The 139,021-nt window shown below is 44.5% G+C and overlaps 2 protein-coding genes and 1 long non-coding RNA gene across 5 annotated transcripts; 1 reads left to right on the top strand and 2 right to left on the bottom strand.

The window, feature by feature from the left end:
- Positions 1-16,985: 16,985 nt before the first annotated feature.
- Positions 16,986-23,818, bottom strand: SOX7 (SRY-box transcription factor 7). The gene is given in 3 exon segments (XM_003902429.3): positions 16,986-19,681; positions 19,683-19,903; positions 23,445-23,818. Coding segments are annotated over 3 exon segments (1,167 nt in total). The 5' UTR covers positions 23,683-23,818; the 3' UTR covers positions 16,986-18,973.
- Positions 23,819-56,223: 32,405 nt separating this feature from the next.
- Positions 56,224-131,466, bottom strand: PINX1 (PIN2 (TERF1) interacting telomerase inhibitor 1). 3 transcript variants are annotated; one of them, XM_009212510.3, is made up of 7 exons: positions 131,299-131,466; positions 126,252-126,361; positions 124,701-124,793; positions 123,488-123,566; positions 117,958-118,050; positions 112,042-112,118; positions 56,224-56,981 (listed from the first exon to the last, which is right to left on the bottom strand). In XM_009212510.3, exons 1-7 carry the CDS (start codon positions 131,315-131,317, stop codon positions 56,466-56,468), a joined length of 987 nt encoding a protein of 328 aa, XP_009210774.2. In that variant the 5' UTR covers positions 131,318-131,466; the 3' UTR covers positions 56,224-56,465. The 3 variants fall into 3 exon arrangements, with proteins under 3 accessions (XP_009210774.2, XP_017817246.1, XP_017817247.1); XM_017961757.3 differs by lacking the exon at positions 131,299-131,466 and adding an exon at positions 130,583-131,209; XM_017961758.2 differs by lacking the exon at positions 112,042-112,118.
- A 183-nt stretch (positions 131,467-131,649) lies between these two features.
- Positions 131,650-137,581, top strand: LOC103886612. Its single transcript, XR_650368.3, has 3 exons — positions 131,650-131,808; positions 132,326-132,402; positions 137,293-137,581. It is a non-coding gene; the product is annotated as an uncharacterized LOC103886612 (long non-coding RNA).
- Positions 137,582-139,021: the final 1,440 nt, after the last annotated feature.

Genomic DNA, 139,021 nt, shown 5'->3' with positions numbered 1-139,021 from the left:
ACCTCCATGGCCTTGCCTCTGATTCCAGCCAAGGTCACAGAAAACTGTTCCAGGTAGGTTCCTCCCACTGCATGTGGCTAGCACTCATCTCAAGTCTATGCCAAATGTCTGCTGCTTCCTCTCCTGTGACTTCTTTGATGTCATAGCATGGGACACCTTCAGGAGCTAACATGGCATCTTCTCCTGCACATCCTGGGGGTGCAGGGAGCTTAGCATTCCATAGAAAGACCCAGCCAATGGGAGATGGGAGCCTGTGACCAGCTGCTCCTCCCTTTCTTCCCTCAAGGAGACTTTTTTTTTTTTTTTTTTTTGATACAAGGTGTTGCTCTGTTGCCCAGGCTGGAGTGCACTGGCACGATCACAGCTCACTGCAGCCTCGACCTCCCAGGACTCAAGCTATCCTTGAGCTCAGCCTCCCTAGTAGCTGGGACTACAGCCTTGATTTTCCTCCATATGGGCCTCTCCATGTGGCTGCTTGGGCTTCCTTACAACATGGCAGTTGGGTTCTAAGAAGGAGGAAATAAAAGCTGACAGTTCTCTGAGGAGGGGAACTGTGTCTGAAGGCAGGGGCTCCTTCTGGGCAGTGAGTTCCCACCTCCCAGCTAAGTTTTTGCATTTTTTTGTAAATACAAGGTCTCACTTTATTGCCCAGTCTGGTCTCAAGTTCCTAGGCTCAAGTGATCCTCCTGTCTCAGCCTTCCAGAGTGCTGGGATTACAAGTGTGAGCCACCACACCCCGCTAGGGGGACAATTCTGAGCTATAGCTCTATGTTCCTCAAAAGGTCCCAGAGGGACCAAGTCCCAGTCAATCACAGTGGTGGACAACTCAGGGATACACTTTACATTAGCTTTTCCTTCTTCTCCATCTTTCTGTCTTTGGTCCTCATTCCTGCTACTCCTGGATCATTTCCCAAAGAAACTCTACACTATGAGTAAACCTGTGTCTTGGGTTCTGTTTTTGAGGAGGAACCTGGGCTAAGACATGGGACTTCATCTTCATGTTCCCATATGCCAGCATGAGCTCTGTCTGTGCTAGTTACTTATTGCTGCATACCAAACTATCCTAGAACTCAGTGGTTTAAAACAACAATCTCAGCCGGGCACGGTGGCTCATTCGTGCAATCCCAGCACTTTGGGAGGCCAAGGCAGGTGAACCATCTGAGGTCAGGAGTTCGAGACCAGCCTGGTCAACATGATGAATCCCTGTCTCTACTAAAAATACAAAAATTTGCTGGACGTGGTGGCGTGTGCCTGTAATCCCAGATACTCAGGAGCCTGAGGCAGGAGAATCACTTGAACCCAGGAAGCAGAGGTTGCAGTGAGCAAAATGGTGCTACTGCACTCCAACCTTGGCACCAAGAGTAAAACTCCATCTCAAAAAATATTAATAATAAATAAAACAATAATCACAATTTTGCAATTTGGGCAGGGTTCATGTGAACAGCTCATTTCTGCTCTACATGCCATCAGCTAGGGCAGCCCAAAGGGGGCTGAAAGATCCACTTACAAGATAGTTGGCCTCTATGGTGGCAAGTTGATGCTGGTTGTTGACAGAGACTGTTGACAGGGAGCCTTGATTCCCTTCCACATGGGCCTCTCCATGTGGCTGCTTGGGGCTTCCTCACAACATGGCAGTTGGGTTCTAAGAAGGAGGAAACAGAAGCTGACAGTTCTGAAAAGGGTCAGAACAGGCAGAGCATCACTTCCAATGCACGCTATTCATCAAAGCAGTGTAAGGCCTGGCCCAGAGGAAAGAAGGTAGGAAAATAAGACACACCTCTTAGGTCAGGGAGTGACAAGCCATTTTCAACTATTCTTAACCTGCCACAATGGCGCAGAACACTACATTAATGAAGACTTGAATAAACAACTAGGTAAAGAAATCAATTAATTAATGCAACCAGTCATTACTCAATGGTAACCTTCCCTCAACCCACATAGTCACTACTACTCTTCTGAAATTTTAGAATAAAATATTAATTTGATAACTTATTTGAGACTAGAAGGTTTTGTGACCTCGGGGTCCTAAAATATTAGAGCTTTGGAATCCTAGGGGTAACCCACCTCAGCCACCTCAGGCTGAGGAAAAGGAAAACGGGAAGGAGAGAATTTGTCCAAAATCACTGTCTTGGTTATTGGCAGTGCAGGTCACAACACAGGGCCTGGATTCCCACCCAGGTCCCCCATGTCACACCTCAATGCCAGCTTAAGGGATGTGAGGACTGCGGCCTTTCTCACAGGAAACTCCACTTCCTGGGTTCCTCGTGAATCTTCATCCCCAAAAATGCCACACTCCAAACTGTTGTAAGCAGTTTTGAAAACTTTTCAGAAACTGGGCACAGGAGGGACCCTATGAACAGGTTGAGGCTGTCAGTGTGGAAAGAAGCTCAGACTCAGGTCCAAAAATGCTGCTGGGTGGCACTGCCCACTTCATGCAGGCCAAAGGCTGGCCTGCTTTGGTGCCAGTCATGGGCTTGAAGTCAAACCACACTGGACTTACCAATCACACTGGATCCAGTCAATCACAGTGAATTCAATATTCTTATCGATTCAAAGGACTACACTCGACTCAGCTGACCATCTCAGTCAAACACACTGATCCAGTCAATCACACTGATCCAGTTGATCACACTGACCTGGTCAATCACACTGACCTGGTCAATCACACTAATCTAGTCGATCACATTGATCCAGTAAATCACACTGACCTGGTCATTCATACTGATCCAGATGATCACACTGACCCAGTCAATCACAATGATTCAGTCAAACACACTGACCCAGCCGATCACACTGATACAGTTGATCACATTGATCTGGTCAATTGCACTGATCCAGTCATTCACACTGACCCAGTCAATCACATTGATCCAGTCAATCACACTGAACCCAGTCCATCACACTGATCCAGTCAATTACACTGACTCAGTTGATCACATTGGCCCCGTCATTCACACTGATCCAGTTGATCACACAGACCTGGTCAATCACATAGATCCAGTTGATCACATGGATCCAGTCAATCGTGCAGACTCACTCGATCACACTGATCCAGTCAACCACACTGACTTTGTCATTCACACTAATCCAGTCGATCATGCAGACCTAGTCAATCACACAGATCTATTTGATCACACTGACTCGGTTGATCACACTGATCTAGTTGATCACACTGACTTGGTCATTCACACTGATCCAGTCATTTTCAATGGTCCAGCCATTCATAGTGACCCAGTTGGTCACATTAACTGCCACATTGATAGTGGGCAGCTTCCACATTTCATAAGCATTTGTGGAAGCCCTGGAATGTGCAAGGCACAGAGGAGGATACAAAAATAATATAATGAATGTAGTCTCTCTCTTGATATTGAGTAGCTACCACAGGTCAGGCATTTCATTTCATTATCTTCATTTTATGGATAAGAACTGGGTAATTTCTGTTGTTCCCTAGCTACTAAGCAACTGGCTGGGGTTTACCCCAGGCCCAGTGGACCTAACCATCCACTCCTTTCCCTAAATCACCCTGCACACTGGTCAATGTTCTCCTCTTCTAGGAAGTTTGATCAAGTCTGGAGGCCAAAATATCCCACACTCAATCCATAAGGAGATCATACCCCTCAACACAGAGGCAGAATCCATCACAGAAGAGTCAGCACTCGGGCACAGGAGGCCTGGGAGGGAGGCTGGGCAGGGCCGACCCTGAACTAGGCAGAGGCTGACTGTGGGAGGAGACTGGAAGGTAGTTAAAGGCAGTGGTCAGAGACAGGTTGCCTGGGGGAGCCAGGGGGAGCCATGGGTTCCAGAATTTCTGTGTAAGGGGGCAACTGGGGAGCTCCTGTGCACCAAGTTCAGAATCAGAACTCAGAGACCTGTCTCAAAGCTGCCTTCGCACAGTGTACCCTACTGTCTTTTCACCGCATGCATACCAAGGTGCCACGTGCCCTCTACCAAGCCTGTCTGGGTGCCAACAATCATTAGTGGGGGAATGTGGCCAAGGGCCCTGAATATAAGACTGAGACTCTGAGCTCTGGTCCTGTTGTTTGGAAGCCCCTGGGATTTCAAGATGGGCAATGACAGGACAAAGCAGGAGGAAAAGTGCCCATTTATGGAGCAAGCACTTGCTTTGAGTCATTTGACCACAATGTGAAAGTCAATGCACCTCTCCACTGGGTGAGGGGGTCTCAGGATCCCAATTCCTCCAAATGAGGAAGCCGGGGCTCAGGGGAATGCAGTGACTCACGCGGGTCTCCGCTAGCAGGTGGAGGAGCTGCGCACTGGGCCTAGGTCGCTGCCCTTTGAACTGTACTTCCCTTCCCCTCAGCAGTGAGCTAGACCGGGCTCCACCGTGGGGCATAGGAGCCAGGAAGACCACATCCTGCAGGGCCACAATCCAGCTGGACAAGAGAGACACACTTAGGAAAATGCCCACCAAAGCCCCCTGTGCAGTTTCTAGCAAAGGGAGGCATCTCCAGGCCAGGGGCACCCCGGGGCCTTTGCCCCTCCTCCTCAGGAAGAGAGGTTTCCGCCCTGAGCAAGACAGCACACGTCAGAGGCTGAGGCCGACCAGGGGCCAGTTCCCAGCACTCGGGGTAGCTGGGGCCAAGCTGCTGACTCACCCTGTAGCCCTCAGACAAGTCACTTCCCTCCTGGGTACCCAGCATGGAATTGAAAGTGGGCATCCCTATGTCCCAGGCTGCCAGAGAGGCCTTTCCAACCAGGGCTGACTGGCTGGGTGGAGAGGGGATTGGATGATTGTCAGCAGAGTGCGAAACATGTTCTTTGGAAACGGATATTCAATGGAATAACAGAACTTAACATTTAGAAAGTGAGAACACAGTGGCTCAAACCTGTAATCCCAGTACTTTGGGAGGCCGCTTGAGCCCAGGAGTTCAAGACTAGCCTGGGCCTGAGCAACATAGCAAGATTCCGTCTCTACAAAAAATTAAAAAATTAGCCAGGCATGGTGACACACACCTGTAGTCCCAGCTACTCGAGAGGCTGAGGTAGGAGGATCGCTTGAGCCTAGGAGGTCGAGGCTGCAGGGAGCCGAGACGGCGCCCCTGCACTCCAGCCTGGGTGACAGAGCGAGACGCTCTGTATTGGTCAGGCTCTCTCTCTCTCTCTCTAATATATATTATAATATATATAATAATAATATTATATTTATATTAGAGAGAGAGAGAGAGATATCTCGCTCATATGTATATATGAGATACATATATTATATATATATACTTAATAAACTCACATATATATATGAGTTTATTAAGTATTAACTCACACAACCACAAGGTCCCACAACAGGCTGTCTGCAGGCTAAGGAGTAAGGAGAGCCAGTCCGAGTCCCAAAACTGAAGAACATGGAGTCTGATGTTTGATGGCAGGAAGCATCCAGCACAGGAGAAAGATGTAGGCTGGGAGGCCAGGCCCGTCTCTCCTTTTCATGTTTTTCTGCCTGCTTTATATTTGCTGGCAGCTGATTAGATTGTGCCCACCAGATTAAGGGTGGATCTGCCTTCCCCAGCCCCCTGACTCAAATGTTCATCTCCTTTGGCAACACCCTCACAGACAGACACACCCAGGAACAATACTTTATGTCCTTCAATCCAATCAAGTTGACACTCAGTATTAACCATTTTACCTCAAAAAAAAAAAAAAAAAAAACAAGTTTCCAAAACAATGCAAACCCAACATTCTAAAAGAAAGCTAAAATATTCACATAAGCACACACATCTGGAAAAAAAAAGTCTAGAGGCAATACAATAGGATATTAACAAAAGATGTCTTTGCATGGTGAGAGATAGGGGAATCTCCCACTGCACACTTTCTCTTCGTTGTGTCTCTGTACTTCCAGGTCTTCTACGTGTACCTACACAACATGTTTAACAATAAAAGGTTTGTAATTGGGCTTGGAAGAAGAACTGACCAAAGTGCCACTTTACTTCCAAAGAGAACTTAGCACCCTTATTACTACAGAGTGAGCAGCTCACTCCTTACTGAGATAAATCCTAACATGAATCATCAGTGTCAGCCCCGCCAGGATCTGTCCCAATGGGGTCAACAGGAGAGCCAGATTTTGTAAGTGTGTGTGTGTCCATATGTGTCACATATTTTCTTCCTAATCACACGCTTTGGTGAGGACAGTGTTACAAATAGCATTCCTGACTGATGGAAAGGGTGGGGTATGGACACAGCCCAGGAAGTGGCAGGGATCCAGTGAAGAATTAAACTTTTCCAGGGATCATTGAGGGGAAATTGTATTAGGAATTAACATCTCACCCTCGGCCCTCTCCTAAGCCATTCCTGTTGCTTCTATCACCATAATCCAAAACCTCCTGGCTGAAGGTAGGACCAATTTACAGATAGAAAAATTGAGCCACAGAGAAATGAAACAAATGATCTAAGATCACATGCTGAGCAGAGGGCGGACCAGTCAGTGTTTGCACCCTGGGTAGCTATTCAACCCTCCAACAAGCATTGATTGGACGCCTACTATGTGCCTGGCATGAAGCAGGCCCCATGGCATGAAAGATACATAAAATGCCTTTCCCAGATAAATACATTTCCAGACTAGTGGGAGGAGACAGACTTATAAACAGAGCTTGCATCATGACGCTGTGAGAGCTAGGTGAGAGGCTTGTGAGAATGTACAGAAAATGGGCCTGCAAACTGCATGGCTGGAGACTGGGCGTGGGTAGGCCTGAGCGGGTGGAGGGCTGTTGCAAAGGCTCTTTGAGAGGAGGAACACTGTGCTAGGTCCTGAGACAGGCGCAGGAACCTGCCAAGAAAAGGTGTAGGAAAAGGTATTCCAGAGGGAACAGCTTATGCAAAGGCACTGGGGTATGAGGAAACATACCCTATTTGGAAATTGGCAATGCCCAGAACCCACAGTGTGCTGTGGGAACTGTGTAAGGTGATGAGGGCCAGGTAAGTTGGGACTGGATTGTAAAAGGCCTTGAATGTCCCCCTGTGAAGTTTAAGCTTTACCTTATTGGCAGGACTGGGCAGATAAAACTTTTTAAGTAAAAAGGAAATGTTGTTAGATCTTCCGGAAGCATTATCTCTCTAGCTGGATGGGACAGGGGAGACTCAGGGTCATAGTCAGTGAGTGATGGGGTGACTGTCTGGGGCGGACAGTCATGTTAGGATTCAAAGCATGGAATCTGGGAGTCCATGGGGCACGGAGCCCCTGCCTCTCCCAGGAGACCAGCAGCAGCCTCACACCGGGCCCTGCCTGGCAGGGAGGGTGCTCCTGAGTGCCAGGGTTACATGACGATCCACAAGGTTGGGCTCAGATGACAGCGGCCTCTTGCCCCATCCCGTCCAGCCCAACACCCAAGGTGGAGGGGTGGAGGGATCGGGTGATGTGGGCAAGGCAGGGCAGAGTTCCCAGGAGGTGGGGCTAGGGCCGGTTATGCATGGGAACAGGGCCAGGCCAGGTGTCTGGGGGCCTCTTGCCATGGCCTGGTGACAGAAGGTGGGGCAGCAGCCAAGGGCAGCTGAGGCAGGATGGAGATGGTGTCGTGGGAGGTGTTCCCTGCCTGGATGCAGTAACTGTGGCTCCAGCCCAGCCATGCACAGCACCTGAGGCTCACCCTGCCACGGCTGTGCACAGTGGGATCCCCACCCAGGTCACCCCCCAGCTGCCACCTCCCTAGAGACCGCCAGATGCCAAGGCCAGGGTCAGAGAGGAGGGGACCCTCCCCTTTTCCTTGCTCCCTTTTCACAGACTCAGAGAACCAGGAATATTCCAGCTCTTGGAAACTGTCGAGTCCTGCCACTGAATTTACTGAGACCCAGAGAGGGGAAGCAACTTGCCCAAGGTCACACACTGGGCAGCCCCACAGAGCATTAGATGAAAAGGCCTAAGTAGACCCCCACCTTCCTTCACCCGCCCCTCCGTGCTCGGGAGACACAGGCAGTGGGGGCAGTCCAGTGCCCGACGCCTGGGTGCAGATGGTCTCACTGCACGGGGAACTCCCTGCCTGCCTCTGGGCCACCCATTGGCTGTTTCAGGACCCCAGACTCAGCTGCGGTTGCGGGAGGCTCACACAGGAGCAGCCCGAGAGATGGCTGCCCCTCCTGGGCAGGAACCGGGGCAGGAGACAGGGAGAGACTAAGGGAGCCGGGGGCCAGGCTCCCACCCTCTAGCCATGTGTGTGCTGCTCCATGGATGGAGACCCGGCCCACCCAGCTGTGTGGCCTCCCTCAGCCCTTCACCTGGCCTCAGCTCCAGCTTTGCCACCTGTGAAAGGACAGAAGCATGCCTGCGTGAGGATTGCCGTGACGGTCGCATGAAATCCTGAGGTGAGGCCGCACCTCGCAGATTCGAAGGGCAGAGCTGCTGCCTGCTCTCCAATGTGCCCGTGCAGTCAGCTCTCAGGGACACACGTGCCAGTGTTGTCCCCAAGGCAAGCACAGGTTCATCTTTTCTGGCCGGTAAACACTCCCTTCATGTACCTTTTGTTACCAACAGCCAACTCCCTGAGGAAGGCGGGAGTGCCTGTGTCAGTGGGGCTCGGAAGGCAGGTCTGTAGGGAAGGTGGGGCCCACCTACAGGTTGGGGGGAGTCCCTTGGGCCCAGGGCCCACTGGAGGCTGTGCTGCAGCAGGAGGCTTGTGTGAGAGCTGGCGCAGCTCTGGGGAAGCTCACATCTGCGACTGTGCCTCTGAGCGGGCTCCTAGTCTCCCAGGACCTCAGTCCTTATTTCACAGCTAGGGCACTTGGCAGATGCTGCAGGCATCCCTCCCGGCCACAGGCCCCCTGACCAGCCCTCTCTTGTCCCTCCATCTTGTGCACCTCCCTACCCCCAAGCTGGAGCCACACATCCCAATCCACCAGGGCAGGAGACGAGACTGGCCCTAGAGGGCAGAACAGAGAGTGGAAAAACCAGAGGGTCGGTCCAAGATGACACTGAGAAGGGGGAGCTCTCCCTCTAGCTGCCACCCTCTTCCTCAGCAGGGACTGGGACTCTGGGCTGCCCTTGGGAGTGGCCAGCACCCCTCATCATTCCTGATGCTTCTGGAAGGGAGGGAGACCCTGAGCTCGCATGTGGCTCAGCCCTTCCAGTAACAGACAGGCAGCGAGGCTCAGGGAGGGGTGGGAACTCATCCAGGCCACACAGCTCAGGGCGGAGCCGGGGTGGCGTTGGGGTCCCAGGATGCCAGCCCCTGCCTTTTCTCTGTGCCAGCTTGCCTCCAAAGCCCACCGCCCTCAGCTCAGAGGATGTCCTTCCAAGATGGACACAGAGACAACAACTGACCGGGTGGGAGGAGGCTGGTCCATGGACTGTTCGTGAATAAAGAGACCAATTTTCTAAGCCCAAATGCTAGGCAGGGGGTCTGATAAAGACAAATGATGTGCAGTCACTACTATCCTTGAAAATGGTTGATTTTGGAGCAAGAAGGCATCCATTCTGGGGGACCGGGGTGGTGGGGCCCTCAGAGAGGCCGAGTGCTCCGAGGCAGGGACCTCTGGACTGCTGGGCCCCCGTCGGCTTCCTGCGGCTGCTGGGACAGGGTGGGGAAGGAAGGCCAGCCGGAGCGAGCTAATCTGGAGAAGTGATTTTCCTCCTGGGCCAGCCCTTCCCTGGGCAGGGCCCTCAGCAGGCTCGAAGGTAGGGCGGCCAGGGCTCTGCAGGGAGGGCCCGGCTTATCAGGCAGGAAACACTGGGCTCCGGCCACATCCTCCTGCTCCTGGTCACAGCAGCTCCCATGGGCAGGAAAACACTCAGCAGCCACTGCTTCTCGGCCTTCCCCGGCCCCTCCTGTGAGCCTTCCTCCTCCTTGGAGACAGGAGTACTGTGTGCTGGTTCTGCCGCCCCCAGCTCTGCCTGCTCCGCCAGGTGCCCTGGACCACCCGCCGCCTACTAGCGCCCTGAATCCTGGTCACAGTACGGCAGAAACCCGACTGAGGGGCCTACGGTGCTGGGGATGTCAGGGTGGGCTCCTTGGACCCATCTATGCCAGCCCGGGCTGTCAGAAGCCACCACCTGTTCCCTCCCACGGTGGCCCACAGGTGCACACTGGGACGCCCCCTCCTCTGGAGCCTGTTCTCAGCCCTGCTGTCCTGGGCCAGCACCCACGGAGACAAGCTGGGCTTCAAGCAGCATGACAGCCAAGGCCTTGGGAAGTCTCCTAAATACATGGAAGCCCTAAGCTTCAATATCCCCTCCCGCCTGCACTCTCCGGCCCCTTCCTCGCTTCACCCCACACCTCTGGAGCTGTGCTGCCAGCCCCTGCCCCTGCTGAGACCCTGATGCAGCTGAGCCCTTCCAAAAGCTCCGCTTTGGCGGCTTTTCTCCGCAGCCCTGTGCCTCTCACCCTGGCCCTGGGGGATCCCACCTCCCCAGATCTCTCCCTACCACCCACGCTCCCCCCACAATCCTTCACCGACTTCTCCTCTTTGCTTTGTGCCCTGGGGAGGACACCATTCCCTCTCTGGGCCTCCATTTCCTCTTTCATCCGATCTGGATTTGACAGTGACTCCCGCCAGCCTAAACAGTCAGTGATTTTATTTTTCAAGGTTACAGAGCTTGATTAGGGATTACAATCTCCTAATTTCAAGCCTTGGTTCTTTCTGGCACCAATGCAACTCTGCTGTTTACCTCTGGATGCCTCCGAATGGCCTGACGGGAGGGCAGGATGGATCCCTTAGAGTCTCCTGTCTCCTGCAGATCTTATGATGTTTCATGCTTTCTGTGACTTTCGTGGTGCCCTGACCTGTGGGAGCCGGTGCTGCTGTTTTTCAGGGAAAGGAATAAAGAAAAAGAAAGTTCCATGGCTCCCAGGGATGGGGATGGAGGAGCTACGATGCCCTCTTGGGTTCTCTGATAGGATGGGAACACCAGCTACTGTGCTGAGACAGCAGGAACCCAGGGATGCCTCTGGCCACCCACCCACTTTGCACGACCTCTCAGGCCTGGAAGTCACAGCCTTACCTTGCAGGTATCAACAATGGAACATCTAAAACCCAATGACGAGTCTCCCTGAGGCCCCTGGAGGCTGCAGACCTTTCATTCATCAGAAACCGTGACTTTTCTGGGTGGAATATTGTCCATTTTTTATTGTCCTCCGTCCATCTTTGTCCCAGACCCGCGCCACCCCACGGCCCCTCAGATAGATGGAGATGAGTGACCATAAGAAAGGACAGTGGCCAGGGATGGGGAACCAATCACCATTTGAGCCAGGAGTGAGCATGAGCCTCTGAGAAATGACTACACCCCACACCTACATGCAGAACATTCCAGAAGCACCTGCAGAGCACCCCCTCTCACCCCCTGCTGAAACCCCACTTTCCTCTCCCAGTCTTTTGTAATGAGCCTTATCTTCTCCCTCCCACCCCCACATCCATGTGACACTCGGCCTCTAAGGGGAACGCAGACCAGAGAGGGGGTCTGGAGGAAACCACAGGCTCTACCCGAACCTCAAACACAGTCCCCAGGGGAAAGAAGGGTGACTGCCAGCCGTCAGGGACCAGGATTGCTCTGACCTCCGCAGATGACGTCAGCAGACGTGGACCTGGACTGCAGCAGAAGGGACTTAGGTGAGACGGAAGGAAGGACTTTGGGATGATGGAGCTTGTTAGACTAGCTTATAGAAAGCAATCCCTCTTTCTTTTCAGATTCTCCAACCAAATAGAAGCCCATCTGCCAAGAATGGCAAAGAGGCCATCCTCACTAGAGGAAGGAGAATGGGCTAAAAAAGGACCCAAATGGTCTCTTTCAATCCCAGTTCCGTGGCCAAAGAAGGAAACGGACAGAGTTCCTCTATAATCCACATTAGGTTTACTCAGGGGGTCCTCTCCCCTCATTTCTCCCTCACAGTCCATACCAATGTGACAATTGCTGAACACATGGGCTCTGAATTTTTCAAGCTAGTACCCACCTCCAGGCCTAAAAACATCTAAATGATCTCAAGAACTCCAAAATAGGCAATAGCTCTCCTACGCATTCACATAAAGCTCTGCCATTTCTAAAATGCATACGAATCCACTCACTACCTCCTTAGATGACAGAACCGGTTCAGGGATTTACCCAAGTCCCAATTAAAATCCAGGGATGGGTAGGGCCAGACCGTGCCCCCAGGTCCCGGCTGCTTTCGGGCATCCTCCCCCTGTATCAGGAGCTCCGAGCGACCTGAAGATGCAGCCAGCAGCATGGGCGCGTGTACCTGGGAAACCTGGGAGGACCAATCCAGTTGCCTCGGTAACTCACAGAGCAATCCTTTGCCCCATATAAGAGGTTGATGCTTAAACTCAGGATAAAAACCACTTTCACACATCTTGGGCTGAGAGCAGTAGAAATGGGTCAGAAGCCAAGGAAGAGTGTGTCATTCACGGTGGTGTCTGGGAAAAGGGACGCTTTTTGCTATTGGAAGCCGTCAGGAAGCGCAGGAGAAGGCAGAGGTGCCAGGACAAGTGACGCAACGGAGCCCAGTCAGATTTCAGGCAGTCTTATAAATAGTCTTCAGACTTTAATTCTTCCCGTTAAGAAAAAGTGAGTTCATTCTGGGAATGGAATGGAGTCATTTTTCCTTCGACAATCAATTGAGACTCTGGGAAACCAATGAACCATTTGAAGCAAAGCCTGCAAACATGCTCATGCGCTTAGACCCAGTGACCTCCTGCTGGGAATCCAGCTGTGAGTGCAAACCAATAGACTCACTGCGGTGCTGTTGATAACGGCAAAAGAGCAACAATTTAGTGATCTGATAGCAAAGGGATGGTCGAAAGCTCCGTGTATTCACTGCGGTATTCTGCAGTCATCAAAAATGATAAAAATTAAGATGGATATGAATGTGGTAAAATTTCTACAACAGAATATTGAATGGAGAAAGCTGAATGCAAATGGCATCTATAGCTACACAATGTTCACAGCATGTGTGCATGGATGTGGGACTAGGGAATTCAGTGTACAAACATGAGTGTATTGAAAAAAGGTCACGGAGTGGGTGGTTTTTCTTCCCCCCCCTGTTTTTTTATATTAATCTTTCAACTAGGAAGAGAACATCTTTTGCAGAAAAATGAAATTTAATGGCATGGAAAAAAGTTTATTTAATATTATGGATAAAATGTCTATTACAGAAGATATGTATATATGCATTATATCTACATCAAAAAAAGAAAAAAGGGCTTCATAGATATATACCCAAAGTATTACCATTAATGTTTCTAAGTTGTGGACAATCGATGACTTATATTTTTTTCTTTATGATGTTATTTTTTTCTATATTTCCGACAAACACTATATGTCCCTTTTGAGAATTGAAATATCAGTGAATAAACGGATGGATGGATGGATAGATAATAGATGGGCAGGTGAGAAGGCGGGTAAGGTATGGGATGGATGAATGGAGGTGTGGGTGGGTAGGAGGATGTCTGACTGGCCGGCTGGATGTACAGGTATATGTGTGGGTAAGCTGATGGATGAATAGAGAAAAGAGAAAGAAAGAGAGAAAGGAAGAAAGGAAGAGAAAGAAAGAAAGAAAGGAAACAGAGAAAGAAAGAAAAAAGAAAGAAAGAAGGGAGGGAGGGAAAGAGGGAGGAAGAAAGGAGAAAAAGAGAAAGGAAAAAAAAGAAAGGAAAATAAAAAAAGGAAGAGAAAAAGAAAGAAAAAGAAAAAAGAGAAAGGAAAAGAAAAAAGAAAGGAGAGAAAGGAAGAACTAAAGAAAGAAAAAGAAAAACATAGGCTGAATGACTGGCTGGATTGATGGATGGGTGTGTATGGATTAAGGAGTGGATGGAAGGATAAATAAAGAAGGAAAGACAGAGAGAGATGGGGTGAATGGACAGATGGATAGATGATAGATATATAGACAGATAGCTAAGTAGATTCATATAGATGTCTCTCTCTTCTTTTCCTTCCTTCCTTCCTCCTTCCTCCCTCCCACCCGTCCCTTCCAAATTCCTTTCACTGGGATGAAACCAGGAGCATAGCCTCCTCAAAAGGAAAGGGAGGCGAGAGCGATGACAGCAATCTTCTGCCCTCAGCCCTCTTCTGCTGCTCCACGCCGGGGTGGGAGAGGAGTGCTCTCCCTGTGTCTCCGTGCCCATCTCCCACCCCAGTTCTGCCAGGCTACGCTCCAGCAGGTGCAGAAGAATACTCGTGGCCACATCAGACCCAGCTTCAGAGCCCCAAGAAGGACACACACAAAGGCCCCAGGGTCTTGGTTTCCAGGGAAATGGAAGGTAAAGTTAGGGACGCAGAAGGGTTCATTCAGGTCTTTACCACCAAGATTAACTGGCATACCTACAAGGCATCCCAGGTGATCTTTTAATTTATATGTTCATTCATTTGTTTCTCCAGCAGCCTCTGTGGGTCACCTGTGGGAGAGAGGGCACAGGGCGGATGGTTCCAGGCCTGGCGGTAAGTGCAGTAACCAAGGTCCGCCTGAGTCCTGTGGCCGCCTGGGGAGGACAGTGACTGGCCCCTCTGCTGAGCGAGGTTGGGCGTGTCTGAGCTGGACTAGGACAGTGAGTGTGATGTCACCAGATGGTGACGGAAGTGAGGGTCGCCCAGGTCAGGGAATCAAGGATTAGCATTGGTGAAAACACAGGAGCAGAGAGAAGGCAAGAATCTCCCGGGCCCCACAGGCTTCCCTGTGGTAGGGTACACTGCAGCAGGCAAGGGCTGCGTGAGAGGCTGCTGGAAAGAACAGGGGCAATCACAGGGGTGCTCACATGGGGACTGAGCCTGGTGTTCTGAGGCTTATGGCTTGCACAATTGGGGCAGGGGGTGGGGAACTCTTAAAGAATACAGAAGCATTTTCCTTTTTGCAAAGGTTTTACAAACCAGTGGCCATGTGAACACATGACTAGGCCCCTCCCAGGACCCTGCACAACGAGGGGCCCAGAGTGGGAGCCACAGTGAACCCACCCTGGTGCTACCTGTGTGCCCTGGGCAACGAGCCGGCGCTGAGGGACCTTAGGGAAAAGGGTGGAACGGCAGCAAACAGGATTCAGAAAAGGAACTTCTAACTGTGCATTGCCATCGATTCCCATTGGCTAAAGCAAGACATATTCTTTGCACCAGAGGCAGCGATGTGCCCAGAATGGGCAACTAAAACTCAAAGATGCCCCTGGCTCCTGGGCACGACTGTCTCACCCACAGCTGAGCACAGTGGAAGAGCAGCCCGGTTGTCAGCCTGCTTCCTGCCTTCCCAGAGACAGAAACCATGCCCCCACAGTGTGTCCTGGAATGAAACATGCCCACGAGGCAGTGACGGGGTGAGGTGACTATCAGGCTGTCTGAAGAATGAAAGTAAGTTTTGTCTACTTGTTTGCTTACTTAAGACCGTCACAGCTAATTTGTTTGTTTGTTTGTTTGTTTTTGTATGTTTAGTGGAGATGGGGTTTTGCCATGTTGGCCAGCCTGGTCTTGAAATCCTGACCTCAAGTAATCCACCTGCCTCGGCCTCCCAAAGTGCTGGAATTATAGGTGTGAATTATAGCATATCTTGCTATCCAGGCAGGCACTGCTAGACAGGAGCTCCAGGCAGCTGGTGACTCTGCAGACTGGCACGGGCCACGGCCGCAGCCACCGGCCTGGATAGCAAGGTCTTCAACATCATCTCACTCTGGCCTATGATTTCCTCTCCTCTTTCTTTCTTTCCCTGGGCCGTGATGGGTATGAACTAGACCTCATATGACTCCATGCCATAGTAAAGTGGGAAAAATCAGGCAGCACCAACCCCAGCAGTGAGACCGACTAATGCTGCCAACACACATCTGACGATGCTAAAACCCAGGTAACAGGACCACACGAGCCAGCCACCCTTCGCCCACGCCCACCCTGGGCTTCCATGTCCCCTGCTGCACAATGTGGTGGGTGGATGACGGGCCCTACCTGGGGCTGTGGATGAGAAATAGCCCATAAAACTTTCCATAAAGCTCTGTACACCTATAAAGTGCTATTAAAGTAACGACTATATAGATTAGGATCAAAACTGAAGGGAACACGCATGCCCATTTGGGCTCTCCCAAGACCCACTCCTTGGCCCAGAGGGCCTGGGAAAACACACGGCTGCCCTTAACTTCAGCAAGTTACAACTGCTTCCCCATAGACAAAAGCCAGACAGAGGTGACCTGCACAGGGACTGAGTCATCCTCAGTTTCTTCCAGTGCTTTTTGGCTGGGATGTTGCTCCTAATCCTCACTAGATTTGCATCCTTTTATTATTACTCTGTGTGCTCTCCTGCCTTCTCCACAATGTCCCAGTGAGTTCTGAGAGCCTGTGATATATTTCCACAGCACATCCATAAACACAGGTGTGTTTCCAGATTATTTCAAAAAGAAGAAAAAAAGTGACAGTCTTTTTTTTTTTTTTTTTTTTACAGAGTCTCACTCCATCGCCCAGACTGGAGTGCAGTGGTGCGATCGTAGCTCACTGCAACCTCCGCCTCCTGGGTTCAAGCAATTCTCCTGCCTCAGCCTCCCAAGTAGCTGAGATTACAGGCACCCGCCACCACACTCACGCCTATAATTCCAGCACTTTGGGAGGCCGAGGCAGGTGGATTACTTGAGGTCAGGATTTCGAGACCAGGCTGGCCAACATGGCAAAACCCCATCTCCACTAAACATACAAAAAACAAACAAACAAACAAACAAATTAGCTGTGACAGTCTTAAGTAAGCAAACAAGTAGACAAAACTTACTTTCATTCTTCAGACAGCCTGACAGTCACCTCATTCCACTTTACGAGTGTAAAGTCATCACGAGGAGAAAATTGTTCTACATGTAGGTCATGAGTTGACATTTTCTTTCATCATCAATAAAAACAGCAGGTTCCAATGTGTAAAATTTGGATTTATCTCTTTAGCATAACTCAAATGAAATAAACCATCCCTACCAGATAATAACTTTTTAAAATAAAAAAATTGATGTAGAAAACAGTTTAATCAATACCGCAAGTAGCACTCGATGTAATATTTATGTCTTACTTGGAAACCGTTTCTTTTTGCAAAACTATATTTCAAAAGACAGAATAGTCATGGTACAAAAACGTTTATTTAAATTAAATATTTTCAACAAATTAATATTGACAACTGTTTCAAAGTATGTGTCGTTCTTTCAAAAAAATGAAACAGTTTAGCTTAATGGCTGTGATACTGTTTTATGAGATTATTCATACATGCTCTGGACTGCACACCAGTCAATCATATCATCAACAATTTACTATTTATTACCAAATGGCATATAAAGTAATAGCAAAAAGAGTAATCATATCTTATAAGTGATTTTACAATAGGACATCTTGGGAGGGCAAAAAGGATTTATCAACAATACAAAACATAAGATAAAAATAATAGGAGATTATATAAAACATATTTCATACAGGAAATAATATGCTAAAATAAAAAAAAAAAACTGTCTTTCAGCACACTGTTACACATGCTCCTTCAAAGGAGGTCTGGGAGAAAGATGAAAATGTTTTGGGGTCAGGTGTCCAGGGCTCAGAAACATTTTTGGAATCACAGTGAGTTTCTGATTTGTGGGAAGTTGCTCTAAAGCACTGGCTGAGGACTTTGCCTGAGGACCTGGCTGGTGAGGAAGACACACTGTCACTGCAGCTGGAGGAAGCATGCTTGGGCTAAGTCAGGGGCTGTTTGAGTTAGCGACTAGTTCAGCAGTGGAGGAAGAGTAGAAAGAAGAGAAGAAGAAATCCCAGAAAAGAGAGTAAAGAAACTGGAGACGGCTGGGAAGGAAGCACCTTTCAAATCTACAGAGGGGAAAGTGTGTATCCAGATTTGAGGACAGTGACTTTGCTTGGTTGTAAAGTCCTTTTAGGAACCCGGGCTCTTTGGGTCATCAGAAACAGGGAGTTGGCAAGAAGCTGTCATTGTTAATAAAAATATCTGATTTAGACTTTAAGAGTTGCATGAAGTGGGCATGTGTCTCTCACACTCCTTTTATATATTCAGACTGTGCAGATTCTTTTTTTTTTTTTTTTTTTCTTGAAATGGAGTTTCACTCTTGTTGCCCAGGCTGGAGTGCAATGATGCAATCTTGGCTCACTGCAACCTCTACCTCCCAGGTTCAAGACATTCTCCTGCCTCAGCCTCCCAAGTAGCTGGGATTACAGGCGTGCACCACCACTCCTAGCTAATTTTGTATTTTTCATAGAGACAGGGTTTCATCATGTTGTCCAGGCTGGTCTTGAACTCCTGACCTCAGGTGATCCACACGCCTCGGCCTCCCAAAGTGCTGGGATTACAGGCGTGAGCCACCGTGCCCGGCCTAGACTGTGCATATTCTCTTGAAGTGTGTGTATAATAAAGAGAGACAGAGAGAGAGAGAGAGAGAGAGAGAGAGAGAGAGAACTGCTTTAAAATGTATATTTAAAATAAAATAATTTTAACTCAATCCCATTTTCTGTAATATAGGTAGCCATACTGGTTAATGTCTCAAATCAGGTTGACTGTTTTTTGTCAAATTGTGAGTCCCTTTGGAATTGCGTGGTCATTTTGGAAAGGAGTGCAGAAAGCGCAGAAAGCCTCGTGGTCCTTGGGCTGTGCACACAAAATTATCACCAGCTCGTAGGCTAGTGAGCTCATTAATGAGTCAGATTTCCCCATCTTCCTTTATTAACCTTGAGAGAACCCTAAATCAGAAAACTGTGGACCAGAAGGGACCTCGGCTATCAAGTCTGTCCCACCATTAGTTTCGACGATGGCTACAAATAAAAGAGGTCGGTGAATATTCTACTGGGAGACAGCAACTCTCAGGGGCTGGAGGAAAACTCACTTGAAGGAATATACTTAAAATGCAGGCTGCAGGGGCTGGAATGTGGGGAAGGGGATGGAGGCGGCACTCGGATAAGCAGAGTCCAGCTTAGGCCAAAGGCTCTGGGGCCACAGTTCAGACCTCCCTGCCCTGAGTGGTGGGAGGAAAGCTAGTGTGGCTGCCAGGCTCCCCCGCCACTCAGGGCACAGGAAGGAGAGGGTGTGAGGGCTGGCTGGACGCGGCGCCTCCAGCTCTATGACACACTGTAGCTGTTGTAGTACGTGGCCGTGGCATCAGCCAGGACAGAGATGAGGCTGGTCTCTGTGGGACCCGTTGGTGTCACCTGGGAGACGGGGACATGCCCACTGAGGGCCACGGTCCCTGTGGCAGAGTCTGGGTGGCCAGGAGTGTTCAAATACTGGTCGAATTCATTGCGATCCATGTCCCCCAGGAGTTCCACCTGACTCAGTTGATCCAGGGCATCCAAGCCAGGGTGCTCAGGAGGCGGGGAGAGCTGGCCCAGGTGGGCTTGGAGGTTGGAGTGGAGAGGGTGGTAGGTGGCCGGGGAGTAATAGGCAGGAGATGGGGGACAGCCGGGTACAGGGGACATCATGGAGACGCCGGGGGACTGGCCAAGAGCCAAGGAGCCCAGGGAGTGGTTACAGTGGAGAGGGCTGGGGGCGTACTCCGGTGAGTACGGGGGCCCTGGCAGATGGGGGATGCGGCGGGGGTGGCCATGCTCCTCCTGGCAGGGGGAGGAGAAGAAGGTCTGCTCCGGCTCCAGCACGTCCAGGGGAGACATTTCAGGAGGTGTGGGCAGCCCGTACGGGTACGTGTCCACACTGCTCGGGGTGCCGCCGCCGCCACCACCAGCCGGCCCCTCGTGGTAGCAGCCCCGGAGGCTGGGCAGGGCAGTGCCGGGGGAGTACTCACCCCTGTCCTCCTTCTCCCCCAGCGCCCCCCCGGCTGCCGCTTCTCTTCTCCGGCAGGGCGTTCTGGTCCCGGGAGAGGGAGCTCAGGAGGAAGCCGGGGTCCACGCGCTTGCACAGCCGCTTGGCCTGCTTCTTTCTGCGCGGCCGGTACTTGTAGTTGGGGTAGTCCTGCATGTGCTGCAGGCGCAGCCGCTCCGCCTCGTCCACGTACGGCCTCTTCTGAGACAGCGTCAGTGCCTTCCACGACTTTCCTGCTCACACAAGGCAGAGGAGGCCATGCTCAGTGTTGTGCCCCTCAGGCATTGCACATGCACAAGCGTACACACACATGGGCACATGTACACACACCTCCCTTCACCCTCTCAGTCACAGAGGACACGGGCACCTCTTGCACCCTCTTCCCAACACAGATCCTGCAGACACAGTGAGGCGAAATCAACACCTCTGCTTGCATCCATAAAGCCAGATCGTGCACTGTGCACACAGAGAGCATCGCCTCTCATGTAAGAGCCACCAGAGCATGCCCAGGCTACAATGCAGGGTCCCCAGTGAAAAAAGCCCACCTGACCATATTCAGCTACAGGAAGAAAATACCTAATGATCACAATATTGATTGGGGCTCTTTTTACCCTTCGAGGGTCCATTCTAAACATTTGTGCATTCTCATGAAAATCTCTGCCTTCATTGATTACTGCAGGCTAAAGAGATACTGTCATAGTTACCTATGGCATAAATCTCACAGCCCTTTCTGGGAGGGAACTCAGGCTCGGTCAATAGTTTCACAGATGTCAGTAAATCAGAGATTTTCACTTAGGTTAACAAATGCCTATTCCTTACCTCTGAAGGTCAAATAGGACCCTGCTGGATGACCGAGGCCAGAATGCTAACATCTGCCTGCAACACATGTATGCATGCCCAGACACATGCGTGCACACACATATACATGCAAACCATCACTTCCAGCCAGCCATCTTTTGGGGACCCTTGACGGTGCCAGGGCACCTGCTTAGCCACAGATCTCCATGCAGAAGCCATTCCCTGCACTTCTCTGAGTCTCTATTTTCTTCAGTATAAAATAAAGATATTGTGACACTCTCCAGCTCCAAACTCTCTCTCTTTAAAAATTATTCCATGCTTGCAACCCACTGGTGCTAATATGCTGGCTGTGCTTGATCTTCTATTCACCATTGCTTGCTTGTCTGTTGTTTTTCAAGTCCCCGGAGCATCTTCCCTCATCTCTCAGTGTGCACTGCACACCCCTCCTGCAGTGTTTTCTAGGGGTGGAGGGCTTCTTGGGTTGCTTTGCTACCTCCTAAGGTGGGCTCAGGATTCTACAACTTTAACATGTTCTCCCACGATGCTAATATGTCCTGAAGTTTGAGATGCATTAACCTAGATGTTAAGGCCTAAGGAAAGGGCTATGTGTTCCATTCAGCACATTCTGCACAGGGCCAGGTGCAGAGCCGTGCACACAGCAGCCCTCAGTACCTCTGTCGACTGGTTCCTTGGGCCAGGGCTCACAGCCAGGGTAGGGCAATGATTAAGGGCATTGTACCACTTAGATGAAAGTTTATAGAAATTCTGTGGAGCTTTCAACTAACATCATTAGCTGTCACTTAAAAGGGTGACTTGAAAGTGTTAGGAGCTGCAGATTCAGGGCTGATCATCAGTTCCCAGCCTGTGGCTGAGGCTACAAAGCTGTTGCAAGCGACCCAAGATTCAGGTGCACCCCATACCCTGTCCGTGGTCTCAGTATAAAATGTGGCCCTAGCTTCTAAATGTATCCGGATGTTATATGATCAATAAAATACGTGTTCATTTTAAAATGCTACCAAATGTCTCCTTCTCTTTATGCACTTTCTCAATCATAATATATTAAAAATACCAGTGTGACTAGGTCACATTTTTAATGTTAAGGTTTGGAAGGTTTATAGTGGAAAAAGTTGAGACTCTCATATCCAGGCTTTTCCTCTCAGGTCAGAAAGGAAAGAGCCAAGAAGGAAATGTCACACAGGTGGAGGGGATCATCCCGCTGCCCCCTGCTAACAGGTGCACAAAGTCCATATTGTGAAAAGCACCAGTGTTGCGGTTTCCCTCACCCAGTGCCAGGAGCTACATGGCTCAGCAGGAAGGAATCCGTGTTTTTTCTGCAGAATGAACTGTAACCTCCTGAAGCTGAAGTGTAGGCCCCGACTGGGACCAATTCACAGGAAGCATCTGTCTCCTGTGTCCCTGTGTCTGCCCCTTTCCTGGGAGCAGGCTTCCCCAATTCCGAAGGGCCGTGCTTCTCACCCTTCCCTCCTCCCCAGTCCCTGGCCCAGGCCTGCACAGAATTCCTTCTCTATCACCCTCACAGCAGTGGCTTGCTTCCCCCTCAGCGGGCATGGTCAACAGGCACAGTGCCCAGGGTCCGTGGAAAAAAATGTTTGGGGATCCACAACAAACATATTTTCATTTCTTTTAAAATCTAAAGAAAAATATAAACTAATCGGTTAAAGAAAATGTTTTATTATTGTACATATTAATATATTTGTCTTTATGCCAAGACTGTGTAAAATAAAAATGTTACTGTTTTTTGATGAGGGAAAAGGCCCCAGAAGGCTGCAGACCACTAATGCGAGTTGGTGAAGCCAGCCACGAGGCTGGGCCCTTTGCAACCAGCACTCCATCAACTGCTTTACACAGCAGCTAAACTGCAGGAGGGCTCGGCCTGGGACCCGCTCTGCGGGCCTGTGGCTTTGACCAGCAGAAAGAGGGGCGTCAGTCCTATCTCCAAAGTTCCGCCCCGGGAAAGAGCCCTGAGCTCTGAACTCCGACGAAAAAAAGAAGGGCTCTGTTCTGGGCAGGGTGGGGTTTGGGAAGGGTAAAGACGGCCTCGGGTGCCCACGTGTCCCTTCTTATAGAACCTGTCTCCCGCTGCGTGCACCAAGTGCTTGTGCTTTGAAAGGTTTTCGCCGATTAAAACGAATAAAAACCGCGTCGAAAGGCAAAGAAGTTAGGGGTTAGGTAGGGTCGAAAAGTACTCAGCTCGACACCGGAGGAAAAAGAAACCCCCACAGGAACTCCGGTTGTTCGGGTGTGTCCTAACAGCCTCACTCCGGACCTCTTGGACCTGGTGGGTCCGTGTCCCCAGCCCCTGCGGGGACAGCCCAGGAAAAGGCCGGGTTCCAGGACAGCCCAAGCATCCAAATCAAGTTATCTACACCCCCGAGGCTGAGAATAGATGAACGAATCGAGTCTATTGGGGTAAGTTTTTTGTTTTGTTTTTCTCTTATTTAGTTAAAGCAAGGATTCGTTCCGCAGGGTCTCTCTTCAGGAATATTCGTTAATTATAATTTCATCTGTGACAGCCTTCCTCTGAGATGGCCCAATTGTAAGGTCCAGGGAATGCTGGATCTTCCCGCTTCGGTATTTCTAGCAAACGCCGGTTCCACCCAGCCTCGACGTTTCCGTCCCTGCCCTGTCCATGCGCGCCGGTCCCTGCGGCCAGGCTTCCCAGCCCCCTGGGGCGCCGACCTCCGCTCCTGTCCCAGCAAAGGAGCCTCCCCTGCCTGCTGCGCTGTTTCACTTTGGACCGCGCCAAGTGCCCCCGCTGTGAATCCTGGGCACCGCGAGCACCCACGCTCGCGCAGACGGCCAGCCACGCGGGCACGAAGAGGGCCCTCGCCCCGCGTGCCGGGTTGTCCCCAGGCTCCGCGCTCGCACCTGCCCTGCCAGGCAGCCAGCCGCTCGCCGTCCGCCCCCCGCCCCCAGCCCCCAGCCCCCAGCCCGCCCGACCGCGCGCTCACTCACCCAGCATCTTGCTGAGCTCGGCGTTGTGCAGGTCAGGGTTCTGCACCGCCAGCCGTTTCCTCTCGTCCTTGGCCCAAACCATGAAGGCGTTCATGGGCCGCCGGATACGGCTCTCGGAGCCCTTGTCCCCCGGGGGCCGAGGGGCGGCGGGCGGCGACTGTCCATCCGACAGCTCGGCGTCCAGGGCCGGGCACTCGAGCCCCTCGGGCCAAGGGTAGGCTCCCAGCAGCGAGGCCATGGCCGCACGCGGGTCGCCTCGCTTAGCTTGGCGGGGCCGGCGCGGACCTGGCCCTCGCACCGGTCGGGGCGTCCAACTTGGCCCGCAGCCGCGACCCGGCCCCTGATTTATCAGCTTCGGGCGGCCGCGTCCTCCAATGACTCTCCAAGGCGGCGCGGCCCCTCCCTCGGTGTCGGCACGGGTCCCCTCCCTGCGTCCCGGGCCGCCGCCGGGTCCCCGCTCCAACCTGCCGGGAGGAGGAGGGAAGAAGGGAGGGAGGCAGGGCCTCCTCCCCGCACCCGCCCCCGGCCCGCCCCTCCACCGCCAGGGGCCTGCCCGGGGATCTGCGCCGGGCTGGCCCGGGCAGCCTCCCGCCCCCTGCCCTGGACCCGCAGGTGCCGCAGAGCCGCAAGGCAGGCGCTGGAGGCCCGCTCCAGCCCGGGCCTGCCCGGGTCAGACTCCACTGCCCCTCCTGCGCGTGGAGCCTCGGAAAACCCAATCCAACCAGGTTTCGCCGAGCTCGCCTGGGTGTGAGAGACACTGACCATGAACCCCTCAGATCAGCCGTTCTTAATACTCCGACTGCCATTCCTTTCTAAAATGACCGGGTTTCGGCCACCGCAGCCCCAGCCAACTGGGGTCGCCACAGAGGCCGGCCGGAGCCGGAGCTGGGGACTGCACCCCGCCTCGGGTTCTGTGCAGTGTTCGCCGAAGGCCCCGCGACGCCCCCGCCGCCCCTGGCTCTCAGGAGGGCGAGGCCGGCGTTCTGGTTCTCAGCCACCTGGTTGATTTCTCCTCTCACTCCACCCGCACCCAGTCTCCGGGGCCAGGCCTCCAGCTCCCTCACTTCTGGCTCTTCTCACCCTGAATTTTCTCCTTATATTTTCTCTTTCCTCCTCGGATTGGCAGTCCGGCTTCTCCGAAAGGAGTCGCTCCCGCCCTCTCGCGTCCCCCCTGGCTGAGCTGCGACCTGCTAACTCCCCCAGTTTCCCTCATCTGCACACCCTGGTGTACACCGACCGTGCGTGCCGGGCCCGTGTGCAACCTGGGGACTGCGGGCTGGGAGCTCACGGCCGTCGCTTGCCCGCGCTCACCGCAGCTCCCATGTCACCCGGCCCCCTGTGTGGAGCGCTGTTCCTGCACTCTCATATAAGCGCCGGCACACAGTAGGCGCTCAAGGCCTGCAGAATGAGTGAGCAAATATGGCTCAGACACCTACTGAATGAAAGTCGGCAGGTTTGACTAGATCCTGGAATTCAATATTTACTGAGCGCCCTCCATGTGCCGGGCTCCACAGAGGTGATCCTGGAAGGAGGCAGCTTTGTGGGGGTGGGGGTGGGGGTGCCGTGGGATCCGGTGTCAGAACCTGTCTTAGTGTTTAGGTGACTGAACGTGCGACTCTGGACAAGTCACATCTCTCTGGATCGCCTTTCCTAATCCTAACACGGGACGATGATAAGACTGACCTTTCAGGGCTGTTGTGAAGATTCGGTGAGACAAATGTAGAGAAAGCTCCAACCCTTCCTGTGATGCTTGACGTTAATACAACTCTAGGCATGAAGCCCGTGAGCCTGAGTCCGAATTTCAATGTTCCCGCGCGCAGCAACCGATGCCTTGCATGCAACATGCAGCGGGCCCCACGGCTAAGACTCGGCAAGTGTAAGGTGAACTGCAGCGTCTCTGTTTTCACGTCCTAATTTTCACCTCTAGAGCCCGGGACAATTTTCACCCGAGAATTAGCTTTTCGAACAAAAGAGATGGCTGGGCTTGCCAGGATTCAGTAGCAGCACCCTGGGCCGGTGCGCCCCAACCGCTGCACTGGCGGGCCGGGAATCTAAGGGTATGGGGCGAGGTGCGCGCTGCGCAGCACGGGCAGAGAACAGGGTGCCCACCGCTGGGGCAGCATCCAGGAACCAGAGGCGGAGCGGTGGGGGACCCAGTGGGGGCCGTTTGCAGAGAGTTTGTCCTCCATCTAGGCGGACTTCCCAACCCTGTAAAGCCCAGGCCATCTCCAGTGGCCGACCCCTTTCCCGCATGTGCCTCCAGCAAAACCCCTAGGCCAGAGTGCGCCTCGTGGAATCCTGGGCCGCGCCTGGCCAGGAGAAGGGAGCTCTTTGAGAAAGGGGAGAAAGAGGGCTTGAGCACTTTGGGGCTTGAGCTGCGGCGGAAGATCCAGGGAAGAGCTCGTCCCCGACCCTTTCTGACCCTACTGAGCTCCAGGGCGGGGGCGGTGCTTAGCAGGGTCGGAGGCCACGAGGGGACAGCGCCCCCTTCCCGACGACTGGCGTCCCCACTCCCCGCCCCAGCCCGTAGCGCCCTCCCTGCATGGCCCCAGAGCAGAGCGCGCAAGCCGTGGGGCCGCGTCCGGGCACCAGGTTAGGAAGATGCGCCCTCCCCAGGGAACATGGAACGGTCAAGTTAGATCCCAGACACCGACGGCAACAACAGAGAAAACAACGGGGACGGGGCCAGAGAATACGTGTTGTGATTGTTGTCTGCACTTGTTTAGTTTCTTGCTTTTCCTCTGCAGAGAGCTTGCAAGCCTGGGCTGTCCAGGAGGTGATCATCAACCTTTCCAGTGCTGATGCGGGCGCCGCCCGGAGCTCGGGAATTGCTAGCACCGCAGTAGCCGGGCTCGCTCGCTCCATTCCTTCATTCCCTTGCGTCCACGCATTTATGCACCTTGGCAACCGTATGCGAGCGCGCCCTGGTGCAGGCGACGCCAAGGGACGCGGGGTCGCCATAACCTCGCCGCTTCTCTGGTCACTGCGAGCTTGTCCTTCCAGAGCTCCGCGCTGACCCTACGCGACCCCAAAGCCTGGAGCTCGGAGGGCTGAGCTAGAGGCGGAGGGAGCCAGCCCTGGCATGCCGACACTTGTGTTGCCAGCGCTGGGTTCGGGGCTGCGGCCAGCTGTGGGTCCAGCGGCTCTTAGGTCGAGGCTAGGCGCGGCGAATCGTCACCGCGCGGACCCTGAAAGACCTGGCGGAGAAAGGTCAAGGCCCAGGGCTACCGGGTTGGATCTTGCGGGACTCTGACCTTCGGGGAGACCGGTCAGGGGCAGCCAAGCAGAGGCGGAGAGGCAGGGCCGGGTGTGATGACGCGGGGCACACTGGACAACGCGCGTACTCCACGCAGCCGGCCTGGCCGCACCACCGGAGCTCACGCCTCCCGCGCGAGTTACCTGAACTGCACTCTTAAAAGATGTTTTCTTTCTTCCTTCTTTCTTTTCTTTTCCTTCCCTCCCTTCTCCCTCCCTCCCTCCTTTCTCCCCGACCCCCTTCGCTGTCCGTTTAGCTCGGTAGTTCTGTGAACATTGGTTTCCAAGGACACAGGACCTGAAGCCAGAAATCCCCAATTCCGATTTTCTGCAATTCAATTGCGTTGTGATAACTCACTTAACTAATCTCGGCCTCAGTTTCTTCACCGGTAAAATGGGGATAATACAAGGTGGCTGACACAGTGTTTGTAAAAGCTCCTCGTAGAGTTTTCTGAGTTGTGAAATATGAAATCGTGAGTGGGTGAAAACCTAAAAAAAAAAAAAAAAAGTCAGGCCTCCACAACTTTCCTCTGCAGGAGCTTTTCTCATTCTATTCCGAACAGAGGAATTTCAGCTGCTCTGGGGTGCAAGGAGAGAGAAAGGGGCAGAAAGAGGGGGAGGAGGAGGGGGAAGAGGAGGGAGAGGAGGAGGGAGAGGGGAATCCAGCTGCAGTACCCCTGGTACCTGCTCCGAACCCGCTGCGAACCCGGAGCTCTGAGCCGGACCAGGCGCGTCCTGGGCCAAGGCCCTGCCTTGGGCGGGGCCACCGCGGATACTCCGGAGGCTCGCGGCAGCGCCCGCAGGCGTTGGGTGCAAGTGTTCTGTGTTTGTTTTTAGTTCCTCACACCAGGCTAGAGGTTGAAGTTATTATCATCACCATCTTCGCTCACGCTGATTTGTCTGTACTTGATTGGCAGTCTTCGCAAAGCAGGTTCCCATTCACTGGCTCATCCCCGCCTCCACACAACCCTCGAAGCAGAAGGCTCAGAGTTTTAGGATTGAGCCACTTCCCAGACAAGGCGGGTGAGGCTGCGGCTACAAATGCCAGAGCACAGACCCCAGCGCGCGGCTCCTGACCTCACGCCTGGACTACTAAGTTCCTGTGCGCCCAAGTAGTGCCCCAGCTCGAGGGAACGGCTTCTAACCAGCCGCTGCGACGCCTCCTGGCTTTGCGCTCCCTCTAGCCTGGTCTCTGGAAGTTCCACTGCACCTTCCCTCATCCAAAGGGTGCCTTCAGTTTAAGGCGTGTCCTGAACAAGGTAACGTGAAAAGCAAGGGGACAAACCCTGCTGGCCATGGCCGAGGTGCGGGCTGGAGAGAGGGGAGAACCGGCCAGGCCTGCCAGCCCCGCCTCCCGCCAGTGCGGGGTCCAGGAGTCTGCAACTCGGGTTTTCTACAAGACGCTGTAGTGGAGTTCCTTTTTCAACCCACGGAAATCTCTCCATAGTCATCTAAGAGAAGCCCATCAAGTTCCTAATTTAGAATAACTGTCTGTGATTAAAACAGCAGGGATTGGCCGGGCACAGTGGCTCACGCCTGTAATCCCAGCACTTTGGAAGGCAGAGGAGGGCGGATCACCCGAGGTCAGGAGTCCGGGACCAGCCTGGCCAACACCATGAAACCCCATCTCTAGTAAAAATACAAAAATTAGCCAGGCATGGAGGCATACGCATGTAATCCCAGCTACTTGGGAGGCTGGGGTAGAACTGCTTGAACCCGGGAGGCGGAGGTTTCAGTGAGCTGAGATCGCGTCAATGCACTCCAGCCTGGGCAACAAGAGCAAAACTCTCTCTCTCTCTCACACACACACACACACACACACCGAGCAGGGATTTCAGATGTACACCTGCAGCTTCACTACACTGACTGAAGCAGGCAGAACAAAAGGACATTAGGTCAGTTTCACAGAATCTGAGGTCCAGTAGCTTTTCCACATGAACCTAGGGAAAAAGGAATGTTGTTTTCAGACTAGATTGCTCCTGAATGTGGGTAGTACAGACCCCTTATAACATCAAAAGCTTTTTGTAGTTGCTTAAAATACTAAGATACAGTTTCCCTGGGTCAGGCATTCCTGGTTACTGCAGAGGCCCCCCTGTACACACATACTTGTGAGCACCCCTAACCCACCACTTGTCTCTGATGAATCATGTCTCCAGTGGATAATACCTAAAACCTCCATGGTGGGAAGAACACTGACTTGGAGCCAGAAGCCACAAGGCCAGTCCAACCTGCCACTACTGTCTGTGCACATTTTAGCAAGTCACTTCACTGGTTAACTCACAGGCTCTGGAGCCTCAGTGAGGCCCCGAGAGATGAAGGACTTGCCACGTTTTGTCCACTTGGATAGCACTGAGATAAGCTGATGTTCAGTCTGTGATTTGTGTTTGCTTCCCCCTAGCACTGAGGGACATCAGTCCCAAGCCAATAACACCCTTTTTCTACACTAACTTTCTTCCACTCTACTCTGAACAATTATCAGGTTTCCTTTAAGGGGTCAAGTGTGTCAGATTACTGCACAGAAATGATCTTTATTTAATTGGTCATAAGCTAGACTTTCAGACAAATTTCAATAGAAAAATTAACAAACTACAGGATAAATTAGCAGTTGGTCTGAGGGGATATTTATTTATTTTTATCCTATTGTCTCTTCTTTCCAAATGTCTAAGATGAAGAAGTGAAATTGATTAGAAACAACCCATAATAATACAACATGGAAAATAAGCTTTTTCTTAGGACATCTGTACACACATCTGACTTCTGGGTAAATAGGATATCAGGCTAATGATGAGACAGCCTAGATAGAGATCTCATCACAGAATTCTGTCATCAGCCAACAATTCCAGTGTGAGAAGTTGAGGATACTTCGTGTTTGTTTAGATTATGAGATTGCTTTATTGTGTAGATTTCAAACTACTATGTTCTGTTTGTAAGATAAAATGTATATTGAAGTATAGCATCTCTACAGAGAAGTGCATGGAGTTTTCACCAAGTGAACACACCACATAAACAGCACTCAGATCAAGTAACAGGTGTTGCGAGCCCTGATATTTTTAAGGCTCCCTACCACTAAGGTGTGAGCTCCCTGAGAGCAGGGACTGAGTACCATTCTGGTTTAAAATATAGTACATTAATAGAAAATTTGAGTATGGCTTGTGTCTGCTTCACTGTGTCTGAGTCTGGAAAGACGTGAACAACTAGAAGTCACCTGAATGGCCAGAAGCTAGAATTATCTGGAGGCTTCTTCACCCACAAGTCTTGCACCAGAGGAGGGGTGACTCAAAGATTGGGCTAAGTTGTGACTGCTGACTGGCATGTCTACACATGGCTTCTCCATATGTTTTTGGCTTCCTTTTTAGCACGGTGGCCTCAGAGTAAATCTTACATGTCAACTTGGCACTCCAAGAATGAATGTTCCCATAAATCAAGCCAAAGGCTATATGGCCTTCTAAGACTTAGGCTCAGAAGTCACATTACATCACCTCTAACCGATATTTGTTGGTCAAAGCAGTCACAAGTATGTCTAGATTTAACCAGAGGAAATACAGACCTCCACCTCTCAAAGTGGGGAGTGTCACAGAATTGTGACTGTGTTTTAAAACCATGAGGTACGTGTATGTGTAGAGATGGTGGAAATGAGAATACCAGAGGTTTATCACAGACAAAGTAGCTAACTTTGTAACTCATAACACTCTTTCCCACCCCAAGGCCAATGTCAGGGCAAAGAAGTGCACCTTCTTTTTCCACACACTTAAACGAAGCCTTACACAATGCCATTCCTTCAAAAGGTTTTTCAAAGTTCCTCAAAAGAAACTAATAGAAATCGGACTATAGTAATTTTATTTTTGAGACAGAGAATGCTGAAGCACAAGATGTGCTCAGAAATATAAAGCAATTTAAAGGATAGGGCTGGAGCTGGGCATTGAAGTTGTATTTGAAAAAAAGCTTAATGAGTTATGGTTCTATATTTGGAACTCGAATTTTTAGGGTTTGATCAGAGGGAGTTGTCAAGGATATTTTGAAAAGAATTTCAGTGCAGGTAGAGAAAATGAGTTCTAAGCCCTTCCTCAACTAGCTTCTTAATAGCCGCCATCCCCTACGTTTCTGACACTGGATCTAGTTCATGTATTATGTGGAGCAGTACTAATCACAGTCATGATTACCTGTGTAAATAGAATTTTTAAGGTGCTCTTACACATACCATCTCACTTCATTTTCAAACACCTTATAAGGTAAGCTGGGAAGGTGTTCGATTATCGCTCTAATTTTGTAGAGGAGAAACTGAGGCTCATAGAAATAAAATGACAGGTGGCAAGTGACAGACCTGGCAAAATGACTCCCCATTCAAGGCTCTCTCCAAAATATCATTCATTGCTTAATTCTCCATGGGATTTAGGGCTTGACTGAAATGAAGTTGGATCCAAACAAACAATATCACATATAAGAAAGTAAGTTTTAAATTATAAAAACTTCCACTTCTGCTTACGCTGGAGTAACAGGGATCAGATTAACCCCCCACCTTAAACAAATACAAAACTAAACAATATCTGAGTTTTCAGCTATTGCACAACAGACAGTGCACATAGTAATTCTGGAAAAGAGAAACAAATGAGGTGAACCCAATACGTGCCCCTGATCATTGTCTGGAGAAGGTCTCTAGGCCATGATGCAGGGAAGGGGAAAACAGAAACCAGGGAGATGCTAAGTAGAAGAGTCAGAGTTCTGAGCTGAGAGAGGATGAAGCAGAGAAGAGTTTGCACAGACAGGGCTTCAGAGATCTGAAGAGAGGTCTGCTGGAATTTCTGCCTGACAATGATCTGCACGTGTGTGTGAAAAAAAATCCTAAGGCCATGGAAAGAACCACTGGAAAAAAATTAGGTGGAATAATCTCCTGAGCTCATACCAGGACAGAAAGTTTCTGTTCCCACAAGTAGGGTAGAAAGACCTCCTACTACACGGGACATCAGGTAGGATCCTCAGAAGACTACTGTCTGATGGAAAAAGAAACAGGAAAATAGAATCCACAACCAGAATGAAAATCAGTCAATAGAAATGGCACCAGAAATGACAAAGATGATGGAATTGGCAGATATGGATGTTAAAAAAGTTATTTTAAATATACTCCGTGTGTTCAAGAAGGTAGAGGAAAACAAGATCACAGTTCTTGAAAACAAGATGTAAAAGATCTAAAAAACAAAAAAAGAGCCAAATCAAAATTTGAAAGGTAGAATATTTGAGTTACAAAATACCCTACAGAGGGTTATCAGTAGATTAGACATTGCAAAAGAAAATATTAGTAAACAAGAAACATGCCAATATAAATGATTCCAAATGAAAAACAGAAAAAAGACTGAAAATTAACACAGAAGTAACAACTTGTGAGACCATATTAAGTGGCCTAACATAAAAGTAATTAGGCTCAGAAGAAAAGGGAGAGATTAGAAAAACATATCTGGGAAAATAATGTTTTTTAAATTTAATGGAAACTATAAATTCACAGATTCAAAAAGCCCAACAATCCCCCCCACCAAAAAAAAAAAAAACTAAAGGAAACCATACTAAGGCACATCATAATGAAATTGCTGAAAATCTTGAAAGCAACTAGAGGGAAAAGGACACATTACACACAGAAGGAAAAAACAAAAACTAAAGCAGACTTTGTGCTTGAAACTATGCAATCCAGAAGACGATGGAATAACATTTTTTAAAGTACTGAAACAAAAAAATTTTAAAACCACTCAACCTAGAATTCTATATCTAGCAAAATTATTTTCTAAAATAAAAGCCAAATAGGACTTTCCAAACACACAAAAGCTGAGTGAATTCATCAGGAGACCAACATCGTGAAAAATGTTGAAGGAAGTCCTTGAGGCAAAGGATAGTGACATAGATGGAAATTTGGATGCACACAAGGGAACTGGTGAACATAAAATTCTTTTCTTCTATTTTTAAAATCTATTAAAAATATAATTGTTAAAGTAAAAATAATATATTATTCAATTTATAGCATATGTAGAAGTAAAATTTTATGACAATAATAGCAAAAAGATCAGGAGGAGGGAAATGAAAATATAGTTTTGTTAGGTTCTTGTAAATATATGTGAAGTGGTATAACATTATTTGATGATAGACTGACCATTTAAAATGTAACGTTAAGATGTAAGACCATTTACTGTAAACGTTAGAGCAACCACTTTTTAAAAAGAGCTAATATGCCATCAAGGTATATACAATGGAATAATAAACTTCTCAATTAATCAAATCTATCCAAGACAGAAAAAGATGAAAAGGAAGCAAAGAATAGATGAGACAAATAAAAAACAAATAGTAAGATGTTGGATTAAAACACAACCATAATTATGATCACACTAAATATTTATTTAATTTATTAAATATTACATTTAAAAGCGGGGATTGTCAGATTAGATTTTAAGAAAAAGCAACATAGAACTATATGGTTATAGGATGGTCTAAAGAAATCCACTTTAAACACAAGACACAGATTAGCTAAAGGTCAAAGGATGAGATTATTTTATACCCAGTCCAGCATGTAAGGAGATTGGAAATCATTAATCCCATCCTAACAACAAGAGAAAAAGCTGAACAAACTGAAAATTGACAACTCTTCTTGGCTCCATCAAATAATTCAGGTCATAAAGCAAGCCACTGTTCTATGTTTGAAGAGACAAAAAGGTGGATACACAGATCACAACTTACCAGAGCAGAAACCCATGAGCAGAAACCTCCACCGGAGTCAGTACCAGGTTCCTCTTATGCAGTACATCATGTTTGGGTTTTGACAAAAAATGACAAGGCATATTAAATGGCTCACAGCACAGTTTAGAGAAACAGAGAATGAGAATCAAACTCAGATATGGCAGGGATGTTGGAATTATTAGACTGGAAATTTGAAATAACTATGATTAACATGCTAAGAGTTCTAATGGAAAGGTAGACAACATGCAATAACATATTGGTAATGCAAGTAGAGAGATGGGAATTCTAAGAAAGGATCCAAAAGATATGCTAGAAATAAAAAGCACTGTAACAGAAATGAAGAATGCCATTGATGGGCTTATTAGTAGTCTAGACATGGCTGAAAAAGAATCAAGGATCTTGAAAATACGCCAGTAGAAACTTTCCAACCTGAAAAACAAAGAAGACTGAGGGAAAAAAATGGAACACAATATCCACCAACCGTGAGTCAATTACATAGAACATACACACAATGGGAATACCAGAAGGAGACCAAAGAGCAAAAGGACAGAAGAAATATTTGAAGCAACAATGACGGAGAACTTCCCAAACCACATATTCAGGAAAGTCAGAAAACACCAAGTAGCATAAATGCCAAAAATGACACATAGGCATATTGTATCCAAGTCATGGAAAATAAAGACAAAGAAAAAAATCTGGAAAGGAGCCAGAGGAAAAAATCATCTTCCTAATAGAATGACAAGGATAATAATTACATTGGATCTCTTCAAAAGCCATACAAGCAAGAAGAGAGTGGAGCAAAATCATTTAAGTGTCCAAAGAAAACCCCATCAACCTAGAATTCTGTATCTAGCAAAATTATCCTTTAAAAGTAGAGGATAAAATTTTTCTCAGATCAATAAAAAATTAACGGAATTTTTCATTAGTAGATATGCCATGCAAGAAATGTTAAAAGAAGTTCTTCTAAGTGAAGGAAAATTATATAGGCTAAAAACTCAGATCTGCATGAATAAAGGCAATTAAAGAAAGAATAAGTGAAGGCAAAATTAAAACATATTTTTTCTTCTTCTTTTTTTTTTTTTCTTTGAGACAGGGTCTCACTCTGTCACCTAGTCTGGAGTGCAGTGGTGCATTCATGACTTACTGCAGCCTCAATCTCTTGGGCTCAAGTGATCTTCCTACCTGAGCTGCCCAAGTAGCTGGGGCCACAGATATGCAGTATCACACCTGGTTAATTTTTTTATTTTTTGCAAAGACAGGATCTCATTATGTTGCCCAGGCTGGTCTTAAATTGTTAGGCTCAAGTGATCCTCCCATCTCAGCCTCCCAGTGTGCTGGGATAATAGGCAAGAGCCACCACAACTGGCCAACAGGTCATCAGTTCGTTCAAAGTAATTAAAATAACAATGTATGCAGTGATTATTATAGCTTATGGACAAGTGAAATCAATGACAGCAATGATATAAGAGACAGGAGAGAGAAGGCAGAAATATTTTATTATAAAGTACTTAAACTGTGAAGCAGTATAGTGTTACTTGAAGGTAGACTTGAATTAATTGTAAAATGTATATTGCAAACTCTAGGGCAACCACTAAGAAAGTAAAAAAAAAAAAAAAAAAAGAAAGAAAAAAGATAATTAAAGGAGGGAGGAAAAATGAAATCTAAAAAACCCTCAATTAAAACCCCAAAAGGCATTAAAAAAAGTGAAAGACAAAAATAGAAACAAAGAATAGGGGCAATAAATGGAAAACAGTAACAAATATAGTACATATTAATTCACCTATATCAATAATCATGTTAAGTGTCAATGTTCCGAATACACTGTATTAGGCCATTTTCACATTGCTGTAAAGAAATACCTGAGACTGGGTAATTAATAAGAAAAGAAGTTCAATTGGTTTATGGTTCTGCAAGTTGTACAGAAAGCATAGCAGTATCAGCTTCTGGGGACGCCTCAAAAAGCTTCCAATCACGGTGGAAGGCAAAGCGGGTGTAGGTACATTGCATGGCAAAAGCAGGAGCAACAGAGAAAGAGAAGGAGGGGAGGTGCCACGTACTTTTAAACAACCAGGTCTCAGGAGACTTCACTCACTATTATGAGGACAGCACCAAGTGGATGGTGCTAAATCATTCATGAGAAATCTACCTTCATGATCCAATCACGTTCCAGCAGGCACCACCTCCAACATTAGGGATTACATGTCAAAGTGAGATTTGGGTGGGTATAAATATCCAAACCATATAATACACCAACTAGAAGACAGAGACTGTAAGAGACTTATCACGAAACAAAACAAGACCTAACTATAACTTGTCTACAAAAAAAACCCACTTTAAATTTATAGACACAGATAAGGGTAAAAAGAGAAAGATACACTATGCTAACACTAAGCAAAAGAAATCTAGAGTAGTTATATTAATTTCAGATGGACTTCAGAGCAAGGAAAATTACCAGCAATAAAGACAAGCATTACATAATAATAAACGGGTCATTTCTCCAAATAGACATAACAATCCTTAATGTATATGTACCTAACAACAAAGTATCAAAATACATGCAGTAAACTAACAGATGTCCAGGAGAAATAGATGAATCCAGGATTATTGTTGAAGACTTCATGATTCTCTTTCAGTAGTTGACAGACTCAGCAGGCAGAAAATCAGTAAGGACATAGCTGAACTCAATAGCACCTTCAATCAACTAGCTATAGTTGGCATCTATATATTACTTCACCTAAAAACAGAAGAATACACATTTTTCGCAAGTTCACATGGAACATTCACCAAGATAGACTACATTCTGGGCCATAAAATACACTTAAACAAATTTAGAAGAAGAGAAGCCATGCAATGTATGCTCTCAGACTACAATGGAGTTAAACTAGAAACCAATAACAGAAAGATAGCTGGAAAATCCCCAAACACTTGTATATTAAACACCATGCTTCTAAATAACACATGCGTCAAATAAATAAATCTCAAGAAAAATTTAAAAATACTTTGTGCTAAACAAAAATGAAAATGTAACTTATCAAGGTTCATGGAAAGTAGAGAAAACAGTACATAGAGGGAAATTTATAACATTAAATGCATACTGTAGAAAAGAAGATATAACTAAAGTCAATAGTGTAAGCCTACACCGTAGGAAATGAGAAAAGGAGGAGTGAATTAAACTTAAAGTAAGCAAAATAAAATAAAATAATAAAAACTAGAGCATAAATCAATAAAATTAAATGCAAAATATCAATAGAAAAAAATCATCAAAACCAAAAGCTGGTTCTTTGAAAAGATCAATAAAATTGCTAAATTTCTATCCAGGCTAACTAAGAAAGAGGAAGAGAAGAAACAAACTGCTAATATCAGAAATAAAAGAAGGAATAGCTATTGACTCCACAGACATTAAAACATAATAAAAAAATTATAAACAACTCTATGCCCCCAAATTGGATAACCCAGATAAACTGAACCAATAGATACAGAGAAAGCGTTTGACAAAATCCAGTACCCATTCATGATAACAAATCTCAGGAAACAAGAAACAGAGAAGAACACTCACAATTTGACAAAGAACATCTACAAAAACGACACAGCTAACATTACACTTAATGGCAAAAACCTAGATGCCTTCCTGTTAATATCAGAAATAAGGCAAGGATAATCCTTTTCACTACTATTTTCAACATTGTGTTAGAAGATGGCTAATGCAACAAAATGAGAAAATAAAATAAAAGGTATACAGATTGAGAAGTAAAAGATAAAATTGTCTTTGTTCATCCATGACATGACTGCCTATGTAGAAAATCCCAAAGAAGTGACAAAAAAGCCTCCTGGAACTCACAAGCAATTATAGCAAGATTGCAAGATACAAGGTTAATATACAAAATTCTATTGTATTCCCGTATGCAGCAATAAACAGTTTGCATTTGATATTAAAAACACAACACTATTTACATCAGCACAAAAAACCCGCCGTAATACTTAATTATAAATCTAACAAAATGAACTATATAAGATTCATATGAGGAAACGTACAACATTGTAATGAAAGAAATTGAAGAAGAACTAAACAATTGGAGAGCTATTCTCATTTCATGGATAGGAAGATAATATTATTAAGATGTCAGTTTCTTCCAACTTGTTTTTTAGATTCACTGCAATCTCAGTCAAAATCTTAGTAAGTTATTTTGCGGATATTCACAAACTAATTCTAAAGTTTATTTGAAGAGGCAAGAGATCTAGAATAGCCAACAAAATACTGAAGAAGAACAAAGTAAAGACCTGATGCTACCCAACTTCAAGACTTACTAACCTTATAGCTATATAGTAACCAGGACAGTGTGGTATTGGTGAAAGAATAGACACATGTATCAATGGAATAGAATAGGGAACCCAGAAATAGACCCATGGAAATAAAGTCAACTGATCTTTGACAAAGAAGCAAAGACAATTTAATGGAGAAAGAAGAGATTTTTCAGTAATTCTAAAACAGGTGAACCTCCTCATGCAAAACAAACAACAAAGAAAAAATGAATCCAGACACAGACACTTACACCCTTCAGATAAACTTCTGGGGGACACATTTAAACCATAGCACCAGTTTTCCCAACATTTGTTGAAAAGACTGTCCTTTCTCCACAGAACCATCTTGGCACCCTTGCTGAAAATCATTTGACCATAAATGTAAGGATTTCTTTATGACTCTTCCTATTCCATTGGGCTCTATGTCTCTCTTCAAGTCATTTCCACATTGTTTTGATCACCATAACTTGTAGTAAATTCTGAAAAGAATGTGTAAGACCTCTAATTTTGTTCTTCTTTTTCAAGATTGTTTTAGCTATTCCAGGACTGTTTACATCCCATAAAATTTTCAGAATGGATTTTTCTATCTCCATAAAAAAACTGACATTGGGATTTTGATAGGGACTGCATTGAATCTGTAGATTGCTTTGGGTAGTAGTGACAACTTAACAATATTATCTTCCAGGCCATGAAGGGATGGACGTCTTTCCATGTATTTGTGTGTTTAATTTTTTCTAGTAACATTTTGTAGTTTCCATTGTGTAAGTCTTTCATCTACATGGTTAAGTTTATTCCTAAGTATTTTACCTCTTTGATACTACTGTAAAGGGAAATTTTTTAAATTTCCTCTCCAGGTTGTTGCTTGTTAGTGAATAGAAATGCAACTGATTTTTGCACGTCAATTTTGTGTCCTAAAACTTTGCTGAATTCTTAGTTGCAGAAGATTTCTTATTGTGTCTGTGTGTTTAATCTTTAGAGGTTTCTACACTGTAAGATCATGTCACCTGTGAATAGAGATAGCTTTATGTCTTACTTTCCTATTTGAATGCCTTTTATTCCCCCAATTCTTGCCTGATTGCTTTGGGTACAACTCATAGTACTATGTGGAATAGAAGAAGTGAGAGTGGCCATTCTTGTTTTGCTCCTGACTTTAGAGAAAAAGTTTTTAGTCTCCTACCACTGAGTATGATGTTGGCTCTGGGGCTTATACAAATATTTGGCTTTTAGTATATTAAGGTTTTATTCCTTTTATTCCTAGTTTGAGGTAGTTTCCTTTTATTCCTAGTTAATTGTTTTTAAATCAAGAATGTTGATTTTTATCAGGTGCTTTTTCTGCATCAACTGAGATGATTATATTTTTCTCCTTAATTCTTTTAATGTGTGAATTACCTTGATTTTTACATGTTGAACATTCTTTGTATTTCAGGAATAAATCATACTTGATCATGGTGTAGAATCCTTTTAATAGCCTGTTGAATTCAGTCTGCTAGTATTTTATTTTATGTTTTTAGAGATGAGGTCTCACTATGTTGCCCAAGCTGGTGTACAGTGGCTATTCACAGGTGCGATCATAGCACACTATAGTCTCAAATTCCTAGACTCGAGGGATCCTCCCATCTCAGCCTCTCAAGTAGTTCGGGACTACATACATGTGCCATCATACCCAGCTAGTATTTTAAATTCTGGTGAATTTTGTTTGCTAGTTGAGCATTTTAAAATCTATATTCAAAAGGGATGCTATTGTGTAGTTTGTGTGTTCTAATCTGGCGTGGGTATCAGGGAACACCAAACTCATAGTATGAATTTGGAAGAATTTCCCCCTTTTCAATCTTCAGAGGAGTTTGAGAAGAACTGGTGTTAATTCTTCTTTAAATACCTTGCAGAATTCAACTGTGAAGCCATCTGATCCCAGGCTTTGTTGGGAGGTGTTTGGTTTTGAAATCAATCTCCTTACTAGTTGTAGCTCTATTCAAATTTCCTATTTCTTCATATTCAGTATAGGTAGGCTGTGTATTTCTAGGAATTGGACCTTTTCATTTTGGTTATTCATTTTGTTGCCATACATTTGTTCATAATATTCTCTTATAAACATTTTTCATTTCGGTAAAATTGGTGGAATGTCCCTGCTTTCATTTCTGATTTGCGTTTTCTCTCTTTTTCCTTAGTCAATCTGCCTAAAGGTTTGTCAATTTTATTGATCTTTTCTAAGAATCAACACCTGGTTTTGTTGATTTTACCTATTGTTTTTCTATTCTCTGTTTTATTTGTATCTGTTCCAATCTTTTTTATTTTCTTCTTTCTTCTCATTTTGGGTTTTGTTTGCTCTCCTTTTTCTAGATCTGTAAGGTGTAGAATTAGTTTGCTGACCTGAGACCTTTCTTCTTTTTTAGTGTAAGCATTTACACCATAAATTTCCCTCTTAATACTGTTTTTACTGTGTAAGTTTTTGTTGTTGTATTTTCATCTTTATTTGTCTTAAGGTCTTTCATAGTTTCCCTTGTGATTCCTTCTTTGACCCATTAGTCATTTAAGAATGTGTTAATTTCCCCAAATTTGTGAATTTTTCAGTTTTCCTTCTGCAGTTGTTGCCTAGTTTCACTCCATTGTGTTCAGAAAAAATACTTTGTATAATTTCAATCTTTGAAAATTCAGTAAGGCTTGTTATGTGGCTTAAAATACAGTCTTTCCTGGAGAATGTTCCATATATACTTGAGGAAAATCTGCTGCTGTTGTTGGATGGAGTGATCTGTATATGTCTTTCATGTCTAATTGGTTTATACTGTTGTTCAAGTCATCTGTTTCCTTATTGATCTTCTGTCTGGTTATTCCATATATTATTGAAAGTGGGTACTGAATTCTCCTACTATTATTATAGGGCTATTTCTCCATTCAATTTGGTCAATGTTTGCTTCATATATATTTGTACACAAATGTTAGAACTTCCTGTGTTCTAACTGACCATAATCTAAGGACATAATTTTAAAACATAATTTAACTTTTATGTTCTTGTTATCTTCTTAGTGAACTGACCCTTTTATTATTTAATGTCCTTATTTGTCTCATGTAACAGTGTCTTAAGGTCTATTGTATTTAAAATTATAGCCAACTTTTCCCCTTTTTTGGCTATTTGCATGGAATATCATTTTCCATCCTTCTATTTTCAGTCTCTGTCATGAGATCTAAAGTGTGCCTCTTGAGGACAGCACACAGTTGGACTCTATTTTTTTAAAATCCATTCTCCCATTCTATATCTTTTGATTAGATAATTTATTCCATTTATATTTAAAGCAATTTCTGATAGGAAAGCACTACTTTTGCCATTTTGTTGTTTTCTGTATGTCTTACAGCTTTCTTGCCCCTCACTTTTTTCATTACTGCTTTACTTTGTGTTTAGTTGACTTTTTATAGTGGCACATTTTTATTCTCATTTTCTTTTTTATATATACAGAGTCTCACTCTGCCCAGACTACAGTGCAGTGGTGCAGTCATGTCTTACTGCAGCCTTGACCTCCTGGGCTCAAGCAGTCCTCCCACTTCAGCCTCCAAGTTGTTGGGACTACAGGCATGCACCACTATGCATGGCTAATTTTTTTTCTACAGACTGATCTTGAACTCTGGGGTCAAGCAATCCTACTGCCTCAGCCTCCCTAAGTGTTGGAATTATGGAATGAACTACTGTACCTAGCTTATTTTCTTTGTGGTTATTGTGGACATTAAATATAATACTTAGAGTTATGGCACCTTAAATTGATACCAACTTGATTTCAGTGACATTAAAAAACTCTACTCCTTTATAGATCCTCCCTCCACTCCCCGCTTTGTGTTGCTGGTGTCACAAGTTACATCCATATGTACTTTATATCTTTTTTTTTTTTTTTTTTGAGACAGAGTCTCACTCTGTCACCCAGGCTGGAGTGCAGTGGCATGATCTTGGCCTACTGCAACTTGCACCTCCTGGGTTCAAGCAATTCTCCTCTCTCAGCTTCCTGAGTAGCTGGGACTACAGGTGCACAACACCATGCTCGACTAATTTCTGTATTTTTAGTAGAGACTGGGTTTCACCATATTGGTCAGGCTGGTCTCAAACTCCTAACCTCAGGTGATCCACCTGCCTTGGCCTCCCAAAGTGCTAGGATTACAGGTGTGAGCCACTGCAGCCGGTCTATATCCATTACTATAGATTTGTATTTATTTTAATAAATTTGCCTTACAAATCCTGCAGAAAATAAAAAGAATTACAAACCAAAATTAAAATAAACTTCTTGATATTTTTCCACGTATTACCTTTATACTTTGTTTCATATGCCTTCAAGTTGCTGTCTAGCATCCTTATATTTCAACTTGTAGGACTCCCTTTAGTGTTTATTGTAGGGTAGGTCTAGTGGTAATAAACTCCCTCAGTTTTTATTTATCAAGAAATGTCTTAATTTCACCCTCATTTTTGAAGGACAGTTTTACCAGAGATTAAATTCTTAGTTGATAAGTTCCCCCCACCACTTCATGACTTAAAATATATAATCCCACTGCCTTTTGGCTTGTAAGGTTTTTTTTGCTAAGAAATCCATGGGTAGTCTTATTGAGGATCCCTTGTACATTGTAAGTTATTACTGTCTTGCTGCTTTCAAAAATTGTTGACTTTTAACAGTTTGATTATAATGTATCTTGGTGTGGGTCTCTTTGGGTTTATCCTACTTGAAAATCTTTGAGTTTCTTGGATTTGTATCTCCATGTATTACTTTAAAATTGGGAAGTTTTCAGCCATTATTTCTTCAAATAACCTATCCCCTTCTCTGTTCTCCATTTTCAATTCCTGTAATGTGTATATTAGTCTACTTGTTCAGGTCCCGTAAGTCCCTGAGGCTCATTTTTTGATTTTTTATCATCTTTTTTTTTCCTTTTTGTTCTCAGACTTGGTAATTTCAAATGACTGGTGTTCAAATTCAATGTTTGCTTTTTTTTCCCCCTCTATTCTAGGCTACAGTTAAGCCTCTGGTGAATTTTTAAATTCCCTTAAGTATTTTTCAGCTCCTGAATTTGTTTAGTTCTTTTTTAAATATATAATTTCTACCTCTCTGTTTATATTCTAATTTTGTTTATATATAATATAGTATATATTTATATAATATTTATTATATATAATTATATAAATTATATTTATATTTATATAATTACATAATTAAATTATATAATTATATAAAATTATATAAATTATGAAAAATTATATAAATGTATATAGTTATAAAAATTATGAAAAAATATATTTATGTAATAATTATATAAAATTATGACATTATATAAAAATATAAAATTATATAAATTATATAATTTATAATTATATTTTATATAATTATATATAAAAATATAAACATATAAATTATATATATAAATATAAATATATATTGGATATTTATATATTATATAAATTATATATATTATAAATATATATATTCTCTCTATGTGGGGGTGTGTGTGTGTGTGTGTGTGTGTGTGTGTGTATACTACCTGGCCTGGCAAGTATTGTGCTTTCAATTTTTATTTTCACCTCTCTCTCTCTCTATATATATATATGTATACACACACACACACACATATATATATTTCTTGATTTCCTTTAGTTTTTTGCCCATGCTTTAACTCTTTCAGCACATTTAAGATGGTCATTTAAAGTCTTTTTCTAGTAAGTACTCTGTGTGTTTCCTCAGTGACTATTTCCGGAGGTTTATTTTGTTCCTCTGAATAGATCATGTTTCCCTGTTTCTCTGTATGCCTTGTAATCTTTCACTGAAAAAATGGACGTTTGAAGAACACCTCTTCCAATGTTTGAAGACTAGAGTTATTTATTATCAAGCCCCTGAACCTAAAGATCGGCCCAGGGTAAAGGCTTAAGGGCTGCTCAGGTCTTCTGGGCATGCATCCTATCTGGGCCTATGTGTGTGTATTTCTTCTGGCTGCTTTCAAATGTCTTAATTTTCCAAAGCGTCCCACCTCAACTTTTTCTCAGAGCCTTAGATGGCCTATTGTATTCCTCTGCCCATGATCTCTTGCTCACAGTTGTCCTCAGATCTACAGTCCTCCTACAGTTTTCACACATCATGGTGCACCCCGCTTCCTTCTGAGGCTTCCAGCCTATGCTACCCTTCCATCTGAGTCAGGCGAGACAGATACTGGTTTGTTGGACATCCCACAAATAGGCGAGAATTATACAAAAATTTTGACTCTGCTCTTTCTGGCCCAAGGGAGAGAGTCAAAAATTGGTCCTGTTCCTCTGGCCTTCACTGCATGGGTGAGGCATGGGCAAGTAAAAACGGCACTAAATTTCCTACCATTCTGAGTGTGGCTTTTTTCTGATTGGTATTCGCTTGGTTGCTACAGATCTTTGGTTGGTTTCTAGGGCTCTTTAAAGTGATTTCAGTCAGTCTGTAGTTGTTTATTTGATGTTTTATGGGAGAATAAGGGCCTGGAGCTTCCTGGTCTGCCATTTTGTTGATGTCCTCAGTATTTTAATCTTTTAAAAATTGATTGTACATGGTATTGTGCCTTTTTTTTTTTTTTTTTTTTTTGAGACAGGGTCTCGTTCTGTTGTCCACGTTGGAGTGCAGTGGTGCAATCAGCTTACTGTAAGCCCGAATTTCTGGACACAAGTGATGCTCCTGCCTCAGCTTCCTGAGCAGCTAGGACTACAGGTGCATGCCACCTTGCCTGGCTATTTTAAAAACTTTTTTGTAGAGATGGCGTGTTACTATGTTGCTCAGGCTGGTCTCAAACTCATGGCCTCAAAGTGACCCTTCTGCTTTGGCTTCCCAAAGTGCTCGGATTTCAGGAGTGAGCTACCTTGCCAGGCAAATATTGTGCTTTTAATTTTTATTTTCAACAGTTCATTAAAGCATAAAAAATTGTGTGTTGTTCTTGTATCTTGTAAGCATGCTAAATCCATTATTAGTTCAAGGAGGTGGTTTAGGTAGATTTCTAGAGGTTTCTATGTAGAACAATCACCTTAAAACTAAATAAAAAAATGCAATGAAAATGTGGTCAAAAGATTTGGACACTTTACAAAAGAAGATATAAGAATAGCCAATAAGCATATTAAAAGGTGTTCAGCATTATTAGCTATCCAGAAGAAAATACAAACCAAAAGCAAAATGAGATACCGCTATGCTTTAGGATGACGAAAACTTGAAAGATTGAGAATATCAAGTGCTGGGGAGGTTGCAGAGCACACAGAACTTTCATGAACTTCTTGCAGGGATGGAAAGTGGTACCTTTTAGAAAACTGTTTGACAGTTTCTAAATTAAACAAACATTTATCATATGACCCAACCTGTTCACTCCTAGGCATTTTCCAGGGGAAATGAAAGTGTATGCCCAAAGAAGGACTTGTATTTCGATGTTCATAGAAGTTTTATGCACAAGAGTCCAAAACTGCAAAAAAATCCAAAAGTTCAATAAACTGTTATCTATCCATACAATGGAAACTAGCTAGCAATAAAAACTATGGACATTGTTGAATCTCAAAAGTATTACGCTAAGTGGGAGTGATTCTATGTATATGAGATTCTAGAAACAATAAAATTATAATAGTAAAGAACAGATCAGTGGTTGCAAGGCGCAAGGGCATGGGGGAGAGAGGACCGACTGTAAAGGGGCTTGAGGAAACATACTGGCGGATAGAAATGTTCTATATCGCAGTAGTTGTGGTCATTACATAACTGCATATGCTTCTCAAAAGTGACCAAATTGCACACTTCATAGTGGTGGATTTTATTGTTTGTAAATTATACTTTAATAAGTCTGATTTTATAAATGCAATCTTGAGTAGTAGACAGATTTCTTTGGCCTGCAGGTGCCCACTTACCACCCTGAAAGGCCCCACTTGCCTAAAAATAGAGAAATAAGAGGAAATAATTTCATTTATTCACTTATTCATCATTTATTAACTTTATTATTTATTTACTAAAAGTATTTCTTAAACATGAATTAGGGGACAGACAGTACCAGGTGTTGGGACAGAGTGGGGAGAGCTGCTCCTGTGATAAGCATGCACCCAGCACTCCATGAGTGCAGAAGAGGGACATCCAGCCCAGACCAGGGTGTCCGGGCAGCGGGTGGCTGCTGAACTAAGTCCTAAATGATGAATATGTTGTGCTTTTCCCCTCAACATGTTCACATAATGATCCTAGGGAATAGCTGGGAGGCTCTTGTAGCACAGAAGAAAGAGTGGGCACTTCAGAGTCACGCAGGTGTGGGCTCCAGTCCTGACCTGGCTGTTTGCCAGCTGTGGAACCTTGAGAAAATGTCAATCAACCAGAGTCCCATTTTTTTCACACCCAGAGTCAGAGCAATCATAATTATCTATACATTGCTCTGAAAATAAATTAGAAAATATTTCTCTTTTTTTTGAGATGGAGTGTTGCTCTGTCACCAGGCTGGAGTGCAGTGGCGCAGTCTCGGCTCACTGCAACCTCCGCCTCCTGGGTTCACACCATTCTCCTGCCTCAGCCTCCCGAGTAGCTTGGATTACAGGCATGCACCACCATGCCCAGCTACTTTTTGTGTTTTTAGCAGAGATGGAGTTTCACCACGTTGGCCAGGATGGTCTTGATCTCTTGACCTCGTGATCCGCCCACCTCGGCCTCCCAAAGTGCTGGAATTACAGGCGTGAGCCACCACACCCAGCCTAGAAAATACTTCTAAAACATCTAGCTCAATGAAGGATTAGTCATGATAACGAGACATACATATCAGGTAGCCTCTTTGGTCACCATAACCTCTTCCCACCATCCTGGTCAAACACTAGGAATGAAAAATGCAGGATTTGGGGTTCCTGAAACTCAAGACTCACATAGTGTCACAGTCAGTAGAGTTGCAGCCAAGCAGTCTTTGCTGCCGGTACCCATCAGGAACCAGCCAGAAGAAGACCACAGCCCAGGGAGAGGCCACGAGATGCCACCCACCCCTTTTCTTCTGTCTAAGGTTGTTCTGCACCAAATCATTGCCTTGTTTTGCACCTCTCTGGTGAAATGTCTAAGCTTCCTTCCAGTTCTAAAATCCAAGGTCCATGAAGCAAAACTCAAAACACAAAAGTCAAACCCCAGCAAAGGGGATTCAAAGTCATCATTCCCGAACTTCACTGTGAAAAGAAAAATGTACTCAGGCACAAGCTCCTTCTAACTCTGAGCTTTCATGCCCGTGCATCCACGCACAGCTGTTTCGCTGCCCTTAGACACCGAATGAACATTCCTTGGCTTGAAAACTCTCTTAAGGCTGACAGCCTCCTTTTGAATTTGCATACATAAAATTGTTAATATCCAAAGGAGGCACATGGCTTTGCTTTTCCAACTTTAGTGACACAGTTAGCTAAATGGCGAGCTCTTGAGAGCTGGGACCATGTCTTTTCACACCTGTATTCCCAGCCTCCAGCACAGAGTCTTCACCACTGAAGCTTGTGGAACAAATGACTGAATGAACACATCTGATGGTGCTTTCCCGCAGCATTTTCTACATCTCTCCTCTAACTCATGTTGGCACAAAGGTACACTACGTGCCAAAATGGACTAAATCACACGCAGAAGAAATTCAATTATTAAAAACAAAAATCAAACATAGTCCCCATCACATCTTTAAGATGAAAAAGGGGTTAGTCCTGGGGGAGAGAGCCCGGGGTGATGGACGTCACACCCTTCTGCCACCCTTTATGAACTGGCGAGCCTGGCCAAGGTGCTTATCGACTCTGAGTCTGTTTCTCTACCTACAAAATGAGGAGCATAAGAATGCAGCTCTTACGGGGCTGTGGTGAGCAGGACTGCTTGTTTCAGGGATGAATGCTGGGAATGGTCCCCTGATTTGGAAGACCTACTGGCTCATGTGTCCTGAAAACACTCTGATTGTCCCTATTCCAGCTCAGTTAACATCAGTTGTTCATTGCAGATTGCAAGGGCCTTGCCCATCACAGCAGGATTTTGTAATCCCTCCAGGCTAAATTGCAATAACTTGCTCTATTGGGGCTGCCTAGGAGTCCCGGGCAAGGGCAGGACCTGAAGCCTGTCACCTGAGCGAGTCTGAGTCACTGTGCCCACGCCTCAGCCCTGCCCCAGGGCCTGCACAGGTTACCACCTCCAGTGGCAAGCCCTGAACCTCCCTGGGACTCTGCTGTCTCCAGGATGACCTGGACACACCTTCCTGTGGCACATCCTGGAGCTTGTTGGTCCTGGGTAACAGTCACAGGAGCAGGTAAAGTGGCTCAGGAGCCTTAGGGATGGCTCTGCAGAGGACGGGGCCTGCTGGTGCCAGTCCCTCATCGGAGAGAGGATGGCAGTTGCCCTCCTGACCAGGACTAGGCTCCCTAGTATCATGTGAGGAACACTTGGCATTTTTGAGAAAGACTTTCTTTTTTCTGAGGCAGGATCTTGCTCTGTCACCCAGGCTGGAGTGCAATGGTGCAAACATAGCTCACTGCAGTCTTGACCTCCCAGGCTCAAGTGATCCTCCCACCTCAGCCTCCCAAGGAGCTGAGACCACAGACACGTGCCACCACGCACAGCTAATTTTTATTTTTTGTAAGAGATGGGGGTCTCACCACGTTGCCCAGGTTGGAGGTCAAACTTTATTGCCCAGGCCACTCTTGAACTCCTGGCCTCAAGCTATCATCCTGCCTTGGTCTCCCAAAGTGCTGGTGATATGGTTTGGTTCTGTGTCCCCACCCAAATCTCATCTTGTAATTCTCACAATTCCCGCCTGTTGTGGGAGGGGCCCGGTGGGAGGTGACTGACTCATGGGGGCGGGGCTTTCCCGTGCTGTTCTTGTGATGGTGAATGGGTCTCACAAGATCTGATGGTTTTAAAGAGGGGAGTTCCCCTGCACAAGCTCTCTTTTTGCCTGCTGCCATCCATGTAAGACAGGACTTACTCCTCCTTGCCTTCCACCATGATTGTGAGGCTTCCCCAACCACGTGGAACTGTAAGTCCAATTAAATTTCTCTTGTAAATTTCCCAGTCTCGGATATGTCTTTATCAGCAGCATGAAAATGAATACAGCTGGGATTACAACTCTGAGCCAATGTGTCCAGCATTGACTTTATTTTCTTAGAGCCATTTTAGGTTCACAGCAAAATTAAAAGGTACAGAGAATTCCCATATAGCACCTCTCCTACACCCAGGCACAGCCTGCTCCACTATCAACACCCCCCACCAGAGTGGTACATTGGCAGCCATGGATCAAGCTACCTTGCCACATTATCATCCCCCACAGCCACAGTTATGTTAGGGTTCACATGCACATTCTATGGGTTTGGACGGATATATGACGACAGGTGTCCAGCATTCTAGGATCATAATTTCCTTGCCCTAAAAATCCTCCACAGCACTTCCTTTTCATTTTCTACTCTTGTATGTGTGGAAGGAGAGAAGAAAAATGCATGGCACGCCTGCTGTCAGGTATTGTGCTGAGCCGCATTTCATTTAATCCTACAGCCACCCTTTGAGCAAGGAAGACTTGAAAACAAGGCCCTGGGAATGAGTTCACTGAGATCCCAGTGGCCAGGGGACAGTTACAAGGAAGACCTAGGGAGACGTGCAGACGAATTCAGAATCAAGCTTTCAAGCAAGGTGAGTGAAGAGGTCTCATCTACTGAATGCAGTTCTGGGAGTCAAGGGAACCTCAAGTGCGGGGGCCAGGGTGTAGCCACAGGAGAGCATCACTGGTCAGACACCTTCATCCTGGGATATACCTGAGGCCTCCAGAACATGGGTTCTTGCCTGGGTATGGTCTGTTCATTTGTATTCATTTAAGAATCCTGTTAGCTGAGCATGGTGATGTGGGCCTGCAGTCCCAGTTACTCAGGCATCTGAGGCAGGAGGATCACTTCAGCCCTAGAGGTCAAGGCTGCAGTGAGCTTTCATTATGTCACTGTACTCCATCCTGGGTGACAGAGCAAGACCCTGTCTTTACTTTAAAAACAGGAAAGAGAGAAAGGGGGGGATAAAGGGAGAGAGATAAGAGCGAGCGAGCTATACCTTCCTTGTGCCTGGCACCGTCCTGGTGCTACAGGAATGCAAAGATGAAGGTTGCCTTCAGAGGTCCTAGGGTTGAATGGGGAAAGTGACATACCCCAAAACACAAGTAGACTTTGATGAGCGCAGAGAGCACTATGAACATTCAGAAAATGGAGACTGCTTCTGGGGACCGGATCAGGACCGGCTGGAGAAGTGGATGGCACCTGTGGCAGGCCTTGAAGCCAGTGGGTGGAGAAGGGAAGCCTGGTCAGAGCCACAGATATGCACCAGGGGAGGGACTGTGGGCAGGAGGCAGAGCCGGGGGTGCAGGTCCGGGGGAGCGGCATTACGGAGGGAACGATGGGAGGTGCAGGGCAGCACTGTCCTGGCAGGGGTCAGACAGAGGGGTGTCGAGCTGGGAGCTCCCTGAGGGCGAGGACCTACCTAGTGTACAGTGGTGGCAGACACTTGATTAGGTTGGACTGCTGATAACGCCTCTTGATGTTGGGGTGAGACTGAATGACAGCATGGGGTGCCTGTAATAATAATGGTGGGGGGGCGGACAGAAGGCAGCCTGGAGAGGATGAGTTCCTCTTAAGACCCACTGCATCTGACAGGCCCTCTGGACGGTCGGTTGGAGATGCAGGATGAAAGCTTGAGACTAGTGGGGACAGAAATGCTGACCTGGGAATCACACAGAAAGCAGCAGAAACCCCAGCCATGCAGATGTACATAGAAAATGGATAGTCAGAGGACAGAACCCACAGCTCAGAACCACTCAAGGGCGTCCCATCTTCCCACACTTACCTGACCACAGGAGGAGGAAGAGCCAAAGAGTATTCAGAAAAGGCGGAGACTTAAGAGTTGCACGGAGTCGAGATAGTTGGAGAAGGAGACTAAATGGTCTGAGATGCAGTTACTCACCGGGGCAGCCACATACCTCACAAAGGTGAAGATGAGGGTGCTTCCTTCCGTCAAGGTGCTGGGGTCACTCTGGATTGCTCAAGACCTTGATTCTCTAAGGTTTGAAGACCGGAGTCGGAGTTTGCCTTCAGCAGTTTTCCATGTAACAAATGTGTGTTGATACCTGTCTTTGTCCCATCCAGGTTCGAGGGGCATTCCCAGTTAGTGGGTGGAGGGAGGCTACTTGGAGGCCACCTCTCCTCTCCCATCCCTGTGCACCCCATCTGCACACTCAGTGGATCCTCTGGAGACAGGAGGGGCAGGAGGAAGTTGGGCTTTATCTTCAGACTGACCTGTTAAGAGCCATCCCACGTAAGTGAAACACATTTCTAATGCATTCTATGTGCAGAAGGCACATAATATAATTTTGTGAATTTATCGCAGAGTTAGAAATGTTGTTAAATGTAGACGGTTCCTCCTCAGGTTCAAGTAAAATGAGCTGGCAAAGAGCTTCTCACAGCTCATGCATGAATGCCAAAGGGGAGAGGACATTCGCTAGCCATGGTGGAGGAGGCTGCGTCCTGGGCATCAATGTGTTGAGATTAATCCAGGACACGGCAGTCCTTTCTCAATGACACAGATTCATAGAACTTGAATGTGGGTAGGCTCTGTAATGAGTCAGTCACTCTGTTGTCAATTGGCCTGGAGCCAGGAGTCGGTGTTCAATAAATGTTTTCAGAACAAATAACTGCTTTCAGCACCCACGCACCTTTTACTAAGGAAACTCAACATAGAATATACAAACAGAAAATTTCAGCTATAACTGATTACAAAATTCTCCCCCCCAGCTAAAGACTTCACTGCTGCTTTCCTTAAAAGTTCACTGCTAATGCCTGCGCAACAGGTCAGCTGAGGTGGGAGGACTCGCACAGCCTGCACCAGCCCCCTACCCACCCGTCCTTAGGAGGCGAGGCCCGGCCCCACCCACCCTTCTTTACCTGCCATCTTTCTCTGGCTTATTCCTGCCTCTTACTGGTTCCATGAAGGCTTTGTGTATGCCACTGCAGTATTTTCAGTATTTCCTAAATAGATCGGACACTTTTATGCAAGGAGTTTAGTCATCGACTTTACTAGGACACAGTACTAATTTGCTCATTAATAATCAAGCACTATAAAATCACACACCGAGCACCCGACCTGACCTCCTCCCCTGCCTGCCGGCACAACAGGCTCCGAAATGCAGCGGCTGCAGAACCAGCGAGATAAACAGGGCGGTGACAAGGAGGTTCTTACTCCAATCTAAGTACAGCCGCTGCCTGCTGATCCCAGGGCTGAGATCACTCGGACAGACTGTGCCGAAAGCCTTCTCTGATGCTGTTTCTTCTCAATAAACAGGTCTCGGCATGTGCCTGCCAGTCAGTGAACAGGTGGAGGAGGAGGGAGGCAGAGGGATGGCCTCTGCTAGGAAAGAGATGCTCACTGGGATTTCAACTCTCAGAAGCATCAATATTTTCTACAAATTGAAAATACTCTTTTTCAGAATTGCAAACAGGGTTTAAGAAGCCGACTCACCCAATTTCCCACCCTCCTCTTGACCAAGTTGGAAAAGAAAATCCACTGAGAATGTCTCACGTGCAGCATATCTCAAAGTATTTTCTATAGCTCATCCGAATCATACTAACTCAAATCAATTGTGAAACTCTTTGCCGTTTGCCTGCTGCTTTCAAATCCATTCCCAGTGAGAAGTAACAATGACACGTGAAGAGCATCTGCAATAGGGAGCCTCGCAGGTGGAACTGGCTGTAGCAAGGATAGAGGAAAAGGGGCACGGGTTTGTGACCACGGTAGATAGTGGGCTGGGGCATTGCGGGGCCTCTGGGAACAGCATCAGTCTAGTTATAAAAAGGCTGGGAGCCGGGAGCAGTGGCTCACACCTGTAATCCCAGCACTTTGGGAGGCCGAGGCGGGCAGGTCATCTGAGGTCAGGAGTTTGAGACCAGCTTGGCCAACATGGCGAAACCCTCTCTATTAAAAATACAAAAATTAGCTGGGCGTGATGGTGCACACCTGTAGTCCCAGATACTTGGGAGGCTGAGGCAGGAGAATCACTTGAACCTGGGAGGTGGAGGCTGCAGTGAGCCAAGATCATGCCACTTCACTCCAACCTGGGTGACAGGGCGAGACTCCATCTTAAATAAATAAATAAATAAAATAAAAGGCTGAGAGGCCCTTCTGTAAAAGGGGATGATGATAATGGTTACCTCCTGGGTTGTTTGAGGACTACATGAGTTGACTTATTTGAAGTGTTTGGAATAAGGCCAGGCATCCAAGACCTCATACAATAATAATAATAATAATAATCCATTAAAATTAACAGAAAAGGAGAGAAGGTTACTGCAGGACAACACAGAAGAGCCTCTTCAGTCGACAAATATTTCCTTGGGAGTCGCTTTTCCTCTTTAAACTGAAAGAACCAAGGAAAGCACTGAAGACTAAAATTAATGTATTTTTACCTGGCAAAATAATTCAAGGCAAAAACAGGGTTAATATGCTATCCATTTTTAAAGTATCAAGCATAAAATGCAATTCAGAGTATTTGTTTTGTTGTTCTAATTTCCACTTAGATCCAGAAAACCAAGTGAACTGAAAAACAGATACAGAAAAATGAAAGCTGAGGGTATCTAGAGAAAAGAGAGTCTCCACCTCCTTTGGAACAAATCTGCTCTTTGCCGAGTATGTGACTCATTCTCAGGCTGCCCACTCAGTTATTAAAATAATTCAGGAGGGGTCAGAAGCAGTGGCTCACACCTGTAATCCCAGCACTTTGGGAGCTCAAGGTGGGCGGATCACTTTGAGCTCAGAAGTTTGAGACCAGCCTGGGCAACATGGCAAAACCCCGTCTCTACTAAGAATACAAAAATTAGCAGGGCGTGGTGGCCAGTGCCTGTAATCCCAGCTACTCAGGAGGCTGAGGCAGGAGAATCACTTGAATCCGGGAGGCGGAGGTTGCAGTGAGCTGAGATTGCACCACTGTAGTCCCTCCTGGGTGACAGAACGAGACTCCCCGTAAAAAAAAAAAAAAAATGGCCGGGCGCGGTGGCTCAAGCCTGTAATCCCAGCACTTTGGGAGGCCGAGACGGGCGGATCACGAGGTCAGGAGATCGAGACCATCCTGGCTAACACGGTGAAACCCCGTCTCTACTAAAAAATACAAAAAAATAGCCGGGCGAGGTGGCGGGCGCCTGTAGTCCCAGCTACTCGGGAGGCTGAGGCAGGAGAATGGTGTAAACCCGGGAGGCGGAGCTTGCAGTGACCTGAGATCCGGCCACTGCACTCCAGCCTGGGCGACAGAGCGAGACTCCGTCTCAAAAAAAAAAAAAAAAAAAAAATATTCAGGAGGCTTTTCTCCAGTCTATGAAAACAATCATCACCACATTCTACATCCTCTCAGTAAAAGTTGCATGTGGGCCAGGTGTAGTGGCTCACACCTGTAATCCCAGCACTTTAGGAAGCCAAGGCGGGAGGATCACTTGAGGCCAGGAGTTCAAGACCAGCCTGGGCAACATAGCAAGACTGTATCTCTAGAAAAAATAAAATCATTATCCAGGTGTGGTGGCATATGCCTGCAGTCCCAGCTACCGGGGAGGCTGAGGCAGGAGGACTGCTTGAGCCCAGGAGTTCGAAGCTGCAGTGAGCTTTGATCAGGCCTCTGCACTCCAGCCTGGGTGACAGAAAGAGATCCTATCTCTAGGGGGGAAAAAAACCCAACAGTTGCACGTGCACAAACTTACAGTCGGGCTGCCTTGGAATTCCTAACTCCAGGAACTACCAGCTCCCTTCTGTACCTCCCTCCTCTGGTCTTCCCATCCAGCCCCTCCACCCACGCCTGACCTAAATGCATTCCACCTGCCTCCTAAATACGCCTGCACACAATTTGGTATATTCTCCCGGCTCTAATTTTTACTGGTAAAGGAAGTTAAAACAAAAGGCAAAAAACAAAAAAACAAAAAAACAAAAAAAAAAACCCAATCAGCATCTACTTATTTTTGAAAGTTAGCTCCCCTTAGGTTCCAGGCATTCCACTTATTTCTGGATCTCTGCTTTCACAGGCAAGATGGGACAGGCAGACAGAACTTGGGCATGTGCCCTCTGTGGAGAAAGTGACTTCAGAAACCTCTGAGGCTTTATTAGCCTGCGATTCTAAACTCGGGGGGACATGAAAAACTCAGAGACGAGTCATCAGGCTCTATCTTCATAAGAGTCTTTTTTTTCCTCTCTCTGTGTGTGTGTGTGTGTGTGTGTGTGTGTATCTTTTCAAACAAATAGCACTGCGCAGTATCCTTAGAAACTACAGCCAAATGTCCTTCACGTATTTTCTCTACATTTCAAGAATCTCAGGACCATGCTTCTTATCTAATGTGTGACCTTGAGAGTTAAAAATCAAGGGGAAAAGGTCACAGAATTGGGGGCAAGTTTGAGTTCCCATCACCAGTCACAATCTCTAGATCAAATGGAGGACAACACACTGCCTGGGCCCTGGCCAGGTTTGCCTGAAGCAGGGCCAGGCAGCCTCAAGGCCTCCATGGCAGGCTGGGGATATGGGGACGTGGAAAAAGGGGGTGCAGGGAAACTGGGAACTGGTGGGGGAGTGTGAGAAAGGGAATAAACGCATATGCGGATGAAGAGGAAAAGCAGGAGGAGATGAAGGCAGTGCAGAGGGCAGAATGGTGGACACGGGGCCGGGAAGGTGGCAGGGCTGCACTCCAGAACTCAGCTGAGCGTTTTCTCCTCCTGTGTCCCAGGGATGGTGTGAAGTGTCTGCAGGCGTCCAAGTGAACCCACAGGGAGAGTTCGGCTGGCACACAGGGAGATGGGCCAGGGCGCGGCAGGCAAGGGCAGCACAAGCATGGTGCTGCGACACCACTGCTGGGAGCAGGGTTGAAAGGCGTCTTTTGCTCTAAGGACTTTCATAAGGCAGTCCCAATCCAAAGACCGACCTTAGTTTCACGGCCTTAGCCTCTCAGTTTCTTAAGCCTTCTGAGGGCCTCCTGATCATGACAAATAAGTCACTATTTACAGCCATGAGACAGATAAATCAGTATAGGTGATTTGTCCTGAAGGACCCCCAAAGGGAAATACATCAGAGTACCCACACTTGGCACAGGAACAGCAAGAGTCCTCCTGTGAGAGCTGAGAGAGGACACTGGCCCTGAGTCTGTCCACTGCTGAAGCTTGGCAGAGGCGGGGGGAGGACCTCAGAGCAGTCGGCTGCCACTGCTTAGTAGAGGGGAGGGCGGTAAAACGTTTCCCCATCAAACCAAAACACAATAAAAAACCTCTCTGATTTGGGAATGTAATCATATAATTTCCAGTTGGCAAAAATGTTGGTTGGCTATAGAACAAAAAGAACAATCTGAATCCAAGCTATTGCCTCTTAATCCTTTAATTAGGCCGAGTCTTTCAGAAGAAAGCACCATTCATTGTTACTGAAGGGAACCAAGAGCAAACAGAGATAGTGACACACACACACACACAGAGACACGCGCATGCACACACGTGTGCACACTTACATGAATGCATGTATTTGTAATGATTATAATTAAACACTCTTGCTGAAGGGCTCAAAGTTTACAAGAAAATTTATTTGTGTCTGAGAGCCACTATTTAGAATGTCAAAAAGGCCCTCCTGGGAACGTAACTTGGGGGAGATGTGGTGAGAGGGCGGGACCCAGCAGCCCACAGGCATGTCACAAGATGCGCCCAGACGCTCTGGGGTGAACTCTGCTCTGACTTCAGGCCAGAGGTGTCTGCCCCAGCAGTGCCCTAACAGCGGAGGGGTCGGAAGGCTCCGGCTGGGGAGGATTCATTTGGAATCTTTCTTCTTCTTCTTCTTTTTCACCAGCATTTCTTCTGGCGTAGCGTCCTCTGCTATCTCTACTGGCTTTTGCGGCTTTTTCTTTCCTCTCCTCTTTTTGGGCTTCAGGGTGAAGTCCCCGCCCTCAGGTGGCTGCACATGGTCCCCTGCATCCGGAGCAGAGGCCTCGGAACTCTGGTCCCAGCAGGGGCCTCTGAGCTGCTCTTCTGCTGGCCCGCTCTTCTTGGCCACTCGCTCCTGGGCCTTGGCCCTCTCGGGCTTTCCCTCCATGTGCCTCTTGGCTTTAGGCTGGGGGTAGCTATCCACATCTTCACCTGTGGCCTCTTTGTTTCTTTTCTTCCCCCTTTTGTGTTCCACCTGCGTCTTGGAAGTGTCAGACCCTGGAACAGGGACCTGGGGCTTGTTCTTCAGTGCTGCCATCCGCTTGGCAAAGTACTCCTGGATGGTGAAGGCACTGGTTGTCGTGGTTTCGTTCTCATCTGGAGTGGAGGGACTGGCATCGCCCTATGGTGCGCAGAAGAGTTAAAAGGCAGGTAAGCATCAACTTTCATCCCTCACTGCACCCAGGAGGCACTCACACCCGGTACTCACACCCGGCACTCACACCCGGCACCCACAGCCGGCACCCACACCTGGCACCCACACCTGGCACTCACACCTGGCACTTAGGAGACAAGGCTGAGTGCCAGGCTTCTTTCGGCCTCTCTCCCTTCTGGTCGGCCTGAACTGCAGGCCTGGAGCAAGGCGGCCACACACTCTGGCTGAGTACTAGGTGGGGTGGTAGATGACAGGCAGAAGTTAATGTCAGAAGGGAGCTGGCAAGCCGCCTCGATGGAATTCTGAGTAAACATCTCCCTAGAAACAAGTGTTGTGGTGACTAAGCTCCCAGAATCTCCCATCAGAAACAGGGACACTGGCGTTCCAGAGCTTCGTGATTTTGTTAGACAACGATTTCACCTTCATTATGAATTACACCGGCCTCTGTGTTGATCTAGAAACTTAAGACACCACCTAGATAGGTTAACCTTCCATGAGGACAGGAGCCGCACTCCACCCTGGAACCTGGCTTGCCGGGGGCACCCTTTCTCACCCAAAGGCGGAGTGTGGCCGCTCTGGCAGCTGCTCCTGAGTGGAGTGCAGAGTGGAGACTCCGCGCGTCTCAGCCTCCTCCCCGAAACAGCGGGCCAGCCTGGGGGCTTCTTTCCCTCAGCTGGGGGTGGGGAGGAGGGAAATGCCCCCTTCTTCCCTAACAAACACTAGATACTCAGGACTGTGTTCGGGCTGTTCTTACATTTGAGGAGTTACACATAACAGCTGAGATGAGGATTTTAATTTTAAATGAGTACATTGCATTGTCAGATAATATCCGCTATGAGAAAAAATGTGAAAAAAGTATGTATCTAAAAGTACATTTTGCTGTAAAGCTTGAGAAGCGGGAGAAAATTCCTAAGGGGAGAGGCTGGGATAAAGAATGAAATGCTGGAATCGCCATTTGGGTTGAGGCTGGCAGTAAGGTGAGGAGGCGTGCCTGTAAGGCAGGAAGTGCCTTCGGGTTGGACTACAAGGAATATGCTCGGAGTCAAATCAATGTCTGCAGCAACTCTGCCCACAGAGACTCTGGAAATAAGTCATTAAGCTATCATGTTAAACTTAGGTTTTCATAGTCGCCTGGCTTCTTCCTTCATACTCATTTATCTCACAAGAAGAGGCTGGGTATTCCATGCTTTCATGGTGGGAGGGTGGGAAAGGGCTCCTGAATAAAGCAGTCTCCAAATCAGGATTCTACTATGATCCTAAACTCGGCTGGCAAGGTTCTGCTTGTGCAGGTAACTGAATTACAAACCACCTATAAATAGACCCTGTATTGTCTTGGCAGAGTGGTCCTCAAAAACCAGCTCGGTGGAATCCAAGATAATGTCCCATTTGCAGTTCCAGCAGAATCGATATTATTATATCAACGGACAACTAGGGCTTGAGTGGCAAGTGCCTCAGAGAGCTTTCACAAAAGGGTACATAAAAAAATCATGTGGTCAATTTTGGAATTTCAAAACAGGCAGAACATGAGGAATAAATCAACTGAGTTTTGGGAAGAAGTTTTAATTTTATCCATTACTATTCAATTTGTGCTGGAACTCCATGGGGTGATTTTGAGAAAATAAAAAATATCTGCCCCCAGGAGATTTGTCTTTTCGTTCTTCAAATGTTGAAAAAGAGCTGAAATGCTGCACAGCCGAATGAAGGATCTTCTCAAGGCTCTCCTGGCACGAGCCAATCCCAGGCTCATGAATGAGAGAGATCCTGCCACCCACAGATGGGCACCTCACAGCCACATGGAGACAGAGACAGGCTCGGTGACCAGCCACCTTCAGAGCCACACGGGGACAGGCTCGGTGACCAGCCACCCTCAGAGCCACACACAGGGACAGGCTTGTGACCAGCCACCCTCACAGCCACACGGGGACAGGCTCAGTGACTGACACCCCACAGCCTTCACATGGGGTGGGATGCCCAGGACCAGCCACCCCTACAGCCACATGGGACAGGGTTGCAGGACCAGCCACCCTACAGCCACACGGGACAGGCTCGTGACCAGGCACCTCAGGAGCCATTGATCGGGACAGGCTCGTGACCAGGTACCCTGCACAGGGAAGCAGCCCCGGTGACCAGCCACCAGCCACACGGGACAGGCCGCCTCGTGACCAGCCACCCTCAGAGCCACACGGGGACAGGCTCGGTGACCAGCCACCCTCAGAGCCACACGGGGACAGGCTCGGTGACCAGCCACCCTCAGAGCCACACGGGGACAGGCTCGTGACCAGCCACCCTCAGAGCCACACGGGACATAGCCTGCGGACTAACCCTCAGAGCCACACGGGACAGGCTCGTGACCAGCCACCCTCAGAGCCACCACACACACGGGACAGGCTCGGGTGACCAGCCACCCTCACAGCCACATGGGGACAGGGTTGGTGACCAGCCACCTCAGAGCTTCACACGGGAGCCAGGCTCGTGACCAGCCACCCTCAGGAGCCACATCGGGACAGGCTCGTGACCAGCCACCCTCAGAGCCATTACCGGGACAGGCCCGTGTGACCAGCCACCCTCAGAGCCACACGGGGACAGGCCTCGCGACCAGGCACCCCTCAGAGCCACATCGACAGGCCTCGCGACCAGGGCACCCTCAGAGCCACACGGGGACAGGCCTCGTGACCAGCCACCAGAGCCACCGGGACAGGCTCTCGTGACCAGGCACCTCAGAGCCACACGGGGACAGGCTCGGGTGACCAGCCACCCCTCAGGAGCCACATCGGGACAGGTGGCTCGGGTGACTAGCCACCCTCAGGAGTCACACATCGGGACAGGCTCTCCCGTGACCAGCCACCTCAGAGCCACACTGGGACAGGGCTCGTGACCAGGCACCCTCAGAGCCACACGGGGACAGGCCTCGTGACTGTGAGCACCCCAGAGCCACACGGGACAGGCTCGGGTGACCAGCCACCCCTGTGAGCCCACACGGGACAGGCTCGGTGACCAGCCACCCTCAGAGCCACACGGGGACAGGCTCGGTGACGACGGCGGGCTCGTTTATGCAACAGAAATCTCACTGACAGTTTTGTAGCACTACAGGCGCCTGCAGTCTGCAGGCCCTCTTTTGGAATGTATTTGTGAGGTTGGAACTCACATCTGAGTCGAATCCTATGACTCCTTACCTTGCTTATCTATTTATTACCTTGAGAATTCCTGATTTTAACCACAGGAGCTAAGTGCTGGTATTAATCACATTTTTTATTATCAGGAAATACAAGACCATTTTTGAGTCACTTGTTGAATTCAGTGGGTCTTCCTAATCCCAGAAAGTAAGTAGGCTCATAATCAATTCCTGGGATGTAAGTTTAATAGGCACAGGCCACTGCACAGGCTTGGCAGGGCATGGAGACGGGCTAGAGAGGGGCCAGCACCCGAGTCCTACTTCTTCCCAGCAAAGTGCTGGCCACATAATGACTGGCTAGAGAGAGCTGCTTAATGCGGAGGTAGCCACCCTCCCACAGAAACGTGCCTATTGTATAACACCATGGACTCAAAGGAAAAATACACTGAAAATCTGACTCCTGCAGGAGCAATGGCCAGGACTCATCTTTTTATACACCAAAGTCAGAAACTCAGTTTCACTGCAGAGATTCTAATCCTGCTTCTGCATTCTTGACCATGGCATCACATAAAAATATATACATATTTTCAAGAAAACTAATGCTTTTGTATCTGGTCTCTATCAAAGTAAACAAGTATTGAGAAAAACAAGTTACTTTAAAGTATTTTGAAGTGACAATAACTTGCATTTTCCCACATTTCCATTAAACACACAATACAACCTCAAAAAATAAAACCTGTAATATTTAAATGTGACGTTCACCGCTTCATAAACGTTGAGAATGTCTGTTTGCTAACTGTGTTCCAAAAACTAATGAAACAAATTTAAGAGTAACTTGAAAACTTCTGGTTCTGTATAAAATACTACCAAGAAATATGGTTAATCATCTTGCCAAATGTGGTTTAAGCTCAGGGATTCAGGAAACGTCTCTCTCTCTTTTTTGAATTCCAATGCCTGCTGTTCAACTAAAGGAGTTTTTTGTCACTAATGGCAAAAACCGTGAGTACTTTTGCACCAACCTAATAAAACAAGCAGGACTAGCCTTGTCCGTTCACAGCAAGCCTCACGGTCCTCTCCCTTCCTTCAGCGCTAATGAGTGCATCGCATGTGTCAAAAACATTTGTGACTTTCCCAAATGGTAAGTGGGCCTTAATTTCTACCCAATCAATAAGCACTTGTGGGTTTGAACTGAGATGACTCCGGAGCACCTGCTCCCCAGTTCACAGAGCCCTGAGAGTTGAAAGCCAGGCCCATGGGAGCACCCTGCACACTCACGTGAGGAAGCTTCACCCAAAGTGATCAGGCCCGGGGGTCCTGAGGAAGGCAGCTATCACCACTGTGCCAGGCACTTGACATCAAGTGGCATCTCAGCCGACTCTTGCGGCAACCTGAGGAGAGGCGCCCTCTCATGACACAGGCAGAGTGAGACTCCTAGCACTTAATCCGCAGAAGGTCTCACAGCTGGAACACGGCAGGAGAGAAACAGCCCTAAGGCTGCCGGAAGCAAAGCACTTGCTCCCTCTACCACAGGACCCTGACTCCTAGCTCCCATCTCATGGACTGCCTTGTCACCCTTCCTTTCTCTTCAGAAGCCACCACCAAAACTAAAGTATGTATCAAGTGACCACATAATCCAGAAACTGAGGTCCACACTCACCTAAGTTGACGGATGCAGAAAAAATATCCACAGAAATAGTACTTTCAAAAGAGAAGAAAAACTACATCATCTTAGTTTGCAATTCATATAAATAAAAAACAGCCTGAAGCCAGGCTTAAGGGTTTTATAATTTATCAAACTAGCATGTACAGTTACTTGAAAAAGGGTGACTGTTTCAAAGCAGAGAGTAACAACCAAGTCCAAACCTCCACCCAGGCAAGAAGCCCTCTCGAGCAGATGCTAGACAGCTTCCACCCGGACACTGCCAATATGGAAAGGTGGCTGCTCTGGTTCTCTGACTCAGTTTTCTCATCAGCAACAGGTCGATTCAGGTGGTTCATGGGCATACACCGTGTGTCATGATTAGAGCTGGAGAATCTTAACACCATCTCTGGCAAGTCCAAATTACCACTGAGGAAAAAATAAAGAGTGGGTACAAAGGCAGGCTGACCCTGCAGAGAGTCCCTGCAGGTATCAATTACAATACACCGCAGTCCTCTCTGGTCCCTGAAAGATGCCTGAAGCTACACATATCAACTCTTCTCAGAGGTCTGCAGAATTAGAGTCTGTCTGCTTCTTTTAGGATCCTCTATCTGGAGACTGTGCAGCTCCATGAGTATCTGCACAAGCTCCTCTGGGCTCACGGAGGACTTTGCTCTTGTGTCATTCAAACTGTATACTGAGGTGGATTATTAATAAAATGCCCAAATAGAGAGGATTCTCCATTATTCTCAAAAGAATCTTTTGGGGCAAGGAAATGAAGCAGTCTGTACAGAGGCCTTAGTGAAGTGCCTAGAGCAGATGCACCTTACTATAGAATCCCCCTACTTATGATCAACACGCCAGTCCAGGTAATGGACTTCAAAGGCAAGTCTTTCAGCTTGCCAGCCTTGCTCATACATCACCACTGATCTTAACTGAGAGGATGATGGAAGCTTTCTGATTTCCATGTTAAGACATGGAGGTCATGCTGCAACAGTAACTCTTCAATGAACTTTGTTAACAAAGTAGACACCCCGAGCTCAAGGGTAATGGATTTAGCAACTGGGGTTGTGAGTCCTGATGGCTATTGCCTGTGATGAACAAACGCTCACTGCCACCACAGCCTGTCTGTCATCAGCCTGTGCTGGGTTAGTCTGTGAAAAGTTAAGAAAGCTTGGCAAGTGAGTGGTTTGACAGAACATTCTGTATCTTTTCCAAAGTTTTCAGTAGGGCAGTTCTGACAAACACAAATTATGTATCCCTTCAGATATGAAGTGACTCTGTGTGACTCCTCAAGACAAAGGGATTGTGGAGACCCCCTGTCAGCTGTGTGTGTCCTTTAAACTCCTCCAACAGAAGGGGCAGGATGAACTGACCCAGTCACTCCCTATGCTGGCCTACAATGTTCTTCCACATCCCCTGTACACAGTCCCATGCATCACTTTCTTGAAGATCAAGTGTAAAACTGCTTCCTTCCACAAGTCTGATCCCATGTGAACATCCTTTCTTGTTTATTGCCCATAATAGCAATTTGTTGCTTCTATTTTCTGTATTTGTTTAATTTGCTTTGCAAGCATCTTCCCAAGGAAACAAGTTTCTTGAGGACAGGGGTCATTTCTATTTCATTTGTATTCATACAATCCACAACCTCCCTAATGAGGAACAAGGTACAGTAAGTGCTCAACAAAGGCACAAAGACACCAAACCCAGCTGGACCAAGGCTGTGAAGAGCTCCCACCACCACCCACTGGCCCCAAATGTTTTGTGTTTGTCAGCACGAACTTGTCTGCATATCAGGCAGGTCTAATGTACAGAAGGCGCACAGGAAGGTAAGAAGAGAATCAGCATTTTGAGTGCAGATTCTTCCCATCCACAAGAAACCACCCCCTTCTCATCAGAGAGCACCTTCCCTTGCCTCAGGATGCAAACTGCTTCTCTAACTACTGCAAGGTATATCTGAGTGTCCTCTGCTGTCAGCCAGTTCCTTCCTGGCCCTTAGCAATAAACGGAAACTCAGTCCAGTGATCCATCCATTTCTCCTGCTCCATCATTCCACATGTTACCATAGTTGCCTTGGAGGGGATAAGTCCATTGGAAAAAAGCAAAGTACTGTGTGGTACGGGAACTGCCACGTTTTTTCTGTGGGATTAGTTGAACACAAGCAATGCCAGTAGGGACTGAACTGTTCTTGCTAAAGAAGACAACGGTTCTTGGTAAAGAGAAGAGAGTTCTCAGGCATATTAGATACAAAGGTAAGCAGCTCATTTGGAGAACAGCAGTGGGATGGAAGTTCCACCAGCAGCCTCTGGTAGCAAGCTGTGAACGCACAGCCTACATTATATCTTAGCTGAAAACACAACCTGGGCAAGCTGATTCTAGGGAATCATTGAAATGGGTTTGCCACTGAAGGCTGAGCTAGGCAGTGATTCACAGCCATTTGTCGGAAAGCCTGCCCTGAACCACCATGGCGGGCGGCCCTGCTCTTCTCTCTATGAAACCTCTGTGGTTTCATGCTTTTCCTTTGTGGTTTCTACATAACTGAAAACATCCAGTGTTTTACTGACGAACAGCTATTTTTACACTCACAAAAAGCTTTTCAAGTGTGAAATCTCGTACATTTTTCAAGACACTCATTGCTCACATCTGGAATTAGGCTAAACACACACAGTCTCGGCAATGAGCAGCCTCAGGGAATTTGCCTGGGAGATGCAATCAGTTTTAGCATTAGCAAGTATCACAAGAGTCAAAAACAAATATAAAACTCCATTGACTGGAGCTGTGATTTGAAGTGGTGTTAAAAAGCAAAGATAAAATAACAGAATGAGAATTATGGAGCAACTCAATTGGAAAACACAGAAATTGTGTGTGTGTGCACACGTGAAACAGGTGTAAGAACCTGTGGCATGTATTAGAAGCCCACTATGCAGGGGTTCCAGAGGGTTCTCTCTAGACAGAGACTGGTGAACTATGGCCGTGGGCCTAGTTTTTAATGATTTTTTTTAAACCATTTCTAAATGGTTAGGAGGAAACAAAAAACTTATGACATGTAAAAATTACATGAATTTCAAATACCAGTGTCCTTAAAGTTTTGAATTTCCTCAGTAAAAATCTTGTGAAAATTTGTTTTCTTTCTCATTATACAAGTATATGCAGTAGGTGCTAAGTAAATATTTACTGAATAAATGTATTATAAAATCGGCTCTGCGATTCTGAATATAGTACTGCTGACTTTTGGAAGTGGCAGGTGCTTTTCAAGTGCACACACACAATATACCTTTATATACACGCATGTACCTATACACACGCATGGAACTGGAGGACACTGGGCTTTGACAAAGTCCTCAAGCTCTGTCTCCTGCCAGCGACAGAATGCCTACCTTTCTGAACTGTGTCAGCAAGCAGCAGAGAGGCTGCTAACTGCTGCCTGCTTTTGAGTAGCAAAAGACAGCAGACAAAGAAAAAATTTGTTTAAAAAGTGATCTGACGTCAAAGAGAACTCTCAGCAACCCAATAAACATGCAGAGATACCTTTATAATAATCAGGCCTCAGAACTCTGCTTGGAATTTACAAACTCAGACACACCGGACATCGGAGAAGATAATACGAACTAGAAGGGACAGAATAGCTTGCTCTTCCCTGGACTTTAGTAGAGAAATACACAGAATGCCAAATTCCTCATATGAAGGCCAATGCTAACAGAGCTGTTAATTTTACGTCTTTTTCTTTTTCTCTTTTCCCATATGCCTAAACAGCTATTCCGATTGCCACTTATTAGGAAAAGCCGACACAAACATGTTTGAAAAGGATGGTTCTCTATGGCAACAGCTTCTCAAGTAACCAACATCAGGATCACTGACAAGAGTCATCCAGCTTCTGTGGAAAAAGAGGGAAAGAAACAGGAACAGGCTTCCTGCCTCCCTGAAAGGTCCTCAGGCTCGGAAAGTTGCAGTGACAACCATTCCCAACACACTGGCCATGAAGATAAACGAGGCTCCTCCAGAGCTGGAGATGATCAATGTGACACAGGCCCCAACTTCTGTGAATGATGTCTAAAAATAATCCAAATTGACTGCATTTTAAAATTCCAGGTCAACTGGTTCTCTCCCCTGCTCTCCAGAGGCAGGACAAACAGCTTTGATAAACAGCTGAGACCCAGCACTGGCCTCTCACAGAACAGAGCAGAAGCTTCCAGAGGGTTCTGTCTCTTCCATCTTTATCCCACATGAAGAGGTGAAAATAGCTAAAGAACCATGACAACTCGAATGCAGGCTCCTTACTATAGAAAGCAAAGCACAGCAGTTCTTGAAGATTCTAGAAAATCTAAAGTCTTCTAATTTCTAAAAAGAATAAGGTCTTTGTTTTTTTTAGACGAAGTTTCACTCTTGTTGCCCAGGCTGGAGTGCAATGGTACAATCTCGGCTCCTGGGTTCAAGTGATTCTCCTGCCTCAGCCTCCCAAGTAGCTGGGATTACAGACATGTGCCACCATGCCCGGCTAATTTTGAATTTTTAGTAGAGACAGGGTTTCTCCATGTTGGTCAGGCGGTCTCGAACTCCCAACCTCAGGTGATCCGCCCGCCTCAGTCACCGAAAGTGCTGGGATTACAGGGGTGAGCCACAGCGCCCAGTCGAATAAGGTCTTTTTTAGAGAATAAAATCTTTATTTTGAAACTAGGAATAGGGTATGCATAGTTATATGGAATAATTAAGTAGTCATGATTGTTTATAAAAGAAAGGTAAATTAGGTGAATATAGTTGACTAATACAAAAAGTTTCCTCTTTCAATTTTTGTAAACTACATAAGGCTAATTTTTCACATACTCTTTCTTTCACCAAAATCAATGTAGCAAATAAAAATATTTAAGAAATATTTTCAGGAGTAAATTTGGCAAGGCAAAGTCATTCTATGTTTAAAAGGTATCGAAATTAGTAAGAATAAATAAAATTCTGAACTTAGTCATGTAAAAAAAGTAAATGATATAAAATAATACACCAGATAGTGTTCTTATCACAATAAAAAAAGACAATATACCGGCACAACTTATTTTTAGCATAGACAAAAACTAAACAACAACAAACCAACCACAAAACCAATTCTACTCAAGAAAAACCCTAACCAGTTACACTGAGACGGTAATTCCAAGGAGCTGATAAAAAATAAAAATTGTTACTGCTATTAAATATATAATCCTATAATAACCTCTTCTCTTAGGTTTACAGAAGCTATAATTTTTTATTTTATAAACACGAAATATACTGAAAGCTTAAGTGAAAAAGTACAAGAAACACTGTCTCCCTGCATGCTCAGAATCCAAAAAGGTTCTTGCAGCAAGACCTGCCTCACTTGCAACAAAGCATTGCTCGCAGTCCTGAACCCACCCAACCACCAGAAATTCAGTGCCCTCCAGTATCTGCTTCTCAAACTATCAGCGGTAAAGGATTAGTTCTGTCTGTTTTGTGTTTGTTTTTTTTTTGTTTCTTTTTGCCTTTAAAAATTTCCAATCCATTACGGGATTACAGGGCAAGATTTTTATACAGTTAAAAAAGTTACCAGAAAAATGAAGTTTTAAAAAGATATCTAAAACCCAAGTCCTAAATTATTGTCAAATTTCTAGAAAAGCTTCTAAATGCTTACTCTTAATTTCTGTCTTTAGCTTGTCTATGGACCATACTTTGAGTGGCACTGCTATCAAACATCAGCTAGCAAAGGACAGAAAACAGGTGCTCAATTGAAGACAGTAGAAGTGGCACTGAACTGGCTGTCAGAAGATCGGACGCACAACGGACAGAACGTGTGATCGAGGACAAGTCCCGGGACTCTCCAGCCCTCAAATGCAATCATTTGCAAGACAGAAATAGGGCTCCTCAGTAACTTTTTTCAACATAGTTTCTTCACATGCCTTTCTTCAAACACAATCTTAAACAGAAGGCCAATCTGTACATCTCGGGGAGCTTTGGCTGCAGCGGGGCGGAGGCAACCCAAAGCTCATGTCCCAACTCTCCCCTCCAATCCCCTTGTAAAGGCCCCTGGGGACCCTAGAACTCTATGGAATCCAGTTTGAAAATCGACAGCTATATTTTTAAGGTCCATTACAATTCTAGCATTCATGATAGCCTAGATAAGTCCATAGCACTCAGCAAAAGGAGAAGGCGAAAGCTTTTGAGAATAAAATTGGTCTTGGGCTGGGCGCGCTGGCTCACGCCTATAATCCCAGCACTTTGGGAGGCCAAGGCGGGTGGATTTTCTAAGGTCAGGAGTTCGAGTGCAGCATAGCCACCATGGCGAAACCCCACATCTACTAAAAATACAAAAATTAACCAGGCATGGTGGTGCGGCCTGTAATCCCAGCTACTTGAGAGGCTGAGACAGGAGAATCTCTTGAACCTGAGAAGCGGAGGTTGCAGTGAGCAGAGGTCGCGCCACTGCACTCCAGCCTGGGTAACAGAGTGAGACTGGTCTCAAAAAATAAATAAATAAAAATAAAATAAATTGGTCTTTAACATTATGTAATATACATAATTCTTAACACTGTCATTAACCTTTGGAATGTCAACAACTGGCAGTCAGAACTGTACAGTCAACCAATTTCTTCCAAAAATGGTAACAAAGAATCAAGACTGAACTCCCCAATATTGTAAAGTCTCAAGTTGCAAAGTGGGTCCTCCTGAGGCTCACAACGGCTGACAATGACCTCAGGCTGCCCACTCTTCCGGCTCTGCCTCGTGAGATCAGGAAGGGACCACAAGGAAAGGGAAGCAAGGGACGGGATGGTGCTGCCCAGACCTGTCACCACAGTTGCCACCCTGCTCCCTTCAGACTACGGCTGGAGACGCAGAGCTTTGCCTTCTCCGCCAACCCTTCCCCCACATTGCAACCCAAAGAAAGGTCCCCCTTCTTCCTGTTTTCATGACGTCACAGAAGGAAAATCTGGGGAGGAATGTTATTTCTGCTTTCCTGGCAAGAGAGAAGTACAGAAGGAAAAATGAGCCGGTGTTTCCCTCCTCTTCTCCTGCAGTAGACCATGTGTATGTCAATTTCTTACTATCACAAAAGCTCTTAAAACCACTTGCTTCATCTGTCAACACATGAAAAGCCAAATCTAATCCTTTCAGGCCAAACCTATGTCCTGGTGAAGCTCTAACCAAACAAAACAGCCCAGCGACTTCCAACCCTTGGGTGTGTTGGCAGGCCCTGCCCTCACCCCCACTGCTTTCTCATTTCTTCTTTACGAGTATCTTATTATGAAGTTATGTTGCTGATCTACAAGACGACATAAATTTTTACTGGTACTAAAACAACTTTCAAAAAAGTCATGACCCACTTTCTCCTTTCTGGCTCCTCTAGAAAGTAGAGGCAGGCCCAAGCCCCGTTTGAAGTCCTTGCTGCCGGGAGATGGCCAGTTTATGTCTCTTGTCCTAGGACAGGAAAAGGATGCACTCTCGGCACCATGTGCTAGGGTGAGATAAGACCAGAGATTCTGTCCTCAGCACCTTATCAGCTTTTCCTGCCACTTTCCAGAGCAGACAGCACCATGGCTGGCAATGAACGAAGCTAGCTGAAGGGGGATGGGTATGTGAATGGCTTGGGGACTGTAGGGAGTGAGGTAGGCAGGGTGTAGAATGAGAAAAGGAAAGAGAAGAGGTTCTTCATGTATCTTAAAATGGTTTGGTCCCCCCAAAATTGCTTTTTTTTTTTTTTTTTTTTAAACACATGGATTTTGCATCTCTGTTGAAACTGCAACAACCAAGATAGATGTTTTTATAAGGACTTCCGTTCTTGTTAGAATGAACCACCACTTTCATTGCTTCGCGCCCTGCCCCTCACTGCCTTGTGCGACTGGCTCCTGGGCACGTAGCACAGGACGGATCTGCTATCAGATGCTCCATGGAATGCCTGTGGGGCCCAGGCTGCAGAGCGAGTGCCTTCCACAGGCACGCGAGCCTCTATCTGCACACCCAGTGATCTCCTGGGGCCAGGACACACTTGCTCACATGGGACAATCTGCCTCACAGTGCAAAGGAACAAGGGAGGCTACCGGACACTCCTTCAAATACAGCCGAATGGCATCGATGAGCTGCTTTGTTCTGCAACAAATAACATCGTGAATCCAAGGATTATACTCTTTAGAAACCCTGGTCTTTTGGGGTTGGGTTAGGGAGGGGGTGAATAAAACTCTTGGAAAAAAATCTAGACTAAGCAGGAAAATTTTAATTTGGTTATGGACTCAGTTATTGATAATGAACTCATGAAAGTTCAGGTAGAGTATCCCTTATTTGAAATGCTTGGGTTCAGAAGAGTTTCAGATTTTTGATTTAGGGATATTCAACCTGGAATAGCAATATAAATATACTAAATTGATATTCCAGGTTGAACATCCCTCTCTTGTTTTTGCAATTTGTTGTTGATGAAACCAAACCACGTGTCCTGTAAAGTTCTCTCATAATCGGATTTTTGCTGAATGTATCCCTGTGGTATAGGTTAACACATTTCTCTGTCTCACGTATCTCCTGTTCGGTTCGAGTCAGAGGCAGGCTTACTTCCTAACGGAGCACTTTTCCAACGCCAGCATGTTGTTTTATGAAAAACTGGCTGGATTCATGGTCTAAGGAAGTTTGGGAAACAAGTCTGTGCTATTCCTCCCTTTGATTCATAACGCACATCACCATCTGAGACACGTGGTGGCTGTTCAACTTCAGAGTGGCCCACATTTATTTGATCCTGGAACATTTTTGGTAAACACCCACCGGCATCCCATGAAATCAGTGCTCTGCCGAACTGACTTTGAAAGGGCTATTCAAACAGATAGTTCCATTATCTGGATGAAATGAGTAGTTCTCTTGTTAAATCTTATAGTTAAATCTTTGTTTTGTCCCAGACTGTCCAAGAGGGTGGGCTTTTACCAATGTACGTTTTTGCAAAAATGACAAAAGCATAGCAGGGAAGTGAAAAGAGGGCCTGGTGAGCATCCCACTATGGACACTAGCTTGCAGAGCGCCTCCGGGAGGAGAGGTTAGCTCTTTCGTAGTTATCACGTGATTGAAATGGGAATGTCTGTTCCTAGGTTTAGAAAATTTATGCTTCCATTTTGGAATGGAGAGTAGCGGAGAAATAACATATCCTAAATGATGCCGAGTATGGATATATTTTCTTTGTTTACTTTTAAGACTGCCTACAATCTAGCCGTATTTTTAAAAGGATTGTGCAGTAAGCAGCAAGCCCTGCAGAGTCTGAGAGTGAGATGACCACTGTGAAGAAGAAAGATCTTGGGCATCAGGTTCCACTTAAAGTCTGTGCAAAGTTCAAACCACAGAACCAAGAATAAATGTATAAAATAATCAAGTGAATAGCATATGGAACATAGAAGTCAACGGACACATAACAAAATCAAATTCAAAAGAGCAATTTCTAAAAGTGAAATGAAACAAACTTGATTCTGCAACTAGCTGGTGAAGAGCCACACAAAAAGAAATTCCAAATGACTTGAAACATAATAATGTAACTGTATAGACTGAATAGGAAATACATAAACACAAAAAGAACTGCCGCACACCCAAAACAAACCCTCTGAATCTCTCTCTCTCTTTTCTAAAATGACCAAGTTACTCGCCTTATTCTGTGACTACTGTGTGTATAATGGGAAATAAGCAAATGAGTACTGTGATATTTTAATGCTTTTATTTCTGGAACCTGTTGATTCCAGAATCTTACTGTGGGTAAGTGAGGATAAAAGATGAGTGGGGTTAAGTCCTTGTGGTCCTGAATCTAAACTAGCAATATGACTATAAACTCAGGATATATTTTATTATAAAGAAATTATAGTTATATACATGTAACAAGGCCTCAAATGAAGACCAATCTAGGAATAAATGAGCAACCCCCAAGCCTAGATTGTGTCACTAAATATCATTTACCACAAAAAAAGGAATCACGGAGAAAGGGATGACTCCAAGTATGGGGCAGCAAATGTACACAGTGGGCCTGGAAACTCTTATACTAGATTGGAAGGAAGCTATCAAATACCACTTAGGGTCATGTCAACAGTACTCAGGTCATTGTCTGTGTATAGAAATACCACAGATTTTTGTATGTTGATCGTGTATCCTGCAACTTTACTGCATTCATTTAGTTCTAACAGTTTTCTGGTAGTCTTTGGGGTTTTCTACATATAGGATCAGGTCATCTGCAAACAAGAGATAATTTTAATTTTTCCTTTCCAATTTAGAGACCTTTTATTTCTTTTTCTTACCTGACTGCTCTTGATAGTACTTCTAGTACTATGTTGAACAGAAATGGCAAGAATGGACATACCTGTCTTGTACCAGATCTTAGAGGGAAAGCTTTCACCTTTGCCCCCCATCAGTTATGACACTAGCTATGGGTTTTTCATAAATGGCCTTTATTTTGTTAAGAAATTTTCTTTCTCTACCTAAACTATTGAGAGTTTTTACCAATAAAGGATGCCGAGTGCTTTTTCTGTGTTGACTGAGATGATCATGTGGTTTTGTCTTTCCATCTGTTAATATGATGCGTTACACTGACTGATTTACATAGTTAAACCAGCCTTGCACACCAAGGATCAATCCCAAACAAATGAAAACCTAGCTGAAAAATCAAGAAAACAATCCCATTTATGGTAGCATCAAAAAAAAAAAAAAAATCAAAATACTTACAGATAAATTTAACATAGGAGGTAAAAGACCTGTACACTGAAAACTATAAAACACTGATGAATGAAAAGGGACCCAGATAAATGGAAAGATATTCTACGTTCATGAATTAATAGAATATTATTAAAATGTCTATATTACCCAAAGCAATATACAGATTCAATGTAATCCGCCAGAATCCCAATGGCATTCTCAATAGAAATAGAAAAAACAATCCTAAAATCCATATGGAACCACAAAAGACCTTGAATAACCGAAGTAATTCTGAGAAAGAAAAACAAAGCTGGAGACACCACACTTTCTGATCTAAAATTATACTACAAGCTATAGTAATTAAAACAATATGGCACTGGCATAAAAAACAGACACATAGACCAGTGGAACAGGATAGAGAACTGAAATAAATCTAAACATTCACAGTCAACTAATTTTTGACAAGAGCATGGAGAAGACACAATGGGGAAAGGACAGTCTCTTCAATAAATGGTGCTGGAAAAACTGGGTTTCCCACGTAAAAGAATGAAATTGAACCTTATAACATACACAAAAATCAACTCAAAATGGATTAAAGACCTAAACAATAAGACCTAAATCATAAAACTCCCAGAAGAAAACACAGGAGAAAAGTTCCTTGACATTGCTTTTGGCAATGATGTTGCGGATATTATACCAAAAGCTCAGGCTACAAAAGCAAAAATACGTGAATGGGACTACATCAAACTAAAAAGCTTCTGCACAGCAGAGGAAACAATCAACAAAATGAAAAGGCAACCTACGAATTAGGAAAAAATACTTGCAGACCATGTATCTGATATAAAGTTAATATCTAAAACTTAAAAAGAACTCATGCAACTCAATAGCAAGAAAACACATAACCTGATTTAAACATGGGCAAAGGAGCTGGACGGGCATTTCTCAAAAGATGACATACACATGACCAAAAGATGCTCAACATCATTAACCATCAAGGAAATGTAAATCAGAACCACCATGAGATATCACCCCACACCCATTAGGAGAGTTATTATCAAAAAGATAAGAAATACTAAGTGTTGGCAAGAGTGTGGAGAAACAGGAACCCTGTACACTGCTGGTGGGAAGGCAGATTGGCATACCCTTACAGAAAACAGTGTGGAGGTTCCCAAAGGAATTAAAAATAGAACTACCGTATGGCCCAGCAATTGCTCTTCTGGGAATATACCCAAAGCAAATCAAATCACCTTGTGAAGATAGCTGCACTCCCATGTTCACTGCAGCAGTCTGCATAACAGCCAAGACATGGAAACGTCCTAAGTGTCTGTCCACGGGTGAATGGATAAAGAAACTGTGGTGTGTATATATGTATACGGTGAAATATTATTCAGCCTTTAAAAAGGAGGAGATCCTGCCATTTGCCATGACATGGATGAACCTAGAGGACACTATGCTAAGTGAAATAAACCAGACAGGAAAGAAAAATATTGCATGATCTCACTGATATGATGGAATCCTTTAAAAAAAAGCAAATATACAGAAATAGAGAGTAAGATAAAACAGTGGTTACTGGAGCAGGGTGGAGGACAGAAATGGGGAGATGTACGTCAAAGGATGCAGAGTAGCAGGTGTGTCAGTCCCCACGCTGTACTTTAGATCTCTGAACTTCAGATCGAAGGTATGGCGTGGGGACTGTGGTTAATAAGAGTATACTCTGTCAGGAGCTTCACTAAATGAGATTATAGCTGCTCTTGCTATGAAGGGAAAATGGGTAACTATGTTACTATATATATGTAACTCATAACATGTACACGTTAAATATACTCAATAAAAAAAAAAATTTTTTTTTAATACTCAAAAGGCCAGGCACAGTGGCTCATGCCTGTACTCCTAGCACTTTGGGAGGCCGAGGGAGGCAGATCATCTGAGGTCAGGAGTTCGAGACCAACCTGGCCAACATGATGAAACCTTGTCTCTACTAAAAATATAAAAATTAGCCGGGCACACTGGCTCACACCTGTAATCCCAGCCACTCAGGAGGCTGAGGCAGGAGAATCACTAGAACCCGAGAGGTGGAGGTTGCAGTGAGCCGAGATGGTGCCACTGCACTTCAGCTTGGGCAACAGAGCAAGATCTGTCCAAAAAAAGTACTCAGGAACCAGGCTCCCATTGGGAAGAAATGGGAAATTTGATCACCAATAAAGATAATAACTGCAATGCACTGAAACATCAAACATTTCAATTCACTAGCAAAAAAAAAAAAAAGGAAAACTCTCCAGTTTTCTTTGGAGAATGCTAGAGCACCTTGTTTGGAAATTGCTAAATAAAGGACATAAATATTTATCCTGTCTTTTCCATATAATCTGTTCCTCAGAGTAATCTACTAATAAGGGGAAATACACATTCCAAATTTCATTCTAAAAATGAAAGAGGAACGGAAAGAAATATGGAGGGAGACTCCACAGATTGAAAGAAATTTAAAAGATACATCAACCAATTGTTATGTGTGCCCCTTATTTGAATCTTAATTCAATGAAAATGTAAAGAAAACTCAAATTTATGACATTTATGAACACTGAACTTTGAACACTTATTCATAGTATGCAATTACTATAAATTTTTATAGAGTATAATGGCATCAGAGATATACATTTTAAAAAAGAACCTCTTAACCTTTGGAGATAAATACTCACATACTAAAATACCTGTGGATGAAATACTGATTTCTGGGATGGATTTGTTTCAAAGTAACACAGACAGGAGAAGTGTCTGGAGCACTTACAGACTAGCCATCAGTAGGGCTGTTGTTCCCCAAAAGGATCTGTGCTTTCAAGAACCTGTGTCTTTGCAGGTATAGTCTTTTTTTCTCTCTGGAAAGCCTCTGAACCTGCCAGTTGCTGCTCCTTCGAGACACATGCAAAGGTTATCTTCCTTGGTCTCTGCAAGCTGAATCCAGTGCTGCATCACATATGCCCCCAGTCCTCTGGCACAGCACTCAAGGCCTTTGCTCTAGTTGACTGTGAATGTCCCAGACTTCCTGACGAGGTTGTGAATAGGGATTATACCTTACCCATTTAATCATCTGTCATGAAATAATGCTACTGGGTAGCAAGAAAAACATCTGAGTTAAGTAGGAAAAGGAATTGGAGGGGACAGGGAACCAGAAAGGAAAATGGTTAAAGCACTATTACATAGAAGAACTATGAAATAATGAGATATTACCCTGAAGGGAGTCATTCTAAGACTATAGCCTTGTGTAAAGACACTGAGTCAATTCAAGTCTGATCCTATACTTTTAAAACATAGATGACTAGAAAGTAGGCTCTGTTTATGGATCACTTGTAGCCTCAACTCAAAGACAGCTGATTTGATTCACTAATTTTAAGAGGGTGCCACCACAGTATGAGTCTAACAGTGGTTAAAGCCTTCTAAGAATCCCTACAAAGAGTCTAAAATAAACTGTGACCAATGATGATAATGTGTCATGCATCATGATTAATCCAATTCAGAGTACCTGAGGTCTATTAAAAAATAAAATAATATGAAAGTCATGCTTCTGCCTGTATAATAACACACAGATCTCCATAGCAGGGAGGACACAGGGGCTGAGAGTGAGGAGGCTGATCTAAAATGAAATGACTGATTTAACTAAATGAATAATGTCACTGTTTAACTTTATAAAGCACATCATACATTTTAGAAGATTTTAGTGGCCTTCCTTAGGATCACAAAGTAAGCAGGTACACAAATCCAATCTGAAACTTTAACAATTTGGGAATCAGAATTAGATAAATTATTTTAAAGCTGATACTCTATTTACAAGTTTCAGTGCTACCTAGAAATAAAAGAAAACTAACTGCACTGATTCCCAGAGTCTACTCAACAATTTCCTACAAAAGCCATGTTCCTTTTAGAAATGGTGCTGACATGAAAGGTTCAGATTTACTTAAAGTAGCTTTCCCAGGTCAGCTTTTCTGCTTGCAGAAAAATAAACCTCACAAAACCTAGTTTCCTGAAAGGCATAAAATAAGTTTAAGCACTTGTTAAAAAGCTATTTGGAGTTCAGGCCCACAAAATACTTCAAAACCAGTCAGGTAAAACTTAAAACCTCCATGTGATTTTAAGAGTCAGAATGAGAATTACAGGAGCCTGGACTAAAGTTAGGGGACAGAGGTAACTGGAGGGGGGATGTCATTACTGCTACTACTTTGCTTAAAACAAGCCTTTTTGATGCAGGAAAGATAAACTTGTCAAAGAACAACAGATGACAAATCAAAGACTAAAGCATTTCAGCCTTGTGCTCTTTGGCAGAGACTGCCCGCTGTTCGAAGAAATACAAACTCTGAGTGAACTTCCTAGAGGCTCAGGCGGCTTCAGATAAGAATTAACAGAACCTTGAGAAACAGAAAAACCTACCAGCACTCTGATCCCTAATAAACATAAAGAGCATATCATTTCAATCTTACCAAGGAAAAAAACTTCTTTTTAGATAATTCCCATAAAGTTTTAAGCTAGTTCAAGATTGTGTTTTAAACAAAAATTTCTGGTTGTTACAAAGTAGTTCCAATGGAATTATATAAGATTACAATTTCATGACAGATAAGCATCAAGAGATATTCTAAACTACACTTAGAGCTATTTAGGATTGGTTTAAGCTGCTTCTTGCATTATTCTATGGAAAGATTAGCCTAGCAAGTTAACCCATCAGAACCTTATTTTAATACTTTACTTTAGAACCAGTCTACGAAAGACAAGATTCTTAGACTCCATCCAACTATGCTTCGATGATAAATTATCCAAATGACTTAATTACAAACAGTTTGAATTACAAAGAACTCCTAAGGCACAGGAAAATGTTTATTTAAATACTATAAAAAAACACTTTCAGGTAGCTTCAAGCAATAGGATAACACTCACTTATACAAACATTTGCTGTACTAATTACAATTAGTTCTTATTATAGCAATCCCACTGGGACAGTTTGAACAATAAGCTGGGGTTGAAGCTGTTTTTTCCTCTAGAACAAAAGTTCTTAAACCCCAAACTCAAATAAGAAAGATCTTAAATACAAATGCTTTTCGCAACACTGAGCTAATTCGTGTTGAAAGACCGATTTTTAAGTACCCAGTGTGTGGAGGTCTGTTGCTTGTGTATGTATACCTACATATACATGTGTACAGCACCCCCCTCCATGTAAGGAACAAACACTACATACTCTAATGGAACACAAATAATGTACTGAGAATAGTTCTTTTCTCTTTAGCTAGACAAGTGTTTAGGTTTGTTACCATGAAAATCAAATTAAAGATGGAAGGATTCGTTACCTGAAAAAGATCCTGGACTGGGTATATCACCACCAGATTAAGGGAGCGTATATGACGAACGCAGAGGTAGGCCACGGTGAGTAGAAAGGAGGCAGTAACTTTCCTCACTGAGGACATCCAGGTTGTATGTGGATCCACTAGTGTCTTTGGTTTATAATCCTTCTTTATTTTTCACATTTTCATCTACTCAAAATGCCTTGTTATCTTACAAAATTATTCTTAATCATTTGTTCACTTCCTTGCCAATATATTTAAAGAGATGTTACATTTTAAGTGAATTTCTTGGGACTGATAAACCTGATAATTGAACATCAGGGTTAGGTCTATAAATGGCATCACTACCTTCCTGAAGCCAATACAAAAGTGAAGAGGCCTTGTGATTCTCTTGCATAGCGGGGAGTTGCATGGTTCACACGTGACATTTCCTAAGCAAGGGGAGCCAAGACAGTGTGAGCAGAACTATAACCCTGAGAAAGGAAGAAAAAGTTCCAAGTCTCAGTGTGGCTGCAGCATAGGCAGGACCCCTCCAGTCTACTTTAAGAAAATTAAGCATGAGTTATGCCCCTGCAGGGCTCACCCCGCAGGGATGGACCCTGTGACTGGTCAATGCAGGGGCACAAAGACTCTTCCCCCTCCAAAGATGTGGGGCAGTTGGGAAGAGCTCCCTGTGGAGTCAGCTGAAAACTTCAGTGTACACTGCAGGCCAAATCCTCTCCCTGTGTAATCTTGCTTCCTCCCTCTTGCTCCCGCAGCGGGCAGTCCTGAAAGCACTCCTATGAAGTTTCTGCAGGCCAACTCCCAGGACCCAACCTGCAACCGCACTTGTACCCAGCACCTCTCCCCAGACAGCCCTCAGCTGGTCGCAGATTGCACCCCACTGTGGACCGCTAGTGGGGAGCCTGTCCATTTGACTGTCTTTGAACATTTTTAAGACTCCCAAGTAGCCCCCCTGGTCTGAGTGAATTATCTCATGAGGAAACAATTACTGTGCATGTGGAGGGGTAGGCAACATGTATTCTGGGTGCAAAATGACACACATTTTAACAGTTTGACTCTTACCCAATTTTTCCCATGAGCTCTGTTATTTTTATATTATTTTTATAAAATATAATATTTTTCATGAATGCATAAATTGTGTTATAGCAGAAATGTCTATATTTGATATTATATATAAATGTATTTATATATATACACATATATACATATTTTACACACACACACACACATTTTTTTTGTTTGTTTTTTTAAGAGACAGAGTCTTGCTCTATCACCAGGCTGGAGAGCAGTGGCACAAACACAGCTCACTGTAGCCTCGAACTCCTGGGCTCAAGCAATCTTCCCACCACAGCCCCACCGAGGAGCTGGGACTATAAGTGCATGCACCACCACACCCAGCTAATTTTTAAACTTTTTGTAGAAATGGGATATTGTTAGGTTGCCTGGGCTGGTCTCCAACTCCTGGGCTCAAGCAATCCCGCCTCAGCCTCCTAAAGTGCTGGGATTACAGGCGTGAGCTACCATGCTTGGCTGACATGTCTTCTATTTGACATTATTATTTTGAAAAAGTTTACAACATTATTACCTTTCAGATTACACTGTAAGCTACATGACAGCAAGAACCAGTTACCTTTTGGTAACAAGAGCCACACCAGGGAAATTAAGGATAAATGTGGATTCAGCAGGGACGGTAATCTATGTGGTAAAGCCAGTCAGTGTAGGGTCTCTTTACAAAGTGAAGATACTAAAGCCCACTGGGAAGGTGAAATCAATAAAATTCAGGATAAGGGAAATTCTGTAAGATAAGGAACCCAAAGTGACTTCAACGATAAAGTGCAAAGAAAAAAGAGAGAAGGAATGAGAGCCTATCGGTCAGGAGAGTCTAAAAGACATTACCGAATAATCTATAATATACAGACCTTGTTAGATTCAAATACATATGCAAAGTAAAAACTTACTAGACAGCTGAGGAAACTTGAACATTGACTGGATTTGATGATACTGAGAAACTGTGGTTAATTTTTTTAGGTGTGATAACAGTACTGTGATTGTGTGTTATGGAGACCTTATCTTTTAGACATGTAATACATACAGATAGAAAGATATGATGTCCAGGAATTGCTTCAGTAATGGGAACGACGGGTGGGAGTACAGCTGGAATGAGGCTGGCCACAAATTGATCATTGTTAAGCTGGGTACCAGGCATGGAGAGACTCCTTTATTATTCTCTCTACTTTTAAACACATGTAGAGTACTCCATAAGCAACAGTTTTAAAAAGTGAATGTAGGCTAGATACAGTGGCTCACATCTGTAATCCCAGCACTTTGGGAGGCCACGGCAGGCAGATCACATGAGGCCAGGAGTTGGAGAACAGCAGTTGGAGACATGGTGAAACCCTGTCTCTATTAAAAATACAAAAAAATCAGTTGGGCGTGGTGGTGTGTGCCTGCAATCCCAGCTGCTCGGGAGGCTGAGGCAAGAGAATCGCTTGCAACTGGGAGGCGGAGGTTGCAGTGAGTCAAGATCGTGCCATGCACTCTACCTTGGAAGACAGAGCAAGACCCTGTCTCAAAAAAAAAAAAAAATGTGTATCTGTTGGTATAATATCGTTACAGTTTTTCCTGGAGTGTAGTAAGTAACCCAAGGAATCTGTGTCTAAGTGAAAGTGGTCACAGAAAGTGGCCTACCTGAAGCCTGGCAGTTCCATTATCCTAGGAGAAATAATCCTGGACTCTCGTAGAAAAACAAGGCTGAGGGGAAGCCAACCAAGGCAGAAAGGTGACCCCATCTGTGCGCTGACTCAGACAGCAAAGCGGTGGGTTTCCCTTATGAGATCATGGATTGGCCGCCAGTGACCGCTACTAATGTTAGAACAGGGTTTTTCCCTGAAAGAGTCACAATTCCTCTCCCTGGCAAAACAGGAACTGGTCCTAACAGGAATATTATGTAATACCAGAACTGAGGAGCTCAGGAAAAGCAGGATGAGGGTGGGGGTGGGGATGGAAGAGCAGAGCCCTTTGTGGGAGCGTGAAAGGGACAAGCCCAGTACCGGCTTCCTGCCAGCCTCCCCTTCCCGCCTGTAGCACCTTCTGTCCCGGGATAAGCAGGGATCTCACAGGCAGACAGAACATGGAGCAGGAATAAAAGAATCCCACCTCCTCCAAGGCTGATGGTAACTGAGACTGTAACTACGGTGTAACTGAGGGGACCCTGCATATAGAGATGGGCCAGCAAGATGAGGAGCTATGCTGGACGAACGTCCTTTCTTTTTTCCAGATGTAATAAGGTATAAGTGACAGGAAAACTCTATGTTTAAGGTGTGTCATGTGATGTTTTGATCTACATATTCATAGTGAAATGATAATAGTCAAGCTAATTAACACATGCATCACTTCTCACAGTTACCTTTGCAAGTGGTGAGGACACCCAAGATCCACTTTCTTAGCAAATCTTGAGTACACAGTGTGTTCTTATTAATTGTGGTTACCATACTGTACGTTAGGTTTCCACAACTTATTCATCTTAGCCTCTGTCCAGAGGGGAGCTCCCTTGTAATGTAGAGGGCAGTGGTCAAAGGAGTAGCATTTTAGGAATGTCCTCAAATAGCACAGGGACCATAAACAACACATGTCACAGGCCCAGTGGCAGAGCCAAAAACGCAAGCTGCTAAAGAGACAAAACGTGTTCAATTGTTTTTCAAGTTCAATATTGTCCGTATCCGATGACTCTGCTTTTGAGATAGACAGGAAGGGTACACACCACTGAGACCACACGCACACACCTCCATGTGCCCAGCTTTTCACTGCGGTTATCTCTGGCTGTTTGGATCATAGATTTTTCCCCCTTCTTCCTAATGTATTATATATAGGTCATGATTTTTCTAGAGTGGACAGGTACTGCTTTTATAATTTAAAAATAGTTGAAATTAAAACTCACACAGAAAAAAAACCCTACAAGCCTAGGGCAGAGTGCTCTCTCTGTGAGGACAACTGCATTCAGGAGGCCAGGAGGCCGTCATAGCCAAGCGGCAGGTGCTGGCCCTCATCTCTGGACAGGACACAGGTGGAGGTGCCGTCTGCACTCACTCTCAGGACTCAGGTTCCCTCCTCATCCCTTTCACTTCCAGAAGGTCCCCATGCTTCTCTCAAGGCTCCTCCCCCACTACACCCCACCGGCTGTGTCTGTAAGGGATCTAACAAGGCTGAATAAAAGTCTTCTAGCACAGCAAATGACAGGAAAAAGTGTTCAAATGAGAACGAAGGAGGCTTTTCAGGAAGTCACAACCCGATGGCAGAGGGCTCTGATATGCATTGATGAGTACATGAAAGAAGTGAAGGAGCTCACAGCATCAGGTCAGATGTGGAGGAAAAGTTAACAGCACGAGCGACGAGATGACAGGCAAGCAAGGGGGAGGAAGCAAGGGTGTGCCAGCAGAGGCTTCACATCCCGAGCTGCTCCCCTCCGCACGTCTGCCCGGCCGTGCGCTCCTCTCCCGGGAGCCGTGCCACCACCCATCCAAGCTGTCAGAGCCTCAACTTGTCCATACTGTCGGCCCCCAGTCCCAGGGCCTCGACCTCCCAACATGCCCCCACCAAGCTGCCCGTTTCTCTTCAGGTCTTGCCACCACTGAGCAGCTCAGGCTGAGGCTCAGGCTCGGGCTCTGGCGTCCTCTGGAACAGCAGCCTCCACCTGCCTGCCTCAGTCTGGCCCCTCTCTGCCCTCTTCATTCTTAGTGCCTTATCTCTGCTGCTAGAGGGATCTTTCTAAAATGCAAAAGCAACCAGCCCTGTCCCATACTTCAAAGCCCCCAGCAGCTCTCAAGTACATGCAAAACATACAGTCTATCCTCCCTGCAGATGTCTTTTGGGGGCTCTCAGGGAAAAAAATTCCCCCTCCCCCGACTCTTTTTTTTTTTTTTTTTTTTTTTCAGATGGAATCTCCTACTGTTGCCTGGGCTGGAGTACAAAGGCGTGATCTCAGCTCACTGCAACCTCCACCTCCCAGGTTCAAGCGATTCTCCTGCCTCAGCCTCCTGAGTAACTGGGATTATAGGTGCGCACCACCACACCTGGCTACTTTTTGTATTTTTAGTAGAGACGGGGTTTCACTATGTTTGCCAGTCTGGTCTCGAATTCCTGACCTCATGATCTGCCTGCCTCGGCCTCCTAAAGTGCTGCGATGACAGGCGTGGGCCACCACGCCCAGCCAAAATCCCCTCCTTTTTAGATCCCAGCTCATTTTTCAACACCCACCCAAAAAGTCAAAATTAATTCATAACAAGACTCTTTTTTCCAACATCCAGCTGCACCTAAAGCATCTGAAGCCTCTAGTGGCTCCCATCCTTTCTTGGTGGAAGCACATATTGCAAATGCTCTGTACACAGCATCCTCAGGTCACTGCAGGGGCAGTACGAAGTGACCAGCTTAGGGACGGCAGCTGCTCCAGGATCCTGGCCGTGAAGAGGGCTGAGGGGATGGATCCCTCGGATCACCTACCATCCACTCGTGGCATGCCAGCTGGTAAACTCTGCCTAAGAATAAAGGTGACTGGTGAAACCAGCTTGCTGAGCCACAATTCGAATTTAGGCTTCAGTGCAAAGTTGGAAACATAGCTATATTCTTTTAAAAGGACCAGTGGGTTGTTTTGGTCTGGGGAGCTCCGGCCCCCATCTTTGTGGCTGCTGCTGATGTGCTTGGGGGATCTGCTGGCCCCCTGGCTTTCTACACGGAGTCTGACTACAAACCGTAAACCCTGGAAGAGATGCCAGGGTGGTGGCGGCGACCTCTCTCCAGTACTATGCGCAGCAAAGGACTCGAATCTGGCCTGTGGTGCTGCCACGGTTCCTGCCTGGGAGCGGGTGGACATCCTGCCCTCTTCCAGGCTGACCGGAAGCATGTAGCTTTTGGAGGCCCTGAGACCCCCAGGACAACATGCCCCATCTCAGTCTCTCCACAGAGATGCCAGTTACAACCAGGAGTGATAAGACTCTTAACTCCCCGTGCTGGCCAGGACAGCCCATCTCTCCCGCTCAGGACCAGCAAGGGTAGTGGTGGAGCTTGCCTGTGTTACAATCAACCACTGGAGTCTGAGTCTCTGGATAAAGGTCCAGCTATTTAGAGACCTAGAGAATTATCCTCTCACCAGACGACAGCAAGCCCTGCAGAAGCACTGGCCTCGCCCTTCCTGCACTCTCCGCGCTGGATGGGCCTGCAGCTGCAGGTTCCTCTCCACCCTCTTTCCACCTCACATCCACACCCGATGCAACTTCTGCTTGAAAATCCTCCTGCATCTTCTCTTACTGACCCTTTTGTCCTTATGGATTAGCAAGGACAACACCTCCTCCAGGAGGGCAGGAACCCACCTGAGAGGGAGGTGCCCAGGGGCCACGTGCATGCCTTGCCTCCAGCTCCAGCTCAACAGTTACCAAACTGCATCAAAATCATTGACTGTCCCTCTCCCGTGACACTGTGTGCTCCCTGAAGGGACAGACTGTGCATCTTCTTCACAGTCCATAGTTATGAGTGCCTGGCACCTGGCACCACTCAAGAGTGGTTCTGGGAGAAATGCATGAAGTACAGCAGATTTACAGCAAACAGAAATACTCTCAGGGATGGAATTCACGAAAGATTTGCAGATGGCACACCACACACACGCCGCAGGGACTCTGGCAAAGGTATTTTTAGCATCTTGAGATTAAATGGTTTTATCTATAGATGAGTGTAATAGGAAAAAAAGAACTACTTCAGGGACAGGATTGTTTAATTGCTGTGATGTGATCAACAGCAGTCTACATTGTATTCCTCATGGGATAGCTGTCATCTGTGTGAATTACTTAGATCACAATGTTTACTATGTTAGTTAGTGTGAGTATATACAATACACCATCTCGTTATCTGAGACGCCCCCTTACCTCTCCCAGTCAAGCAGCTTTCATTCCCAGGTAGAAGCTGACCACACACCGTGCCTCATCCCTTTTCCAGACTGTCTTGTTCCCACTTCCATGGATTTGCGAGATCCCGCTCCCAATGAACGTGTTTCACGGCACGCCATTCTGACCCTCACTAACATCTGCTGAGTGCCTACAATGCGTGAACGCTCGGCTACGGGCAGATACCCATATGATGACGAAAGCATGATCTTCCCCTTGAGGTGCTTCAAGAAGTGTAAGCTTGAGGAGCTCCTGCCCTCAAGTCTGTAACTCCTAGCGTCTGCATTCTCTAAACTATTTTAACAAGAATATTATCTACATGATGCTCAATTAGCTGGTCTACAAACCAAATTATTATTGACAAGTTCTTCTGAGCCAAGTTATGCTCCTGAGCTTAGTTTGCCCAGATGTTTTCACCTAGACCAGGGGTGTCCAATCTTTTGGCTTCCCTGGGCCATGTTGGAAGAAGAAGAATTGTCTTGGGTTATCCATAAAATACACTAACACTAATGACAGCTGGTGGGCTATTAAAAAAAAATGTTGCTAAAACATCTCACAACATTTTAAAAGACTTTACGAATTTGTGTTGGGCCACATTCAAAGCCACCCTGGGCAGCATGCAGCCCACTGGCCATGGGCTGGACAAGCTTGACCTAGACCATTACCTTTCTACCAAAAAGCTTCTAAGGAATTAATGCTGAAGAAAGGACATAGATGACCACTGGAACGGGGGCATTTGTTTTAATTTTAATTATGAAAGGTCGTTAATTTCAATAGCCAGAAAAAAAAAAAAAAAGACCTTACTTGAAAACTAAAAGTATAGTGAATTTACAAATCATTTTGCCTCAGGGATCTCTGTCAAAGCAGCAACATGAATACACTTAATGCTGTTGTAACAAATCATGACACCATGAGTCACTCAGGAGCCTTTCAGTATATTCTTTATTACCTATACAGATTTAACTTAAGATAAACTTCAAACAAATACTGCAATGAGTATGTAGTAACAGATTCAAAGAGGCAAAATAATTCCATTGGGGTGTATAAAAGCTATGCTGCTTAACACAGCTTTTGTGTAAGAAGAAAACTACATTCAAAGATCTGGAATGTTTTTAAATTTGAATAAATGTAAACTTTTAAAAAATAGACTTGCTAGTTGCTAAGGAGTTGTCACCACCAGCATAACTCTTTTCATTAATTTTTCTCTTCAAAAGTGAGAATATTATGAAGTGGCAACGAGGGGGTATTTTTAGAAATGGGCTCAGATGAACCAAAATATTATTGCTCAATCACTGGTAATCTATCACAATTAAAAATTTAAATTACAATTTTTAAAATAAAATTGTAAATTACATTTTAAAACATACAGATCTTAAAATCGCAAATATTTCCTTTAACCTACACAGAAAAGTAATTTTTGTTTATTCGCAAAAAGTAGCTTCATCATATACTGACTTAAAATATCTGAACAGTATTACAAAGTAAAAAGGAGCAAACTCTTCCCCTTTGCCTGTTACTACCACTTTTTTTTTGAAATGGAGCTTCGCTCTTCTTGCCCAGGCTGGAGTGCAGTAGCGCAATCTCAGCTCACTGCAACACCTCCGGCTTCCGGTTTCAAGTGATTCTCCTGCCAAGTAGCTGGGATTACAGGTACCTGCCACCACGTCTGGCTAATTTTTGTATTTTTAGTAGAGACAGGGTTTCACCATCTTGGCCAGGCTGGTCTCGAACTCCTGACCTCATGATCTGCCCACCTCGGCCTCCCAAAGTGCTGGGGTGATTACAGGCATTAGCCACTGCACTCAGCTGCTGTTACTACTTTTAAATAAGTGGGAAGATGTGTTCAAATTAGACTTTTAGGGGTTTAAAACTAAAATCTGAGTGCATGTATGTTTTTCAGATTGCATTTTGTTTTTAGTGACATCAATATAACAAGTGCTCTGAATTCCTCCCAAGAATAGAAAGACCATTTATCTACTGTATCTATTCAGGGCAAGCTTCCTGTCTGTGTCAGACTGAGAAATTTAACATTGCTGAAGAACGCAGGCGGTGATAAAGGGGGTGATGCTAGAAATGAACACCTCACATGTTTCCAAATACTTTTAAAAAGGACGAATACTATACTCACCTAGAAAGTGGGTATGCATTCAGAGAATCAGAGGATAAAATCCCAAAATTTATTGACTTTATAGATGCAAAATTCTAAGATTAATTCACTCAAAAAAAAAAATCACTTGGGTTGGGTGAAAATCCTAATATCAAAGTAAGAAAATTCACCAAATCTACATGGCGAAGGATTATCAAACCTCTGCCTCTGCCAGGGTAAGTTCATAGAAATGTCTTTGACCTGGCTACAAACAGAGGGCTTGGCTGGCTCCCAGGCTGTCTTTCTTAGCTGCTATAATCAATGAAGCAGAAAGGGTCCTTTCTAAAGATGCTGGCACAATTTTTAACAATCAACATCACCTTAAGTAAAAATTAAAAGTTTCTCTCCCCACCACCAAGATGGCGTATCGCTCTGTCGCCCAGGCTGGAGTGCGGTGGCGCAATCTCGGCTCAGTGCAACCTCCGCCTCCCGGGTTCAAGAGATTCTCCTGCCTCAGCCTCCCAAGTAGCTGGGACTACAGGCACACACTACCATGCCCGGCTAATTTTTGTATTCTTAGTAAAGACAGGGTTTCACCATGTTGGCCGGGCTGGTCTCGAACTCTTGACCTCGTGATCTGCCCACCTTGGCCCAATAAAAGTCTTTAACCTGTGACTTTATGACTTACTTTTATAGTCACTGCTTGTAAGAAAAATTCCCAAGACTCTCAAAGCATACTGTATTACCTAAATAGGTAAAGTTAAAAGTAAAGTGATCTCACTTTTTAAACCAAAATCTCTGTTAGGGAATGCCAAATATTATGATAGTTAGGAAAAAACAACAAAAAGGCCCTTATTCACAAATCCCATTTTATTTTATTTTATTTTATTTTTTCATGATGCCTAAGCTTCTGTACCATTCAACTGAACAAAGATTTGTATGGACGAATAAAATAGAGTAGTTGCTTTAGTTGCCTAAAGGTGGTTTAAGAAAAACTATTATCACCACAGAAGAAAGATACAGGTGTTTCAAAAAGCGAACTGGTTGATGACTTTGGAGGCCAAGCGGTAAAAGAACTTAGAGATTTGGACAACCAGTCAGTTCAAATGATAACGGGATGCAAGATTCTGAAAAGAGCAGATAATGACTTAGAAGAGCACACAGAATTGTATACTGCTGAGTGCATGGAAGGAGCTTGTTTGCTCAGATAAGAGAGGCTTCCAAGAGACTGTGAGCAAAACCCAAGAAACAGGGCAGCTTGGGGGAAAAGAACTTCCATTGGAAGTCAAAGACTCCAGGCATACGAAAGGCACAGGATCTCCCAGGGGGAAATGGAGAGTAAAAGAAGTACGATTTGTTTCATTTCAACCAGAACAGAGACAGCTGCAAGAATCCGATGAGTTCCATTTCTACCTCTCGTATCCAGCCTTTACCATTAAGACTCACTCAGCCATCAGCCCCCCTTCCAGAGAGCAAATTGGGAAAGGGAATGAAGAACTCTCTATTAGATGACGACTCAGCTAGTCAGGCTGCCTTTCGGGTTGCTGTTCTATTTGTTTAGTTCTATTGTGATAATAGATTTTCTTTAAAAGATATAATGTTTAAAATATGGGAAGTACTAGGAAACAAACTTGTTCACTCCAGACAGGTGATAAAAATCCATTACTCTGCCTACATTTTTTTATCTGATTTTTTTCCCTTAGTAACCTAGTGTAGCTTTCCTCAACTTATTCTAAGGGCTGTTAAAAAAAAAAAAAAAAAAAGAAGAGTTCCAGTCAAAAAAGTAACATTAAGTTTTAGAGATGAACCATGTTCATTACCATATAAAAGGCTCTAAGAAGGATACAATGAAAAAGTTGTTAAATATCTACATGTTTAATCTGTGTTTCCCAAATGTATCTGAGCATGCGACAATGACAACCATCAGCACTCCCCTCCTCCCATGCCAAACATCTCCCAGCAACACCGATGGTTCCAAGGAACACATTTTGGGAAACTCTGCCCTACAGCAATGCTGACAGTAAGAACCAAGCAGAAGAAACAGCCCGACAGCTTGAATTGAGCTGATCCAGTCTCTGTCTCCCCTACCCTGCAACACACATGAACCTGCAGTACAGTAAAGCGGGTGACAGAGAGTGTTGCTGCTGTGAAGGGAGAGGGGCCTGGTTTTTCATTAGGGGTCTTCACGCTCACTAGTCTGAGTCTTCAGCCAGGTTACTTTAACTTGTCAGCTTCCTCATGAGTAGTTCCTACCTCTCACAGCTGGTGTCTCAGGTACCTAAAAGGAAACAGTATTTTGACCGCACTCTAAAAACCAAAAGCTCCCTCAAATACAAGGCACTGCTGTTGTTAGTAAGCCACTGACTGTGTGACAGAAAGGGTGTGCTGGAAGACACTTCTACTGCACTTAGCTCAAGCCTGCTAGCAGAGCCTGAAATAGTCGACAGTGGCCTCTCCTGAGCTCAAAGTTTTGAACACATAGTTATAGGAGACAATATTGTTGCTTAAAACAGAAAACCAAAAACTTTCTAAAGATAAACAGAGCCTAAGTCATGTAGATTACTACAGCTTCAGGAATATTTGTAAGCCACTATTTTATTCAAAATGAAAAGAGGATCCCTGAATCAGAGATTCAGAAGAAACCTAAACATTGAGGACCACCAGGGTTGCTCGAAATTCACTTTATTTCTAGTGCTTCATCATCACAGCAAAAGGTGCCTCAAACCACCTTTTCATATTTTCAAATAATTTGAAGAGACAGAAAACAGCATATTTTCAGTCACAGAAATGTATTAACTCATAATTCATAATAATTTATTCAAAAATTTGAATTAGGAACTGGTATAGCAGGAACTAGTGAGCTCTCCGCTGTCTGATGGAGAGAAGAAATCTGCACTAACGCAACCATGACAACCACGTCAGGAGAATCTCAGCCATCTACTAATGCATGCACGCGGGACATTCTCACTGATGAGCTAAACAGTGCCTGCTACTTCACTCTATCAGAAATAAAGCAAGTGTTCTTAAAGTAAAGAAAATAATGAAGTACTGAAGCGACTTTCCAGGAGTAAGAGCTACACTAGAAGTGAGGAATAGACGGGGAGACAGATTCCATCGTGGAACTGCCCCATCAACACACATGTTTCTGGGATGTTTGCAAGACATGAGTAGGCTGCCTTTGAATAAACTGGTCAGCCAACATTTTTGAAAACTTAACTGAATTTCTTTTAGAGTCCATGTGGCCTGGGCAATGCTTATTAAATGTCCACTGAAGTGTGCATGTATGCATGCTCACATGTGTGTTGTTGAAATAATGAGAGCAGCACAGGCCCCAGCCTTGAGAAATTATTACTTCAAGTTGACTTCCACCCCCTCCCAAATCCATTTCCCTCAAACATAACTGGAAACAACTCAGAATGAGACTGTGGCAACATGTCATTTTTACCGGTTTTTAACTAGCATATGATTTAAAAACTCAGGATGAAGTTACACTTCCACTTGATATATATAAAAGAAAATATAACAGTGGAAATTACTAAAGAGGAGAAAAATCATTTCTTTTTATCAGTCAAACATGTAGCCAGGACTCCTGGGTGAAAAAAAGCCAACCAGGCAATTCAAAAGCTGCACTGATGGCCATTTAGGAACAGTCTCTTTGCAGTAAGCCAGGTAAAACTAAAATCTTTTCATCTCCTCCTCAATTACTTTTGCAACTCTCTCAAAAGGTAGAGCCACCTTTTCTAAATTCAGAAAAAGTGAATTATTTTCAGTCTAATGGTCTGGTCAGTGTTTCTGAAATTACATACCATATTACCTGGGAGCCTGTTAAAAATGCTGATTTCTAGTGTCCAGCCAGAACCTACAATATGCATTTCTAATAAGTTCACCAGGTGATTCTGCCAGCTTAGAACTGGAGGTGGTGAATCAACTACTGCTCAGTAGCTCCTCCTGGTGTTAGCTTTTCAGAAAATAATCAGTTTTCCCAAATTGTGCACAAGAAGCAATGATTTGATATTAGAAGAATCATTATCCAAATCATTAGTGTGATCAGAGCAAAGGCCATCTGCTTGCCCTCTGAGAGAAAAATCCTCCTCCCTTTTCTTAATTATGTAGACTATTTATGACTCTTAAATTACATATTTTGTCTGCACATCGTTTTCTGCCCTTTCTCTGTGAGAAAGGTTGTCCCTTGCATCACATGATTTGTAAGAAAATGAGTTTGTACTCACATACACTTTCACAGCAAAGAAATCAGAGGTAAGGACCCTTCCTACTTTCTTGGGAAACTGATAAGCTGTATCATAATATTTAAATTTTATTTCAATAAATTACACAATATTTAAAGAAACGTTTTCTAGTTTGTCAATTTTTTTTTTATTTCAGTGCATTTGGAATCTATATCTGGACAGAATAACTGCAAAAAGTAATAACTCAGTTAAATAATTGTATTATAAACCTGAACTTATGTTTTATGCTGTTAACTATATTTGAATACAATCATCAATTTAAGATGGTCTCAACAGAACTGATGAGACTTTAAAGGGTGTGTTCATGTTCATGCATCATGTGTTTGCTGTTGCTTTTTTTTTTTTTTTTTTTTTTTTTTTGAGAAGGAGTCTTGCTCTGTCGCTCAGGCCGGAGTGCAGTGGTGCGATCTCAGCTCATTGCAAGCTCCGCCTCCCAGGTTCATGCCATTCTCCTGCCTCAGCCTCCTGAGTAGCTGAGACTACACGCGGCCGCCACCACACCCAGCTAATTTTTGTATTTTTAGTAGAGACGGGGTTTCATCGTGTTAGCCAGTATGGTCTCAATCTCCTGACCTTGTGATCTGCCCACCTCAGCCTCCCAAAGTGCTGGGATTACAGGCATGAGCCACTGCACCCAGCCTGCTGTTGCTTTTACAAGCAAACAGTTGTCCTTGAGGCCCCCAGAGGCCTGACAGTTGCAGGGGAAATGATGGGACAGACGTGCCTGCTCCTGTTTCCATCCTTCTTCTGCCTGGCTCTGCCATTTCTCTTACTGTGCATTCTAGATCTGCCATCAAAGACTCCAGTTCATTCCCCAACACACCTGCTTGGCTTATGGAGGTCCATCTTGCCTGACTGCAAGAAAGCATTCAGGGAAGAGCAGAGCCACTCGGACCACATTGGTGACCAACCCACAGCTGTCTAATCTCACTTATTTTCCCTCTCTAAACTGGGGTGCAGTGGACAAAACCACAATCCCTGCATGTCTGAGCGAAGGGACATGACACAGGGCCATTAGATAAGAGGAGCCCACTGGCATGGGATCAAGGGAGGACAATGTCCAAGGACTATGGGCTGGAACATGGATCCTGGGAATTTTACTGGGCAAAGTAGGTTTTTTCCAAGTTAGGGCCACTTCCCACAAAGTTGAACAGGGAACATGTTCTCAACCAGGGTCTGAGTTAGTCCTTACTGGGCTATTTGTCATTCCACTAGCTGACTACTAAGGCTCAGAAAGGTTAAATTCCTGCCTAAGGTCATATGACTCATAAGGGCAGAGCCGAGACTGCGATCCAGGTCTGCATGATGACACAGCCTGGACTCTTTCTACTACACCACACCATTCTCGCGTCTGTTACTACTAGTCTTTAGGATTGTTTTCCTTCTCCGTTTTGATGGAAATAACATTTTTTATCTCCACTGTGACTTCCACAAAGTGAGACCGTGGGTGCAGGAATATTACCTAACAGGAGTCTGATGTACAGCATTTGGTATTATTCTTAAGGATTCATGAACAAGAACACTGCGTATGTATAAATGAACTTGTCCGACTTAAGAGTCACCCTGTTGCTAAACCACACTGATGCAACTGGATGTTGCCGCAGGGCTTTAAACAATGTCAACGATAATTATTTTGTGGTTCTTTTACTGAAAGTGCTGTTATAAGTAACTTGGGTTTTTCTTGGTCATGGTCACTCTAAAACAATAGAATAGAGTTTATCTACATGATCTAACTGAGAATAAAGTAAAAATTCTTTTTTTTTTCCTTTATTTGAGAGCAAGTCTCACTCTGCTGCCCAGGCTGGAGTGCAGTGGTATGATCTCGGCTCACTGCAGCCTCTACCTTCTGGGTTCAAGCAATTCCTCTACCTCAGCCTCCTGAGTAGCTGGGATTACAGGTGCACACCACCACACCCAGCTAATTTTTGTATTTTTAGTAGAGAGAGGGTTTCACCATGTTGGCCAGGCTGGTCTTGAACTCCTGACCTCAACTGATCTGCTTGCCTCGGCCTCCCAAAGTGTTGGGATTACTGGCATGAGCCATTACACCCAGCTGAGAATAAAGTAAAAACTCTTTTTTTTTTTTGAGACAGAGTCTCGCTCTGTCACCAGGCTGGAGTGCAGTGGCATGATCTCCGCTCCCTGCAACCTCCACTTCCCGGGTTCAAGCAATTCTCCTGCCTCAGCCTCCCGAGTAGCTGGGATTACAGGCGCCCGCCACCACACCTGGCTAATTTTTGTATTTTTAGTAGAGGCAGGGTTTCACCATGTTGGTCAGGCTGGTCTCGATCTCGTGACCTTGTGATCTGCTCGCCTCGGCCTCCCAAAGTGCTGGGATTACAGGCGTGAGCCGCCGTGCCCGGCCAAAGTAAAAATTCTTAATGTTACACTAGCCTCAAATGAAAAACGACGGCACTCTCTTCTCTTTGCTTTCCCACCACAGACCATACCACCTGATCCAGGCGCTTAGCTTACAGGACCCAAATATTGAAGCATGCAGATGACAAATCTGTCCCAACTCTCCTTTCTGCAAGACGGACACTGAGTCATTGTGAGATGGTGGACCCTGGGGGAGTCCTTGGCATCAGTCTCTTCAGCTCTATTTTCTTAATAGATGGATAATGGAGTAGAAGCGTTATATTTTATTATGATCTCAGCAAGATACAGAGAAATATATTTTAGGAAGACACTGCTGGTAGAAAACTGAATTCCAGAACACAAAAACCTAGTGAACTCTTCCCAGTACCACAGATTAATCATGCCCATCCTGCAGAAAGGGAAGGAAGGGGGAAGTGAATAGAGGAAAGGGATGGATTTCCACTGATGGCTTACGAAAGCGTGCTTCCAACTCCCCTCCCATATGCTAAAGGAGGAGAGGATGACGGTGCCCCAGCTATCTGCTTAGACTTACTTCCTCCAACACAATGATGACTGCACATTTGCTTTATGCCTTAAAAGAGTCTCCAAGTACTTTCAACCCATACAATTTCATCAATTGGTAAGGTGAGCACAGGCTGTCATCCACATTTCCCAAGTGAGGAGGCAGAAGCTCACAGCAGGCGTGGTATGCTCCGCTCACCTAGAAGCAAAAAGCCAGAATTCTCTGCCCAGCTCTACAGTGGGCAAGCTTGACCTCTACAAACTTCAGTTTCCTTTTCTGGAAGTCAAGGGAACACCTAGATGGTCTTCTCCAGCTACAAAATTCTACCACTTGCCCAAAGTCATGCTGAGGGTTCAGTGACAGAGCTGGGACTTGAGCCTAAGTTTCTGACTTTTAAAATAATTGGTCTGTACAGAACTACACCAAACCACCTCCAATGAAAAAGAATTTCTGGTATCATTCTAACCTGACTCCTGGATGCTTTAAACCTGTGAGCAGTATCTCAGGAATCCAGACTGCTAGGAGAACAGATTTGCCTAAAAGATAAAGGCCCCTCCATCGCTGCCCACGGGTATCGTCCTGGCCCCATGAGAGACCTTGTCACAGGAAGTGGCAAGGAAAACATCAAATGCACAAGCACCACTGGAATGCAGCAATCTCACAGTACTGCCCCGTCCCTGCACTGGAGAAGCAGAAGACGTGCTGTGAGCCGTACAAGTGCCAGCTGTATCCTACTGACAAACTGGAAGACGTACAAAAAAGAAAAAGCAAAGGGCCCAAACGCTTCAAAGAAATGAACAAGTTAAAAAGATAGTTTGGGGGATGGAAGGCAGAGGAAAAAAAAACTTTAGCATAATCAAGAACTTCTTCGGAACAAGTCGAAAAGCCTGCAGCATTCAATGCCAGGGAACTCCCTCCCCTGTAACAGAGAATTGCTTTAGGGGGAAGCTCAAGAAGCTGACCGCACCTGGGGAACCGTCACCAAGGAGACAAACTTCTGGGACTTACACACAGCAGGTCACTCATACACTAATGACATTCCCTCGGAGCACTTCACCCCGCAGACAAGAACAAGGCTGACATGTATGAAGACAACCTTCACTCTGGAGACATCAATCAAATTTGGATATTACAGGCCTGGAATAGCTTTGCATTCCACTCCATCATTTATGATGAAAAAGTTGCTTTTTGGGCTTGTTCCCATTTTGGAACTTCTACCTCTTTGCCAGAATCCAGTATCAACAAAAACCTACTGGTTACTCGGCATTCCCAAATCTTCCTAACTGCTTGCTATACCCAACCTTGATTTCCCCGGTAGCCAGGAGTGCACAGAGGGCAGAGGCCCAGAGGAACCAGGCACTCTACTGCTTCTACACCTCACTTCTGTCCCATGGGATCTGGGCGAAGACCTCTGTGAAGGGAATGTGCCAGTCCTCCGAGGTGGGAGATAGGGTGCTCTGCTCAGAAGACTGGGGAATTATATTCCAGGAAAGAACCAAGATATGGATTCTCTTGGGACAACTATCTTTCTTCTCTTTGTTTGCTTCCAGCCCTGACTTCTATTAATATTAGTACACACAGCAAGAAGACTTATTGAAGGGATTTAAGGAAGAAATAAACTAGGACGTATGAGGGCAAAAATAAATTGAACACTAACAACTTCACACTTGCAGGATGACCATGACATTGTGAACTTAAATGTCACACAAAATTAAACCATTTCTGTGGTGGGACTAAATAAATGTTAACGTATTATTAGTAGATTAAAAAAACTTTTTTATTGTGTGAAAAATTTCAAATGTACAAAAATATTAGTGAACCCTAATATTCCTATCAACAATTAACAAAGTTTATCACACTGTTACATCATTGCTTTGTCCTTTGCTAAAGTATTTTAAGGTGAATCCCAGATATCAAGTCATTTCATCCTGAATGCTGCAGTAAAAACCACTAAAAAGTATGGAAATTTCCTTACACAATCACAGTGCCATTAGCACATCTAACCAAACAGATAATAATTTCTTGGCATCTAATACGATCTACAATCAGATTTCCTCACCAGCTCCGGGATGTCTTTTTACGGTTCAAATCAGCTCATAAATAAGGTCTATAATAGCGTGTGATACTTGTATCTTCTAGGGTTTTTCTAGTTACCACACCCTATTCTTTCTCACAATCCCATATTTTTTTTTCATTCCACTGACTTGTTGTAGGAATTGGGTCAATTGTCTTGAATTCTGTCCCATATTTTGGATTTTTGTTTGTTTCCTTCTAAGATTGCATCTCTACAACTTGTATTTTCCGTGAATGAAAAATACTTTTAGAGATTTGATTAGATTTAGGTTCAGCTTTTTGGCAAGAAGAGTTCAGATTTATACTGCATTATGTCAGGAGCACACAAGGTCTGATTGTTCTACCTCTGTGGTACCAAGGCTGAACCATAAATAGTAGGTTCTTTATTAAGCTGAAAAATACTCTTTTTCTGTTGAAAACAGATTTACTATGAAAGTGTATAACTCTTAGTATACACTTTTTTTTAGTATACACTTAGTATATACTTTTTTTTAGTATAACTCTTAGTATAGTGGATAATGTGTCTGGATTTTAGTAGGAAGCAGAAACTTAATAATTCTTTCATAGGGCTATCAATTAAGAAGCAAGGAAATCAACCTGCAATATAAAACTACCCTTGATTCCCATGAGTATTAAAGAAGTTCAAACCAGCTATCATTTTAACTATACCAATGAACTCATGGTTACCTAGTTACCCAGTGAGCAACTACTAATGACCCTGAGCCAGGGCCTATGAAGGGACAAAGGCATGGCTTCTGTCATATGGGTAGAAGAGGAAGACACACTGTTGAAAGGACAGCACGCAAGGCAACAGACAGTAATCAGCAAATTCAGACCAAGGCAGAGCACAGTGAGAGGCAGGATGGAGACGAGGAAACCTTCCATGAAGATGTCACTGCGGTGTTAGCCGCTGGGGGCAGTGACTCGCATCACCAGAGCCTAGAACAGCGCCTAGCACAGACGTATTTAATAAAAACCTGCCAAATAAAATAATGAGCCAGAACGTGGTCAGGGTCCTAAAAGAGGCAGCAGCAGAGTGGGTGACAGAGCTGGGTGAGAAGAGTCCCGGGAGGTCTGTACCAGGAGCCAGCAAGCATCAGCATCAGGGAAGCAGGTTAGCGTGAGCTGGGCAAGGGTCTGGTGTGTGCATTAAGGGAGCTGTATCTGTCATATGCTGGACACTGCTGACATGGGACAGGAGCACTGGAGAAGAGCCGATTTTGAGAATAAGCTCTCAAAAATGCTCTGAAAGGATGCCCTGCAAGTAGGAAACAATGGGGCTGCGAAGGCCACTTAGGATTATAATTTTGGGTCATGATGATTAGGAATGGTTTCATTGGAAGGAATGAAAAAGTAGGATGGATGCTGGAGGTGTTAAAAACACAAAATCAGCAGGCCCTGGTGATGTCAAAAGAAAAAAATAAATCGCAGATCACACTTAAGATCCAACAACTCTAGGTAAGTAAGATATCCAATGATAAAAAATGTGCTTAGTGCTTGTACTTTTTCCTCCACAACTCTAGGTATGGGTTTAATCCACTCACCATCATCCTCACAGGAAGTGACCCTGTCTATGCTTTAATCGAAAACTCAAGAAGGACCCAAGAAGACTTGGCTTAACACTACAAAGGGAGCTGCCAACAGACCTCGGACTGAAGTGAAGACTGGTGGCACTCAGCTCATTTCTCTTTTCTCTTCCACATCACAACTATAGTTTCCACTAATCTTTCCCAATAGGGCAGTTATTATTACTAAGAAAGGCAAACCTGCAATAGGTGAGGCCTGTCTCTCCTGGCAGAACACCTCACATTCTTTCTGTGGGAAAGGAAAATGGAGCCAGGGGCAACGTATCTGACCTGGTACGACCTCCTGCAGGGTGTGCTTGGAGGAACCATCCACCAGAGACAGCCTGTTGGCTACAGGAGGCACATGCAAAAGACATCCACGTCAGGGTAATAACGACTAGCATGTATTTATGGAGGCTCAGAGCACTTTCTGCAACCCACCCCATGTTTCAGTAAGATAAGTTAGGAATGGCGTATTTCCATGATATACTTTAGACAACCAGAGTACTTGGAAGATTCATGCTTAACTTGCAGGAAAAGGCCACACTAGTGCTGAGGGGGAGGAGGCAGAGCACAGGAAGGGGTCACACTAGTGCTGAGGGGGAGGACAGAGCACAGGAAGAGGCCACACTAGTGCTGAGGGGGAGGACAGAGCACAGGAAGAGGCCACACTAGTGCTGAGGGGAGGAGGACAGAGCACAGGAAGAGGCCACACTAGTGCTGAGGTGGAGGCAGAGCACCATCTCCTTCACTGCACAGCGGGGGCTTTCTCAGCTTTCTTCAGGCTTGGATCTCACAGGCTGCAGCCGGAGCTCGTGAACGCACTTGTTGGGGAGAGGCCCGCATGAGACCACAGCCCTACTTAAATACAACTCATAAGGAAGTCAATCTGAGGGGCAAACAGAGTAAGTTTTTGTGTTTTCTGTTTATGTTTTAAAATGGGAATGATGCCAGGGCTAGGATTTGAAAAGAGCAACCACTCCCACCCCTCCCACATCTATTGAGATAAAATAGTTTATAAGATTTTGGAATTGATGGATGAGAAAAAGGGTTGTTACACTTTAAAATAAATATTTCTTTTGTATTGAAAGGGTTTTCTCTTACTCTTTCTCCACTCTTTTCCTTCAATAATGATTTGCTGAATACCCTGAGCCTAATGGCCCAACCACTTTCCAGAGTGGGGAACAGCAGTGTTTCCTCTACAAGAGAAACATGTGAGGCAACAGAAGGTATAATCCCTGGAAAAACTGACCCCCAGAGGTTCTGCCAGCAGGACCTGGGATGCAGCGGAGGGCAGGGGAGGTGCTCCTGACAGTGGGGAGGCGCTCCTGACAGGAGGGAGGCCAGGGCATGTAGGAGGACCTCCCTCTTGTCCACCAGAGCCCAGGTCCATGGGCCCAGCGAGATGGCTTCTCTAGAGAAGTCAAGACCCACTGACAGAAAGACCCGCCGACTCTGACATCCGGGGGTTCCCTAAGGAAATGGCCAATTCCCCATCTGAGAAGGCTGCCTCTGCAAACAAATTCCAACTGGCTCTTCATTAACTGACTGTTAAATGAGAGTGGACAGCAAAGGATCATCAGACTATGTCGGGGAAATCCTCCGTCATGAAGGCAGCAAACCAAAACCAAAAGAAAAGAGGAACTCAGAGGACAAAGACAGAAAAACAATCTATGAATCTGTGAAAAGCACAATGCCTCCAGAGGCTGGGTAACATATGGTTGTATCCATGACACAAGAATAGGACATTATTAAAAAACAACAAACAATGAGATAGTAAGACATAGCTCTTGAAAATTAAAAATATGACAGCAAAACTCACCTTATAATAAAAAGGTTGGAAAATAAAAATCAAGAAAATGCCCCCCACCCACCCCCACCAAAGTAGAACAAAGATACAGAAAAACTAGAGACAAAAGGAAAATCTGAGGAGGAATTCAAGATGTCAGTGCAACTACTGGTTTCCTGACAAAACAGAGGGGAAAAAATTATGAAAGAGCTAATTTTCCAGAACTCAAGAAAGGACATGAATCTTCATACTGAAAGTTCTACCAAGTGCCTGGTAAGTAAAAACCTCCAACCAACTCATATTCCCATGAGGTTTTAGAATCTGAACATGTTAAGATTCTAAAACCTCCTGAAAATGAGATAAACAGGTCTGTGCAAAGGACTAAAGTAAGAACTGCAACAATGGCTATCAAAAGACACTAGCTAATACCTTCAAAATGCTGAAGGAAAATGATTTTCAACTCAGAATTCTATACCCAGACCATCTGCCATGGAATTAATAGAGATTTTCAGACCCGTGCCCTTCTCAGAAAGCTGTGGAAGATGAGTAAGGAGACAGAGGAGCTAAAAGGAGCAAGGCTGGGGAAAAGTCCAGGAGGCCAGGGAAGTGGCTGAGCCAGCAACCAGTCCTGAGGGAGCCAGGAGGCGGAAATCTTAGGAGAGGTCTCTTGGGAGACAGATCCAGTCAACAGATGATCTGATGCAGCTGATACTCTGCAAGTTTTATATTAAGAGGCTACCAGAGGGTCTAGAGGGAAAAAACAAAATCACACAGATATATAGAATGCTTTTGTTTCCCATCAGAAAACCAAAAATTGTTACAGGAAATGTTATTATTGCACACTATTTGGCTTAGCAGGGTACGATATTTACATAGCAATAAAAATATAAACCTCAAATAACAAATTCACTAATTATTATACAATACGATCAGTAGTTTGAGTGGTGTACAGGCCCAGATCTTAATCTACCAAAACAGAAGTCCACATTTAAAAAATTATGACATTGAAAAATGTCAGTGCAAGTTATTATTCTAAAATATGAAGGTAAATACCAAATAACTGAAGAAGAATTGAAAGTGCTGTAGGGAGGAAGTTTGTGAGGTGAAGTGGCAAGGATGACTACAGAATGCTCTTTCTTTAAAAGCTGTTTGGTGGAGCTTAATTTTTTTACAACTACGTGCATATATTACTTTGATTAAAAAATAACAAGCATTTAACACATACTCTCTTTGTATGAGTCATTGTTCAAATGCTTTATAGGTGATCTCATTTAATTCTGCCTAATAGATGATATTACTATTATCCCTGTTTTAAAATATGAAAATTAAAGTACAGAGAGGTTACATGGCGTGTCCAGTAGTGCAGTGCTAGCAACTGATGGACCCAGGATTTTAACTCACGCAGTGTGGACCAGAATCTGGAGATCTTAACTCGCAAGGAAGCCAGGAAAAGATAATTTCATCTTGGGAAAAACGATCTGATTTTCACCTATTGGTAAACCTAGATAGTCAAAACCAATCAGCCTATCTGACATGAATAAGTAGGAAGCATTTATTTTCTCATATCTAAAAATCCTATATTTTTCTATCAACAACACAAAAACACAGCCTAAACAGCAAGAGCAGCAGAAAAGGAAAAGTTGGGAAAAAAAAATTGCAGTCACACAAACTGTAGTTAAAAAATGACTAAGTTTCCTTGATATATGAATTTCTTGGAAAACCATTTATCAACAGCCTGTTTCTCTCTAGCAGAGTCCCTCAAGCCGAGAGCCATGTCATTCCCCTTTGACTGATTAATTAGCCAATCAGGGGACATTTTTCATTGTGAGATATGATGGTTTATTTCAGCTAATGCTTGGTCTCTAATGGCGACACATTAAAGCCAACTCGGCTATTTCAGCCCTGTGGAGTGACCAAAAGGAAAGAACAGAAGATAAATCAAAAGAGCTCCCTTCAGTTCCCCTTCAGTCCTTAACAAAACCCCTAAGGAGCAAGTGGCTGGAGGGAAGATCCTCTACCAATAAAAAGAAAAAACAAGTAAAAGAAAGGCACACATGTCTTCGAGCCAAAGAGTAGCCTTCCTGCTTCTGAAGAGCAATAATTTATCTGTTGATTTACAGACCACTGATAGAACAGGCCCCCAAAAGTCAATATCTAGCTCTTCTTCCTTTTATCAAAAGCTGTGCTCAATAGAAAATCTAGCTCTGTAATGCTTCATACTCATGGGGCTGATTTTCCCTGCACTCTGAATTGGAAGAGGCTGTGAGTAACCCACCTCAAGCACTATTCACACCAAAGTCACTCCCCCAGCCAACATCCCACCCCACTGCAGGTTCTCTAAGCTTCTTACCGTCCCTATGCTGTGAGGGCACTGAAAACACAAAGAAGTAGAAGTTCAAGAGGAGGACAGATGGGAATATTCACACATCCAGGACAAGAAGCACATCTTCAACACGTCCACTGACAATAGTCACCAAGGCGAGTCTAAGGAGCTGGTCTTTGCTATGCAGTCACACACTTTATCATCACCATCCTCATTCATCATTCTAATTTTATGAATCTTGGAAGCTGTGTTAGTCTGCTTTTGTACTGCTATAAAGAAATACCTGAGGCTGGGTAATTTATAAAGTAAAGAGGTTTGATTTTGGCTCACAGTTCCGCAGGCTGCAAGAGGTGTGCCACTGGCATCTGCTCCTGGTGAGGCCTTGGGAAGCTTCCAATCATGGTGGAAGGAGAAGGGGGAGCCAGCCCATCACATGGCGAGATGGCAGGAGGAGGTGCCAGGCTCTTAAACAACCAGATCTCATGTGAACTAAGAGAACTCATTCATTACCATGAGGATATCAAGTCATGTGTGAGGGATCCGTCCCTACAACCCAAACACCTCCCACCGAGGCACACCTCCGACACTGGGGATGACAATCCAGCATGGGGTTTGGAGGGGACACACCTCCAAACCATATCAGAAGCCTTCAGACAAGACACCACTGTTTCCTTCCTTCCCAACTGATTTAACAATGACTTCCACATGGCTAGTTATACTCCTGGACACCACTGGCATTTGTGTTTGAGGCCAGGACAAGTCATGGCTCATGCTGCTTCTGCCTTTTGATGCCTTGTCCAGCGAGAGAATTGCTACCCTTCAGGCCTAGCTCAATTTCCAATTCTTCTGTGTGTCTATGTCTCCTGACAGACTCCGTGAGCATTAGCAGCTCCCTGCCTTTGCCCCCACATGTTTAAGGCATATTTCAACAAATGAATTCAATTCAGCAAGAACCTTACTGAGAACCCACTCCATGCCAGGCATAGTTCTAGATACGAGGAAATATAAAAATTCCTGCCCTTACGGAGATCCCAGCCTCCTGAGGGAAGGTAGGCAGTCAACTAGGGAACCACCGAGCATGTCAGCGGGCGCTCACTACTGTGAAGGAACACAAGTGACCAAGGTCTGTACTTCCACCCAAAACTGCAGAGAACATGGCATTAGAAGGTTATTGCCTTAGTCATTACTTATCTTCAACATCAATTAAATAAAATTGATGCGTTAGGAAGTCCTGTGCCATTGCCATAATGGCAAAACGGTGGGCAGGAGTCACTTCACTAGAGGACTTTGAGAAGGACGTGCTTCTCAGCAATGACCCCGTTTACTCAGTAGGTTTATATCAAATATTGTGACTATGCACACATAGATACAATTTTCTCAGTTCTAAAGGATGTTTCACAGAAATTATTACTGGCTATTTTAAACTGTGAGAGTGTTGATGCTGACTGTGATGACAGTGGTCTCAGCAGCAGCAGCTAACTAAGAGTTTTACGTGGCTTATCATTTAATCTTCCCTGGATCTTTTATTATCCCCATTTACAAATGAAGCAGCTGGGGCTCAGAGAGGTTAAATAACTTGCCCCAAATCACGCAGCCTTCAAACTACTCTTGGGCTCAAAGGCAGGCATATGAAACTCTCAAGTGCCTATTCACAACACTATATGGCCCTGAGTGAGTTGCCCTTTAGAAGAAACCAGAGTAGAACATTCATTAGATGACCTGATTTCCTCCTTCTACTGGCTCAGATGGTTCTACCAGGTATATATGTTTGATACCAGGTATCAATGTCTAATCACAGAACCACAGGAAGACAAATCCTGAGACAGCCATTTCCCTGTTCACCCTATTTCTGTGGGTTAGCAATTAAGAAGGGCTGGGCTGGGCAACCCTGGCTCAGGGTCTCTCACGCGGATATTGTCAAAAGGTGGGGAGAGCCGGCAGAGCCAGGAGCTGGCCAGGCATACTCAGGGAGCCTGCGTAACTCACTGCTCATGGTCTCTCCATGGGGGCTTGCCTGGGCACTGGGCCTCCTCACAGCTTGGGGCTCGGGGCAGCTGGACTATTTACATGAAAGCTTCAAGAGCAAGTCTTCCAGCCAACGAGGCCTCAGAAGTCACCTGGCACCCTACTGCTAGACTGTCTTGGCTACAAGCAAGTTCCAGGCCTGCCCAGGTAGAGGGGAGGGGACCGGACTCCACCTCCTGGTGCGGAGGCGGTACGGGCCCACCTAGAAGAGCATGTGGAATGGGAGGTATCCATGATGCCATCTTTGGAAAACAGAATCTGCTACACAAACATATAACTCAAGACTCATTTATAGATATCTGAGTTTACAGATAAAATAGGAACACCCTACCCAAGGTGAAAGTAACTTCGCCTTGATACTCCATAGTTCCAGTTGCTCTTTCAAGTCTTGAATCTGCTAAGACAGATGACTTGCTATTTTACCTGAAGTCTATTTGATCTCTTGTTTGCACACATCAAGACCCTTTCACATTCGTCTACTGGATAAAGGGCGTAAGTAGATAAAGCCAAAATTGCTCAAGTATGTAAGAATCAAGAATCCAAGTAATGTTCTCTTCTTTGTTGTCGAGGAAAACGTAAAACTTCAAATGAAGTCTTAAACCTGCCAGCACCGTTTCAAATGGGATCATTTCACATCTTCTCTTTACTCCAGAATGAGAGAAGGACAGAACTGGAAGGGCTTGAATGCATTTAGCTGGGACTCTTGCCTGGTACCAGAACCTGCACAGGGCACTCCCAGGAGGTGTGCACTGTGTCCAGCGGCTCTGCCAGCCCATGCAGGCTGCTTCCTTTTCCTGAGTTGTTACCTTTCTATGAATTTCATCAGTCAGTGCTAGTTCTTCCTTTGTCCAAACTGTCACCCTGGTAACTATACCCAATTCTTCCATCTGTTTCTGTACATAACATGCTTTCCAGGCGCCATTGTCCCTGAAGGCTATTCTCTGAATGTACTCTTTGAAAACATGACCCCCAGGCCCCCAAAGAGCTGTTAAAGCACAGTCACTTGTGAGGAACACAAGTTACAAGTCTGTTGCTTTCAGCAAGTGGGCACAGCCTCCCTGGCACAGCCCAGCCTGCACTCAGGACAGGTGCCACAGGATATAATTTGGCTTAGGTTAAACTTGTGGTCAGGATACACGTCCTACCTTCTAACTAATTTTCATCTAGCTGCTACCAAGTTAGATCTTTCTAGAACTAAATGAGACTGTACGTATCTTCATAAACTTTCACCTTAAAGCAGTGAAAATGTTTTGGCCAACTGTCCCAGCTAAGAGAGATCATTTTGAATCAGGATTCTGTTATCAATGGTCAAAACGATGACAAGAATTACTAAGGTCATCACTGTTGGGAAAAAATGAATTTTGGAACTCAAGTGTATTATTTGTCTTGTTTGTGGGCTTATATTTCTCCCTAACTAAAAGGTTTTTAATTAAAAGATTACTTTGGTGTCCAGATGTGGAGCAGGGGGAGGGTGGGCAGAGCGATGGGTACAGGAAGGGGGATTCCATATCCTGCAAAGCCCTCATGAAACTCACCTAACCATAAACATTGGGTATCAGCGTAAAAACTCAAAACAAAAGGAGAAATGCCCTTCAATTAAAAGGCACTTGAAAAATTAAGGCAATAAAGACTCTTCTCAATGATCTTCTCCATGAGGAACTTAAGGCATTGAATCCAACCAGAAAAATGAATGGTCCAAGATACCTCATGAATTCCACCAAGCAAAACAGAAGCGTCTGCTTGGAATTCGTTTTCAGACTGGATAATCAGCAAGCAACGGGGAAAAAAGGGGGACTGACAAAGAGAGGTGAGAAAGGAATACAAACTGCAAAGAAGTCATGCTTTGCTTCAAAAAGCAAAAGTCAGCAGAAGAATTTCAAGGAAAATGATTATTGATTTGGTATCCTGGGAGAGTGTAACTCTCATGAGGGTTCTAATTCAATCAGGCTAGAGAGGTGAAGAAATGGACAATTATTTTGCCAGGAGCCCATGCCAGAAGCATGCTAAACAGAGAAACGAAGTGAGAATGCTGGTGACACATTCTCCATCCTCACTCCGGTTTCGGAGTATTTTCTCTAGTGATAAGGCTCAATCCGGAAATGAGCTGGAGAGAGGAAGGAAACTGGGAAGGTGGGGGAGGGAAAAAAATGAGAGAGGGAAAAAAAAAAAAAGAGTAGCAGGAAGTTCAACCAGATAGGAACTGATGGAATTTGTTTTTCAGTGTCTCCAACTTCAAATTGCAAACCAAGTGAGAAAAGACACACACTTATGTACACAGGCCCTGGCAGGCACTGGCCAGCACAAGTACTGCCGCAGGTCCCAAGGGGCCCTGGGAATCTCAATTCATTATCTTCGATCATTTCTTTGTCTCCACAGAAAGTGCATACATCTCCAATTTAGGTGCACTCCAAACCAGAGTTATTATCTTCCAATCAATATACAACAAAGATGGTGGGAAAAGGAAGAACTTGGAAATTAGAAATGTGCAACCAGCCGTCCCCACACAGAACAGTTTATGAGAAGTTTTCTGAGCAATTGGCAGTTCATGATGATCTTTCACTGTTGAAGCCAGTACTTCTGAATAGCCGGATTCAGCGGGGAAACAGCGCCTCCTGACAACTTCTGTGTCTGGAGGAAGTACTAAGCACCAATAAAGTTAGAGGAGAGTCCTTCAAGCAATAGGAATGCTTTATCTTCTGAGCAAAGAAAAACAGCCAGAGCTGTGAAAAACTATTCCAGAGTGAAATGTAAGGTCTGAAAGCCAGTTTCTGGCAAACTGGGTTGATTTTTAAAAACATAAAATGGTGTGAGTGAAGATTTATTCAATAATCCTTTCTCCAGAACCCACAAGTAGATTGTGCATGGCGTGCAATGTAGATTATGAATATTTCCTACTCTCAGAGAAGAAATACTTATCGATTAGAACGTTTCAAAAGGAAAAGACATTTCAAATATCAATGATGACGCTATACAAACCGTGATTTTTATGGTGACAAAGTCCATTTTTAAAAAGAGATGAATGATGAGACTTCAACTGACTGAATCCCTACCATGTGCCAACGACTGGAGCCAGTCACATGCTGGGGGCCTAGAAATAAGAACACAAATCCTCTCTAAGGTGTTCGCTGGCCAGTGTACACCACAAATGAAAAAGTCCACATGTAAAACACAGTGAAGCAATTTCTTCTTTTTCTTTGTTTTTTTGAGACAGGGTCTCGCTCTGTCACCCAGGCTGGAGTGCAGTGGCATGATCATAGCTCACTGCAGCCTCAATCTCCTAGACTCAAGCAACCTCCCATCTCCAGCCTTGTGAGTAGCTGAGACTACAGGTGGATGCAACTGAGCCTGGCTAATTTTTAAAAATTTTTTGTAGAGACGGTGTCTCACTACATTGCCCAGGCTGATTTCAAACTCCTGAGCTCAGGCAATCCTCCTGTCTCGGCCTCCCAAAATGTTGGGATTATAGGCGTGAGCCACTGCGCCCAGCTAGCAGTTTCTTCATTAGACACAAAAAGGTCAGAGAGAGGACAGAAAGCATGATTTAAGTTTCATAAACATGTCCTAGAAGTCTTGCATTTAGCTTGGATTGTTGCTGTTTCGTTTTGATGTAATTTTCTTTTTATCTCTATACATTATAGTCAAAATAATTAAGAGAACACATTCTTCACTTGGCATAGTTTGTTCCACTACACAAACAAAGTTCATTCCTACTATGCTCACAAAGGAATTTTACATTTTAAGTGATTTTTTTTTTTTTTAATGAAGACTTTTAAATGCATAGTCTTAGATTTTAACGCTTCTTTTTGGACCAAGGACACCTTCGAAAATCCAATGAAAGCTCTGCCCGTGTGCCCCCACATATTTTGCATGCAATTTAAAGGAGGTCACAAACTCACTACAGTGAGTTTACCCTGAGATACTGCCAACACCATGAGCTCTCCAATACCAGCACGCTACAGATGACAAAACTGTCACGATACCACTTTGTACTTCTGAAGTTACTAAGTAATGATTTAATCAATTGGAGTGAACTTTAAAGATGTCAACTGATTTGATCTCTATAAGGAGTTCTCTAAAGGCTCACAAAATAGAAAATAACACTGAGCTTGGCTAAGTGCAGGAAGTAGATCACGGAAACGACAACCGGCCTTTAGCACTGGGTAGTGACCCCTGCAGATCTCAGCAGCCTCAGCGTCAAACTGAGAGACCATGTGGTCTGTACACACGCTATTCCACTCCTAGTCAGACAATTCTGTCGGCAGCAGTGGTTGCCAGGATCACGGGCAGTGCTGGAAGGGTATGCAACTATGATTGGGGTTAGCATGAAATAGTTCAGGATCTTCACTGAGATAATAATGGTTACACAATCCACAAATGTGATAAAGGGGCACAGAGCTATATGAGCAGATGGTACCAATGCCCATTTCCTGGTTTCATCATCCTGTACTGCAGTTAGGTAAGACGTAACCACTGGGGAAAACCAGATGAAGGGTACACGGAACCCCTCTACTATCTTTGCAACATCCTGTTAATCTATAAAAAGTTAAGGAAAAAACCCTCATGACTATTAATCAAGGGCTGCAGATGTTTCTTGGATATAAATATATTCAGATCATCCAGTTCAATAGAGAGATGAAAAAATACACAAGCAACACAACATCAATGTTCCAGATGCTCAAGTTCTTTCTTAATTCAGCCTCCAGCCCCAACCAGGAAGTCAAGTCGTTCCCCAGGCTAGTCCAGACACCTAGTTACTTCTCAACCCTAACAGCTCACCTCTGACTACAGGTAACAAAGAAGTTTTGAAATTTAAACCATTATTTTCTACAAAATAGGAACAGCCAATCATTTTCCCACAAAGTTACAATACAGCATCAACCACTGGTGTCTCTGATGAAGCTCAACAGAAGCTGCTAAGGCCTAACTAACCCCCTTCAATGTAGATTTTTCGTTAAATGTGAAAGAGTTCATTAACTTTGGCAGAACTGCGGTATAGGAGAAAGAAGGCTGATTTTGAAATTGGAGGGACACAGATTTAAAGCCCACGTGTGCCATTTTGGAGTGTTCTAACAATTCTCTCTGTGTTTCCGTTTCCTCACTGCTACAGAGGGGATGCTGACGCCTACGTGACAGGATTGCTGCAAGGATGAAATGAGAAAAATCCAGCAGAGGATTTGGCACACAGGTGCTTAATAAAATTGGAATTCTACGATGGCAGTCAGGAGCTATAGAAATTAAAATCAGTAGGCTTCACTTAATGCAAGGGTGATGCTGTTACCCAAGCCAAGAATGTGGTTAACGCCAAGGTTCTGGAACTCGGGATGCTGAAGACAGATCAGCGTCAGCACCTAACTAGAGCACCCACAGAGCTACTGCTACCTTAACGGCCCGCACTACCATGGTTTCCAGGACTCTAGAGGTAGGTGGCCTCCAGCAACACCTTGGCCTCTGCAATGCCAAATACAAATCCAGGCCGACGCAGCTATGACAGTCAAGCGAACAACAACATGCAGTATTCCCGCCCACTGAGGATGGGAGCTGAAAGAGGTTGTATTTTCAAACAGATCTGATCAAAGGCCTCCTGCCTTTGACTATAAGGGCTGTTGTAACTAACAAGGTAAGGTTTCTTAGCAATAGTCTACTCAAGGAAGGTACCAGTATACTCATTAAAAGCAAACTTAACATATGAAAATCCACATGGATGTCAAAGATAAATTTAGAGGTCATTTTGCTTTATAGAAAGAATATTCTGTTTGTCTTAAATGTGATAACATTTAAATAGATTCTGTGTTCTGCACACATGCGGGCACACGTCTAATGGAAAATACTGTCTAGGCCCAACCTCCTCAGTGTGGCACACGGGCCAGCAACAGTGTCACCTGGGAGCTCCTTGGATGAGTACGTGCAGGCTCTCAGCCCCTGCCCAGGCTTCCTGAGTCAGGATCTGCAGTTTGACAAGGAAGCCCTGTGTACACGGCAGGACTTGAGGAGCTCTGTCCTCAGGGTCACTCACGACCCCAAAGCCAAAAGCTCTCAGTACAGCTGCATGGCAGGCTTTCCCCGGGTTCTCAACCCTCGGTCCTTATCGAACGTCAGAATAACTGCCGGAACAGTTGGGGAGGTATTGAAAAAAAATTTTTTTTAATTTTTCTCTTTTTGTAATACAGATACCTGGGCCCTGACCCAAGATTTAATTTAATCGGTCTTGGGCAGGACCCTGGCATTAGCGTTTGTTTAAAGCTTATTAGGCAATGCCAGGGCAACCTTGTTGAGAACTATGGCTACAGACAGAGAGCAGGGCCTGGTAGAAGACTGCCTCACCAACAGGTAGGACCTAAATTCATCACTGGAAGAAAACACTGAACTGGAAGAGAGAGAAAGATGTGACTAACGGAAATCTTGCACAAAACACCATGTTGCATCAAGGTTGATCATCTCTACACCAACTGGACCAAAAGAGATTTTCCCGGGGGCTAGCGTTAGGGAACTGCTTCTGAAGCTCCTCAAACACAGGTAGGTATCTCACTTTAACATGACTTAGCCACCAGAGTCAAGTAACACCACATAGTGATAAAAATCTCAAGGCACCCAACACAAATAAATTCTCAAACACAAATCTGCCAGAGGATCAGCAACCTCTGATCTCTGACAACTAACAGCTTTCTGCACCAACCACATAAATTCTCTTAAAGTTCTACAAAAGCCGATAAGTAATATTCCCCCCCGATCTGTTCAACTGTACCTTTTCAAAGAGGGTGTCCGGGAGGGCAAAGGCTAGGGGTGGTGGGTGGGCGGCAGGGAGAAGAGAGAGGATCAGTGTGCGGGGATGTGGAAGCACCAGTGCAGAAGGCACCGTGCGCCCCACGGGGCTGGGGAGATGGGGGTTATCTCAAGGTGTGGGAGGGATGTGGAGTTGATGCAAAGGCTCAGGCTGTGATCGTGGGGTGGGGGCAGCTATTGGGCAGACCAAAGGAGATGGAGTGCAAGAGGCACGGGACTGGAATTCCATTTCTTCCTGAGGACACGGAGACGACTGAGAGAGTCAAGGAGGAGGGGTTGGAGGGGAGGCTAGGATAAGCCAGAGGCCATGTCCTCAGTGAACAAGGAAGAGTGGCCTAGTCCAGGTCTCACGGTGGGCACTGAGGGCAGAGTTGCAACCAGAAGCCAGCCTGTCTGACCATGGCTCTTTCCAGCAGCCCCTTGTGAAGGAGCAGCCAGCCTGGCCTGATGTCAGAGAGCTTCTCCCTAGTGACCACTGCCTATCCCGTGACTCAGCACAGTCCACACAGGCACCAAAGCCAGGTATCCTTTCCCAGCCTGCTGTTTCCATCTGCTGAGGGTACAGGGGCAGACAAGGGCTAAGATACCAGGGAATTTAGTCCCAATCTGCACAGGGAATCACCAAACAAGACTTCCAACCACTGGTAATTCTGGACTCTCTAAAAATTATTACTATTAAGAAATAAATATCTACCACCCTAGAAATAAAGATTTCTGTCAGTCTGGAAAAATGCCAGGAATTAATAAACCAAGTCTTCTTTTTTGCTCTATGGTCACCAAGGGCCCTGGCTAGGAACCAATAAAAGAACATGAGTACAACATACCAGGTTAGCTGAGTAACACTGGTCACAACCATATGTTCCAGATTTTCTTAAGACAATACCAGTTCTAAGTATTTTTAGCCTGTTATCTTCAGAAATCCGTATTTCAAAATCCTAATATATCTCAAACTATATCCAGGGCTGTCTCTTACACTTTAAAACAGCACAAAAAATTATTTGCAATATTATACAGCCCAATTTAATAATTAGAATGATAAATTATGGACTTCATTCCATTAAGGGTGCAGTTTAGTCACCCCATTCTTTTCTTCCAGTTGTAAAGCAAAAATACTGAATAATAGCGGAAACACCCCATCGAACCCCCTTACAGATGGTGCTGATCTAGCACTGTCTCAGATGCTGTTAGAATGGAACAGGCTGGTTCTAGAGAATGAAGGTGACATGCTTCCTCCCACCTCCATTCCAAAGGGAGTAACGCAGTTGGAGCAGAACGGACAAAATCCCTCCCCGCTTGGCCACGGAAGAGATATTTTCCCCTCTGATTATAACGGCAATGGGTATTCTTCCCCAAGTTTAATCTAGTTCTCACATCAAAACCAAAAGAACAAAAGCCAAAAACCAGAAAACACTTATTCTTTTTTTAAGATTCCTTATAAAACATCATCTACCCACTAATATTATTAAAAGGATCATATCTAGGCTGTGTATGAAGCCTCCAAAGTGTTTCGGAAACTTTGTCGGAAAAGTACTAGTCCTAGATAGAAACAGTCCCAAACACGGGTGAAAATCAGACAGTATTAAAGTGGAACACAGACACTGTACTGGGCTTTATACCTTGGGAGTCTTCTTACTCTGTCTTTTCCCAAAAATGCAGTCAAGATCTGTTTTGCTCCGAGATGACAGATCCTTCCCTAGAAAAACAATGTGATGCTTTCAGTGAGACCGCTCTTCCTAAGAGAAGGAGCACAGACATGAGTTACGCAGCACCTCAAAGGAAAATGGCTTTTGGGAAAGAAATAAACAACTTTGTAACTACTGACTTTCTACCCACTGTTTCATTACAACTCTTCTATTAGTAAACAAAATTAATTAAATTTTAAAAACAAGTAAATGTTTTAGAACCAGAACTCTTGACATTCACTTAATTATAGAAACAACCCAGAGCATACTGACTGCAAGGAAAGCTAAATTCTACAGCTCACTCTACTCCCACTATGCCCTCAAGGTGCAATTCCTGGGTCTCTGGGTTCCTCATTTAAAAATAGATCTCATTTGCTTCAGAGACATGAGCTACTTAAAGATTATGAAATGCAGATTAAAAAATACTACTAGATACATAGCTTCAACTCCACATATGCACATGAATGAGAACGTATCATATTTGACATATGGGAGCTTAATAATTAACTCAACAAACAAACATTTTAAAAGAATATATATGAATAAAAAATACTGTATAAGGGGGACAGAGTTTCAGATTTTTCTTCTTAAAATGTTCTTTACTGCTCTAGCTGTATTGTCTCTAAATAAAAGGCTACATAGGGAGAGCAGGAAATTAAATGGCTCTATGGTTCTTATTTAAAACACTAAACTCTTTAATTTCAAACCCACGAACCAACTAATTTAAAATTCCCTTCTTTGGAATTTCCACTTCTACCCAATAATCCTCTGTGAGCAGTCGGCCAAATCTATCCCCATTTCTCAACGGTGTGGTAAATGCATTGTAAAATGTGACTACTCCATGTAAAGGCTTGAGGCTCTGGGCGAGGGAGGTTCTGGGTCAGACACAGGAATGTGAGTTTCACACTGGAAGCCGAGTTCCACCGTCACAGACCAACTCGTCTTCTCGGTTTCCTGTAGCACACTGACTTGGCAAAGTAATGTCATGACCCAGAAGGTTCTAGTTCACTGACTATCACTGGGGCACTTAAATATGACATTGCTCAGTGACTCCGTGAAATTAAAAAAACAAAACACCCTTCAATTTAATGCAAAACCAGGTGCCAAAACCAGTTTCCAAGGCAGCAGTACCAGATGAAGTGGCCCAGGCGGTATGACCTGTTCCTCCCAGGAGGGCAGGCTCCCTGGGCTCTGCCTGCTGCTCTCCTTCCTACCTGAGCTTGACACTAAGCCCTCCTGCTTCTCATTTATGATTAAATAGGACCTACACAAAAAGACCCAAGGGAAAACCTACTTAAGAATAGACAATGCACATCACAGATAGTGCAAAAAATGAACTGGGAAAGTGGGGAAGAAAACTGGTTGTAGCGGAAAGAGGTGGACACACTCATTGGAGGTGTAGAGATGTCCTCACAGCTTTGCTGCCAGCACAACCCATTTTCCAAAGCAAAGCACAATTTGTACTTCAGAAAAGGCAGCTGTACTTACTTCAAAATGTGTACTGGCCATCTATCCCTAACCTATCCTCTGGAATACAGACACTCTAGAAAATGCAAATTAAGATCTCTTTTATAGGAATTCGACTAAAAGGAATGCTGGAGGGATTAAGGAAGAGAGGGCATATGCAAGATCACAATTCTAAAATACGATGTCAAAAGACAAACACACAGAGATTCAAAACAGATCTGAAAGTCAAAGGGGAAACTGTCAAGCTGGCAGAGACAGTAAGCTATACCAATGAAGGTGCAATTGTGTCTAAAGTTTTGATGATGGATTCTTGTATCAGAAATTTTTATCCTTTAGCAAAGTTCACTTAAATAAGTGTAGAAACCAGGATTGTTACAGGCTTTGCTCTGGATTTGATCTGGAAAACAAGAACACAGAGGAGAAAGAAGAGTCAGAGACCAGTGGAAAGGAATATAAAAGGTGGATAAAAAGGTGAAGATGGAAGTGACCTTGAGACTCTTACTAATTAATGGTCCTGATGGAAAGCTTATAAACACTAGGAAATTATGGCCACTTGTGAATAAATACCACAAATTTAAAACGTATTTAAAAAGCTTATTTGTTTCAATTCTGAATTATGGTCAAATCATACAAAATACTGTTGACAAACTTAGAGAAAACGACAATTAAGAAAACGGGATAGGAAACAGATCTATCTGGATTTGGTTCATCCATTAGTCTTCAATGCATGACATTTGCAGAACCAGTAAGAAAAGCCTCCGAGGGTCAGACTGCAAGTTCCTGCAACGATGAGCAGGTGCTTTCATGGAAGAACGCTCTATTTAGGATCGTTTTAGCTGTTGTCTAATAATCATGATTATCAGTCTCCCAGTCTATCAGAGTAGCTACTGGGAAGGGAGGAAAATTACTGCTATAGTCAGACACTTTTACAATACCAAGAAGTCCACATGGGAGGCAACTAAAACTTTTATAGACACGAGAACTTAGGAATCAAGATGATTTGGAACCAGTTTAGCAATAACCCAACAAGCTGTATTAGAACTGAGGCTCGAAAAACCACCTCCATGGAAAAGCAGAGTTGAGCTGCCGAGAGTAAAGCAGCAAAGGGCGAGGAAAATGTTTGCTAAAATAAAAAACACTTAGGGTTTATATAGGTAGCTTTGATTGTTTAGAAAATTCATTTTCATTATTCAATCAAGAAGGACAAATAAAATGAAATACTTTTATTTTTATTTTTTTTTAATTGCAAACACACAGAACTGGTAGTCAGCTGAGGGCAGCAGATAAGGGTAACTCCACTAAAAGCCACCGTAAACCAGGGAAGTGAGAAGAGTCAGTGTGGGTGACACAGGTCAGACCCTAATAACCAATAATAAGAGTCAGAATTTTCAAAAAGCCTACAAGGTGCTACTTGATATTTATTTAAATGTCAAAAGAATCAGAAGAGGAAACTGAATGCTCCTCACCACCAGTGTGCGACTGAGGGGCGGGGCTGACTGTGCTGTGCATACCAATTCTGTATTTCCCGACCAGGAAGCTGAGCACCTGAACACGCGTTAGGCATGTCGTTTCCTTAAGAAGCACATAAAAGAGCCCAAACTCTCACAGGAATAAGAAGTCTGCAAGATTCCCAGGATAAAGCTGCACAATTACAGTTTATGCAACTTTCATCCAACGACTGCATAACTGAGGGGAGGAAGCACTGCTCTCCTGCCAACATCTCACCATCCAGTCAGAAAACCTCAAAAATGGCTTTGTATCGATTGACATTTTCCCCTCTGCAGATATAGCCTCTATCTGCAGACATCTTTTAAATTAAAAAAAAAAAACCTCACAAACCAAGCTGGAGTTGGGCTTTTAAATAAGTATGGATAAAACCGACTTTTAAAATTATACAATAAATTAGCTCAAGTTAGAATGATAAACTCAGGACCAGGGAAAGGAATAATTATATATCAGAACTAAAAAGATATAACCAGCCAGGTGCAGTGGCTCCCACCTGTAGTCCCAGCACTTTGGGAGGCTAAGGCAGGAGGATCACTTGAGCCCAGAAGGTCAAGTCTGCAGTGAGCCGAGATTGTGCCTCTGTGCTCCAGCCTGGGCAACAGAGTGAGATCCTGTCTCAAAATAAAAATAAAAATAATGATAAAGCCAATATTTAGGCAGTAGCTCTTACCAAGCTATGTAAAATTTCCATCTTCCTGTTTGATTTCCTGGACCATACATGAGTGACAATATGAATCATCCTCATCAACTACGTGAATGAGTTACTGTCATTATGAGCATGCCCACTGGTTAAAATCTTTACGGTCTATAATGCTGAAAAAGCAAAAGTTCCATAAATGGGTCACTTCTTATAAATCATAAAACAGAACCTACCTTAGAACTTAACAAAATGTATCCACATTTTACAAAAGAGGAAACTGAGTCTGAAGGGAAATGGGTAGGTGACTTGTCTAAGCGAGTAATGGCCAGAGTCAGATTTTCTGTGATCTAAGATAGTGCACCCTAGAGGAAACTTTAAAATAAGCTTGCACCGAGGACTGAAAAGCCAGATGGTAAACCATTCTTTTCTTCATTCCCTGGACTTGTGCTTCCTTCTCTCTTTCCTACATAGGCCCAGTCTGCATGTCCTTCCCGTCTCCACTCCAGCTACTCTCTGCAATCTGACAATAGATCCGGGACTCTTTCTGTTCTGCATACTGACTCCCCCTTCTTCCCAGGCAAGGCTAATAGATACAGAACCGTCGCTGGAAGACAGAAAACGAAGGCACAAGTCACCCAGCAGTCTGACAGGGTCACCCAGCAAAGGAGTGGCTTAACTAGAAATAGAAAGCAGATGCTCCCGGCATCCATTAGATTAAAGCAGATTACAGAGGCTTATCCCAGCCTCAGCAAATGCTTCAGATGAAATCATGCATGCAGTCTGGCACCAAAGGAAAATCAGAAGATTCTACCTGTAAAAGTGAAAGCGTAAAATGCTGCCATACCATCCGAAAGTTACAGCTCACTGAGTTTTATTAATTTGCTCTGCAACAGCACCTTCTGTGATCTTGCTTTTTTCTACAGTCTAATGAAAACAGAAGTGCTATTTCAGGGATTGAGTATGAAGTGAGCATTTACCCTCTCCTCAAAAGGACTGAGGGCCAACGAAGCCTATATTCTGATCCGTAGCAGGCTGGGGTGGAGAAGAACCCCAGTCAGAAGGGATACAGGTGACAGCCAAGAAAGTTCCGCGTGAGAGAAAGAAGGGATGAAGCGGAAGAGCCACGGCTGCTGATGAGAGAAGGGAGGCCCAGCCTCTCCCTGCACACAAGCCCTGATTCACTCAGCTCTGCCACGGCCTCTCACCGCAACCAAACCCAGTCCTTACTTTTGGGCTCCTGGCCCCAAATGAAAAACATCATCAATACTTCAAAGTAGTGGGAATTCCAGCTCCCACTGCTATCCAGGCTGGTTCTACAAGTTAAGAGCTTCCCAGCAATGCCCTGATATGCATGACATTCATAGAAGACCAAAGCAAAGAGATGTGCTTTTCCTGGCATATCGAGGTAAAACACATCCAACCTCCCAGGAAAGAACCATCAGTAGAGACTAGATATGACAGCATCAGCATCATCATCATGCTTCTTATGTATACTATGTAATAAGTAGGTTTCTAATTCATGATACTGTTCTACAGGCAAACAACTGGGGAGTTGATGCGATTAAGTTAAATTGTTTCTTTCCAATGCAAGACCGCCACCTAGTGGCTGAAGAGGACAACCGCATGCACAAATGATTTCACACACTGGGAAGGGGCTGGGGAGGTGGTGATGAAGGAATAGGGATTCTCACCCAGTTCTCAAACGGCTTTCTACCCAACTTGGCAATGACCATGGAATGCCTACGCTGTGAAATAGATAAATTACGTGGAATAAAAGGTCAACCAGGGAGTGTGCTTTATCACACTGGAGGTCTCAACATAGAGCATAATTCTCTAACTTGGCATATTAAGAGCTATTTAACACCAACACTCAGCTGTGAAAAAACACAGTGCAGCTAAAAATGTTGGGCAGGAAATAAAAATTATTTTCTGACCTAGCTACATAAAGTCCCTTTTTCCTCTAAATATAAGCTGATTCCATTTTTCAGCTCAGCCACAGGATTTGTTCCCACTCTAAAGCCTAACCTGGATCCCATCTCAAATCTCCCAGATCTGAATTCTAACAAGATCCTCAGGCACACCACAGTCAACGCGAAGACTCCAGCAGCGTTTCAGAGCAATTCAGTCGGGCTGTCCATAAAGCATGAAGTCACTGTTGGCCAAGAGCTAAAATGCTTCAAGCAACTCAGGACAAACACACAGATTTCAACAACAAGTAAAGAAATGCTTAATCTTACCTTTTGTGAATTTCATATAGTGAACACGGTTTTTGGAGATTTTGGACTTTTCCTCAAGGCTAAAAGATTTCTTTTCCTTCTTGTCTAAGGAATCTTAAAAAAAAGATGAAAAAAAATACATTAAAGTCTTTGTAATCCAATCTCATTTATTCTCCTAACAGTGGATAGTCTTTAAAGAAAATTTTAGGAACCATATCATTTATGATTGAGCTCTTTCATTTACTTGCTCTGCAATAGCACCCTTCTGCTGGATCTCTGTTTTCTTTCTACCGGTCAAATGATTAGAAATATTTCCTTAATTTGCATACTATGGATCAGGCCCAGCTGCCCTCCAGAAATTTAGAAAATCCTTGAGGAAGAAATGAAAACTTGTGTTCACACAAAAACCTAGACACAAATGTTCATATTAGCCTTATTCATCAGCAAAATACCGAAATCACGCCCAAGTCCTTCAACATGTGAATATGCATGAACAGCCGAGCAAGCCCTGGGCCATCCTTGCAGTGGAATACCACTCCACAGTGAAGAGGGGCGGCCGCTGCCACTGCAACGGCCAGGACGAACTCCAGGGTGCTGTGCTTAGTCAAAGAGGTCCATCCAGAAAAACACATCATACGACTCCATCTACAGAACATTCTCGACATGACAAAACTATATAGAGAGAGGACAGATGAATGGTTTCTCGGGGACAAGGATAAAGGTACAGTGAGTACAAATACAAAGATGAAGCATGAGGTTGCTGTGCCGTGGTGGCCAATCCTGTATCTTCACCGTCGTGGGTGCTGCATGAATCTACACTTGTGATAAAATTGCACAGAAGCATATACCCATGTACAAATGAATGGAGGCCAAAAAAAATGATGAAAACTGGATAAGGTTTGTGGTGCAGTTAACAGTAACACCAAGTGTCAACTTCCTGGTTTCGAAAAGCCACAGCAATATAATGTCTCTCCACCCTGAGAGAACAGGGGAAAGACGTTCAGGACTCTTTGCATCATTTTGCGAATTCCTACAAGCCTGTAATTATTTCAAAATAAAAAGTTATTTTAAAAAGTGAATAGAGGTAAGACAGGTTAAATGATCATCTAAATACAGATCAGAGATGACGATTAGGTGACATGTGACGGAGCAGCACTGGCTCCGAGCCACCTCCTCAGGGTTTCGGGGAGGACCACTGGCAAGGCAAAAGGAGCAGGAACACACCACTGAGGAGACATCCGAGTGGGAACTCCTTTGACAGAAGGGAAAATGTGAGCCAGAAAGTAGTCCCTTGCCTGAAATATCAGAGCAGGCTGATCTGGGGTTAGAGTCAATTATAAACTGGCTAGCCACCTGCATTCTCTCACCTGTATCTGCTTGTCAAGTTCAGATAGAAGAGTGCCACAGAAACAGATCACAGGTAGAAGAGAGACTAAATTTTCCTATAGTTTTAAGAACATTCAGCTATGAGGTTAGAGAAACTGGAAAAAAAGCGGCCGGGCGCGGTGGCTCACGCCTGTAACCCCAGCACTTTGGGAGGCTGAGGCGGGTGGATCATGAGGTCAGGAGATCGAGATCATCCTGGCTAACACAGTGAAACCCTGTCTCTACTAAAAATACAAAAAATTAGCTGGACGTGGTGGCGGGTGCCCGTAGTCCCAGCTACTCAGGAGGCTGAGGCAGGAGAATGGCGTGAACCCGGGAGGCAGAGGTTGCAGTGAGCCGAGATCACGCCACTGCACTACAGCCTGGGTGACAGAGCGAGACTCCATCTCAAAAAATTAAAAAAGAAAAGAAAAAAAATCCAACAACCCAACCGTCTTCAGAGGATACAAGAGAAGCTGGAAAAAAAGAAACTCTCAACCTAATACTGGAGCGAAACAAGCACGTGTCCATTCAACAGCATGTGACTGCACTGAAGTCCCTCCCAGGAGTGACTTATTTCAAAGCTGAAATGGGAACTATACAGCAGGCTCGGAAGAACGTGAAGGCAGACGTTCCACACTTGAGGCAAAGCCCAGCACGGGTTCATTATTTCCACAAGCTGAAACATTATCTTCTGCAGCCACTTCCCAGGGACACCTTGGATTTTTTTGCAAAGACATCCTACTAGTAAATTCTTCTCTTTTGCACTTCATATGGCACATAACATTTTCAATGCTGATGTTCCAATCACAGATCACAGAGGAAGTTATCAGCTTAAAGTGGCTCCTACCAACTGCAAATGTATGAGGGACTAGGCGCTGGACTGGAGGCTTTCCATGAATTCTTGGATTTCCTTCCCACAGCCACTCCATAAGAGAGCTGCTGTGATGCCTGAACTCACCACAGAGGACGACACTGATAACGCACACCCAGGAAACCACCGTGATGGGACCGATGCCCAGAAAGACATGACTGCGAGGCCACATCCTGAACCACCACACTGTGCCCTCACAGAGCAGCTCTCAGCCTTGAGAGGACAGAAGAATGACCTGGGGAGCGTCTCTACCTTCTCAGTATGCAGGTATCAAGAAGGATGCGTGAGCACCGCCAGGCCTTGAGGAATCACTTTCTATCCATTTGTTCATGTGCACTCGTGCCTGAAACTGCTCGGAGTCTGAGTTATGCGTCAATCTCGCTGTCCTTTCCCAGGTGCCCCCTCCCACTTTACAAAGGAAAGGCACAACTTTCCTCTTACTGGGATCAGTGAGGGACAAGCGAAAATACTGGTGTCAAAGCAGCAATCAAAGCAGCTGGCCTAGTCCCCACACCCCTACGCCAACCCAGCTCGTCAGGAGGTACACTGCTAAAGAGATGTGTTTAATAAGCATTCATTAAAATTTATAACAGATCCGCTAATTTTACTAACTATAATCTACTAATCATGAGGGCAGGTACAGTGGCTCACACCTGTAATCCCAGCACCTTGAGAGGCCAAGGTGGGTGGATCATGAGGTCAGGAGTTTGAGACCAGCCTGACCAATATGGTGAAACCCCTGTCTCTACTAAAAATACAAAAATTAGCCAGGAGTGGTGGCATGTGCCTGTAATCCCAGCTACTCAGGAGGCTGAGGCAGGAAAATCGCCTGAACTTGGGAGGCAGAGGTTGCAGTGAGCCAAGATTGCGCCACTGCACTCCAGCCTGGGCCACAAAGCAAGACTCCATCTCAAAAAAAAAACACACACACACAAAAAAGAGAGAGATAAAATAAAACCCTAGATTCCTTATCAAAATCCTTCAGAGTAAAGTAAATTTTCTAGCCTTAATCGTAGTTTATGGCTCTAGACTTGCCAGCTACGCTATCAGGAGGCTTACAGTGCTGAGTATCTCTGCTTGCTTTTCTCAGATGTTATAACTCATTTAGTCCTCACAACAACCTTCCAAGGATGACACTACTGCTTCCATTTGACCAAAGAGGAAATCGAAGTACAGCCATGTTCAGCAATTTACCCAAGGTCATGCAAATGAAGAGTCAGACCAGGATTAAAATCCAGGCAGTCTGACTCTGGTGTCTGTCTCTAAACCACTACATCCTATTTAATCTCCAAGTCTTATATGGTCATGCTTACATTCTTACATTCTTTTTTTTTTTTGTAGATGGAGTTTCACTCTTGTTGCCCAGGCTGGAGTGCAATGGTACGATCTCGCCTCACCGCAACCTCTGCCTCCCAGGTTCAAGCAATTCTCCTGCCTCAGCCTCCAAGCAGTTGGGACTACAGGCATGCACCACCACGCCCGGCTAATTTTGTATTTTTAGTAGAGACAGGGTTTCACCATGTTGGTCAGGCTGGTCTCGAACTCCCGATCTCAGGTGATCTGCCTGCCTCAGCCTCCCAAAGTGCTGGGATTACACCGTGCCCAGCCAAGCTTACATTCTTATCTGTATTTCTACTGAGTTCAAGTGTGATCATAAATATCAAGATGTTTTCTGTGTATAATTAGTAAGGAATAGTGTCCTTGAACTTTACTACTTCATAGATCCTGCATTTCCTAATATGAGTCACGCAGTATTTTCAGAAAACATTTTCCTTATCTTTTTCTTCTGCTAATAAATTATTGTCCTTCATATTAGAACCACACACAGAACTGTTAGGATATTTCAAAATCATGATCCTATGGATAAGGAAAACTGTCCAAGTTATACATTCCAACAAAAAGTCCAATCTGGTTAGAAAAAGTACCAACAAAGCACCTTTCCCTTCATGCTTTTGGGCTCACTTCCACACACAGCACTGCAATAAACCTTCCTATGGTTAGATGTGTGCTGTGATTTTACCAGGTAATTACCAGCATATTCTGCTAGGTACATCCAAGCAGGACTGTGCCTGACACCCCTGCAGATCCTCACACCTAAACTGGTACCCGGCACACAGCTCAATAAATATTTGCTGAACTCAAGTCTAATTCATTATTTCACTCCACAAAATTCTCTTTCAATCTATCACATACCTTTTGATTATTCACACATGATACACAAGGAATAGATTGTTTATAAACTAGAATGTTTATAAAAATGCTTGCAGATTACAACAAAATCCAATTAAAAATGGGCAAAGTATTTAAATAGACATTTCTTTAAAGAAGATATAAAAATGGCCAATAAGCAGATGAAAAGATGCTTAATATCAGTCATTAGGGAAATGGAAATTCAAATCACAGCGAGACATCATCTCACACCCATTAGGATAGCTCCTATCGAAAATATGAAAGATAAGTATTGGCAAGGATATGGAGAAATTGGAAATCTGATGCACTATTGATGTAGTCATTATAGAAAACAGTATGGCAGCTCCTCAAAAAGTTAAAAATAGAACTACTATATGATCCAACAATCCACTCCCGGCATTACCCAAAGGAAAGGAAATCAGCATGTTGCAGAGGTGCCGGCAAACCCACGTTCAGTGTAGCACTATTCACAACAGCCAAGATATGGAATAAAAATAAGTGTCCACCAACACATGAACGGGGAAACAACATGTGGTGCATACACACCATGGAATACTATTTACCCTTACGAAAGAGTGAGCGTTTTCCATTTGAGGCAACACGGGTGAGCTTGGAGGACATCAAGTGAAATAAGCCAGGCACAGATAAATATCGCACATTCTCATTCATATGGAAAAGCTAAAAGAGTTGAGCTCATAAAAGTAGATAGCAGAATAGTGGTTATTAGAGCTAGGTAAAGAGAATAGCTAGGTGGGAATAGCTAAAGATTGGCTACTGGATATAAAAGTCCCACTAGATAAGAGGAAAAAGCTCTAGTGTTCGATAGCACTGTAGGGTGACTATAGTAAGTAATATTTTATTGTATATTTTCAAATAGCTAGAAGAATAGATTTCAAATGTTCCCAACACAAAGAAATAATAAATGTCTGAGGTGATGTGTATGCTAATTGTGCTGATGAACACAACACATATATACATTACAAATTGTGCACAGGTATTGACATATCACACTGTACTCAATAAATATGTAGAATTATGTATCAATTAAAAATAACAAAAGCAAAAAACAAAAAGTAGATAAACATATTTTCACTGACAGCTTATGTCATCCAATTTCCCTACCTGCGGTTTCCTGCCCATGGCAAGTGTTCAGTTCAGCCAGAAGCTGGTTAAAATCATCCTGATGGGCAATCCAGTTGTCCTGAAAATATCAAAGAAATGAATGAGAGGTAAGCTTGTAGTTTACCTACACTGACTGAGATGATATATTTTGGAATCAAGGAAATCCAGTGGTTAAGAAATTTTAAATGTTTTACCAAAATATTATTTGATAAATTTAAGTGGATTCAAGAAACAATATAAAGTTAAAATGCTCTTTATCCAGGTCAATATTAAAAAGGGGCTTCCTGGAAGCTTAAAGCCTGATTTCAAAAGTGACTGTCAATCAAGTCAATCTATAGTAAAGAATCAACAGGCAACGTGTGTGCTAAATGTTAAAGTAAAACACAATAAAATTACTGTTTTTTTCTCACTAGGGGAAATTCCATAATTCAAAGGACAAGAACCATGAGAGACACAGAAATGTTCTTCTTTGCTCAGTAGAAATTAAAATATTCTAATTACTTGCATCAACTCCTATTTTACAAAACTCTGCGGAAGGGGAGGAGAAAGGACCTCAAGTCCCCTGAATCAATGAGCATCCATTTGTGAGGTGGTTACCTAATAAGTTCATTATTTTATGAGAGAATGAAGATCTCCCAAACCAGTGGGAAGCAGGGTTTCAATGTGGGCATCTGCCTTACTCACATTCTTATGCATTTTTAAGAATATTTAAGGTAAAGCAGTATGGAATAGGTTTACTGGGCAATGCTTCTTCTAAGAAAATAAGTATATCTGTGTCATCTATCCCTCAACAACTACATTTGAAATCAATCTTATATAAACTCTTTCTTTAGTGGCTAAAAATTTTAGCTCCGCCAATCCACTACTCAGAGATACTGAACTAACCAAAGTAATTCAATTTACCTAAAGTAATTCTCCAGATTTCCTACCAGATTCTGTTGGCTGCAAAAACTGAGGAAGAAAACTTCCAGTTTAGATACTTTGCAAAAGGGAACAATGATACTAAAAATGAAAAGCACGGTAGGCCACGGACTTCGAATTACAGTGCCACGCATTCAAAGTGTCAGTGTTCAAGAGGAAATGTGAATAAAATGAAATGCTGCACCAACAGTCAGAAACAGATGAATCAATCAACTGACTGGACTAAAATTTTTACATTTACAAGACTAAAGTCAATTATGCAAAGACACCCAGGAGGCACACTGCTGCTCACTTCATTATTGATGGTAGCTCCGAGTCCCAGGTGGTTATTTTTCACTTGAACTTTAATATGATCTGTAGCTCCTTGCTCCTGAGCCCCTAAACCCTGTGGAGATTAAACACAAAGAGAGTTAGAACATGCCTCTCACTGATACTCAGAAGCAGAGCACTGCTACAAAACTCACAGATGCCCATGGCAGGTGTTCTGAGTGGATGATTCTCTCCATTAAATACTTTCACAAAACAACACGGGGCAGGACTCTAAGTCCTCTGTATCAATCAGCACTCATCTGTAAGATTTTCCAGGTAAGGGAAGATCAAGTGCAAAGACCCTGGGTGGGAAAAACTCAGTGTACTGGGAAACCTCACAGGCACCCGGGTGGCTTCCGCAAATGAAGGAATGAAGGAAATAGGATGACGGAGGGGCTAGATCTCACATAACCTATGGGAGGAATTTGGATTTTATTTTAAACACAATGGAAAACCACTGGTCTTTTAAGAATGACATGATCTAATTTCCATATTTTAAAAGATCATTCTGGCTGCTGTATAGCAAATGGGCCAGAAGAGAAAAAGGAGGGAGGAAGGGAGGCAGTTGAGAGTCTAAGGAGTCAATGAGTGCAACTGATGACAGTGGCTGAAGCAGAGCACTGCCCTGCATGGAGAAGAATGATGACTGGGGGTGCAGGAGGTGAGAGGGTGGAGGAACCAAGCATGACTCTCAGGTTTCTGGCTTGTGTAAGTGGCAGATGGTAACACATATGAAAAATGGGGAAAACTTGGGAAAAATATATTTGGGGGAATCAAGAGTTTTATAATAGAAATGATACCCTTGAGATGCTTACTCAAGTGGAAATATCAAGTAGGCTATTGAATTTACAAATCTAGAGCTCAGAGGACAGAACTGGACTAGATACAGAAAAATGACAGTTCCCAGACTTTAGCTAATCCAAAGTGTTGCAAAAGAACGAATGAGATCACCGGAGCAGAGTGCAAAAAAGGGCCTGAGGTTGAGCCTCAAGGAGCTCTAATAATCAAAAGTCTGCAGAAAGAACAGACAGCAATGAATTTAGGAGTGACAAGTGAGGTTAAAAGGAAGAACAGAAGAGACAATAGTACTGTGGAGGCCAAGACAGAAGTATTTCAAGGAGAGTAGTCAATTACATCCAGCACCACTGAGGAGTGAAATAATATGAGAATAAAACAAGGCCCCACTGGATTGGCACTTAAAGATCACTAACAACCTCAACAAGAACCATTCAAGTGTAGAGATATCAGCAGAAGCTCTACTGGAGTCACGAACAAATGGAAAGGGAAAAAAGCGTGTAGCCCTAGTTGCACAATCTACAAAAGACGCTAAGCATGGCAGCTTAAATGATAGACAGTTGACACTTATGTTCAATCCTAACTTATCATCATAAGGTCACAACAATTTTTGATTTTGGATCAAAATCACTTACTGATCCAAAGCATAAGTTTCTTCCAGTCTCCCAAGAAGGAAGTTTTCCCCTAATTTCTAATCTCTTTTCCTAGCCCAGATTTTTTCTGCTTTTCTCCAAAATACCTTTCCTTTAGACCACCCCATCTTCTCTAGCATCCTCTGGCCAAACTTGGAATCGTCATTACTCCAGGCAGTGTTCTGAGGATCCACAGCCCACTTCTGCTTCCGCCGACCTAGAAATGAAAAAGCATCTCATCAGCAATGCACTACCTTTCAGACCTGGAAAATACCACACAAACATACACATGCATAACTTTGTGTATTTTATGTATGTTTGTAAAATATGACATACATTACAATACAGAAATTAATTCAACCCTCAATAGAATGTTAACAGACTGGATCATTTATCCTGGTTTCCCTAATAAATGTACATTCTAGACATATAAGTTGACCTCTTAAGATTAAAATGGAAATATTCCCTCATAATGTGGCAAAGCAAATACTCAATACACTGGAGCTGCGCCTTCCATACTCCACCATCAGTACAACTGAAAGCCCCTGTGGACACCAGCGTCCTCATCACCATCAGCAGTGGTAGTGGCAGCAGTTACAGCTTCCACTGCCATGCGTTACTACATACAAAATAATATGCAATACCAAGGATGCACTTAAAATAATAAATGCCAATTGTTCAACCTGAGACTTGCTCCAAATGCTGTACATAATAAAGATTCACAGTAACCCAACAAGGGTGGATAGTACCATCATCACTGGCAGATATGAAAATCTGAGGCTTAGAGAAACAAATTTGCCCAACATCCCCAAGCAAAACCCAGACCCTTTAAACCAACCTTGGTCCTACTGACTTCAAAGCTTATGTTCTTAATCCACAACATAGAATAGTCATTACACTCTTGGGGAGAGTCAACTGTACCCTCCACACATATGACCTACAGAAAATAACAACTCTATCCCTCTCACAGAGATGCCCTGAAGCCCTCTGACTCCCCTTTGAACTCCTAGAATAACTTACCTGTTTCTTAACATCTACTGTATTAGAGCTATTTACATCCACCTTTCGGGTTTCCCATTAGACCATCATGTCCTTAGGGCTCATATTCATGTCTTTTTTCTGAGGCTTCATTGCAAGAAATAAAAAAATCACTGTGCCCACAGCAGGCACTCAATAAATATGTGAATGGAATAAATGAATAAAAATGAAGAATGGAAAGAGGGAAGAAAGGAGGAAAGAAGAGGGAGAGGGAAAAAGGAAGGAAGGAGTATAACTGAATTAAGGGAACTGCTTTGAATCTCATCAAAGCAACTTTTTTTAATGCATATAAACTACTGATCATCATGAACTCAAGTTTATCACTGTAGTTTTAAGGAAAATTATGGCAAAAATAAAGAACTCCAAAGGCTCAAAGAACAAGAATATGAAACCCAAAAGTAGACTGTGGCCAAATGAGAAATTTGGAAGTGTCATTACCATTTATCTGCCACATCAATATAAGCACATTGTCTCACCATCAACACAACCCCTCCTACCTTGGCCATCTCATCACATAATTAAAAAATAACACGACCCCCTGGCAAAGGGGCTCACTGTGCCACACATAAAATCAATAGAGGCCCATAACTATGCACCCTCCAGCAAAAATAGGAAACCCTTTACAAATACACAGGTAGAAAAAAGGCCACCTAACAAAGCAAAACAAGCTGGGTTCGAATTTGTAGTGTTTTGCAGAAAAAAAAAAGGTGACCCAAAAATGTTCCATCTAAGTTACCACTTCACTTATCTTGGCAAATACTCAGCATAACACTGCCACTGCTAAGGAACAACACACCAGAGAGAAGCCTGTTAGCCAGTATTCCATATGCAAGCTGGCATCAGGGTGTCAGAGTTCATGTGTCTATGCAGTGCTTGCCAGGGTTCTTTGACTAGGGTTTGTATGAAGGAGACAGTTTTGAGAATAAGCTCACACTCTGCAATAAGAACTGCACACACTTCATGTTACATACTTATATAAAACAAACGATAATGCCTACACGAGAGATTAGCTATTCGAGGTCAGTTCCTCTCCCCCGGGGAAATGGCAGTTTGCTTCAATCAATGGGATCACACCAGTGTTTCCAAACAAGGATGCTAAAAGGGAAGGGGGGCAGTTTCCCATTGAAAATGAGTAACACTAGGTTAAACAAAATACTGAAGAATCTCCTGGAAACTTTACTATGCAAATGTGCAGATCCTCTTAGGGGAGGCCAGAGCAGGCCTGCCATGCTTCCCAGACTTACTTGACCAGAACCCTGCTTCCCTGGAACACTTCCCGGCTCTAATGCCACGCAAGTTTCCAGGTGTGGAAAATCATGGTAAGGAAAAGACTGCCTCCGAGCTCTTTCAATTGGCTCACCTTTTACATGTCCTTTGTAATTCTCATGCCACAGTCTGTTCTGTGCTCAGATCTCAGCTTTGTTCACTAACACAGCAGGCCTGACTGCTATCCTTTGAAAGGCCTGTTTATAACAGGGAACCCAAGCGTTCCTACCATTCGCAGAACTGATAAGAGTGGCTCATTGTTCCTGTTTACACAAATGATATGGTTTATGCTGAATGCCTGCTTTCCTTCTAGAAGCCTGGAATTTTGGTGCCTGCCAGGTAGAGTGTCTATGTGACCAGCCCCCAGGAAATCCCTGGCACTGAGTCTCTCACTAGCTTCCCTGGTGGGCAACATTCCACATTTGCTGTCAGAACTCACTACTGGAGGAATTAAGCGTGTCATGTGTGACTCCCTGTGGGGGGGGCTCTGGAAGCTTGATGCCTGCCTTACTCTGGACTTTGTCCCATGCATCTTTTCCTTCTGCCGGCTTTGTTCTGCATCCTTTTGCTATAATAATCTTAGCAGTGAGTGCAACTACATGCTGAGTCCTGTGCCTGAATCCCCCAGCACATCGCTGAATCTCGGGATGATCTTGAGGACCCTTGACACGATCTGGAAGAGCAGTGTTTACAGCATGGCGCTGGACTTCAGGTAGAATGCCCTGAACCTGCAGAATCACTATTTGGGATGTATTTAACCATCCTCTAGCAGCTACTCCTATGTGGAGATCTAACTGTAAATGGATCTGTCGGGATACTTTTGGGCAAATCCAATAAAAACCATCCACACAACAGCTCAATGCCACATGACTTATGCTAGGATCCCATTTACTCTAAAGGGCGTGTTGACTCCCAAGAGCTAGGAGCAGAAGTTTTAAACAATCTCTCAAAATTCAGAGGTTGATCAGAAGGAGCGAATTATTACACTAAATTTGGCCTGAGGAGGCCTCCGTACTTGAGTCCTTACGTAAGGAACTACAACGTTCGTTAGAACTGAAGCGAAGCGAAAGCCTATCGTAGGAGTACACTCTTGTAACATATAACTGAGTCTCAATCCTTTACAGCAGCTGAGCATCAATCACAGGCAGCCAGCTGATTCAAATAAGGCAAATCAGAGCGGTAACCCTAACCAAGTTGTCTCTGTACCTCACTTACGTTTACTGTCCATAAATACTGCCTGACAGCATAGGCTTGGAGTTCTTATAACCTGTTCTAGTTCTGAAGGTTGCCTAGTTCTTGAATCATTCTTTGCTCAATCAAACTGTTTAATTTGTCTAAGGTTTTTCTTCTTAACAACACCAATCCTAAATATCTAATTACAGAAGATGCTATACCCATTTGGCAAATTATGGAAAAAAAAAACACAAAATGTTACATATTATAATGACAAGGATTTGACAATTTGGAATAACGTTGGGAAAGGAAAACTGAAAACACTCTCTTGAAATCATGCAATCTGAATTACGGATGTCTACAAATAGCATTTTACACCTCTATACTTCAGATTTTTCCAACTATGTTCATGTTCACCATCTCATTGATTTAAGGCCACCTGGAGATAAAGATAGTAAGAGAAGATTTTAGTGGCCTCATAAACACCGATCAAAGGAACAGACATAAATGAATAGCAGAATTAGGGCCAAAGTCGCCAAGTGCATGCTGAATTGAGCAAACATCAAATACGAAAACCAGAAGAGATCTGAGCTATCTAGGCTCTAACCCTGACTCCTCATTTTTTACTGGTGAAAAAATAGAACCCACGGGTTCAGTCTAAAATATACTCATTTCTATGGGTCTCCGCTGGTCTTACTGGCAAGAATATAAAGATACAGAGATAACTGGATCAATTTTGCCATTTTCTAGCTCAGTGACTAGGGGCAAATTATTTTCCTTCGAACGTCAATTTTTGCCCCTGTAAAACCGGGATGGTGACTGACCCATTTTGTTTTGTGCTCCTAGTCCTCCATCCTCTTAGAAAAGAGTGCTAACAGCATTTATTTCACAAAATCGCTGTGCTGGTCTGGTTGATCTGTTAAATAAGCTGTTTCTGTTCATTGCTCACTATACAACTCACAAGAAGGACCCGCTTTTCAGGATCAAAGCACGACTGCCATCTGGTGGCAAGCGACCTTAGCTGCAGGCACAATTCAGAAGTTCAGCAGCCTCTCCAGAGACAGGGGTTTCACCGGCTCCACAAAGTGAAGATAAATGTCAAAGGTAAACAGGCAGGACCGGGCGCTGTGGCCAACAAGATCAAAAACGCCGATCTCATTTAGAATTACGCATTAGCCCTGCACTCCCCCGCTAAGTGGCTGACGTCCCATATTTGAGACTTCTAACTCCTTTGCTTTTCTTTTTCTGGGTCCAAGACATCTTGGACAATGTGATTACAGTTTGAAGTGATCCTTCTGCTCAACCTTCTCTTTTTAACCTGAGGAAGCTGAGGTCCGGGGGCAGTGAAGCAACCAGTCCGGGTCCCCACAAAGGGCGGCGGCGGGGCCCGTCGCGGGACCCGGTGTTCTGACCCACTTCGCGCGCGCCCCAGGGTGACTGTGAGGAAGGCGTCTCCGGGAGACACTCGCGGACTTTCTCACTAGCAGACCCGCGGCCAACTTTCGGGGAGCTCTGCGGCGAGCAGGACAAGCAGAGCCAGGCTCGGCTCCCCGGTCCCCCGACCCCATGCGCCAGGCGCGCCTGGAACCCGCGCTCCCAGTCACTCGGGACTGCCGTGCGGGTCACCCAGCATCTTCACCGACGCGCCCAGGTCGGGCCTCTGCTTCTGACACTCACGCTCAGCCAGCATAGACATGTCGGAGAGCCTGTGATACCGCGGCCTCTGGACCTGGGTGACTGCGGCCACTGGGCGGGAAGGAGACTCCACGAGAATCAGGACCAGCGTAACTCCCTCGCAGGCTGACTGCTGCAGACGGGGCGCGTGCTGGTGACGTCAGTGGCGCGCGACTCGCTCCTCGAGCACGCGGCGGTGAGAGGGCGGAGCAGGGCGGGGCAACCTGGGGCGGTTACTGGACGACCAGAGGCTGAGGGGGCGGTGGCCGCCCGGCGGGAGGTGGAGAAAGGAGTACGTATTCGCTCATTGGCTGGAGCGAGTGTGCGTACTAAGTGATTGGATGTGAGTAAAGCCCGCCTGGGCGTGTCTGCCGCGGAGTACGCGCTCACGTGGGTTACCTGTAGGGTCTCCATCAGGAAACCGTAGGTGCCGGCAAGGAGGGTAGTGGAAAGACGTGACCTGCCCTCAAGCAGCTCAGCCTCACGGGGAAAAGAAATGTGTAAAGAGCTGAAGTTAGGGTCATCAATGTTGTATGGACAAGGAGTTTGAATAACTTGGCTGGAGGGGAGGACTTTGTACTGTATTGTCCCATCTCTTCTTCATACCGTACCTCTGCTTTCTGAGATAAACAGATGGATGATAGATGGATAGATGGATGGATAGATGGGTGGATGGATGGATAGATAGATAGATAGATAGATAGATAGATAGATAGATAGATAGATAATTAGGTACTAGATAGATAGATAGATAGATAGATATTAGATACCAGAAGATAGGTCTGCTGTCTATCGGTTTTTGTGTGGGACCCGATGGATGGATGGAGGGATGGAGGGAGGGAGGGAGGGAGGGATGGATGGATATGATAGATAGATATTAGATACCAGAAGATAGATCTGCTATCTATTTATCGGTTTTTGTGTGGGACCCAAACTTAAACAGGTAACTAGTTCTGGGGAAAATGTTATCTCTTTAAATAATGGGATGCCTTCAACAAGGCAAAGATTTTCTTTATTTTCTCCACCACAGTGCACACACTGGAACGTTGCCTTTATCATATCCATTTCTGTATTCGTACCAGCACCTCGCAAAATAATGTGACTATGGTAAGGCTCCATAGATGTTTGCAACATTTAATTAAAGTGTCCCTGTCTCCAGGGGAGTTCTAATAAGATCCTAGCGATAACACTTTTAAGTATGGTAAACACATGTTTTTGGATGAGTGACTCTCCAGTAAACTTCAGGTGACAGTGCACACAGAAGCCTTTCCTACATAAAAGGAAGGTAAAAAGAGACAACTCAGATGCCAAGAAAAGCAATTGAAGGACTAGATTCTTGTTTACAATGAAATTCTCCCTTTAACTAGGAATCTGTACGAAAAAGGTAAACTCTAGTTTCATAAAAGTTAGAAGAAACACAAAAGGATGCTTATAGCTATCAGTGAATACTCGGGGGGTGAGGGGAGGCAAGTGAATGGAATCTTCCCAGCCAAGGCAGGGAAGCTGTGACATTGTGACATAGGGAACAAGGTAAAAAGTAGAGCGTTGGACTCAGATAGGCAGGATCACAAAAATCTCAGGATAATTAGCAGATATATTTGATTATGCCAGAGAGAGTGGAAGGTAGATATATAGAATGAAGGACACTGAATTGGTTGGGAAATCAGTGTATTTCAAGCACCTCCTGTGTTGGTGTATTATTTCAGAAAGGTGATTTTGTCTCTAAGATGGTCAGGAAGATTGAGGCAGACATTTATGGCCTGTTGCCATGGTTCAGGTGGTAAATGGTTGAGTTATCATTGGATCTTGTGTTACAATGAGGTGTCTCCTGGAAATGCTCAGAGGCCACAGAGGAATATAGTAGGAGGGACTCTGCCTTTTGGTGAATGCAGGATGGTTTCCAAATTTTGTTTCAACCCCAGCATTCTGTATGGCTATGAAATATTAATGGAGATCATCTACTGAAAAAGAATATTATTAAGTTTGGGATTTTTAAAAAATTACAGAATCTTGTTTGTATTTTAAATCTTCTGGCTACACTAGCAGAACTAAGTACTTGGGAGAGACTAGGTTTGGCCACCCCCCAAAACCTAATATATTTACTGTCTGATCCTTTAAGAAAACTTTTGCGGGCCCCTGAATTAATTTCAAAAACATGATGCTCAGTGAAAGAAGTACATGGTATATGATTCCATTTATATGAAATTCTAGAATAGGCAACACTAATCAGCATGTAGGACAGATTTGAGTGATCCAGGCCAGAAGCCATTCTGTACAACAGAAAAAGCCAGAAGATGTACGAAGAGAAGAAGACTGAGATAATGAGGGGTAGGTCTCCCAAAGGCAGGGCATCAGAGGGAACACTTACTCACTAACAGCTTCTGCTGAGGCGCAGGAGAGGCCCTGGGGCCCCAGCGAACTTGCCTTCAGAGCCTGGCTGCACTCTTGGTCCTTCACTCCCTGTGAGGTCCAATTATTTGTCTTTTTTCCTCCCTTGGTTCATTTAGCTGAGAATCATATTTCCTTTTCATACTTCTAATATACTTCCCATTACATAAGGTAAGCCAAGTGAGTGTTGGTTCTTACAAGCAGAAAAGCGAAATACACATAAGAAAGTGCTTAAGATACATAAAGAGGAAAAAAATCTCTAGGACACCAAGTTGTACCAATGGTTTGATCATTCATAGTTCATTTAATATCAGTAATTAAAAAATACATATTAAAGTCTAAAAGGTAATACTCTAATTCTTAACTGAAAACCATTTCTAGTTGGTAAGGTTATGGGTTATTGTTTGATCTTCCTAATGCTTTTTTTTTTTTTTTTTTTGGTACATTTTTCTTCTGGAAGTGATTCACATTTTCCTGCATCTTTCACACTGGTAACCTTTTTATTTTACATCTGACATTGTGAGTGTTACTTTATTGGGGGCTGAAGGCTTTTGTATTCCTTTAAATATTTTGTTCTGGGATACATTCCCCTTGGGGAAAATGTGGCCTTTGCAAGCCTTTTGTGTAAGCTTTGCTAGATGGGCCCACAATAGTCTTTAAGTTTAGTTATAATCTGGTCCCACTATTAAAGCAGCACCCTATCGAAGATTCTGCTTGATGCTCCATGTGTTTAGAAATTATTTCCACTGGGGACACACAAATTGCTTTTGGCTCTGTGCGAGCTCTGGGGATTGTTCTGCCTGCTTGTCTCTGGTGGTTCTTTCCCACTAGTTTCCTCCAGTGCAAGTGCTGCTAAATCTTCATTTGAAGACTTGAGGAGACCCTTCTGCAAATATCTGGAGTTTCCCTTGGTATAGTTCTCTTCTCTCTGACACTCAGCCCCAAGAATCCTAGATTTCTTGATATTTGTCCCCTAGCTCAGTGAAGCCTCCAGGTTCTGTCTGAGTTCCTTCTCCCGGTGCTGCAGCCTGTAAACTCTTCAGGCCAGAAATGAGGGCTATCAAAGGGCTCACCTCCTTTATTACCAAATTGTTAGAATTGCAGTTCTTCACTGCCTTTTGCTCAATGTCTCAAAACCATTGTTTTGTCTATTTTTCCCAGCTTTGTAGTGAAGATGAAAGGGTAAATCCAGTTTCTTTACTCCATCATGGCCAGAAGCAGAAATTCCTAATACTCTTTGACTATTTCAAAAGATCTACAATTTGTATACTAGCTGTGAGTACTTACAAAAGTCAAGTATTCAAAAAGTGGAATCATTCTATCTGTAACTGGCAAATTAGAACTGTAAAGGTTTTAAGTCAACAAACCAAATTTTGCCTTTGAATTGAAACCACCTTTGCAAAAATTGTAACAGTGAGAAGATTATGACAATGAAAGAGACCTGACCTAACCAACTCCATCTTGCCTTTAATCTCCAGGCTGCCCTTGTTCGTTCCTGGGGGTAGGCTGAACTAACTTTGGGAGGAATTTAGTTTATAGTTTAATTTTAAAACATGGATGCTAACAGCCCCTCCCTGAAACAGCCCCACCATGGCTCAAGTGTAATGCAGCCAGAGGCCACAAGACTACTAACGTCCCTATTTGCTCCTATAGATAACATTACTATTATAAAACCTAAGGTTGGTATTTTATAATAGACCAAAACATTCTGCATTCTGATGGATCCACCAGAGCCACCCAGGCCAGTAAAATGGCTCATCTGGTCTTGTGGCTCCCCACCCAAGAAGTGGCTCATGCAAGAGGAGAGCTTCGACTACCTATGATTTCATCCCCAACCCAACCTATCAGCACTCCCCATTCCCCAGCCCCCTGCCTGCCAAACTATTTTATAAAAATTTCAGTATCTGAATTTTTGGGACAGCTTATTTGAGTAATAATAAAACTCCAGTCTCCCATTTAGCTGGCTCTGTATGTATTAAACCTTCTATTGCAATTCCCCTGTCTTGATAAACCAGGTCTACCTGGGTAGCCTGCAAGAGAAACCCATCAGGCAGTTACAGAATCAATGTTTTTTGGTTTTTTGTTTTTTTTTTTTTTCAGTGATGACAAATAAACCTGAAATGACATAATGCAGAAAAATAAAATATCATGTGCTCTGAACGACTGCTGCTGAAAAAAAAAAAAAAAAAAAAAAACTAAACATTTGACAGAACATCTTGAATTTTAGTAGATTGGTGTATATTGTAGATGTTGGGGGTGGCAGGGTAAAGGAAGAGGAGAGCATTTTTTTCATGTATTCAAAGCTAATTTTGCCACTGGTATTTGCTGTAGGTCTCTCCTGCACCCTTCCCCTGCCAACATTTTGGGTTATTTCTCTAATTTGCCTAAAGAGAACTGATGCAGCCTATGGCATCTTTTTGTGTGTGAGCATCCCAAAAAACTGTCGCCATGACCTTGGCTCTTGACCAGTTCACTTTTTCTTTGACTGGACCATTTCCATGTCTTGGTAGCCATTGCTTTGATTGTGCTTTGTCTTCAGGATTGTACTGGTAAAGCTGTGGTTTATCTCCTGTTTCAGTTCTTCAAAGAAGTGCTTCAGGATCTTGATTCTACTTATTTATAATTTCCACTGAAAGCTCTGCTCTTGTCTGCAGCTGATCTGGGTATAATAGTTCTGGCACCCATTGAATGGAAAGATTGCTCAACTCTAATTTTTTGGTCAGAGTTGTATACACTGAACCAATTGCGATGTCTATGGTTTAGCTATTGTTTCTCCTGTAAATAATTAGCCCTCTTCAATTAGTGCATGAACGAGCTTACTTTTTTCCTTGCAAATTAATGTGGATGGTCTACCATTGCAGGTGTAATTTTTAACATCGTCTTGTTCCTTCTTAAAGTAAGTTATCCACTTGTAAACTGCTTATTTCTTTGGGACATTGTCCCCTTAAACTTTTTATAAAGTATCAGTGATTTCACCATTCCACCCAAGCTTCACCACAAATTTGGTGTTTGTTCTTGCTTCAATTTTAGCAGAATTCAGGTTGCTGTGAAAGGGGCTCTTTCAAACTGATGTCTTAGTGCCTCAAACTAGATCATGTTCAAACATGTTATAACAAGTAATTACAAGTATATTTTGGTGCAAAAAATTTGAAATCCATGCCTAATATGACTTTTCCACAAACTTTTGGAAGACCTCTCCTATGCTTATGCATACGCTCCCCAAATGTATCAATCCAGTTGCTATTGCCCAAAGAACAGAAGGCTCATCACTCCATGGAGGGTTTTTCCTGCAGCCCCTGAGACTTCTCACTTTCTCTGACAGTCCTATTGTCATGTCATAAAAGGCCTGCCCACTTAGTCCAACACACTAGAAATGGATGATTGATAACAAGTTTATTTACCCATCTCCTGGGGGCAAAGTCTCAGATTTTGTGAGGTTGTTTGCCCCTGCAGTCTGCTTTAAACTCAACTTTCTGTTGCTTGTGTCTCTGGGTCAGAAGAATTTGTCAGTGATAGTGTTTTTGATAAAGTCTTATGCCCAGTTAATACCAACTCAGGGCTCTCATCCCCTAGGGCTCCTGTAATCATTTTTCTTGTCTTCTCTTGCAGTTTCTATATATTATAGAAGTTCAAAGAAGACAGACTCTAGCCAAGAGCAGTGTGAAGAAAAGAAGGCTCTATATTGATCGCAGTCCAGGGATGCCTTCTGGCTTCCTGGCAGCAATTCCGGCCTGAGATTCCTTGTCTGTCATACTTCCTGTCAATGTTGTATGATATCAAGCTGTAGCCATCACAAAAGGACTGCGAACACCTGTAAATCCCAACCATCAAAAATCACACTGAGGAATCCAAATTAGCATTATTACGTCAAAAGAAAAATCTGATTTCCCCACTGTCTTATAACTGCTTTCTTTATTGCCCTAAACTAGCCTTCCCTAACCTTTGAGTGAGTTAGTGACACTTTAGTTTCTTATATTCTAAAATGTTTTCAAGGACAGCTGATGGCAGAGGAGAGGGCAGTGAGGATAGGCAGGGAGACAGATAGCTGCACAAGGAAGGTATAGGGTCGAGGTGGGAGTCAACATGATGAAAGGAGAGAGGGATGGTGACTGATTTAATCACCCATTTGAGAGGATCTCCAGACTTGGACTGCTGGCTAAGGACCCCTATCCTAAGTGAGAAAGCATCATAGCAGGCAGGAGCTCTACCCTGGTGGTTAGAGGTGGACATTCTGGAGTCATCTAAGGAGGCTTCCCGAGCCTCACTGTTGGCTCTCCCTGACCCCTTCTAAAGCTTTCTTTCTAGCTTCTGCTGCCCTCCAGGTAAGCACTCCACAGCCTGTAGAGCTCTGTGAGTATAGTCTGTCCTTCCCATAGTGATTTGCCTTGGTGCAGTAATTAACAGAATGAGCTCCAAAGTTAAGGGTTCAAATCTGGCTCTGACACTTGCAATTATGTCCCCTCTCTGATTCCTCATCTGCTAATCCATGGGGTTGCTGTGCGCACATGGAATGCCTCATGATACTGCAAGGGGCCACTGCCAGGTGCCCTGAGAATTACAAGCAGCTCTTGGTGCCTAATCTGCTCCATCTCTTATTCTTCATATTCTTTGTATGTCTTCCTCTGCCACTTACCAGCTGTTGACCTTGGGCAGATTACTAAATTTCCTATGCTTTTCCCCATTTATGTAAGAATAGCAATGGTACCTACCTCAAAGGTACTATAGATGCTATAGATGGAACATTGGTTTCCTCCTTAAAATTTACATGTTGAAATCTTAACCCCTAATGTGAGAGTATTTGCAGGTGGGACCTTGAGAGGTGATTAGTTCATGAGGGTGGAGCCCATGTGAATGGGATTAATGCCTTATAAAAGAGAGCCTAGGGAGTCTTGTCCCTTCCACCCTCACCAGATACCAGTTCTGGTGAAGTGGTCCCGTCACCAGACACCAATGCTGCCAGCACTTTGATCTTGGACTTCCCAGCCTCTAGAACTGTGAGAAATAAATTTCTGTTGTTTATAAGACTGTGTTACCCACTCTGTGGTATTTTGTTATAGCATCCTGAATTGACAAAGACAATACATGCATTGCTATTCAATGAAGTGATATATACCACTCAGGACAGCAGCTGGCACAGAGAAGGAACTCAGTACATGATGTGCCTGTTTTGAGTGCACACAGTTTTGCTTTGTTTTTAACTATACACCAAGGCCACTGTCTTGATCTGTCCACAACTGATGCCCATGTAGGTAATAGATGAGAGACTCCTGGGTGGTTGGGGGTGGTTTCTTTGGACATAGAACCCTTCAGAATCATGACCTGTTACATCATTAGCTGG

Source organism: Papio anubis, chromosome 8 (genome assembly GCF_008728515.1).
Source record: "Papio anubis isolate 15944 chromosome 8, Panubis1.0, whole genome shotgun sequence".
NCBI classification, from domain to species: Eukaryota; Metazoa; Chordata; class Mammalia; order Primates; family Cercopithecidae; genus Papio; species Papio anubis.
This window is presented reverse-complemented; position numbering and strand designations above follow the sequence as displayed.

Excerpts from the sequence above, each read along its gene's own strand:
- PINX1 (XM_009212510.3), bottom strand. Across the intron at positions 118,051-123,487 it reads CCATGGGCAGGAAACCGCAG|ATTCCTTAGACAAGAAGGAA; the intron begins GTAGGGAAATTG and ends CTTTTTTTTAAG. Across the intron at positions 56,982-112,041 it reads AGAGTAAGAAGACTCCCAAG|GGCGATGCCAGTCCCTCCAC; the intron begins GTATAAAGCCCA and ends TGCGCACCATAG.